This window comes from Balaenoptera acutorostrata, chromosome 20 (assembly GCF_949987535.1).
Source record: "Balaenoptera acutorostrata chromosome 20, mBalAcu1.1, whole genome shotgun sequence".
In the NCBI taxonomy this organism is placed as follows: Eukaryota; Metazoa; Chordata; class Mammalia; order Artiodactyla; family Balaenopteridae; genus Balaenoptera; species Balaenoptera acutorostrata.
This window is the reverse complement of record NC_080083.1, coordinates 11482033-11618863: the sequence shown is the minus strand read 5'-3', so window position 1 is coordinate 11618863 and position 136831 is coordinate 11482033. Positions and strand designations below refer to the sequence as shown.

Genomic DNA, 136831 nt, shown 5'->3' with positions numbered 1-136831 from the left:
AGGGCTGGGTTGAAGACAGAGGATACTAATAACTAAGGAACAGGCTGTGGTTAAACCACAAACAGGGGTAGGCCTCCCCCAAAGAAAGCTGCAGAATGAGAAGCCCGGCAGGCAGAGGAGAAGGGAGGAAAAAAGAAAGTGATAGATAGGGGTGGTGGTGTCTGGGCTTAGCACAGAATAGGTACTCAGTACTTGTCCGCACGAGGCGGGCCGAGTGAATGAACGACCCTCTCAGGGCAGCCTTGGTTAAAAGTCCCTTCCTCTCTGGACCCTCGTTTCCCCTGTAGAATGGCAGTAGCTGCCGCTGTCAGGCGGGCTCAGTCCGCCTTCAGCGCACGCAGTGCCAGCAGGACGTCGGCGGGCTGCGCCAGTGTCCGCTGGAGGGCGAAAGCACCCCGGGCTGCGGAGGACGGTGGCCTCACCTCCTCCGCGATCGCTGGAGAGTGCCCGGGATGCGCTGGGTGGGAGAGGACGCGCTGGGGACGAGTCCTGTGCCCAGAGCAGCGCGGACACTGCAGGGGAGCTGAGGGTGACGGGGTTGGGGGGGACGGGGGGGGACGGGGGCGGCGGGGGGGAGGGGAGGCCCGCGGAGCCGACGGCGCTGGGCGCGCGGTGGGTCGCTGCGGGAGACCCCTCCGGGATGGGAGTGGGAGGAACAGGAGTAACCAGGTGAAGAGAAGGGAGAGGTTGGGGAGATGGATCCGAAAGACTCAGAAACCGCTAGGGACTTTCACCTGGGACCCCGGCAGGGCCCAGGAAGGGCAGGTGCGGATGCAGAGGGGGCGCCGCACGCCTAAGCCCGAAGACTGAATGACCGATCACTCCCGCTTGGCCGTCCGCGGGCGCGCCTGTCTAGGGCACTGCAGGAAAGCCTCGGAGAGCCAGGAGGTGCCAGGGCCCAGACCACTCCTGGAGGGCCCGCCCGAAGCGCTGGAGTCCGTGGGCGCCGCCCGCCTCCGCCCGCAGGCAGAGTTGGGGGCAGGCTTGTCCCACCGACCCCGCGGGATTGGCCCCGCCCCGGGGCCGCGGGGAGGCCCCACCATGGGAGGCGGAGTTGCCGCCGCCCCCTCCAATCCCCTGGACTGCGGCCCCTTCTTAAGCCCGTGAAGCTACAAGCTGCCCCTCTCTCGCCTCTCCCGCCAGGCTCCCTCTCCGCGATGGCCTCCGCACTGAGCTATGTCTCCAAGTTCAAGTCCTTCGTGATCTTGTTCGTCACCCCGATTCTGCTGCTGCCACTCATCATTCTGATGCCCGCCAAGGTCAGTTGCGTCTCTGGGCAGCCCCTTGGATTCTGGGCGCCGGGTGCCCAGCAGCGGGCACCGAACCCGGGAGCATTAGGTGGAGCGCACGGATTCCCGGGGGCGGGCACGGCTCCCCTGGGGCACGGACGCTCAGGAGCTCCGGGTGCTATGGGAGGTGCCCTGCAAAGAATTCTGACAGCCATGGATCTTGGGGTTCACAGATCCCAGGGCGCAAGAACTGTTTTGGCAAGCACAGAAACCCAGAAGTTAGCACCGATCTTGGCCACACAGCCCCTCTATAGGCTCAGAATCTCCCCAGAGTGCATAACCCGATCCCCAGGCCCCCCAAATGCCACCTGTACCAAGAGGGAGCCTGGGGGCTTGTCTTTCCCTTCTTTCTCCTGTCTCTTCCCTTGGGGAATGGGGACTTCCCAGCTGTAGGTGGCTTCCGAGGCCAGTCGGGGCCCTACACGAAAAGAGCATCACCTAAGTGAACCCTGAGTGCCATCTTTGTCCCTCTCTGGCCCTCCTTTGAGCCTCGGTTTCCCTGTCTGTGATCCACATTTCTTTCCAGCTCTGAAACCTGGGCAGCCATAGCTGAGTCAGAAGCCTGCTCCCAGCTGAAAGGCAGGTCAGGTCGGCCTGCTTTTGCTCACTGCCCGCTGTGGTGGCGGCAGGAGGCGGGACACAGTCCCAGAGCTCACGCCTTGGGTGGCACGACGCAGGGTCTCGGGGAAGCTGTGTCCCAAGCCCTGGCCTCCTGGTGCTCCCAGGAGGGAAGCGGAGAATGAATGGCCTTGGCCACAGGGTGGGGGTGGTGCGGGGAGCCCTGGCCCAGGCCCTGCTGGGCAGTGCGAGGCCTGTTTGGCAGAGGCCCGAGCCCTTTGAAGGCTTTTGTGGCTGCTGGCTGCTCCTTCCTCATTCCCTCTTTCCACCTTTCACTCTCAGCCCAGACAGGAAACCTCAGCTCCCCCCAGCCCAAGCAGGTTTGGGAAACAGAGGGGCTCTTTAGGGGACGTTCTGAGGGCAGTCCTAGAGGAATGGGGTTGTACTGGGGGTATCGGGAAGCCAATCTTTGAGAGAACCGGACTTCCACCTTTCACCCATCCTTGTGATTTTAGCCAAGCCCCTGCGTTCTCTGGGCCTTGGTGTTCTCGTCTGTATGATGGGGCAAGGTGGTTTGGTTGTTGACATTTTATGGCTTTAGGTGCCAAAAGGGATTACGCTGGTTCCTAGGATGGGGGAGGGGGAGGCTGGGAGGAGCCCTTGGGTGGGCTGAACACAGACCCTGGATGGGCCAAGGACAGCAGATCCAACTAGAGGGGTTCTTTAGTTTCCACACCAACTGTGATCGGCCATATTTCCTCTGTAGAAAAAGATTTGGGGCTGTTATCATCTGTGGGAGGGAGCCAGGCAGGAGAGCTGTGATTTTAGTTCTGCTGGTGGGGAGTGATGTTCCCTGGACTAATTATGGTAGCTTTGCTGACCTTCCTGCTCCGGAAGAGTATGACCGAGACCCCACCCCCACACATCCCATCCCCCGACACACAGGTGGCCCTGAGCTGGGACCCCAACTCAGGCTGTGTATGCATGTCATTAACCTGCCCTGGGAGTGAGGATCAGGCGAGGGAAGAGGAGGTATCAGTAAAAGTCATTCCAGGGGCTGACTTCACGTGCTTTCTCTCCCGGTGGTGCAGGTGACTGGGAGCCAGAACCCTGTCTGCTTGTTTTCTCCCTGTGTGCTTCTGTTTTGGTCACCACTGAAGAGCTCCCCGTCCCCACCCACGGCCACAAAGTTTGCAAGGAAACCCAGGGCAGGGGGCAGCGCAGCGGGGAAGCTGGCAAGAAGTTGGCAGCCTGGGCGGCCCCGTCCAAGCGGGGTGGCAACTCCCAGGGCATGTCACCCTCTGCCAGTGCCCGGGCCCCTCTCCTGCAGCCTTTCTTCTTTTACTCATCTCCTGCACCTTGCTTCCTTCCTGTCTTCATCTCTGCTCCACTTTTCTGCCTGTTCTCTGGGTTCTTTCTTTAAAAAAAAATAGCTTTTTATTAAATAAAAAAATATATTCATTGTGTTATTAAAGTTATGTGAAAATTCTTATGTTTAAAGTCTGTGAAGTATAAAGTAAAAATGAAAAGACTTTCAAATCCCATAAGACACACACACAGTATGTTCTCTTAGCTACATTTTTTCCATTAAGCACTATGTCATGGACGCCCTTATTTGTTAATAATTAGGTAAATAATGAGCCATGGTTTTCTTCAGTTGTGCACTTAACATATTTTTTGAGCCCCACTATGTGCTCTCCACGGTGCTGGGTGTGGACTTTTAAGTCCCACTGTCCACTGTGAGCTCAGCTTGAAGTGCTCCTCCGGCCACATTCTCAGCGGCAGGGAAGGCTCCGAACTGACCAGGAACTGGGCTCCCACCTGCAGGCAGAATCCATCTCATTCTGCACGGTGACCAACCCCTCCTCAGGCTTCTCTAAGGTCGCCTGTCCTATTCTGCTCTCTCCACAACACTCTGGGAGCATTCTAGACGAGGGAGGGTCAAGTTTGCTGACTGGTATTATTCAGGGATGGGGCACCTCCTGGGCCTCCTGATAGGAGCATGGAGGTGAGAGGGCAGGTAGCCTGTGTCTTTTCTCTTGGTTACTTCTGGCGCCTCTAGGAACTGTCCCGGGAAAACTGGTTACACGTGTCACCTGCCGCTTCTAAGTTCAGATAATAAAAAAATCACTTTCTGTGTGCCATATGTTAAGAATGGGTACTTTTAAATCCTCGATTTACAGGTGAGGACATGAAACAAGCAGGGGGAGGGGCCAGGGTTGGGAGTGGGAGGAGTATTTTATCAAAGACATCGTTGGGAATTGTTCTCACATGATGATAAGAAGAGGGAGACTGAGTTTTAGACAGTATTACCGTTTTAAAATTCTCTACAGCACACCGTCTTATTGCCCCCCCTGCAGCGGACCATTCCTACCTCTCTCTCCCTTGACACCAAGGCCCAGAGAAGGCGTAACTGAAGGCCACACAATGGCAGACAGCGGACATTGATCAGGCCTGCCCGGTGTCAAAGCCTGGTCTTCTAACCACGTTGCTATCCTGCCTTGGGCCCAGAGGCTTCAACCAGCATTGATTCTCCCCTCCTTCCCAACAAAGGGACATCTGACAAAGTTTGGAGACATTTTTTGTTGTCACAACTGGAGAGAGTGCCACTGGCATCTAGCAGGGTGGAGGCCAGAGATACTGCCAAACATCCTACCATGCACAAGACAGGCCCCCGCCGCCCCCAACACAGAACCATCCAACCCAAAATGTCAGTAGTGCCGAGGCTGAGAAACCCTGCATTAGACAGTAGGGAGGTGTCCTGGGGTTCTCATGGGCTGCCGAAGAAAGATTTATTTTTATCACTGATAACACGGTCCAGACAAAGAATGTCTCAGCCTTTGTGTGACGTTCCATGCGTATAATATGTGTTATCTCGGGTGGTGATAAACAGTGATTGTGTGCAGGTACGTTTCCCCAGCAGGGCTGTCACAGCCCATGCTGTGCTGGTCCGTTTCTCTTATCAGCATTTGCAGTGTCCCCGGGGTTTCAGGCCTGTGCTGGATGCCGAGTGACACGGATTCTGCCCTCCACTGCCCACTCCACTGTTCAGTGTTCAATGGTGGGTGAAATATAATGCCAACCCAGTGTGCTAATTGCTGCGGGTGGGGGCGTGCATAGAGGAAGGACACAGACCCAGACTAGGGGCAGCAGTGAACTGAGCCCCGAGCACTCACTCCAGGCCAAAGGAACGGTGTCATGTGTGAGAGCAGCCGTGGGAGGCGGAGCATCTGCCTCAGTTCCTACCAGTGCCCTGGGGTCGCAGGAGCTCGGGGTGGGAGTGGGCATGGGAGATGTGGCTGGAGGGCCCTGCAGGGCCTGCTCCATCACAGAGGGTCTCCCAGGACATGCTCAGGCATTTGGCTTTTGTCCTGAAGGCAAAGGAAGGCTTTTAAACAAGGGACTGATATGATCCGGTTTGTAAAAAGAGAAAGAGGGAGCAGCAGTGTGGAGTGATACAAGTAGAAAGATCGTATTAGAAGATAGCTGTGCTGTACACCTGAAATTAACATGATATTGTAAATCAACTATACTTCAATTACAAAAAAAAAAAAACTACAGCGAATAAAACAGCAAAAAAAAAAGATAGCAGCAGTGATGCAGGCAGAAGATGTGGCCTGAGCAAAGGCAGGGCCACAGGGTGAAGGAAGAAGGGAAAGAGGAAGATTTTGGGGTAGAAGCTATAGGTTTTAGAGGCTGATTAAAGTGGAGGGGGCTGGAATGAGGGAGAGGCAGAGCCTGGGTGGTTAATAATGATTATAGTAAAAATGCTGTTGAAACAAAAAACAACCCAGGGAGGTGGGCATTATTATCCCTATTTTATTAGGCGATGAGACGGAGAATTAAAGTCCTACAGTGAGTAAGGGGCCAGGGCTGCGAGCGCTTGAACCAAACCTAGGTCTGTTTCACTCCAAAGCCAAGATCCCAGTGGCTAAGTAGCTAAAGGGTGTGAACAGGCAGTTCACGCAAGATTAAATACGAACAGTAAAGCTTGAGACCCTTGTAACTAGAGAGGCTAATAGACACCAAGACCATCTTCTCAATTATAATAAACAACAACCCTGAAAATACTCAGTGCTGGCCATTGTCTGAATGAGCTGGTTTACAACACACATTTCTGGGAGCTGAGAAAGTTGGAGCAGCCTTTTGAGAAGGAAATTAGATACAGATACCAGGAGTTTGAGGATGTGCTTTGGGGAGCCTTTCCTAAGAATTGCACTTACTTTGTAAAATGATTTAATTTTTAGAGCGGGTCATCAAAAACAGTATTTTCTTTTTTTTCTCTTCTTCCTCTTCCTTCTTCTCCCCTTACCCCCACTCCCACTCCTCCTCCTTTTTCTCCCCTTCCTCCTCCTCCTCCTCCTTTCCCCCCTCTTCTTCCCTGTGAAGACGTGAGGATGCAAGGCTTGGAGAGGTGAGAGACCTGCCCAGGACCGCACAGCTGGGGGGCAGGGGGCAGGAGTCTCTTGATGACGGGTCCTGTGCCCTCCTCACTGTCCTGACCCTGGAAGGCTGTGCTGACGGGGGCAGGGAAGCAGGGGTTCCCACTGACATGCCACCCTGTTTTGGCAGTCCATGCCCTGCTGTCCCGAGCGTTCTGGGGTGGGGAGCGGGGCGGCAGCAGCTCGCCAGGCCTCAGTGCTGTCTCTTCAGTTTGTCAGGTGTGCCTACGTCATCATCCTCATGGCGATTTACTGGTGCACAGAAGTCATCCCTCTGGCTGTCACTGCCCTCATGCCTGCCTTGTTTTTCCCACTCTTCAAGATTCTGGACTCCAAACAGGTGAGCAGTCCCAGAGCATCCGGGCGGCTTCCTGCTTCTCTCCCAGTGGCTCCTTCTCCCGAGCCCTTCTCTGAGCTGCCTAGGACCGGGGGGACCAGATAATACCCTGTTTGTGGGCTCTCTCTGGCATAGAGACATACCCTTGACCCTCCATCCCCATTCCAAGCTGCCCTGAAGTCAGCATCTGCTCTGCTCGCCTATCTCTGGGGACTTGGGTGACCCTGAGCCCAAGCAGCGTGTGGTCAGGGGGCAGGCCTGATGGGGCCTCCATGCCATCCTGCAGGTGTGCGTCCAGTACATGAAGGACACCAACATGCTGTTCCTGGGCGGCCTCATCGTGGCTGTGGCTGTGGAGCACTGGAACCTGCATAAGAGGATCGCCCTGCGCACGCTCCTCTGGGTGGGGGCCAAGCCTGCCCAGTAATTACCCCTTCTCTCTCTTACCGCAGGGCCCTGCAGTAGGCCCCAGGGCCAGGGAGGGGTGTGTGGCACAGGCCAGATCACCCACAGGCAAGGACTGGCCATGGCCTTACCTGGGCTTGGCAGCCAGGCAGACCCCTGGGTGGGTGGAGGCCAGATCAAGCCATGCCTGATACCCCTAGGGGCTTTGTGGGGAAAGCAGGAAAGAGATGGCTCAACTACCCAGCTCGGGGGGAAGCGGAAAGGTCATCCCTCCAAAGCTGGCACGCCGGTTCCCTCTGCAAAGCTGCTGCTTACCCCACCTTCCCCCCATTGCTCAGTCGTCTCACCCCTCTCCAAGATCTCCCCTGCCAGTCACAGGTCATTCCGACCAAGCCGCGCAGTTGATACAGCCGAATCACCTGGGTGTACTGAGCGCCCGCAGGGCCCCGGGCATGATACCGGGGGCTTATTTACCACCTCATCTGACTCTCACCGCACCTCTGAGGGTTGGGGATTATTCCCATCACCCACGTTCTGTTCTGAGGCAGAGAGGAGTTAAATGGTTTGCTGACGTCACATGGGGATTGGACCGGGCCTATCCGATGGGGCCTTGCCCCCTCTAATTGGGAACTCAGCATGCACCTTTTTTTTGAGGCAACGTGCTCCCTAAATGATGGCGTGACCCAGCCCAGCCCTGGGAAGGCAGGTTGGTTACTTCACAGTAAATCCCTCCTGCTATGTCCTCATGTTAAGAACCATGCTGGCCTCTGAGCACACAGAGACCCTGGCCCGCCCAAGCACCCTTGGTGCCTCAGCTCCCTTGAGTGAGGGCTTTGTGACTCTCTGACCTGTTACCCGAGCCCCTCCAGTGATTGGTTTACAGGGTCAAATCAAAAGCCATTGCATTTTCTAGAAATGTGAGGCCTCAGAATTCCTGCTTTTAGGATCCTTTGAGTGGTTGGCTTTTCTCCATCAGTGGGTGGGCCTCATTCTGGAGTGTGCTGGAGCGCTTTTGCTCCCAAATCCAGGACATTCACACACGCGTCTCTGCTCCTTCCTGCCCCCTGGCTCCTCCTCTGAGCCTGGCTTCCGGCTGCCCAGGGCACTGCCTGTGCTGGGGGCGACCTGTATGTCGAGGCTCCCTTGGTGCCTTGGAGCATCATGTTGAAGCCTCATTCATGTAAATTCTGACCCTCATCCTAGCCTGGATCCCAGCCTTTGTACTTATGGGTCCATGAGGTCTACTGCACGGATACCAGCTAAAGCCCGGTGCAGTGCAGCCCCGAGACCCTTCTTCAGGCGAATAAATTAGTGGCCCTGGGGAGAAGCCTGACTGCAGAGGGGCATGGGGACCAAGAGGTTGAGTTCCATTTAGCCAACCGCCCCTCCCAAGCTCCTCTGCTCCTGGCCTTGTGCCAGGTGTGCGGGACCCATCGAGAAGAATCAGACCTTCCCTGCTCACGTTCTAAGGAGAGAGCAGACATGGAAACAGTTTCAAATCCAGCCAGCGAGAAGTGTCCTAGAGAAGACTGAGGAGGGTGTGGTCAGCCCTACCTGGTGTGCACTGGGAAGGAGGTGACAGAGAAGGGATGCTGCCTGAAGGTTTTGAGAGACCGTGAGGAGTTTTCTAGGCAGATGACACAGGTGGCACAGAGGTGGAAGGTGGGGTGTTATACGGAAAGGGAACGTTTTCTGAATACTGTTTGGGGATCCGGTCCACTGCAGAGTGGAGGGCGGCAAAGAGTGTGAATGGAGGGAGGTGGGGCAGGGGATCAGCCATGAAGGAGGTCCCACTTCCCCAGGGCCCTCCCCGGCTCATCCTACCCCTGAAGGCTGACTCCACGCAGCCTTTCTGAACTCATGAGGGGAGAAGTGGGGTCAGGGTGGGTGGGAATCTTCTAGATAGAAGTGGGAAGTTTGGTCTGCCTGCACATAGGGCTGCCTCAGCGCACCCCTAAGTCATATTAGGGCCAACTCTCCACACTGGGTCCGCACAAACTGGATGCTGGTGCTTCCCTTGCTAGACGGTGAGCGCCTTAGAACCACGACTGAGGCTGAGGCCGCCTGGTGACCCGGTAGCCAGCAGAGTAGATGTCAGTAATGTTTGCGGGAGAGAGGCAGAGGAAGGGAGGGAAGGGAGGGAGGGAGGCACTAAAACTGCAATCCCTTCCTGGACACCCAACCTTGAACTGGCCTCAGCACCTTGGCCCTGACCCCTGGCATCCCTGCAGGGGGCACCTAGCCCCCCGCTGCTCCCTAGGGGTTGTGAGAGGTGGGGGTGGGGGATTCTCCGGCTTTCCTCCCTGCCCCTCCTCTGCAGGCTGATGCTGGGCTTCATGGGCGTCACGGCCTTTCTCTCCATGTGGATCAGCAACACGGCCACCACAGCCATGATGGTGCCCCTTGTGGAGGCCGTGCTGCGGCAGATGGAGGCCATGAGCGCAGCCACCGAGGCCAGCCTCGGGGCTCTGGAGCTGACAGACAAGGGCAAGGCCGGCGAGCTGCCAGGTGAGCCCCTGGCCAGGGCAGCCTTCCCCTCTGTTGCCAAGAGCTTTAGCCACCTCCCTGCTTCCTGGAGCCCTCCTTTTAGCAGGCACATAGAGAAATACTTAGAAGACACTGTTTTCCTAAGTTTTAGGAATGTGATTAGTGCATAAAAGTTAGATCCTTAAGTAGAGCTTATAGCAAGTTCCTGCCCTCCGTTCCCATCACCACAGAAATGAATACGTGTTGATTTGATCATTCATTTGGGTATCTTTTGAGCACCTACTGGATGCCCCTCAATCCCTTCTACCCCTACTCATCCTCAGGGAGGCCTCCTCTGAACAGGCCAAATCCCTCCACACTGTTCCCGCAGGTACTGGGGTTGGTCATCCCACCTTTGCTTCCCCGCTAGGCACCGAGCTCAGGCGAGTCAGACAGTGCCTGTGTTTTTCTCTGTCTTGTTCGCTACCCCATCCCCAGGGCCCAGCGTGGGGCCACTCAGGGCCTGTGCTGATAGCCTGATTGCCAGACCCTGGGCCAGCAGAGATGAAGCAGACACACTCATATTGTGGAGCCCGGTGGGATGGAGTCAAGAGGCCCCTCGGTTAGTTCATCTGACTTGGGGGAGGCCACGGGTTGCCATTAGCCAGACTCTGAGGGAGCGCAGAAAAGGGAGAGACCTTGCTAGGAGGAGAGGACATCTGAGATGGATGTGGACCCCTCCCTCCAGATGAAGGGAACAGCTTGAGCAAGAGCAAGGAGGCAGGAAAGAAAGGAGTGTGTCTGAAGTTGCTGACTTTGCTCGGAGCACTGAGGAGCCTGGGCCTTGCCGAGGGACGTAGCTGGGGGGGCACGTGGGGCCGGATAAGAGCACTGGGCTGGAGGTGGCGGAGAGAGAACCTGGGCAGGGAGCCGGCAGAGCTGGCACGCCTGGGTCCTCAGGTCAGCGGCAGGGTCAGGAGCTGGGGCTGGGCAGGTGGTCCCCAGTGTGCCCACGGCAGTGTGCCCACCACAGGGAGCCAAGCGAATTTTGAAGGTCCCTCCATGAGGCAGCGGGAGGTCGACAGGAAGAACATATGCAAGGCCATGACCCTGTGCGTGTGCTACGCAGCCAGCATCGGAGGCACTGCCACCCTGACCGGCACGGGACCCAACGTGGTGCTCCTGGGCCAGATGCAAGAGTGAGTCACTGGCCATGCCTTTTGGGGACAATAGTGGGGGGGGGGGGATGGGGCTGGAGGGGCCCACCCACCTCTTCCTCCTCTTCAGCTGGGCCCTGGAGCCGGGATGGGGGTGGGGGCCGCCTGGCTGGGGTGAGAGGATGGGCCGCCATCAGCCTCTGTGGCCCAACCTCCCTGCACATGCTCAGGACCCCACAGCGTAGGAGCTGATGTCCACAGACCAGGTTGCTTTCTGCTCAGGACAAGTCCTGCCTTTCTTTCCTGGGCTCAGGATTCTCGCTCAGACAGGGAACGTGGATTGAACGCGGAGCTGGTCATGGGAATTGACAGTGTAATCCGAGAAGCGGGTTCCTTGGTTAAAACTTATAGAAAATAGATGCCCCTAAAGATGCTTCCCTCAAAGCTGGCTCACGACCTCGGTTGTTAATGGCGATGGTCCTATGACACCCGGAAAGGTTAGAGGTTAGGTCACCTGGTTCCTCACTGGCTCTTTCACTATGGCCCCTCTAATTGCCCTTGAGGGGGACGTGTGCCCCTGTGAGGCTCCAGGTGGACCATGGGGTGGTTTAGAACTTTCCAGCCTTGGCCACAAAGGGACCCAGGCTTTGAGGACCCAGTTCTGTTCTTGGCCTTGTGCTGGGTGGGGCTTGGGTCACAGAAGTGAGAGGCAGCTGAGGGTAGCAGACACCCAGAGAGTTCTGGCGGGTTGTGTAAATGTGTTAATGAAGATAAGTACAAATTGCAGTGGGCACAGAGGGAAGGAACAGAAGTATGGCGGTGCCCGTCCTGTGCAGACAAACACCCTGGACAGGGGTGGGGAGGGCAGCTGGGAGGTGGGAAGGGCAGGCCTGCAGACACTTGAGGTCGAACAAGCAGACTGTTTTGCTCCTGCAAGTGTTTTCTGTAATGATAGCCTTATGGTTCTCCCTGAAATTCCTCTGGGCTGAATGGGAAAAGCTCTGTGGCTAGTCTGACACCCTTGGGCTAAAGGGAGCAGTGCCTGGGGCTGGGGGCGGAAGTGACCCTCCTCCATCCCCCAGGAAACATCTTCTGGTCCCACCCTGGGAAGCTTTTGAGATTTGATTTCCTAGTGGGGGGCCTTCCCTTGCAGAAGCCCACGGGGTGAGGTTCTGAGGCATCTGGGGACCCCCTGGAGCTGCTGGCCAAATTATGTGTGTACAAAGGTGTATTTTTCTGGCCTGAAGGGCCATGCCTTTCATGAGCTTCTCAGCGGGGTGTGGACCTCCAGGAGGGTCAGTTGGTCGCTCCTCAGGCTTGTCTTGTGCGCGGCCATGTTCTGGGGCCCCTGCTTGACTGGGGTAATGCTGAGTGATGGGTGTGGGTGGCTGGACTTCAGGAGGGGGAGGCCCCCGCTCCAGACCACCTCTCGGGGCCCGGCTGCCGCTCAGCCTCCGCCCGCAGGGTCCGGCCCGCCCGCTCTCCGCAGCTCAGTGTCTGGTAGAGATGTGGACCGGTGTTTTTCCCTTCAGATTGTTTCCTGACAGCAAAGACGTCGTGAACTTCGCCTCTTGGTTTGGATTTGCCTTCCCTAATATGCTGATCATGCTGCTGCTCTCCTGGCTGTGGCTCCGGTTTATTTACATGAGATTCAAGTAAGTTTGAGATGCTTACGGAATAGGGGATCCAACCACGCCTCGGCTCAGCAGGGGAGTCTAGAGAGTGCCTCCTGTCTGGCCCGGACCATTTCTCCGCTCCCGCTACCCCTGCTGCTCACCGTGCCTTTGCACGTGCTGTTCCCTCTTCCTGGCATGCCACTCCCTGCCTTCCTACCTTCCAACCTCCTCAGTCCTCAAGGCCAGTTCAAATGCTCCTTCCTCAGCGACACCTTTCCCAACTGCCCCCACCCCCATTCCGATTCTGACGGATTGCCTGCTCGCTGCTCCGGGCTTCCCTGGGCACACCACGCCCTGCCCCTTGGCACCTGTAGTCATGCTCCAGTGCCATCCCTCCCCCGACCTGAGCTCCTCTGTGGCCTGCGGTAAGTCCTCTCTGACCGCTACACCCGGCCCAGCTCCCAGCCCAGGGAGAAAGGGCAGGTGTACCGTTGTCAAAGCAATTAACAAGAAGCTTTGTTCTTGGTGCCCGTCAACACTGCTGGACAGACTTCCACTTGGCTGCCAGTGCCCGTCAGGCCAGGTCACAGCAGACCTCCTGATAATATCCACATCAGTCCAAACCCAGATTTACTGAATGCTTACAATGTTCCCAGCAGCGCACAGCTTCTGCAAAGTTTACCTTCCAGTTCCCAGCACACAGCTGACCAAGAGTCAACCTTGACAGCAGCCAGACTTTGGACAGAAACCATGATGTGTGGCTGAAAAATACCTCAAAAGGTTGTTGTCATTTTTAAAGGCACAAACTTATCTGTGGCATGAAGGTGACCCTCTCACACTGGAGTGTAAAGTACCTAGCTGTGAGCCATGTGCTCTGTGCCTTAGTTCACATGGCGCTCGAGCCCAACAAAAAACAGAGGCCTATGTGGCCAAGAGATCTCAGAGCTGAAAGGTAAAGCGCCCACGAAGACCTGTGAGTTAATGGGAAAAAGGGGCACTTTGGTTAAGTTTTCTTCTGAAGGAGGAACTGTTTTGAAATCTGCCGTCTCTGTCCATAATCAAAGCAGCCATAATGACGACTTAATGGTAGCTGTAGGCATTCGTCGCGCACCCCACCCTGCCTGGTGTCCGGGCCCCCATGTGAAAGGGAAGCTGCTCCTACGGGTGCTTGGCTGCACAGTTTGAATCCCTCATCTGGTTGGTCGTGGAGAGCAATGTCAGGGTCATTCCCTCCAGCCTAATTCAGAAAAACTGTATCTTCCTGAGTTTATGGGCAGCTTCCTAGGCCACATCCAGCCAAGGGGGCCACAGACCCTCCCAAGACCACCCAGGACTCTTGGGATATTCCTGCTGGCTTACACCCAACTTTCCTCACCAGGCTAAGCCCTGAGTTAGGGATGACAGTTCTTCTGGACCCCTGCCACGGGGCTCGGGGTCCCTTCGCCTCTCCTGCAGCGCATTGACCCAGTTCATCATGCACCCACCCAGCTCCCGGGGCCCCCACAGGAAAGCTGGATCCATTTGCCTGCATCTCGTGCCAGCCCAGCGGTCACCAGACGGATTAACCCAAAGATGAATGTGAAACCACTTAGTGTAAGAGGGACCTGAAGGCCTGGGGGCACCACTGCAGGGGGCCAGCACTGGACACCTGCATATATGATGCAGCCCCCAGAGTCTGCAGCCAGTGTGGTGTCGGGACGTGTCTCCAGCATCAGACATGGGCTGGGCAGCTACCAAAGTCACCCCTTATCCTGGAAGCCTGAAGCCTCTGGTCCAGCCCCCGAGTCTGGAGAACGACAGGTGGCAGCAGATCAGTAGTGGGTGGAACATAGACTCTCTCATGCCAAGGGGGCGAGGACAGAGAGGCCAGCTCCCACGCCAGCAGAGCCATCCCCATGCTGGATGATCTGGAGGGTGTCCCTGGCGGGTGACCCTGAGGACAAATGTCCTTGCCCCTTGTCCAGAACGGAGATCTTGGCAGGCTGTGCAGACCCGAGTCCCCATCACTGCCACTTCCTTTCCTAACCCCTGAGCACCACAGGAAGCTGTGTCCCAACCTCCTTGAGTCCCTGCTCTAGGCCGTGCCCCACACCCTGCATGGCCCTCACCCTCTCAAGGGTGGTTCCCGTCCAGCCCTGGCTTCAGCATTTGGCACCTCAGCACGTATTCCATTAACCCCTGTGCTCCTAGGAAGTCTGTTTTAGGGTCCCAGGAAGGACTCCCACAAGGGAAGGCTCTCTAGGGATAATCCTCTTGGCCTTGCCCCCCACCTTCAGGCTGACGGGGGCTGGAACGTGTGACTGGAATCCTCAGTGGATCCCTCGGGGTTGGCATCCTGTGTGCCAGTGGCCCCAGTCAGCCCCTCCCCAAGGCTAGGTACCCTCTGTAACTCCTCCGAGATCCCTCCTCCTTCCTGCCCCCTCCTGCCAACACTCCCCAGGGAAGTCCTGCAGGGTGCCCTGGGCAGGCGTGTTGGCCAATGGGCACCGGTTCCTAGGGAGCCCGTCCAAGAGCAGGACCTGGCTGGCTTCCCTCCTGCCTTCGCCACAGCTACTACGAGCCCCCGAGTCTTCTGCGTCCTTAATCCTACGTGTCAGCTCCTTGCAATGCAAGTACCCACCCTGCTCCTGCCTGACCCAGTCTGCTGGGACCTGTCCTTGTTCCTTGTGTCCTCTTGAGCCACCTGCTGATGGGGACTGGCATCCTGGCACCATCGAAGGCAGCTGCAGGCCGCAGTGGGAGGAGGAAGACGGAGCATGTGAAGGAGCCTCGGCCCCACCTTGAGCCGGTTCCAGATTTCTCACGGCCACCCCCAGATGTCGGCAGCCACCGGTCTCTAGGCGACTGGCACCTGCCAGGACCCCCGTGCCAGCAGTGGCCTCGGTTCTGCTTCTTTCTGCTTCCTATGCTCCTGTCCATCCCCTGCTCCGTTTTGCTCAGCCTCCCACCCTCCTGCATCCTCTCTTCCAACCTCCACTGTCCCTGACACCCCACCTGGGCCATCTCAGGCTTCTTCTGGGGGCACCCTGGGGGCATATGCTGGGTCCATAAAACAGAGACTTTGCCCCACTATGTCCTGTGAGGTAGGGTAGGCAGATGACAGAAATGGGGAGTGGGAAGGGACTTGCTCAAGGCCCCCCGGGGGACAGGCAGCCCTGTGTGGCTTTCTATCATGTTCTGCTGCCCAGTGTCCACGCTTCCATTCAACCAGCCCTGAGTCAACCAACATGCCCCGCCGTCCTCTTGTCTTTGCATTCTCTAGTATTAAAGAGTCCTGGGGCTGCGGGCTGGAGAAGAAGAGTGAGGAGAAGGCTGCCCGCGAGGTGCTGTGGGCGGAGTACAGGAAGCTGGGGCCCCTCTCCTTCGCTGAGGTCAACGTCCTTCTCTGCTTCTTCCTGCTGGTCGGCCTGTGGTTCTCCCGGGACCCCGGCTTCATGCCCGGCTGGCTGTCAATCGCCTGGGTGGAGGGCAAGACAAAGTAAGTGGTTCCTCCCACAGCACCCCCCCATGGCTCTCCTCCTCCTCTGCCGTCCGGTTCTGGAGCACTCTGTTGGTTTCTGGACTCATTTTTGTCTCACCAGTCTTCCTGACAAGCTCACAGATGTGTTCTTGTGGCCCCTCTTGCCCCAACAGGCTGGCAGCGTAGCCAGGCTGTGATAGAGAGAGGCCGGTTGGGCTAGGACTGGGGCTCTCAGTGCTCTGGTTTCCAAGTCTCTGTTCTGCCATCTTTCCTTTCTCATATTTCTTCAGATCCGGGCGAGTCCCTCTGAAGACACACATCCTGGGGTCCAGAAGCTTCTTTAGATAGAGACTTGGCAAAAGGGGGGATATGAAGTTTCTCTCCTGGCTAAGATGTTATGTGGTCAGAATAGAAGAAAGGTTGAGAAACATGCACATCCTAGAAAGGGCAGAAGATGTGCACAGGGGGATTGCTGCCTGTTACTGCTTACTCCATTTTGAAGGTCTGCTTGGGGTAGCCCCAAAGTCCTTGTGGTCACCCTGGTGAACCCAGAATCCCGGAGAATCTGGTTGAGGAGAGCTCATGAAGCTCACCTATGGAGCAACACAGACAGAGAGGGAAGTGAGGCCCTCAGAGTCACTCAGAGTTGGTGGCAGAGCTAGGCCGAGAACATGGGAGTCTTGGTTTCCAGCCGGGATTCAGTCTACCTCATCCCTCCCGATCTTGGCCTTTGGGGTTCCAGTTTTCTTACTCAGATGAGCCCATCTCCTCACGTGGGAGCATTCAGACACAGTGCAGGCTTGTTGCATGACTGTCAGTGCAGCCAAGATGGACTAATCCCATGTGCTCTTCCCTGCCCAGGTATGCCTCCGATGCCACAGTGGCCATCTTTGTGGCCATCTTGCTATTCATTGTGCCTTCGCAGAAGCCCAAGTTCAACTTCTGCAGCCAGACTGAGGAAGGTAAGGCTCCTGTCCTGGCCTCTCATTCATCAGAGTTGGGGCCCCGGCAGCAAAGGATCTCCATGGTGTTCCCTGGGCCTGGGAGGGAGAACATCTCACCCTGTTGAAAAGGACTGGCTAGATTACAAAGTCTGGGCACAGCGTATTTTCCAAGCCTTCTCTGCATATTGTTTAGTGCAGAATCTCCTCTTTTGCTTTTTAAACATTTGAAATCTTATTTATTTTACAACAGGAACCAGAAAGAGATTTCCCATTTCCCATAATGCCATCAGTATTTTGGGGGTTTCTCTCTCCCTCCCAGTCTTTGTTAATATGCATATATATTATATGGCTATAATCAAAACATACATAATTTCAATCCTGTTTCTTTACTGGTTTTTGTTTTCATGTTTTTGCTTGTGGTTATGCTAGAAACATTTCCTGCTATTGCCACAGTCTTCAAATTTATTTTCTCAGATAACGGCATTATGTTGTATCGCGGGCTGTAACCATTCCCCTGTCATGGAGCATTCTGGCTGATTTGAATTCTTCATTATTATAAATTAATGTTTTCGTGAATATAGCTTTTTCTTCGAGGGTGTTTCTTCTTTCGGATAAATTTCTAGCAGTGATTGCAGCTTGGGTAAAAGAGTATATATGTCTTAAAGGCTTTTAAAATGTATTGGTAAATTGCTTTTCAAAAAGACTGCACCAATTTATAACACTAACAGGAGTGTATAATAGCTTTACCATATCATGTCTTTACCAGCAGTGGGTGTTGTAGTGATTACCGTAAATTTTAGCTAATTTACAGATATGAGACGGCACTCATTGTCCTTGCAGGCTTTTATTCCCCTGCATTAGATCTCTTTTACCTCTTTTGCTTGCTAATGCTGCTCTGGGTTATGTATGGGTTGTTTTGTTTTTTTTTTCCTGGCCGCACTACATGGCTTGTGGGATCTTAGTTCCCCAACCAGGGATTGAACCTGGGCCCTCAGCAGTGAAAGCACGGAGTCCTAACCACTGGACTGCCAAGGAATTCCCAACATATGTGTGTGTTTTTTATCATCTCTTCTCAGAAAGGAAAACACCATTTTATCCGCCTCCGCTGCTGAATTGGAAGGTGGCCCAGGAGAAAGTACCCTGGGGCATCGTGCTGCTCCTGGGGGGTGGCTTTGCTCTGGCTAAAGGATGCGAGGTAACTTTTCCACTGTGCGCTGCCTAGGGCCCCTTCCTTCACCAAGAGGGCAGCTGAGAACTGCTGCACCCCTCCTCCCCGGCACCCCAGGCCTGTGCCTGTGTGTTTCTGTGTCTGTCTTCTCCATGTAACTGTTCATTTCTTGAAGACGGGGCCTCTGTCTTGTCATCTAGGTACCCTGCACCATGAATAGTGCCTGGAATAGAGAAAGTACTCTCTGAGTGATTTCAGAAATGAGTGAATGAGTGACCCTGGTTAGCCAAAAGAGATGGGGGATGATGGGAGGTCTCCTGTGGGGTTTGGTAATAACAATCTCTGCTTTGATTTATTCTAGGCAGATCTTTCTTTCAAGTCTTTGTGAATATTTTCACCATTACCCTTGGTTCTTCTTCCTGATGAACTTTGTTGATATGGTTGCCATTAAAATTTTTTTTTTCTCTAGCTACGTATGTAGCGACATAGGAGGAAAGGAAGAGCTTTTGGGGGAAAACACCCAAAAATGCAACTTTCTTACCTCCCCCCTTCCCTGATAGGGAAGAAATGAGCCAGAGGGAGGGATGCTTGGTGCTGCTTTCCTCTGTCCATCCGTTCATCCATCTATCCAGGAATAGAACGTAATAGATAGACTTGGTCTATCTTATTATTGCTGTTTCCTCAGCATCTAGGACGGAGCCTAGCACATAGTGGGTACATAACTATTATTTTGATGAACAGATCCATCCATTTAGTCACCTCTCCATCCATCTCTCATTCACTCATTCATTCGTCATCAAACCTCCCTATTATGTCTGTGTTAGGTCAGGCACAGGAATTACAGAGATTGATATATGGTCCCTGTTCTTGAGGATTTCACAGCCTAGAGAGGGGGACATGTTTGGAAGAGCATTTCAGAAAGAAGTGACACATGAGTACAGAAATCAGCGTGTTGTATCCAGCTGAGGAACAGCAGACGATAAGGCTGGTGAGGCTCACAGAAGCCACTTCACTGAGGGTCAAGATAGGGAGTGTGGACTTTATTCTGAAGGTGGTGGGCCGCTACTAAAGGCTTGAGGCCAGAGAGTAACTTGGTCAGATCTGCACTTGGGAAAAATCTCTTGGATGTCTGAAGTGGAGGCCTAGGCCGGACAGGGGTTGGGGGAGACCCAGTAGATGCTCCATAGCCTTCATCTAACACAGGCTCAGAACACTGGACTCCATGGTCCACTGTCTCCTTTTTGAAACTCCTTCCTCCTTTGGTCCCCAAGACATCATTTTCTCCTGTCTACTTCTAACTCTGACTATTCCTGCCCTGCCTCCTTGGTTGACTCTTCCTCTGTTCTCCCTTAAATATGAGTGTTCCTGAAGGTTCTGTCCTTGGCTTCTTCTTTGTTCACGTTTCATTCTCTCCCTGGACAATCTATTCTTAGCCTAAAGCCCCAAATCTAAATTTCCAATTTCTGGCTCAAATCACTCTCCTGAGCTTTAAGAACTGTGGGAGACAGAGAGGAGATGATGGACATGAGATGTTTTGGGTGTCATGGTGACTGGGCATAAGAAATAAGGGGGACAGAGACCCCAGGATGACCCCCTAGCCTTCTAGGTTGGACACTAGGTGAGTCTAGTCACTGGGCTGGGGAGCCCAGGGGGAGCAGAAGATGAATTCAGGTTGGGGCATGTTGGGTCTGACACGCTCATGGGGTATCTGTGTGGAAATCCAGACAGCAGACCAGCTGGGCTGGAAACGAGGATTTAGGAGATAGCAGAGTGAGGATGGAGACTGAAATTGTGGGTACGGATTAGATCACCTATGGTACGTACGCAGAGAGAGAGAATCGGAAGTGAAGGATGGGCTGAGCCCTTTGGAGACAGACGAAGGTCCCTCCAGGCTCCGGAGGAGCTGTGAGCCAGGAGCCCTGTGGTGACTGCCCTCCCTGTGTGTCCCAGGCCTCGGGGCTGTCAGAATGGATGGGGAGCCAGATGGAGCCCTTGCATGCCGTGTCCCCGGCAGCCATCACCTTGATCTTGTCCACACTCATTGCTGTGCTCACTGAATGCACAAGCAACGTGGCTACCACCACCCTGTTCCTGCCCATCTTTGCCTCCATGGTAAGTAACCCTGCTGGGGGTGATGACCCTTAGTCATCATTTCATAGGAAGCTGACCATATCCTGGGTCCCTAGAGAGACAGTGACATCAGGGGCCCAAGCCTGGCCAGGCTCTGGAGACCTAGGTCCTGAGCCCTGCTCTAACACAGACTTGTGGCCCTGGGCCTTGATGGCCCTGGGCCTGCGCTCAATGCTTCGCTGGTTCTTCTTTGTATCCTCCACGCTGACCAAAGGTGCTAAGCAACAACCAGGTGCCCTAAATTTATTTATGAATGTAATCGATTATTTCTCAAGCTGGGGAGACAGGGCTTACACCAAGGATGCCATGGGGGAATGACAGAGGGTCTCTCAGAATGTAGCACAGGTGAGTGGGAGGCCTGCAGGACAGGGGGACACCATTGGCTGGAACCCGCCAGAAAGAGATCTTGGGGGAAATGGAGCCTGGGAATGGTGGGAGGGGAGAGGACGTTCCGGGAAGATGGAGTAGCCCACATAAAGGAAGTGGGAGCATGACTGAAAACTCCCAGAAGCCTTGCTTGGCAAGCTCAGGGACTGGGGATCAGTGGGCACTGAGCCCAGAGAGGCTGTGGGTGGTGGTGGGTGGGGATGCTGAGTGCCAGGCTAAAGGGCTGTGTTCCGTGGGCAAGCATGTTTTTGAATTGGGACTGAGAAGAAAGCAGAGCTTATAGGAAGCTCGACTGTGACCTTCTCTTGCATTTCCTTTTGTCACTCATCACTTGGCAGTACCAACCTCAAGGTGGTACAGAAAAAGCCCTAGGTTCGGAGTCAGAAGACCTGAGTTCAAGTTGTGGGATCCTCAAACCCGTCACTCAAGTTCTTTCCCCTACTCTTGTGCTGAGGGTCAAGCAGGATGAGGGCTATGAAAACCCTCTGTAGATGCAAAACGAGCCGGGGAGAGGCTGGGGCTGTCATTCTGGAGTTGGGAGGACAGACTTACAAAGGCCTCAACACAGGATTGAAGTTGGTAAATTTTCATTCAGTTGCCAGGGTGTCCACGTGTATAAAAAGCAAACCCAAGTGATTTTCTCCTTTTATTCCAAGTGAAGACGGAAGTGTTAGAAAGAGCAAGGTGGCCCATCTCCCCCTCCCCTAAGCAGGCTGCCCAGGGCGAAAAGATGCCGAGGAGCGTCTTCTGATGCTGGTCGTGCCGTAGTGAGGACTCCTTCCCCTAGCAGAGGCCTGGCTTTGTCACCTCCAGACACTAGTCAAATGGGGGTCTTCACCTGAGTGGGTGGCCAGGCCCTTCGAAAACAAGCTTTTCTAGAATCCGAAGCCCCGAGTTAGATTCCACATAGACCTCACGCTCCTGCCTCAGCACCCACCTGCAGGCAAGGGGAAGGTGGTGACCCCCAGCTGGGTCACAGAGGCACATGGGTGTGCACACACCATGGGGAAACCAGGAAGCAGACTGGTTCCTCTCAGTTACTCCTAGAGGGAGTGCAACTGGTGCAGCCTTTTCAGAGACCTGTTTACCCACGGGAACCATAACCTGAAACCCGCTCATACTCTTTGACTCTGGGAATTTTTTTTTTTCCAATAAAAAAATATTTATTTTTTCCTATGGTTTAGAATATATCAATACAGTGATACATGTATATATGTTATAATAAAAACCCCTATATTAAAAGTATATGCTAAAATACTTTCCTGATAGTGGTGAAAATAAAGAAAATTGGAGGCCACTGGTAAAAAAAATATTATGTACATATTTATATTTTGTGCATAGAAAGGTTTAAAATACAAGGTTTGTGAAAATAAAACGACAAGGATTTAAAAAAACCCAACTGCTAAGAGATTACACCAGACTCTGGGAATTTTATGTCCAGGAATCTGTCTTAGGAAAATCATCAGAGATGCCTACAAGCTTATATTATAAAGATGCACATCAAATAATTATTTGTTATAAAAATACTTCCATAATAGCAGGGGACTGATGAAATAAGTTATCATATATTCATACAATGTAATACTATCAAGCCATTAAAAAAAAATCAGTCCTGAAGGGTATTTCATAAAATGGGAACACATAATTTTTCAAAGCTGAAAATGTGATACATACACATAGCCAGAAAACGTGTAATAATACCAAAGAGTATACAGACCCTTACGCTCTAGCTTCCTCCCTAAAGACAATTCCTGTTATTAATTCCTTAGGTATCTTTCTGGACGTATTACACATGCACACACAGACACACACACTCTCCTTTTAAACAAATGGCATTATTCCGTGGTCCTGTTCTGCACCTTATTAAATCTAATCATATATCTTGGAGATCCTTCCATTGTTAGCACATAAAACCTACTCAATTCTTCTTTTCAGCTGCAAACTATTCCATTGTTTGTATATATGTATTTTATTTGACCATCCTGCTATTGATGGCCATTAAGTCTGTTTCCTGTGTGTTTTGCTGTTACAATATTGCACTGAACATCTCTGCATATGTGTCTGCCCTCATGTGCAAGTAGATCTGCATGATAGATTATTAATTTTGATATTGACAGACATTACAAATTATTATATCATTCATTCATTCAACAGATATTTATGAGTATCTGTCTACTCTGCGCTAGATGTGGCTGAATTTTAAGCTTTAAACAGATGGATACCAAATTCCATACGCAAAATGATCCCAAATGTGTATAAAAACACATACATACAGAGGCACACACACACATACAGAGGCACACACACAGGTGAGAGATGTGGTCCCTGCCCTCTAGGCTCTCTCTGTGTCAGGACAGACAGACATGTGCACACATGGGCTGCAGGAGTGCCCAGCATGGTCTCTGGCACATAGTAGGTGCCCAAGAAGTAGATGTTGAGTGAATTGAGGGGGTTCAGAAAGGCTTCCTGGTAAGTTTAGCCTTCAGGGTCCAGCAGAGTTTTCATCCAGATGTGGCAAAGGGTAGAGGGGCCAGCAGGACAGAGGCACAGAGGTGGGAATGTACACAGTACATTAGGGAAAAGCTTTTCAGAGTGACGGTCCCCAGGAGCTTCTGTTTTCTGCATCTGTGACATTGTAGTGCTGTGTTTTTCCCCAGTCACGTTCCATTGGCCTCAACCCGCTGTACATCATGATCCCCTGTACCCTGACTTCATCCTTTGCCTTCATGTTGCCCGTGGCCACCCCACCTAATGCCATCGTGTTTTCCTATGGACACCTCAAGGTTTCCGACATGGTAACGCAGCCGCTTTTATTCACTCCTATCAGCTATGATGCTTTTGTCATGAGGGATGCCCCATTTGTTAATGACCTATGGTGTCAAACAGTTTGGGACCAAATGTCCAGACCTAGCCCATTATTTGCGTTTATATGCAGCTTTTTCCTTCTTTTTTGACATGATCTTTTATTTCATAGACTGTTTGTTCTGTGTCCCGAAGCTGAGAGGTGGGTTACAGAATCTCCCACCTGGAAGTGCCCGAGCAGCCACCAGGGGAGCCTTCACTGAGCACTGGGAAGGGGTGAGGGTGGGAGTCCCACATGCACGAGATGGACTTCACAATCTAGTAAGAACCCGTGAGGACAGTCAGGAGGGGCAAGGCTGAGATGAGGGGCAATGTTAATGACAGCCAAAGAGATTGACAGAGGTGTCTACAGACATGGAAGCAGGCAGGGGGAGAGACACCAGTGCCTGGGAGCAGATGCTGCCTTGGAAACAAATGCTGCCAAAGGAGGAACTCTTCAGTTCTGCTTTGGCTTTATCCCAGCCTCCGGCAGGAGGAGGGCAGCTCTGCAGCTCCGGAATGGGGAGAGGCAAGTGGGCAAACAGGGGAGGCCAGGAAAGCGGGTCCCTCCCTCGGCCCAATCGGGTGTTAGTTAACTCAGAGCCTCCGCTGGGTATCTCTGGGACTCCATGGAGCATTCTCACACAGAGGGTGGGTCCCAGAAACCAGGAATTGCAAACTCAATTCCAATCCCCAGTGAAAATTCTGCCACAGGGTTTGAAAGCAATGGTTAGTGAGCACCCAAAGAACGCAGAGCAGGCCCCAGAAAGGCCAGCACGTGCCCGTGGGGCGGTGAAGGCGCTGGGCTCAGACCCAGGCCCCTCCAGTAACTCCCTTGCCTCCCTGAGGCCCAGTTTTCCAAACGTCCCAATGGGCCTGAAGAGCCCACCCGTGCTGCCTGTTTCCCAGGCTGCCTTAGCAGTGGTGATTCTTACTGGACACGAAGTCGCTCTGCCTGGGGGGTGGGGTGAGCACAGGGCCTGGCCTGGGGACGGGAGGCCCAGCAAACAGCCTTTGTTCCCTTCTCCCAGAGTGCTGGTTCCCAAGGCCCGTTCACCTTTGTTCTGACAGCCTGGCAGACCCGAGGGTGCTGACTCTGACCCTGTTTTTTTCCAGATGAAAACAGGACTAATAATGAACGTCATTGGAATCACCTGTGTATTTTTGGCTGTCAACACCTGGGGACGGGTCATATTTGACTTGGACAGTTTCCCTGACTGGGCTAATGTGACAGCACACTGAGACTTAGGAAGAGCCGCAAGACCACGCCCAAGGCCCCTGCCCTCCTGAGGACACCCGAACCTTCCAGTACAACTTGTAGCGGAGCTTTGGGGTTCATGCCCCAAGGTGACCCCACGATGCCCACACCCCACGGAGACCCAGCCAACGGGCCACCTCTTCCTCCACGCCTGGGGTCTCAGCTGGGGCCGGGTGTCTGGAGGGCAGGCTCGGAAGTGAAGGGAGCCTCCCATAAGGCTGCTGGCATCCATCTTTCCTGAGGGCCTGCCATCATCTCTGGGATGGGCAGGGTCCCACCCCCACTGAGCCTCGAGCTGGCCCCATGGCTGGGCTCTGGTGTTCTCTCGTCATCTAAATGGCAATCAGATCCCAGCTCTGGAGGTGGAAAACAACCTTCCAGAGCCTGTGTCTCTCCCAGCTTACCTTGGGCTGCCTCAGACCCCTCCTGTCACTCGGAAGGGACAATCCAGCCCGGGGACAAAATGTGTGGTCCTGGGCAGCTTTCCACCGCTGGAGCGAGTGGGAATCGGAGCCTCCTGGGACCACCAGGAGTACGGTGCCACCGCAAAAGGATGAGGAATTTGAGTCGATAACTTCTGGACAACACCACCCCACTGTCACCCCACTGACGGTTCACTGCTCCATCTGAACTGACAGTTTGGACCCCCTTCCCAGCTCTGTGGGGCACCTCCTTCAGCTGCTAGGCCCCTCTGTTGTCTGGCCGGCATTTGCTGGAATCTGCCCCTTTTCTCCCAGGCAGGTCAGTTTGGCTCTTCCGGGAGATGCTTTTCCTGCCCCACGACAGCTGGGATCACACTCCAAGTATGGGCAGTGATGGCCTCCTTTGGGGCCACAGGCGGAGGTCTAGGTCCTCCCTCACCTGCAGACCCAGAGGGAATACCTGTTAACCGCCAAAAGCAGGGTTCCTTCAGGGTTTGTCTGTCATGCCAGAGTTTGGGGACCTCTGGGGAAAGCCTCCCTCTGCTGACTGGTCTTGGCAGCCTAGCCTGCTGCTGACAGAGCATCACTGAGAGCAAGCAGTGCCCGGCGGTCCCTGAGCAGACAGCCCCTGCCCATGGGTGAATCTACCTGAAGTTGCTGGACAAGGACTCCAGAGTGGACTGGGAGCCCTCAGAACAACCTGTGAGAGACACATGAGAGGATCCTATCCTCCTACCCACCAACCCAATTTTCTTTCCTTCTTGTGCTGTTCCATTGATGGTATTTTTCAGAGCAGGAGAAAGTCTGGGAACCCAAGGAACCCCCATGCCCCACCCGAGGACCAAGCATCCCACCTGGTTCCTTGGGTGGGATGATGTCTGAGCGCCCGGTCTGTCTCCCATGGAAGGTACATGGCGCTGTCTCTGGCTTTCTGCTGTGTGTGGGGTGGGGGTGGGCAGGCAGGTGGATGAATGAACACTTACTGCCCACCTCCAGTGTGCCAGGCCTCCCCGGCCCTGGTGCATCTGACAGTCATCTCATTCAGTCTTTGCAGCAGCCTGCGAGATAGGCAGGCATTATTAACCTCCTCTGTCTTTCATTAATACTGGGGCTCAGAGAGGCCACGTCATGTCCAAAGTCACACATCAAGTTAGTGGTGGCTAAGGTTCCAATTCGGATCTTCCGCTGCCATGTCCACTGCTGCTTCCTCTAGCCATTAAGGGCCTTGGCCTTACAGGGACGGTAGGGAAAGGTGGGTGGCCAAGAGCACGTCTATCCCAAGGCCCTGCCTGCTCAGGGATCATTCACAAGAGCCCTTTCTGCTGCCTCTTCTGAGATGGGCTTAGGTCAGTCCTGGAACAGACAGGGCTGGTCTTTGCCCAGAGAAATAAAGCCTTTGGTTGGAGAGAGCAGTATGGAAATGGCTACCTGCTCCCCTGCCAAGATAAAACCGACCCACCCCTCTGTCACTGCTCCCTACACTGCTGTTGTTGACGTGTCTGCCCCACCAGTGAGGGCTCCCAAGGACTTGCACTGCCTGCTGGGTCCAGTGCTGGCCCTATGGCTAATCCACAGCAGGCCACCACAAGTGTGATTGGTAAATAAATGACTGATCAGTGTTGTCAATTAGATGTATGCCTGGTGGTAGTGAGCAAGGTCAGTGAAGGTCATCCAACGTGGGCCATGAAGGATGAGTAGGACTGGCCAGGCTGATGGGGGAGGATGTGGTGAGGTGGGTGGAAGGGTGGGGGGATTCCATCTGGTTGAGGAAAGATAAGAAAGCTGGGCAGGGGTTCAGGAGAAAAGATCCCAAGGTTGAGGAGGCTGACCAAAGGCTGTTTCTAAACAGCATCTCTTGAAGTTGGCTGGAGTTGCACTAACATTTATGGCCAGTGCCAATCAGGATTGCTTTCGGCTGCAAGTAAGAGAAAACCTAGCTAACAGCGGCTTAAATCATAAGGGCATTTAATGTTTACTTAACAAGAAGTCTGGAGGTAGCCGGTTGCTGGCACTGGTCCAGCAGCTCACTCGGGCCACCAAAGACTTGGGATTGATCGTCCACTCTGCTGTCTTAAGGGTGCTATGCCTTTACTGTCATGCTTGACCCTCATACTATATACACATCTGCACTGAAGGCAGGAAGGAAGGTGTGCGAGATGGGGGCCTGATGGCGCCTACTGCATCTTTCCCTTTTATTAGGAAAGCAAAAGCTCTCTCAGAAAGCCCTACAATCTTCCCTTTCTGTCTTGTTGGCCAGAACTAGATCACATGCCCACCCTTAGGCCAATCACTGACAAAGGGTAATTGGAATACCATGAGACCAATTAGGACTCATTTCTTGGGCTTGGGAAATTGGCCTATGTTTCCTGAAATCAAGAGGTTTTCACCTACTACAAAATATGGCTTCTGGCAGGGGAAGAAAAGGGGGAGCTGCTGGGTAGGTGATGAACCAGGGTCTGCTATTATGACCCCTTCAGAGGGCTGCCCTCACTCCAGGCTACTTGAGTGGCTCCCTTTCCATGGAATTCAGTAGAAACACATTCCTGGGTAGGAAGAGAGTATGTGTTTGGTCAAGGGCTTCACCTCTGCCTCCACTTCCAGGAGAACCACTGGATTGGGAGGCTAGAGTCTGAGTCATGGACCAAGCTCAGTCCTGACGTCGGATACTGAACAAGTCAGTCCACTCTCTGGGCCTCAGTTTCCATCAGGAAGGGGCTGGACTAGAGCATCTGTAAGGGCCTTTCCCCAGAGTCATGAATACCCTTACCCCACTGACCCTTCATCTGCTTGGGCCAGATGCAGCCCCTGCCGCATCCCCATGATGTCTTGGCTTAAAGTCTATTACATGGCCCACTCCCTGCTCCCATCTGGGTCTTAGCCATTTGCCGAAAGCCCTCTGAGACCTTTTCCCCATTGATATTTTGCCTCTTATATTTTGTAAAGAGGTTCTACCCAAGACCCTTGATTTCTCTCTTCTTAGCATACATCAGACATTTGGGCCCAAGGTTAGCTGAATACATAATCTTGACCAGGATTGCTCTCTGAACTGTTTTGCCAGGGACTTATGACTCCACAAGGATCCCATGCATTCCAGGGTTCCTTATCCTTTGATCCTGGAATTGGGATCCTTCCCTGTTCCTCTGAGCTGAGGACTTCCTTAGGGAAAGACCTGGACCGCCTCCTCTGGCAAAACAAGTGAGCAGGGCATCTCCCTGGGACAGGAAAAGTCTTCCCTCCTCCCCACCATCCCTTACACACAAGAATAATGGATAATGAAACTTTTGCTCTGGACTTCAAGCAGGGAGTCAGCTCACTAGCACAGAGTCCAATTCTCAAAATGAACACGGACATTCCCTGGTAGGACCCTTGATGGCATGTTCTTTTTGGGGAAATAAAGACCAAATGCTGGACCGTCTGGTTAAAAACTACACCTGGAAGTCCTATTCTTAGCTCAGAACTCCTTTTTGTGGGGTACTCTCTCCCCTGGTCCCACATCCTCTTAAAAGCCTTGTCTTCCAACCCACCAAAGAAGCTTCTTTTCACATTAAAAAAAAAATTCCATCATGATAAATCTTCCACATCATGGGATGGCTTTTTACGTTCTCCAACAGAAAGCTTACCACTTCCGGCCAAAATCCTTGTGCTCAGATAGGTATTCAGTTTATCTCCTGCGGTGTCCTGAGCCAGGATTCAGGTTCTCACTTCCCTGCCCCAGAAACGCCTTCCGGGCGCTTCCCTGATATGCTTGTGCAAATGCCCACTTCTACTCTCAGAGACATAGGCCGCCCACTGCCGGCAGTGTGAGAGCAGCATTTATGTCCCTGCTTCCAGCTATCAAGGGTAGAGAAATATGACAATTCAACCTCAGAACACCCTGTTATCCAATCAAGAAATTTTAACTAGTTTTTATATCTAAAAAGTTACCATGAACACAGTGAAAAAATTCCAACAGTACAAAAAAGTATTGAGACATGTCCCTCTACTTTAGACCTTGAGGCCTCCAGGCCCTTCCAGAAAGGCAACCATTGCCCAACAGTTTCTTACATGTCCTTCCAGACATGTTACATATACAGTCGGCCCACAGGGGTTGGCTCCAGGACCCCTGAGGGTACCAAAATCTGCGGATGCGCAAGTCCCTTGTATAAAACGGCCTAGTATAGTCGGCACCCCCATATCTGTGAACCTGCATGATGGTTGGTTGAATCTGCAGATGCAGAACTTGAGGATACAGAGGGCCAACTGTATACAAGCTTACGTAATAGATATGTGTCCTCTTTATTACATCTGGGAGCATACTGTACACATTTTCTGTCCTTGTTTCCACCCCTCCCCCTTAATTTATTTGGAGATCATTCCATTTCAGGACATACTAAGTTTGACTTTATTTCCCCATTCAATAGTTAATTTTGTTTTTCTTTTTTCTTTTTTTCTTTTTGGCTGCTCCCCAGCTTGTGGGATCCTAGTTCCCCGACCAGGGATTGAACCCAGGGCCTGGAAGTGAGAGCACCGACTTCTAACCACTGGACCACCAGGGAATTCCCAATTTTGGTTTTAAACTGAGGTAAAATTAAATTCAGTGAATTGCACAGATCTTAAGTGTACAATTCAGTGATTTAGACAACTGTATAAAAGGTGTAAGCAACACCTCATTTCCATCTCCTTAACCCCTGAAGGTTCTCTTGCCCCTTCCAGGAATCTACACCTTCTTGAGGCAACCACTGTACTGATTTCTGTCAGCATAGGTTGGTTTTGCCTGTTGAAATTCATGTAAATGGAATCTTACAGTACCTACTCTTGTGTCTGATTTATTTTGTGCAACAAAATGCTTTAGAAATTCATTCCTGTTGTGTGTATCCATTCATTCCTTTTATCGTTGTTGCTAACTAGTGTTCCATTGTATGAATATGCCACAGTTTGTTTATTCTCCTTTGATGGACATTAGGTTTGCTCCAGTTGAGGGCTATCTGAATAAAGCTGTTATAAAATTCTCTGCATACGTCTTTTTGTGGACATATGTTTTCACTTCTCTTGGCTGTGTGCCTAGGAGTAAGCCTCAGTCTTTTTAAAAGCTGCATAGTATTCTATTGTAAGTGTATACCGTATAATAAACAAGACCCCTGTTGATGGGCATTTGGGTCATTTCCAATCTTTTGCTAAGACTGTAATAAACATGTCTGTACTTAAATCTTTGTAAATGTACGTGAGTAGAATACTTGCCTAGAATGGTATGCTGGATGAAAACGTGTATGTATTTAAATCTGGGACAGAGGGGAATTCCCTGGCAGTCCAGTGATTAAGGTTCTGCACTTTCACTGCTGAGGGCCCGGGTTCCATCCGTGGTTGGGGAGCTAAGATCCCACAAGCTGCGTGGTGCCTCGGCCCCGCCACCCCCCCCCCAAAAAATCTGGGACAGATATTGCCAACTTGCTTTCCAAAAAGGCTGTGCCAATATATATTCTCAAGAACTGTGCATGAGGACTTCCCTGGTGGCGCAGTGGTTAAGAATCCGCCTGCCAATGCAGGGGACACGGGTTCGAGCCCTGGTCCGGGAAGATCCCACATGCCGCGGAGCAACTAAGCCCGTGCACCACAACTACTGAGCCTGCGCTCTAGAGCTCGCGAGCCACAACTACTGAGCCCATGTGCCACAACTACTGAAGCCCGTGCGCCTAGAGCCTGTGCTCCGCAACAAGAGAAGCCACCGCAATGAGAAGCCCGCGCACCGCAACGAAGAGTAGCCCCCGTTTGCCGCAACTAGAGAAAGCCCACACGCAGCAACAAAGACCCAAATGCAGCCAAAACAAACAAACAAACAAAAAACTGCATGAGGCTATATTCTCACATATCCTGAATAACTCCGTATATAATCAAATTTCTCAATCATTGCTACTCTGATAGTTGCAAAATGCTATCTCATGATTTTCATTCTCATTTCTTTAAATTGCAAGTAACATTTATAATTTTTTCACATATTTATAATCCATTTGTGTATCTTTTTTGGAGGGGGTAAACTTTTTTCCTACTTTTAAGAGTTTTTTTAAAAGGCCTTTTCTTATTCACTTATAAGAACTCTTTATATGTTAAGGAAATTAGTCATTTGTCGTAAGAATATTTATAGTGTATGCTAAAATATGGTAAAACTCTGTTTATTCTTCTTTTTAATCCTCCCCACCTCCTGCCCCCAGCTATTATCACATATTTTTCCATAAGAATTTCTGAATCAGCTTCTCTAGTTCCAAAAAAAACTTGGTTGGCAGTTACCTCTCTGACTATCTCTCTGCTACTCTGCCTCACTCTCCAGGGTTTCCTGACCTCAGCACAATTGGCACTTCAGACCAAATAAATCTTTGTCGCAGGAAGCTGTCTGTGCACTGCAGGATGTTCAGCAGCATCCCGCCATCTATTCACCGGAGACCAGCAGCAACCCCGCACTTCCCACCCCCCATTGTGACAATGAAAAATGTCTCCGGGCATCCCCAAATGTCTAAGAACCACTGACTCACTCTGATCTAACTACACAGGCCTCTTTGCTGCTCCTAAGGCACACCAAGTACACTCCTGCCCCATCACCGCCTTTAAATCTCTGCTCAAATGTTACTACTACTCAGCCTGTTTTAAATTATAACTCCCCACCCGCCCCACACTCTCTATAATGTCTTTGATTTTTCTCTATTGCATTTTTCATCTAGTGTACTATGTAATTTACTTCTTTAGTTCTTTATTTTGTTTGTCTATCTCTCTCTCATCTTTAAGACTGTAAGCCCCACGAAGGCAGGGATTTTTGCCTGTTTTGTTCAATCCTGTATTCCCTGTGCCTAGAACACACCTGGTACACAGTAATGGCTCAATACGTATTAGATGACTCAATGAATCAGAATAGGTTTATAGATTAGATGAGAAATGACATCTTTATAATATTGATCCATCCTACACAACAAAATGTTATTTTTCCATATAGTAAACTTTTATATCCTCCTGTAAAGTTTTCAAGTTTCTTACAAATAAGAAATACTAAATGTTTTTTGCAGTAAACATTTGCCCAGCCTGTTTTTTCCCATTTGTGGACTTCGGAAGCCAAAATACCTGACTCACAAGGGGTGAGGACAGGCTGCCAGCTGCTTCCCTGGCCAGTGACCCTTGGGCCTGGGGTCATGTCTAGAAGCCCTCGCTGTCTCTCTTCCCCATCACCCAGCCCAGAGTGCTTCCTCCTGGCAGGCCCTCCACCGTGGCTGATGGCACTCCCTAGGTATCCATCTCTGTCCACCTCCCTGAGGGGCCCCAGCTAAGGGATATTGAAGTGATATCGCTCAAGACAATCCCACTGTGGGGGCCTCCCCAGAGACCCAAGGGCTCACCTCTGAGCTCTCGTGTGGGGCAGGTGACAGACACACTGAGGGTGACTTTCCTTTCCTGGCCAGCTCCCTAGCCTAACAGGAGGGGCCTGTGCTGGGGACAGATTGTCCAGCAGAGTAGGGGTGTTGGAGAAGAGGCCTGTCCTTGACAGGCTCTGAGAGGAGAGAAAGAGGGGGCTTCCTTCCTGTTCTGTTTCCCCAGGCCCTTCCAGATGGGCCCCTGCTCCCCACCTTGCACCACACTCCTGCCCAGGTTTGAAGTGTGGGAGTGGTGGTAAGACCTGAGGCACAGCCGAGCTCCGGACTTCCTCCCTGGGTGTGGTCTCTCGCCTGTGAAACAATGGCCCTTCTATGGTCTGAGAGCTCTGGGCTGGGCACAGGGCGGGCACTTGGTGAAGCGGCTGCTCTTATGCTATCAGGCATCGCTGCCGCTCCCGGGGTCTCCTTTTTGGCAGGGCCTATGAGGATGCCCATCAGGACCACATGAGCCCCAGGTCCACCCCAAGGTCACCCTGACTGTGCCCAAGGTAGCCTCCAGATGGATCTGAAGCTGTGACTCGGTACCACCCGGGGGAGGAGTGAGACCTTTAGAAGCAGTAAGCTTCAAAACGATTACGGGCCCCCCTCCTTTTGCGTAAGTCAACATAAAATAAGATGATACTTGTGAGGTAAGCCCAGAGGCCCTGACCGCTGGTTTACAAAGTGCTGTGTGGTGTCCTGCCTGCCCTGCCCCCAGCTGGGCCTTACACTGTGCCTGGGACCTCCCGGGGGTGGGAGTGGGGCAGCAGCCCTGCTCAGAGCCCAGAGCGGAGCCGGTGGACAGGCCTGGGCTGTCTCAGAGGCCTGGCGGGGCCTGAAGCTTGCCGGGAGGCAGGGAGGCGGGGGGGGTGGGCGGGCAGGCTCCTGCCCACTGTGGGGCTGCGGCAATGTCCCATGGTTCACCACTTCACATTTATAGCTCCAGTGCTTCTCAGCTTACTGTCCCTGCGGTGGGAGGCCCGGCTCTCTGGAAACCGCAGCTGTGGGTAGCTGGATGCCTGCCCGAGTGCTGAGCTGTGAGGGAGGCTCACAAGTTTCCCAGGACGGTGAGCCTCAGCCCCAGCCCCCGCCTCAGGCTTGCCCTGGCCTCTTCCTAGAATCTGGCTGGAGGCTGGGGGGAGCTGCCCGGGTAACGAGGGTCCCTCACCCTGTTAGCCCTCCGTGAGAAGCAGGAACCCTGCCAGAGAGTGGGGTGCTCCCTAAGGCTCCAGTGCGACTCTGGGACAAAGGGGCTGATGGAGGAGGTGAGGCTGAGCCAGAAGGAGGCTCACAGAACAGGGCTGGGGTGCTGGAGCTTGATTCTTTTTTTAAATTAATTAATTAATTAATTAAAGTTTGGCTGCGTTGGGTCTTCGTTGCTGCGCGGGCTTTCTCCAGTTGCGGTGTGTGGGCTTCTCATCGCGGTGGCTTCTCTTGTTGCGGAACACGGGAGCTAGGCATGTGGGCTTCAGTAATTGTGGCTCACGGGCTTAGTTGCTCCGCAGCATGTGGGATCTTCCTGAACCAGGGCTCGAACCCGTGTCTGCTGCATTGACAGGTGGATTCTTAACCACTGCGCCACCAGGGAAGTCCCCGGAGCTTGATTCTTGATGAGCACACAGGAAGCATGGAGTTGCTGCCCTCCAATCCAAATTTCTCACCCTGCGAGAAATTCATCGTGGCGTGGCCCTCAGCAGACCCGTGCAGCAGGTCCGGCTCCATTTGGCCAGGGAGGGGTCTGAAGCTGGGAGAGGGTGGGAGGTAGGCGACCTGCCTAGATGCTGGCAGCCGAGGAGGAGGAGCCAGGCCCAGGCCCAGCACTGCGAGCCTGATAACAAAGCCCCGTTCTCTTCACTGCACCATGCAGACCTCGAGTTCTGTCTGAACTAGGGAGTGGGCCCCTGCTGGCTTGACAGAGACCTGGGAGGGGCAGGGCCTGGCTCCTGTGCCCCTAGCTGTGAAGCTGCCCGGCTCTGGCTCAGTTAAGGGGCTGACTCCCTGCCCTGTCCCTCCCCCACCCCCCAAGGCCTGGGCCCTGACAAGGGCAGGTCAGGGAAGGAGGGAGGGAGTCCGGGCCCAGGCATGAGACAGCCCTCTGGGGCGTTTGGAAGCTCTCACCCTGCAATCGAGGGAAACCCCAGAGAGCAAACAGGGGAGGGGATGGGGGCAGGTAAGGCCATGATTACCGGGTGGGGTGCAGAGGGGCCCTGTGGGAAGGCAGGGCTCACCTTGGGGAGGTGAGGCAGGATGGCAGTTACCTAAAAACAGAGCTGATTTTCATAGAAATAGAACACCTACTGGGTGTGTTTCTTTTTTAAAGTTAGGTTTTATTTTGGTGTTCCCTTCCTCAGCAAACATCCCTGGCACGCCAGCCCTCGGTGGTTTCAGCCTGGTGACTTGGGCGGCTGGCTGGTTCAGGTCATGGTGCCCTTTATCTGGGACTGTGAAGCAAAGAGCAATTCAGTTCTACATTTACTGACCCCTGCTAGATGCCTGCTCTGTGCTGAGAGACAGGGTCACAGGGAGAATCGGCTTCCGTCCCTGCCCCCCAAAGGTGTACCCAAGTAAACAATCCTCCTACTGATTGTATAGGAGCAGACGGGGTTAACTCAGCTTGTGTGAATCAGGAAAGCCTTCCCAGCATCTATCCTAGGCATAGTTTTGAAGGATGAATAGTTTTTCAGACTCTCCTTTTTTCTTGCAACAAACAGCAAGCAGGCACTTCCCTGGTGGCGTAGTGGTTAAGAATCTGCCTGCCAATGCAGGGGACACAGGTTCGAGCCCTGGTCCGGGAAGGTCCCACATGCCACGGAGCAACTAAGCCCATGTGCCACAACTACTGAGCCTGCGCTCGAGAGCCTGCGAGCCACAACTACTGAAGCCCACACTCCACAACTACTGAAGCCCGCGCGCCTAGAGCCCGTGATCCACAACAAGAGAAGCCACTGCAATGAGAAGCCTGTGCACCGCAACAAAGAGTAGCCCCCGCTCGCTGCAACTAGAGAGAGCCCGCGAGCTGCAATGAAGACCCAACACAGCCATAAATAAATAAATAAATAAAAACCAAAAAACCCCCCCAAAAAAACCCCAAACAGCAAGCAGCCACTATGTGCCAGGTGTCAAACTAGTAACAAAGAGACAGGACACAGGCCCTGCCCCGAGAAGTCTAGTAGGAGAGTCATGTGAATGGTGACAATAATGTCTTAAATGTCAAAATAGAAGTACAAGATGCATCAAAGGCCTGAGGAAGGAACTGTCCGTTCTACGGTGGGACACGAGAGCAAGGGTCTGTGCAAGGAGCTGGCTGAGGCGAGGAGCCGTGTGCTGCAGAAAGTTGTGCTAAGACAGGTACTGGGATTGGGCTTTCTTGGGCCCAAGTGCTTAGCAAGTTGCCGGGGGTGTGAAACCACCAAGCAGCAGCTGGGAGCAGGCCTGGTGGTTTCAGGCAAGCTGCCTATGGACGAGCCGTGTGATCTGGGGGCGTCTGACAAGTGGGTTCCAGCTCCCACCCCTTCACATATGGCCTGGGTGGCCTGGAGCCCCACACTTTACCTCTCCGCGCTCCATTTCCTCATGTCTAAAGAGATGATTACGAGATGTGAGGAAATGGGATGATACATGTGAAGGACCTCTGACAGAGCCCAGGCCTGCCTGCAGCTTATGGATGAACGGGAGCTGGCCCATCTCCCCCACAGGGTTCCCTGGAGGCAGGATTGGGTGTGAGGGGCCACGTGGAGGAAGGGGCAGTGGGGCTTCAGGTCTGTGAGGAGGGACCCAACCCCACTCTTGCTCTGTCAGGGGCGTCTTCGTGAGGCTGACAGGTGGTGTTCTTTGGTGAATCCCAAGATGGGGAGAGGGCCTTAATTAGCCTAGGCCTGGTTAGTCACAGGGGCTGCCTGTGTAAGCATGGCTGGCTTGTGCTCCTTTTTCTCGTCTTTTCTAAATTAGGCCCCTTTGAGCAATGGCAATGCCAGCTTATCTGTGACAACTGTGCCCAGTAGCCAGGGCTCTGCCTATCTGACCCTGGGACCCTCGTCAGGGTCTGGGGGAGAGCAGCATTCAGGAATCTTCTAGAGTGCAGAGGCTCTGAGATGGGCCTGACCAAGGGAGGCTGGCCTGCTTCAAGGATGGTGCTCCCTCAGCTCTCCAGGCCCCTGGCTCAGGCCTGAGGCTCAGGTTGGGCAAAGCATCACAAGTATCGGTGGTCTTTTCAAGAGCCCAGTGTTGACCTGGCCTTCGCGCAGGCGGCCCTGAGAGGGGCTCCACCAAGACGAGCCTTGTGAAAGGCCGGTTACCTGCCAGTGCTTGGCGTCTAAACTAGCATCTGCAGAAGCAGCAAAGCCTTTAATTCAATGTGTCTCAACAGCGGGTCGGTGTGGGGATAACTATGATCTGACTGGTCTTGAGTTATAATTACGGAGTCAGAATAAAAAATTACAGGCATTGTGTGGGCTTGTTTTAAATATAACGTAATCCATACCATCCTCTCTCTTATTTGCTAGATTTGAGGTGGAGTCTTTGGCCGTTGGCACAGGTTCTGCCTGACGTGTAGCAGATAAAAATGGCCCTTGCCCAGTGAAAAGGGCACAGGAGGAAGCCTCCCCAGACCCCTAATGTTCCCGACTGCCCACGGCCCATAACCCACAAGCCCACGTGCGCATGGGTCTGTGCAGGCCTCTTTGTTGTTCACAGTATCTGTGTGCTGCACCTCCCCAACCAACCTCCCTGTCGCCAGCCTCTCCCAGCCAGTCTACCAGAAACATCTTTGTAAAACACAGTCTTGAGGCTTAAGAACCCATTAATGGTGCCCCTCTGTCTACAGGGTAAATCCAAACTCCAAGTTCTTTCAGGTCTTGGCCCCAAACCACCTTTCAGCATCATATCTGGGAACGAAGAACAGCCAAAGAACAGAGGTGAAGTACAGAACAGAGGTAAAGGGCCCTAGGTTCCAACTGTGTAGGATTAAACTCAGGCTCCACGTCTCATGAGCTGAGTGAGAGACTGGGCAGGTTACCCCATCTGTGTGCTTTAGCTCCCCACTATCGTAGGTTGTGAGGATGGAATGAGATAACACACTCCTGGGGTGACCCCAGGCAGGTCTCTTTTCCTCACTGAGTCTCAGTTTATCTATTAAAAGGAAGCAACAGACTCACTGCCTTTCAAATAAGTAAATTTTTTAAAAAATGATATTTCTTCAGGTAGTTGTGTGTAGTGAGATAGGCATGTGTTTTTTTTTCTGTTTGTTTGTTTTAGGCATGTGTTATTGGTTCAACCTTTCTGGAAAGCAAAATAGAAAGACTAAAAACATGTTTATACTCCTATGAGTATGAATTTAATCTAAGGGAAAATTCAAATTGTGGACAAAGATTTATACTTAAAAGATGTTTACCTCAGCGTTTTTTTTTTTTTTTTCAGTGTGTTTTTACATTCTTGAAAATGAAAAACATAAATGCCCAACATTTGGATAATAGTAAGTATTTATGGTGTGTCCACTCAAAACTCTTATTCAGGAATTAAAAGTGTTTATGAAGAATATTTCATTATGTTGAAACAAACAACCCAATCCAAAAATGGGCAGAAGACCTAAATAGACATTTCTCCAAAGAAGATATACAGATTGCCAACAAAACACATGAAAGAATGCTCAACATCACTAATCATTAGAGAAATGCAAATCAAAACTACAGTGAGGTGGTGGCATGAATTGGGAGATTGGGATTGACATATATACAACTAATATGTATAAAATGGATAACTAATAAGAACCTGCTGTATAAAAAATAAATAAAATTCAAAAAAAAACCAAAACAAAACTACAGTGAGGTATCACTTCACACCGGTCAGAGTGGCCATCATCAAAAAATCTAGAAACAATAAATTCTGGAGAGGGTGTGGAGAAAAGGGAACCCTCTTGCACTGTTGGTGGGAATGTAAATTGATACAGCCACTGTGGAGAACAGTATGGAGGTTCCTTAAAAAACTAAAAATACAACTACCATATGACCCAGCAGTCCCACTACTGGGCATATACCCTGAGAAAACCATAATTCAAAAAGAGACATGTATCACGATGTTCACTGCAGCTCTATTTACAATAGCCAGGTCATGGAAGCAGCCTAAGTGTCCATCGACAGATGAATGGATAAAGAAGATGTGGCACATATATACAATGGAATATTACTCAGCCATAAAAAGAAACGAAACTGAGTTATTTGTAGTGAGGTGGATGGACTCAGAGTGTCATACAGAGTGAAGTAAGCCAGAAAGAGAAAAACAAATACCGTATGCTAACACATCTATATGGAATCTAAAAAAAAAAAAAAAAGGTTCTGAAGAACCTAGGGGCAGGACAGGAATAAAGATGCAGACGTAGTGAATGGACCTGAGGACACAGGGAGGGGAAAGTGTAAGCTGGGACGAAGTGAGAGAGTGGCATGGACATATATACACTACCAAATGTAAAATAGATAGCTAGTGGGAAGCAGCCACATAGCACAGGGAGATCAGCTCAGTGCTTTGTGACCACCTAGAGGGGTGGGATAGGGAGAGTGGGAGGGAGACACAAGAGGGGATATGGAGATATATGTATATGTATAGCTGATTCACTTTGTTACACAGCAGAAACTAACACAACAATGTAAAACAATTATACTCCAATAAAGATGTTAAAAAAAAAAAAAAAGAAAAAAAAAAAGAATCCGCCTGCCAATGCAGGGGACACGGGTTTGAGCCGTGGTCCGGGAAGATCCCACATGCCGAGGAGCAACTAAGCCTGTGCGCCATGACTACTGAAGCCCACGTGCCTAGAGCCCGTGGTCCACAACAAGAGAAGCCACCGCAATGAGAAGCCTTCGCACTACAACGAAGAGCAGCCCCTGCTCATTGCAACTAGAGAAAGCCTGCGCGCAGGAACGAAGACCCAACACAGCCAAAAATAAATTAATTAATTAAAAAAAAAAGAAACAGCTGAGTGTTAAGAATATTAGATGAAAGGGTAGAAAACTTGATGTTTGAGTTCCTGTCTGGCTTTTAACAATCTCTTGGATTCTAACGTGCTAGGACCATCCATGGAGTCTGAGAGGTGACTGCAGGAGCCCAAACTCTCAAGGCCTGTCTGCCTCCGTGACAAGTGGCAGCAGGCAGGTCCGGAGCCTGGATTCAGCAACCCACCAATCACGGGGGTTCATCAAGGGCACCTGCACAGCTTCCCTTGCGGTCAGCTGCCTTTCTGCAGTCTTCCCAAGCGCCCATGAACCTTCAAGGCCGTCGGAAGTGGAGCAGCGTGCCAGCCCCCCGTCCCCGGCACACTATGGAGTGCTGGGGGCTCCCTGTCCACTTGGGGCCAAGGGGGTTTTCTGCCTGAGAGGTGAGCTCTTTCTGCCACTTCAGGCAAGGGGCTCGCTGGAGCAGGAAGGCAGGTCAAGCTGCTGTCACCGCTGTGGGCCCCTCTGCTGTCCACACGTCTGGACTCTGGGGGCCCCACTCACTGGCTCTGTCAGACCACATATTCCCAACTGCCAGGACGTGCAGGTCTGTTTGGCGAGTTGTCCTGAGGCTGGAGAGCCTGGAACACATCATTGGAGGAGATCCCTGACGGACAGCCTGGTCATTACCAGCCGTTTCTCGGGAGGTCAGCCCAGATGAGCCCCCGCTCGAAGGAAGGGCCTCGTCTGAGTTCACTGGGGAGGGAGGCCTTAGAGGCCAGGGGCCAGTGTCCAGGTCCAGCCAGCAGCTTGTCAGGGCTCATCTAGGACCTTCACAAATCAGCCACATGTCTGCCCAGTTAGAAACCAGAGAAAGACAGGATTCAGAGGCTGAAAGACGAGACAGACAGGCTTAGAGAATGAGGCCGACAGTCAGTGAGAGGCAGGGAGGTGGAGAGAGACAGACACACAGGGCCGGCGACGCAGCAGGAAGGCCATCGCAAGAGAGGACCAGTACCTACGACAGGCTCCCCCTCGACGCAGTCAGGGAACGCACAGTGGAGTAGCGACGCGCCACTCCACACCGCCGAACTTAGCACACGTTAGGAAATGAAAACATCTCATGCTCCCATGGCTGTGGGAGACGCTGCTTAAACACACTGTCAGTGGCCCCATACGTAAGCACAGCCTTTTAGGGAAGGAACTGGGCAATACGGCTCTAGAGCTATTTAAACGTTCATCCCATTTCCCGTGGTAATTCCACTCCTGGGAATGGATTGCAAGGAAATAATTCAACAGAAAAATAACAGCTTTGTACATAAAAGATGATGAGTGCAGTGCTATCCACATGTCCAACATGCTATAGTATGGCCGCTGTGAATATTTTTGCAAATAGGGAATACGAAGACCATGGTATGTGCAAATAAACAAAAGTAAAACTATCTGTACATAAAAAGTAATAATTACATAAAACAGCCACCTGGATGCTTGGGCGGCCCGCCGTAGCTGGTGAACAGTGCTCCTTGACTCCCGACACACTCCTGTCTTCCCAAGGGACCTACCCTGCCGCTCCCTGTCTGGAGCTCTCCAACCATGAAGCCTAATCCGCAGACCTCAGACTGGTTGGGAGACAGTCTCAGCTGAGGCTGCCCACCTGGCCAGCTCACTCTGGTGGCCCCAGGGAGTCTGGGTGATGCCCGCTGAGTCACTCCAAGGTTATGACCAAGAAGGCAAACCAGAACAGACATGGTAGAGTTGGATCTTCATTTAAGAAAAGTGATAAAGTGATTTTGCAGGCTCTGAAGTGCCTTGCTATTTGCAAGCACAGCAATCTGTTTAAGCCAGTTCAAGTCCGGACTCCCAGCTGAAGCATCACGGGGTGAAGGCAATTTATAACAGACTGAAGGCAAAGGGAGGGAGGGATCGTGGGGTCACCCCTCCTGGCCTGCCCCAACGGTAGGCACAGATCTGATTCTGAACTTGAATCTTCCCGTTTATGTCTTCCCCTAGCTCCTGGAGGCCATCTCAGAATCACTGGGTGGGATTTCAGTAAATCATGGGTGACTAAAAAGAAGGGGAAACGACCATGTAGTATATGAGTGAGCATCTGTCACCAAACAATTCTGTCTTTATTCAAAGTCTGTATGGCTTTCCAAATGTGCCCTTAATTGTGCTCTAGAGAAGCTACACTCCCTGATTACTGCCAGGGGATGCCCTGCCTTACAGGGGCTGAGAACATTCAGTGATCATGCCTGTGTCCAGACACACCTAACCTTGTCCATTCGGTCTAGGCATAGTTACTGAACACAAAGAGGCTCTGTGATAGTCCCTGTCCTTGATGTGCTTTCAATCTCATGGGAGAGACAGGAGTAAACAATGAGGAGTAATTTAAAGAGCAATCACGTGGGTGCCGTAAAAAGAGGGAGCTGCAGTGGGGAGTGACAACACTTAGGAAGTGGGCTCAGGGTGGGGTGGAGGACCAGGCCAGGCTCCTTGGAGAGGTGGAAATGCAGCAGGGCCTTGAGGACAGGCAGGATTTTACCTGGCAGAAGGATCATCAGAGGGCCAAGGGTAAATGTGAGAGTTCACCTGGCCTCCCCCAGTTCCTCACCCTTGAGCCTGCTAAAGACCTGGGCTCAGCACCAGCCAATCCTGCCCAGACTGACAGAGGGCAGTGGCAGTCTCAGTCTGAGCCCAAACTGCTGAGGGTCCTGAAATTCATCCTGACCATTCATTCATTCACTCACTCATGTTTACCACAAACACTTATTACACACCTGATCTGTGCTAGGTGTCATTACAGGCTTTTGGGGATCTAGTGACAAACAAGTCGGGGTCCTTGCCTTTCCAGTAGGGAACACAGACAGTAAACAAGCAACGAATAAAATAAATTCGCATTGTGGCAAGTGCTACGGAAAAATGTGAAATAAGGGTTGGGGGCATTTAATCAGTAAAGTCAATGTTTTATGTAATACCTAAATGATATGAAGAGGCAAATCATTAAAAAATCTGGGGAAGAACATTCTAGGCAGCATACACAGCATACATGGAAAGTGCAAAGGCCCTGAGGCAGGAATAAACTTGGCATATTTAAGGATTAGCATGAAGGCAAATAAAGTGAAAAGGAATTGGGGGTAAGGGGAGTGATAGGAGGTGAGATCAGAGAGGCAATGGGGAGCCTGGCCTGGTCATGATGCTGGTTCCTGGGAATCATAGCATCTCTTGCATCACAGCCAGGCTCCTGCCTTGAGTTAAAGGTCTCAGGATTGGACGCAGGCCCTGTACACGAATGTGCTTGACAGGGTGCTGGTACATGACACACCCTCATCCAGAAGTGCCCACTTGGTCACACAAGGACAATGGATAAGCCACACCTGGTGTATCGTCCTCACAGAACACTAGGTCCTGCAGCTGCTTTGGTTTCACCTTCTCCCATTCCTATGTTCCCGCTCTTGTTCCTTCAGGGAGTGGCGCTGGAGTCCCAGCATAAGTTGGAAACAGGTCCCAGAAAGTGTGCTTTTAGGAGTGAGTACAGGCACAAAGCGGCTGTAGCACAGAGTGCCTAGAGGGACCTGGTGGCACAGACGCCAGAGAACTGAAGGCCAGGCCAGGCGTAGCACAGGAGGTGCAGGAGCACTGAAAGTGTTTGAGGAAGAGGGGAACGAAAAGAGTGAAATGTGTTTCACAAAACGTAATTTTGGTAGCATGTTGGAGATGGATCAGAAGAGAGAAAAGGAAAACCAGGCAGAGAGATGACAAAACTCTGAACTAAGGCAATGGCTGGTCTCAAGAGACAAAGCAGACAGATCCACTGGACTGACTTGTATGAGGCTGTAATAGTGAGAAGTCAGAGGTAACAGATTTCTGCCCGGCAGCTGGGCAGATGACGTTATTCACTGAGGAAACACAGGCAGAGGTGTGTGGGAATATGCCCAAAACTATGGGGTGGAGTTGGGACAGGAGGCAGATGGGCCAGTTTTGGACATTTTGAGTAGAAGATGAATCTAGGCCATCAAGAGCAAGGTGTCCAGGCCAGTTGCTCAGGAGAGAGGTCTGGGTGGGAAGGCCATCAGCACTCAGGCAGCAGTTGGCACCGTGAGTGCTGGGGTGAGGTAGGCACAGTGAGAAAAGAAGGCTGAGGAAAGAACTCTGGGGACCACTGATATTTGCAGGGTTTGAGGGGCAGGGAGAGAACTCAGTGAAAGAAGACTGGGCCAGGGTGCAGCTCATGGAAGCCAATGGGGGAGAAAATTTCCAGAAGGGGATGGTCCTTGGGGTCAAATGCGACAGAAGGGTCAGGGAGGATGTGGACCAAAGAGGCCACTGGATATGACACTCGGAAGAGCAGGAAGAGACTTTGGGAAGGCTCTCTAGCCCTCTCTCATCAGCAAAAGCTAGTGGTTAAGAGCACAAGCGCAAGTGATAAGAGCACAAGTAGGGGAGCCAGCCTGGGTGTGGGTCTTGGCTCCTCTTCTTCCTAGCTGGTAACCTGGGGTAAATCACTTAACCTTTCTATGCCCCAGTGTCCTCATCTACCTCCTGCAGATGTGAGGAAAGCAGGAGTGCTTTGAACGGTGCCTGGGGGAGAGTGAGTGCTCAGCGCGTGCTGGGTGCTCTCCAGTAATCAAGGCGAAGGGAATGTGAAACACGAGAGTGTTCCCTTAAATCAGCGTGGGCACATAACATGAAGATACTTTGATTTTCCAAGATGAACACGGCTAGGGCCCAATCCCGAATCACAGGGCCTTAGTCTGAGAAACACTAGACACCGAAGCATCCCCAGGGTGTTTTGAAAGTCCAGAGATGAGAATCCAATCTGGGGATGGAAGACGGGAAGTGGCTGCGGCGGTGCCACCTGGAGTGTCCCGCCGTAGGGGGGGACCAGGGTGCTCGTGGAGCTCCGGTCGCTCTCAGTAGTGGTCACCCCTGAAGGCCAACGAGCTGGACTTTCTGTTAACAATTGTCACCTCAGGCCTGGCCTCAGGCCTCTGTGCTGCTTGGCATTCCCTGGAGGTTTCTGCTGGGCTAAGGATCAGACTTTGCTGCCGTGCGGGGATTGCCTGACCTCTGCTGTCCACTGTCTGTCATGGCACAAACTCAAAGATGGGCACCGCCTCACAGGACGCACTTTTCTCCAACTTTCTGGACAGCGACTCTCAGTATTAACATATTTACACCGTGACAACACAGAAAAGTTTCACAAAGCAATGCTTACCTTTACCATGTGTGAACGCTCTGATATATTCTATATTTTTCTATTTTTATTTCATTAATAAGAAAAATGTTGATTACAATCCACTAAATTGATGTCGCAGCCCCAGGCTTTCTCAGGGAGTTCAAAAAAACATTCACTTAAGGAACTAAATTAATGCCTCGTTTCCCAAACATCAGTCAGTGTATTCCATATTACTTTCAAACTGCTGGCCACACCCAAGGCCGATTGCTTATGGAATCTGATTATTTTTTCTTTAAATCAATTCATTTAAACATTTAAAAATGCCTACTATAAAAAAAAATAATAAATAAATAAATAAAAATAAAAATGCCTACTATAGCTGAAGTAAAATATTGGTGAAATAACAAGTTTGAGGGTTAGTTATATTTTTTTATCTAATACACACTGAAATAAATATTTAATTATCAAAATAAAAAATGTTTCCATACCTCCTAAAATCCTCTTGCACACCAGCAACGTTTGCATTCCTCACTTTGGGAATCACAGATCTAAAGACTGGTCCAAACATCTCATTTTCAGTGGGGGCAGTGAGGCCCAGAGGGGTGAATTCACTTATCCGAGGTCTAGTTTTTCAGTCAGTGGGAAGGTCAGTCTGGTCAAAGGAGGGAAGAAACAAAATGAAGGAAACTTGAGATCTCTAGGCTGCCCCTGGCCAAAGTCTTATCAGTCTTATCACTTTTGGAGAGAGGCCCTACCCTGTCATCTCACCAGAATCCAGGTATCAGTTTATAGTTACCTTGGCAGAACCATTTTAAGACCTGGGTCTTAGATATTCTTATTTTTGGAGGTCCTGATCCGTATCCTATCACATATATTACAATGTGCGCACACTGGCACGTATTAATTTCAATTTTGCTATTTTCTTCTTCTTGTGTTTTGAAGTCAATGAATTTTTCAAGCTTCAACCGTTTTGGCAGGCCCTTACAAAGTTCACAACCCCTAGGGTTATAGCCTGCCACGCCTAATGGATGAAGTGGCTCTGGATGTGGTAAAGGAATCCGATCAACGAAGACACACTAAGGAGCAATGTAATTACTTTAGCCCTTTCTCCTGGTATCTTTAAAGGGTAATGTGGACAGGCCACTGACAACTAAATGAATGAGTTTCCAGTGGCAAAATCTTTGCTGTTCTGAGAGACCGGTGGGGGCAGTGCCACTGCAGGTAGGCTAAGTGCCATGTGACTGGCAAGATGTTCTCACTCTGTGCCTCAGTTTCCTTATTAAGTAAAACAAACAGATTAGACTACATTGATGATTTTCAAAATATATTTCAAAAAGGAGGGCAAAATCAAGACTTTATTGGACATATAAAAACTAAAAGAATTCATCACCAGCAAAGCTGCACTAGAAGCAATGATTAAGGAAGTCCTTTAAGCAGAAGGAACATGCTACCAGATGGAAACCTGGATCTATACAAAGGAGTGGAGAGCATCAAAACTGCTAACTATGTGAGTAGAGCTTTTAAAAGTTATCACTTAAAAGTCTTCAAAAGACAATCAACTGAATATTTAAAATAGATAACCAACAAGGACCTACTGTAAAAAATTAAAAAAAAAAGACAATCGACTGTTTAAAGCAAATATGCTAACAATGTACTGTGGGATTTGTAACATGTATAAGTAAAATGTATGACAACAATAGCAAATAAGTCAAGAAAAACAGAAGTATACTCTTGTAAGATTCTTATACTATGGGTCAAGGAGTATAATATCATGTTAAGGTAGAATATGAAAAGTCAAAAAATGTATATATAAACCCTCATGAAACTACTAAAATGAAAAGAGTGAATAAGCCAACAAAGGAGATAAAATGGAATAATTAAAAGTACTAAATTAGTCTTAAAAAAAAAGGAGAAAAGGGAACAAAGACCAGAGGGAACAAATATAAAACAAACAGCTAGATGGTAGATTTAAACCCAGCCACATCAATAATTACAGAAAATATAAATTGTCTAAACATCCCAAGTAAAAGGCAGAAATTATTAGGATTAAAAAAAAAAAACCAACCAAGATCCAACTATAATACTAACAACAAATATACTTTAAATAAAAAGACACAAATAGGTTGGAAAAAGATGCACCATCTTAACAATAATCAAAAGAAAGCTAGAGCAGCTATATTAATATCAAATAGATAGATTTCAGAGCAAAGAACATTACCAGAGATAAGGTTATTTCACAGTGATAAAGGGGCCAATTTATCAAGAAGCCATGATGATGCTAAATGTTTCTGCACTTAATAACAGAGCTTCAAAATAATAATGTTTTTGGAGTCTCACAGGAATGAGTTCTCTGTAGAATTCCGTATAAATGTTACTTCTGTCTCTCGTCCTTTTCTATTTTTAGTATGATCCACTATGCTCATTGTAAATTAAATTTAAGGACACTAGACCTACCTTCATTTGGCTATCAAAAGAAACCATCCTAGGAGGCAGTCAAAAGTGGTTGCTAGCACCTCTGCTCCTGGCCAAATTACTTTTGGCTTCTACGGACTTCAGTTTTTCCATCTGTACCATGAAGATCAACTGTTCGGAAACAAAGTTTTTAAACGGCGAACGGTTTCTCCAGCCTAACAGCTTGTGGAACCCCCTAGAGGCTGGGTCAAGTACCAGCTATGCTGGGATGGGAGCAGTGGTAAGAATGGAGGAACCGGAATCCTGGGAGATCTAGATGGACCCTTGACACAAATACCTTGCTGGTTGGGCTCCTGATTCTTTCCATGGCTCATGTGATCTGGGGAAAGAGTGTTCTAGTAACAGAATTCTTTCAAGTATTTTCAACACAGCTGACAGAAAATACATATGCTGAACTTTGTAAGCTGCCCTCAGCTTACATATAAATGAATGGATTATGAGAATGACAGGTGCTGACAGGTACTTAGTTTTTCCAAACTAAGCTGGCTGGCAACAACTGAAGGCAGGTCACGGCTACTACCTAGATCAGTAAGTCTAACGAGTTAGTAGATGGAGCCTTGCGACGCCTTCTTGGCTGGGAATAGAGGGACAGCACGGCTCTTCGCTCTTCATTGCACACACGTTGGGCTAGCGACTGTATACCATGTAACAGATACAAAAGCACCCGTGCTCCTTTGGAGCTTCCAAGACAAAGTGGGAAGGACGATGACACACAGTATGGGTAGCACACACTTAACAATATGCAGCAGCTACCTTAAAAATTATGACAGATATAAGCTCCTTTAACATACAGGATCATTTTAAAGCTGTGGAATCTGATATACAGTATATATGACAAGTTATCTTGTCACATCCTTTTTTTTCATGTCTCTTGTCTTTTTTGACACTTTCTTGCTCTGTGTGTATCTCTTTGGATTTCAGTTTGGAAATATGAGTAAATGAAACTGGGAGGAAGAAACCTAGGTAAAAACCCTTCTTATGAAACAAGTGTAACAAAAAGAAAGAGCTACCAGAATCCTATATCCTTCCAAGAGAATCAATCATCTAGAAACCAAGTCTTTGGCTTTTTCACAGTAACCTTCCAACCATTTTTCCAGGTATGACTACGAAGGGGGTTAGGAGCACTTAATGCAGAAAGGTCTAGAAGGCTATACACCAAGTAGCTGACATGAATTATTTCCAGAGGATGGAAATGGAAACGAACAAATTACTAAATTTTTCTTTACACATCTTGAATTATTTAATTTGTTACATTAAGCACCTATCGCTTTTGTAATAAAAACATTGATAAGGAACATTGTTAAAGAAAAGTAACTACTCTGTTCACTTAAAAAACACTTGAGAGTGTATATAATGCGAGCAGTCTGTCACATTAAAAAGAATGAGTAAGCTCACCAAAGACTAAAATTCCGAAGTCTAACTGTTAGTCTACAGCAGAAGTTTTATGAGGCAGAAGCATTAGGGTAGCCTCTGGGGTTTTCTAACGTTCCCCTGGCCTGAGCCCCTATCCGCCTGGGAGGCCCAGTGCACTCCCGTGATTAAATGAGGTAACGTGGTACTGACTGAGCACAGTGCCTGCCAACAGCGAGTACCCTACCTCACAAGGAGGCCCCACAAAATCAAGGTCTTTACATCTTGCCAGATGGGACCGCCTTTCCTCCTGGGATAAATATCATACATGGTTGAAAGCAAGGATGTAAGGTCTCCTCGAAAAGCCACATATCTCTCCCCTCCGACAGTTCCTGCCCTGACATTTGACAGAGACCACTACCTCTAAGCCTTTTCCCATAGCAAATCTGTCATGAAGTGGGGTGCTTCCCCCAATGGACCATGCTCTAGCTTTCCAAACTGCTAGACTCTTCAGAGTTTTTCACTGTTGGTACTATAGACATTTTGGGCCAAGTGATTCTTTGTCGTCGGGGTTGGGGTGGCGGGACGACCCTGCGCGTCGTAGGATGTGTAGTGGCGTCCCTGCTCTCCACCCACTAGATGCCTGTGGCATCCAACCCCCACAGCTGTGACAACAATGCCTCCGCACATTGCTAAGTGTCCCCTGCGGGGAAAACTGCCACCAGTCGAGAACCACTGTTATACATCAGTTCAGTTGTTCAGCCATCCCGTGAGAACCTGGGACACTGATATCCATGAAACAACCTCCAAAACACCCCCCCCCCCAACAAAACCCCCGAAAAAGTTTAACTTCTGAACCTTTAAGAACCCTCTTCCCAGGAGCAGTGTAACGTTGCCAGTGAAAGTCAAGTTTTCAGAAGCATTTGTCTCACATTTTAGTGCAAACTTTCTCCCTTATTGGTGGCTACCAAAGGGCTACAGGCAAGGACAAGTTAGGTAGGTCAAGCCAGACCCTGCGGGGGGGAGAGGGGGGGAGAGGTGTTTAGCCAGCTGGTGCTCCCTGATGAACAAGAGCTCTAATCCATTCATGGGCATAAAATGAGCGAGACAGACTGGCAGATGATTGTCACGCAGTCCCCTGGCTTTAAATACCATCTATGGACTGACGACCCTACATTTTATATTTCCAGTCCTCACCTTTCTCACGGCGGCCAGCCGCTTGCAGTCAACTCCATGTGGGTATTTGATAGGCATCTGAAACTCAATACGGCCAAAATGGAACTGATTTTTCCTCCTAAACCGATCCTCCCCTAGTACTTCTCAGCCTAGTAATGGCACCGCCATACACCAAACTGCTCAAGTCCAAACTTAGAAGTCATCCTTGATTCTTCTAGTCCTCTTTCCCTCACCTTCCATATCCATCAGTCATGTCAGCTCCGCTTCCAGAACACATCCCTAATCTGCCCTCTTTTCTCTAGCTCCACTTCTGCCACCCTAGTATGAGCCACTATCATCTCTTACTGGACCACGCTATTAGCTTCCTAACTCGTTCCTGTTTCCTCTCTGGTCCCCTACACATCAGGGTTTCTCAACCTCACACTATTGACATTTTGGACTAAGTGTGTTAGTCCAAACGTAGTTCCCTTTGCTTGGGGGAGGGGGGCTGTCTCGGGCACTGGTCTCCACTCACTAGATGCCAGTAGCAACTGCCCCCCCTCCTCCATTGTGACAAACAAAAAAAAGTCTTTAGACATTGCCAAATGTCCCTTGGGGGATAAAAATCACCCCTGAGAACCACTGTCCTAATCCTACACACAGGAACCAGGATATTTTTTAAATGTAAAATGCATCATGTCACTGCCCTGCTGAAAACCCTCCAGCGTCTTCCCATTGACCTTAGAATAAAACCCAAGCTCCTTATTGTGGCTTTCAAGACCCTCTATGAACTGGCCACTGCCTGCTTCTCTAACATCCTCTCTTCCATACAACGCTCTCCCTCCCTAAGCTCCAGCCACACTGGTCTTTTTTCTGCTCCTTGAACAGCCCAAGCTTGCTCCCCTTCACCCCTTGGACTTGGCTGATTCCTCTACCTAAAATGCACTCTCCCCAGACCTTTGCATGACTCATTGTTCACTATACAAGTCCCAGATCAAATGCTGCCTAATCAGCAAGGCCTTCCCTGACCATTCCACCTAAAGAACCCCCTTACATTCTCTATCACATTACCTGTTTATTTCCTTCATAGTGCTAATCACAATAGAAAACTTTCTATTGTCATTTGTTGTCTGCCTTTTCACTAGAGTGTAAGCTCCCCAAGAGCCAGGACCCTGTTTGCCTTGTTCACTGCTACAGCCCAAATGCTAAAATAACACCTGGCACAGAGTAGGTGCTCAATAAATATTCCTCCCCTGTACCTCCTCAAATCACAGGTCAGGTTTCCTTTCTAAGATTATTCTTGGCTGTTGATGCAGTTTCACTTTGAACTACATTTGACCTATGTTAAAATGTGTATGGCTCGGGCTACCATGCACAAGGGCTTGGCATAAAGAAAATAACAATTTTGAAACATAAACACAGACCAACTAATTAATTAAGGAAAGTCTGTTCTTTGCCCCTCAGGTTTGCTGCAGGCATATAATCATTCCACTGGTCATGACTTCAGTTTGCTCTGTCCCTAAATTTGAAGCAGCAAAGGTTGTTCAGGGGCTAAGAATCCAAAACTCACCTGCCTCAGAGGTTCAAACAGCCTCTTTGTCCATCATCTCAATATATACAATATCTAGGGCCCGAAAACTTTTTGTGCTGCCTTCAAATTAAAATAGTTCACTGGGTGAAAGGCAGGAAAGGATGGTCCAGGGAGCAGCAGGGTCAATGAATGTTGGCTGAGTCCCGAAACCGCAACTTGGCTCTTTCTTAAATTGATTTGTGGTCGGTTTCCAGGAAACCAAAGATGATCGGTCCACCTGGCAGCAGGTCGGCTGCGAACTGGAGGCAATTCTGCCCTGGCCAAGGGCCATGGCCCTCTCGTGACCCCGAGGAAGGAAGCATTTCATCGGGCCTTTTGGACATTTTGGCGAGCGGCCGGCTGCTCCCGCCGCGGCGGGCTCTCCACGCGGTGCAGAGACGTCTCCACCCGCAGAGACGAGGCCCTGACGCGGCGGGAGGCCGTCTCCGTGCGCTGAGAGGCAGTTTCCACGTGCTGGTATGACACCTCGAAGACGCGAGGGAGCCGTTTCCCAGAGAGGGAGACGGAGCGCCCCTAGCTGCGGCGCTGCGTAGTCTCCACCTGCCGGGAAGACCTCCGCACCTGACGGGAGGACGTCTCCACGCGGTGGGACGAGGTCTCCACGCGGACCGTCGCCGCCTCCTCGTAGCGGGCGGACTCCGCCCGGGGCGGAGAGGGCTTTCCCCCAAGGGGTGAGGCCATCTTACAGGGGTAACGGAGCCAAGCAGGCCTCGCGAGGCCCCATTGCCCCACGCTCCTCGACGGGTTACGTCACACGGTGAGGAGTGACATCACATGGCACTGTGACGCAGGCACAGCGGTACCCGAGGGTCCCACGACACAGGGACGTGCAGGAACAGTGGTCCTGGCGGGGGCTGGTAACGACCCCTCTGAAACCCTGGGTTAGGCCCCGCGATAGGTCAGCCCCCGCATCGCCCCCTAGCTTGTCAGGAGCCCGCGCGGGGGGAGGCGGGGCCGGGCCGGGCCGGGCCGGGGCGGGCCTGGGATGGGCGGAGCCGCCCGCCCCCGCGCGAGTCTCTGCCCGCCTCCCGCATCCCACACTGCACCGCGGCAGGAAGGGGGAGCCGCGGTTTCCGGCACCTCCCCCGCCACTCCCGTCGTTCGCGGTGTCGGCCAGCTGGCTGCATAGCTTCTTTGCTGGTGATGGCAGCATCCGTCGCTATGGAGACAGGTGAGTGGCGCTCCGAGCCGTGCGTTTTGGCAAATAGAACTATCCTGGGCCCAGACACCTGCTCCCACTTCCCCGGGTTCGCCTTCCAGGCCTAACTCCCTGCAAGGTGATTGTTCGGACTGGGAGGGGCTAGGGCTCTTGTAGCGTCTGGAAGGGCGAAGGTAGTTTGGCCTTTTCAGAGTTTGTTTTGTTGGTCTATCCTTTCTCCTCACTTGTTATTCAGACACCGACCCCACCGGCTTCCGGCGAGGCTAAAGGAGAGATTTTGGATCATAAACCGCTTCCTCGATTTGTTTTCTGCGTCTTAAATGAGCTTGCATAAGTTTAAAATATCGTCGACAAACTCGTGTATTATTTTGCCACTGACGCGTCTCACCGAAGCACGCGTTCCCTGATCTTGCGTACTCGCCGTGGTCTCTTTCAGCTTGCATTCTGAACTTTTCTTGATAGGTTTAGCGTTTGCTTTATTTTTGCTTAGCTTAATCACTTAACAACTTCTAACGCATTATTAAAATAAGGCAAGGCACAGTTACCGCAACTTACCGCAACAGTGGTCAATGTTAAAATGTTAAAATCCCAACATAGTGGCTCACGAGTGATAAATGTTCTGCCCCGTGTGTGATTCTGTTTTCTTTGATAACTTGTCTTTAACATTAGAGAATTCATTCATTCCTGATTAAACATTCCTTTTAATCAGGGCTTTGCTTTCCTTAGACTTCTAAGGAAGGTTTTTCTCCTCCCTCGCCCAGTTTAGGAAAACATTCACATGCCCTTCTTTATGTAGAAACGTATCTCATCATTAGTCAGGTTTCTTTACTGCTGTTTTCTTTCTACAAATCAGTATTGTATATGGTGACGTTTATTTTGGATGATTTTTGCTATCTTCTCTCCTAGATGATGCTGGAAATCGACTTCGGTTTCAGTTGGAGTTGGAATTTGTGCAGTGTTTAGCCAACCCAAATTACCTTAATTGTAAGTTGTTGAGCACCTCATTGAATTGAGTAGCTATTTATAATTTCTGATAGAAGAGTTGCAATTCATAGTTCCAATTCATAGTTGGCCCTTTGTATCCTCGGATTCAGCTGCAGTTGGTTGAATCTTCCCATTCGGAGGGTGACAATACTGTCATTGTCATTGCGCTATGTTATTTTATATGAGACTTGAGCATCTGTGGGTTTTGGTGTCTGTGGGGTCTCTTAGAACCAGTCCCCTGTGGATTTGAGGGATGACTTTAGTATCTACTTTTGTACATTCTCAATTGAACAGAATTATCGCTACACTTATATTGGTATATATATAATTGAGCAAACTGGGACTTATGTCGTGAATTCAACGAGTGTTGGTGGTGGGGATGTTATGTAAGTAAATTCTTTACTTTTATGTTAGGAGTCACAAATCAGTAGTCCAAGGATTGATTTGCTCTACAGGTGTATTTTTGTTTTTTTTTATGCCTTTCAGTTCTTGCCCAAAGAGGTTACTTCAAAGACAAAGCTTTTGTTAATTATCTTAAGTACTTGCTTTACTGGAAAGAACCAGAATATGCCAAGTATCTAAAGTAAGTTTAATTTTTATAGTCCTAAATATGTGTGTACTTTATTATACTCCAAAGCACTGATATTTAATAGACTTCTTAGTTTCACATTGGAAAAAATATATTTTGAATCTCTGCACTTCTTTTAGTTGTCTCCATTTTAACACGAGACACACTGATCTCTAACTTTACTTGGATTATTTCAGTAATATACTCACCAGTATCCCTGCTTTCTCCCCGCCATCCCCCACCCCCAGGCCAAACAAAGCAGAACCATTTTCTACACGGAAGCCAACTTGGTATCTTAAAAATATAAATCAAAGCATTCCATTAGAACTCTTCAGTTGCTTCTCATTGCATGCAGAAGAAAATCTAATCTCTTTTCTTGAGCTAAAGACCTATATAATCTAGCCCTGTCTTGTCTGACCTTATCTTATACCACTCACTCCATCTCACTGGATTTCTGACCCCAAGGAACCCACAGTCTATATATGGAATGACATAGCCATAGCCTGAACGTGAAAGACCATAGAAAGGGGTACTTACTTGTAAGGAAGGTTTTCTAGAGGAGGTAGCCTTACCCGAGTCTTAGTAGCTGCTTATTTTATTTTATATATTTTACATAATAAATATATGTATTTATTATTTAAGTTGTGCAATAGATGCTTTCGTTTTAAGGCTTATGAATTGCAAGGAGCATACTATAATCGCGAACTTATACCTTTTTTTTTTTAATTCTGCTAATTTGCAGTAGTGCTATAGCTTACATTTTTAAAAAAAAAATATTTATTGATTTATTTGGCTGCGCCAGGTCTTAGTTGCGGCATGCGGGATCTAGTTCCCTGACCAGGGATTGAACCCGGGCCCCGTGCATTGGGAGCACGGAGTCTTAACCACTGGACTGCCAGGGAAGTCCCTGAACGTATTCCTTTTTAATGGTAAAAAATAAACCGTGAATTCCCACCTGTGCTTTGTCTTAACTAGGTAGTCAAAAAGCAATGGTGAAACTTTTAGTCTTTTCTTTTCCTAAACAAACACAAGTTTGAGAGGAAAATGTTTCAAACTTGTACTCCCACTTTTCTGATCTGTGTCTTATAACAAGGAGGATGTGCGAAGCCCACATCCTCCTGTAGCTTGCAGGACCCTTGGCACCCTTACTGGCCCTTTATAAAGAACCACTTATTCATTTAATAATCCAGAGAAAAGACTTTTTTTATTAGATTGCAACATGTTGTATGTATGTAGACTTAGAGACTCAGTGTTGGACAATGAGCCCTAGACACCATCAAGTTCAGTTTCACCCACAACATTGCTGAGATGGTCATCTACATGCTGGCTGGAGGTTTCCAGTGAGCACATACTACTCCATTCAGGGGAAACCAATTCCATTGTTAGCTAGATGCTAGAAAGTTCTTCCTTGTATTATAATATGATATACCTCCATGTAACTTCAACCCATGTTGAGTTTTGTCCCTGAATTAATCCAGAACCAATCTATGCCCTCTTGAGGAACAGCCATTCAGATATTTAAATTCAAGAGAGGTTGCAAATTAACCCCCATTTCATTTCTGCAAGGTTTTCGTTTAATAGTTGCCAACATTTGAAGATTAGAAAGTTTCATATTTTAATCCAGATTTCTAGCTACTCTTTAAAATTCTGGAAGATCTGGTAACCCCAGGTCTTTGTTCTCCCAGCTGCCTCTTCTAGACAGTTTCCACTATTTTACTAATAGCCACGACTTGCAACTATAATTTATCTCTTACATCTTTTTTTCTCACCTACCTTCAGCCGTTTCTCATGTGCCCACCTTTGGATATTTTGCACTTATGCCTTATGTTTTTCAGCCAAGAGCTAAACACAGGCCTTCAGATGTCAGGGTACGGTGGACCAAATAGCTTTTTTTTCTTCATATGGACATTATACTTCTATTTGTTCAACTTAAGTTTACATTACCTTTTTTGTGGGGGCAGGGAATGAGGGGGCAAGGATTCATATTGTTGACTTGCTGGGAGCTTTATGTCAACTAAAATCTTTCAGTTCTTATTTTCATCAATGCTATTAGTTTAGTTCTCCATTTATTTCTTATTTATTTTTAAAAAATCTAATTGCAAAACTTTCCTTTTGTACCTCTTCTATTTCATCTTGTTGGTTAATGCTATAATTGTAGCCTATTAACATATTTATAATTCCTTATTTTGTCATGTAATGTATTCTGAGCATTGTCTCTGCAAGTCTGATAAATGGTCGCTGTGTGTCTGAGTTCCAGTTACTGACTAAATGCTACTTGAAGACCATTCTCTTGGTCGTATTATTTTCAACTTATTTTACAGTTGAAGAAACTAAACCTTAAGGGAGTTTAAGTACTTTGTTTGAGGCTACCCAGCTGGAGAATGGCAGAGCTGGTTTCAAACCTAGGTCTTTTTAACTACCAACAATGTCCTCATGAAAAGGAAATAGCCAGGTTAGGTGTGAGTAGGGCTTTCCAGGCTTAGCTGCTGACAATTACAAGCAACTATGTATCTTTGGAGTATAGGAAGCAAATGTGTAATAAGGACAACATGGTGTAGGGCCCTGCTACTCAATGTGGTCCTCAGACCAGCAACATTGGTATCACTTGGGAGCTTGTTAGAAATGCAGTCCTCAGGCTCCACCCCAGACTTCCTGAATCAGAGTCTGCATTTTAAGAAGTGATTCATGTGTGCATTAAAATTTGAGAGGCACTGCTGTAGTGTACTGTCCCCAAACTTTAGTCATTTGTATACCACTTGTACAATTTTGGCTCTATCTGTGTACTCCCTGTAAGACTTACTGTTTTTTAATTGACTCATTTAAATTTTATGTCTTTTCTATTTGAAATAGTTTTACTTAAAAACAAATGGAAAAACAGTAAGAATTCCTGTATATTCTTCCCCCAGATGTTCTAAATGCAAACCTCTTACATAATCATAGTACAGTGATCAGAATCAGAACATTAACATTGATATACCATCTGATCTTGTTCTCTTACCAGCAGACCTCATTCACATTTTGCCAGCTGTCTCACTACTGTCCTGTGTCTGGGGCAGTGTCCAGTCTAGGCTCAGATGCTGCATTTTGTTGTCATGTCTTAGTCTCCATTAATCTGAGTTCATCAGTCTTCTTTTTTTTTTTTCCCCCCGTAAGTGTGACACAGAAGTAATCTTATATCCTTCTTGGTATATCAGGAGTCATAGGATGTCAATTTGTCCCTCTACGGGTGATATTAATTTTGACCACTTGTTTGAGGTGGTGGCTGCCACTTTTCTCTGTATCAAGTTACTATTTTTCCTTTTGTATTTAATACGTATTTTGTGAGGGAATACTTTGAGACTATGTAAATATTGTTTCATATTTCATTCTTTTACCTAACTTTAGCATCTATGGAAGATACTTGCTTGAAACAGTTTTTACTGTGGTGATTTTCTAATTTCATCATTCATTATTCATTTATTAGTTGGTATTCAGTTGTAAGGAAGGAACATTTCCTTGTTCCTGATTTATTTATTCATTTATTAGTTGGTATTCAGTTGTAAGGAAGGAACATTTCCTTGTTCCTGATTTATTTATTCACTTAAAGTTACATCAACATGGACTCTTGGATTCTTTATCTTGTGGGTTATAATTATGTATCTTCTTGATCCCAGATATAGCCAGTGGGAGCCCCTTCACATTGGCTCCTGAGTACTTTTGACATATCCCTATAATTTTTTGAGCATTTTTCTTTCTGGCACTACATAATATTCCAGGCTCATCTTGTACTTTCCCTCTGTTAGCCTTAGAATCAGCCATGTCTCCAACCAACCTTGGATAATTCTATATAAAACCCATGATCTGGGCACTCAGTGTGCGCATTGGTGTCATTGCTTCTAGGCCCTCTCAACACACAAAGCTAGAAATTGTGTGTGTATATAAATACCTATTTCTATATCTGTGTGTGTATGTGTATATATATATATATATTCAAAGCCATGAGTTCATACTGTTTTCAATTCCAACTCAGTAACAGGATTCATTCTAGCCTTCCCCCTTCCTTATCTGAAACTCTTTTTCTGAGAGCCAGAAATTTGGCTTTCTATCTACAGCATATTTACTTACGTATTTGCTCAACCTTAGAGTATATGTACTTAATTTCAGAATTGTTATATCCCTATGGAAAACTAGAATACAGTATTTGTGCTTAGTTCTTTCTGAGATTGACTCAGTTTTAAAATAAAAGTTGTCTTATCATTGTTTATGGAAAACCAGTAGGTATTAATTAAACACACAATTAATTACTAAAATAAAAAGTGTTCGTGTTCCTCATCTTGGAAACCACCAGAAGAGAATAGCATGCTTTGTCCCCCAATGTTGACTCCGTTTACCAGTTACTGTGTGGTCTTAGGCAAGTTATTTAATCTTTCTGAACTTAAGTTTTCTCACTTTTGAAAATTTTGCTGACTTTTGATGCATAAGCAGGAAAAAAAAAAGAACTGTACTACCAAAGTATACTAAATTAATGTTACAGAAATGGTAGGCTGCAAGATCGTTTTTAGGTGAGTAACTGAACTAGAGCGTGGTATTATTATGTTATGTCGATCACTAACTTACAGACTTAACCCCAGGTACCCTCAGTGTTTACACATGTTAGAACTGCTCCAGTACGAACACTTCCGTAAGGAGCTGGTGAATGCTCAGTGTGCGAAATTTATTGACGAGCAGCAAATTCTGCACTGGCAGCACTATTCTCGGAAGCGCATGCGCCTCCAGCAAGCCCTGGCGGAGCAGCAGCAGCACAACAACGCATCGGGAAAGTGAACGGCTGGATCCGGACCAGGCTCTTAAGACATGTACCTATTGCTTTTGTGCAGTGACGACAAAAAAAGACTCTTCCTGTGTACCTTTATCGTGGTAGCGCCTAGAACCGTTAGTGTGCTATTTAATTGAACTAACTTTTTCTTGTTAATAGATGATTTCTGTTAAACCAGAATTGTTCTACTTTGATTTCCCTGTGGATTTGTAAGCTTTTATTAGTATTTAACACAGTCAGCTGAGTAAGAATCGAAATGTTAGGTGTTTCAGACCAATTTAAGGCAGTGGGGGGCGAGGTAAGGGGAGGGCCACCGAATATCCCAAACTCTAAGCCGAGCTCTGTTTTCATGTACAGTGGGGCCTGGGACAAGTCTGTCTCCTGGAACCTTGCTGTCCCTCAGATCAGCTATCCTGCCCTTCATCTACAGAGTGAGAGGTGTGGAGTAAGTGACCTCTTTACATCAGACAGCAGGAACCGCATAAAGGTTCTTAAATTCTGCAGGGCAGGAGACATACCTGTATCACCAGTTGCTTTGCAAGTGAGTTTTAAGGAAGAATCATTGGTATGTCACTGACCTGGTAATGGCAGGGAGAAGATTGGTGGTTAACTACTAATTGGACTCTTGACCTTAAGACTAGAACAGAGGTGAGGAGCCTCGAACACTTGTGCTCATTTGGGAAAGCTGACCTTTATTTGGCAGATACCACAAACCAGGCACAATGTTAAGTGCTTAGTTGCATTCTCATTTTATCCTCAGAACGATCCATGTTCATAAAGGAGGAAACTGAGGTTTAGACAGGTTAATGGTTACACAGCTAGTAAGTGATAATCAGTGAGACTGACTCACAGGCTGGAGTCCTTCCCATCACGAGGTTATATGGTCTCTGACCTCTCTGCCACCCACCTCATCCCAAGTAGTGAGGCATATTCAGACAGCTGTAACAAAACTGCCAGCATTAAGCAGAGGCTGGATTAGATGTGCTGTGCTTCCCTTCAGTGGTTAGGTTAAGTTCTACATTCTAAAGCCAAAGAAGGTGTTTTAGGAATAACAGTTCTTTGTAAATTCGTGGAATTTCAGATAAAAGATCCTAACTCCTTTAGAGATTTGGAAGCTGTCTATTGCACTATTAGGGGCTTTTAGGTATTTCTCTCATCTCCAATAATAGCTTCCTTTGTGCTATTACTGCCACTCCTGAAGACTTATTTTACCTATGGTAGCTTAAAAATACCCATATATTAAAGCAAATTGAGGGTTCATGAGCATTTTAATAGCACTCTCTATTGTTTAGACATGTACCAATTTTTTTACATCATCATTTATTTATTTACTTATTGCTAACATGAATTCAAAGCAAGTATGCACATTCTTTTATACTAGAGCAAATCAGGAAGTAAAGATGCAATTGCCATCATCAAATCTTAATCTTCAGAGAACAACATCTCCACGAGGTTGGCCTGAAGACACTCAGATTCTACCAGTTTTTGAGGCTGTAAGAGAACAACAGTCATATCTTAACCCACAGCTACAAAAATGTTATTAGAAGGGGAATGAGTTGTTCTACCTTGAATGACACAAGTCTTGGAACAGAGAAATTATGCTATTCAGAAACTATTAACTAGTTGTAACAAGCTTTATGAAATAGTTAAGATATTTACCTTAAGGCGAGTCATTAAAATACTTGGCTCCGTGGACTAAAACAGGAGACAGGAAGCCCAGGGTCAGCCCTTCCCTTTAACTCTGTAATTTAGGATCCCAGGGCCATGACTAAACTAGAGGACATGCCCTTTCTTTTCATCCAGAATTATGGATTAAGTCGAAAACAACTACTGATGCCACTGTTTTAAGGAATTGTATGTTAACCAGCTTTCTTCAACAGTGCTTACAGAATTTTAAAATGAGAATGGCTTTTAAAAGGCATGAAAAAAACCCTAATTGCATTATTAATGACTTATTGGGATAGGCCATAGGGATGGACAGCCATGTGTATTTTGAATACATTCTGAAGAGCAATGTGATACTTGGGATGAAATGTCAAGATCTTTTCAAATTTGAATCCAGAACAAGTTAAGAGTTTTGATAGAGTGAACTGTATCCCCAACACAGTTAAAGAAAGATACTCACTGTTCCATATTTAAGTAGTGTAGGCACTGCAGTTAATTTCAACTTTTTCCTGAAGTCATTATTTGGATCTTTCCAACTATTTCAGAAGGAGAAAGTGATCATGAAAAACATTTACTTGGTTTCTTACATTCTGCTTGGTATTTGATACATTCCCACTTTCAGTCTTTTAGTAAACACTGTTTTCATTGTAAACATTTTAAAAACCTTGACGTCTACGACATATATTCTCCTGTGCAAAGTTTTCATTGAAGTGAATATATACTAAGATATGAAATAAATATAAAGACAATTAAGTTCTGAACTAACATCAGGCCAAATTATTGAATTACCCTTACCTAATACAAATGGCTGAACATTCGAATTTTTAATTCGTATTTAATATCTTCTAGTTGCTTGACTTATCCGACTGTACCTTAGAACTCGGAACCTGAATCACAAGACCCTTCCTGCCTAAATTTGCAAGAGTCTAGTGCATGTCTGGGAAATAGAGTACACATTGCCACTTACTAAGGCTTTTCTCCTACTTGGCAGTAGATGAACACACATCCTTCACCAACATGCTTCAGCCCCTCTCGGACGACCGGTTCAGCTTTTTAAAAAGTTGATAGAAATAATTACCAACTTTACAATCAGGCACTGATGAACAGCGTCCCTCTCCCCTCCCGTCCTCTCCCCTCAGTCTTGGTAAGTACTCAGACTTTATCCTGCAGTTAACTGAGGAGATTAACAGAAGTCACGTGTTTTTTTCTGATTTTGAGAGCCACTTTAAGGGTAAGGACCCACTCTCAGTCCTGATTTGTCCCCAGGCCACAGCGCCCAGAACAATGAAAGACAAATATTTGCTGACTTATCATAAGGAGACCAATTCACGTCTCCTGTAAGACACTAATCACATTGGGGAAGTGAAAAGTTCTAATGGACTAGATTCCAAGATTACCCGGGTCGAATGGTAGAAGAGCACTCTTGGCGGGGCGGGAAGGACTTAATAGCAGGAGTCGGGAACAGGGTAGGAAAAGGCAAGATGAGAGCTCAGATCGCCCTGCGGGACTCCGGGAGCAAGACTCCCTCCGCTTCCTCTCCACCCCACTCTCTGGCCATAGCCTCGGCCTTCCTGCCACTTCCTCTGGGCTGCAGCCCCAGAATCCCGGCCTCACCCTGCACGCAGTCGGGGCACCAGCTTTTGCCTTCGGCGTCCTTAGAACCAGAAAAGTAGGCGAAAATAGTCTTGCCACTGTGCTGCTCCACCGCCTGCGTGAACTCCTCGTAGCCGTACACGCTTACCTCTTCGTAGCGGGCCATCGGGAAAGCGGGCCTCGGAAAGCTAGAGGTGTCTTGGGTTCGGCCGCCGCTGGGAGGAGCTCCATGCGGGGTGGGGCGAAGCTATTTCCGGGTGGGCGGGGAGCTGGGCAGGGCTTGAGGGAGCCGGCCTGGCTCTGAAGTGCTACGGGAGCCTCTGACGGCCAGAACTCCTCCGCACCGTCATTCTGTTCTCTTCTCAGATCTCTCAGTGCTGGCTGCACCCCGAAACCCCGGCTTCTGCCCCTGTCTGGTCCCGGCCCCAGCCCCATGTGCAGTGGCTGCAAAACCTGCCGCCACGCAGCCCCTGAACCCTTAGGTGGCTCCGGAGCCTTAACGGCTCCCAAGCCGCCCTGCGCCCGTTGCCATGGCGACTGGGCGAGCGGCCGGAAGCGAGGCCTAGTTGCGGCCCCCAGCCCGCTTTCTGGTAGGCGCGCCGCGCCCCAGACCAGGTGGGCTCTGGCCGGAGCTGGGGGGATTGTGGGAAGCCGCGTTAGGAGTCATGGATCTGCGGGAGAGGAGACTTTGACCGAGCTTAGATCCTGCCGCTCGTCGGGCCTAATTACCTTTTCTCCTGCCGAGGCTTTAGTGGGGCCCTGGGACCGGGGGGCGGGCGTCCGGGACTGGGCGGGGGTAGGGGGCTGGGAGGGAGGAAGGCTCCGAGGGCTGGAGCTGAGTGTGTGAGTGCGTGCGTGGAGCCGCCCTGGGAGCCGGTGCTGAGACAGAAAGTGCCCCGGGGCTGCGCTGGGAAGGCGGGAGTCGTCCTGGAGCGATGAGTGGGGCGGCTGGCCCAGGGGTCTTGCCGGGGCTGCGCGGGGGCGAGCTAGCGGCGGAGACGCCGGGCCGCTGCGTGGGGCCCAGCAGGTCCGGGCGCGGAGTGCGGCGGCCGTGGAAGAGACGGGGTGCAGGGACGTCCCGAGGCCGTGGAGGGAGGCGCCGGGCGAGGTCCTCGGTTCGGGGGACGCGCTGTGTGAGTGCGGAAAGGCTGCAGGACTGTCGGCGGCCATGGGGGAGAAGACCTGTAGCGGGAACAGCCCAGGCCGCCGGGGCGAACGAGGCTGGGGGGACACCTGCCACGGCAGGCTCGATGGAGGCTGCAAGGGACCTTGGGACTGTGTGGGTGAACGGGGCAGTGGGGGAACCCCAGGTGGTGGGGCCTGTCGGCTCTGTGTGGGTGACTGGCACTGGGGAGGAGGAGGAGACGTCTTATAGGAGCCCCCGGGGCTGTGAGAGAAAAGGTTGTCCGGGATCTACGGGGCATGAGAGCATTCTGGAACTGTGGTTGAAGGTGCAGGCTATGAGGGCAGCTTCAGGATGTGGGGAAGGAAGCAGAGTCGAGCTCCATCCCGTGCCTGCAGGAGAAGGGCCGGTTGAAAGGGGGGTTCCTGGACGGGCTTCGTGGGTAGAGACCAGCCGTGGTGGTCTCACCGGACCGTGGGTGAAAGGACAGGCCAGAACAGTCCCCCGGGCCGCAGGAGTAGCCATAGCTCCAGACCTAGGGGCAGGCTGTGAGAGGGCCTCAGGTTTGTGTGGGCAGGGCCAGGCTGTGAGGATGCCACCTGTGGCTGTGCCTGGGACTCTGGAGGCAAGTTCTGGGATTGCCCCACACCAGTGGGGGAGAAGACAAGCCGTGGCGGTGCCTGGGCCCGTGGAGGGGATAGGCTATGGGGTTGCCCTGGGCTCTTGGGGAAAAGGGCCGACTGGGGGGGTTCCCGGGGCCACTGTGGGGTGGCCTGAGGCTGTGGAGGTACCTAGAGCTGTGGAGGGAGAGCCCGGCGGCGGGGCTGCTCCAGGTCTGCGGGGAAGGGAGCAGGCAGCGCAGGTGTCTGTCTTTGGGGATACCCCAGGCTTAGGGGGCAGGGGGTGGACCGCAGGGGTGCCCAGAGCTGCGCGGGAGGAAACTCCCTTTGTGGGTGCCCCAGCCGCGTGGCGGAGGAGACAAGCCGTGGAGGAGACAGACGCCGGGCTTCTCCCTGGCCTGTGGGGCACCGGACAGCCCATAGGGGTGCCTTGTGCGATTGGAGTGGGAACGAGATGTCGGGGTGAGCCAGGATTTGGGGAGAGGGGGCAGGCTGTATGGGTGGAGACAGGCTCTGGGGGCGACTCCAGGTCCCGGGAAGCTGCACAGCCTGCAGAGGTGTCTGGTCCTGATGAGCAGGAGGCAGGTCCTGGGGGCGCTCCAGGCCTGTGGGACATAGGACAGCCTATGGGAGTACCTAGGGCTCTGGGGCCAGAGACAGGCTGTGGGAGTGTCCGGGGTCCGTGGGGAATGGAACAGCCTGTGAGGGTGTCCCAGGCTCCGGTGGTAGCGGGAGCCGTGGGAGAACGGACTAGCGGCGGTGGTGTTACAGGCCTGTGGGCTAGGCAGCAGGCTCTGGGGGTGCCCCCGGCTGATGCAGTGCCGGGGGCTGTCAGGGAGGAGACCTGCGGTGGGAATGTCTTGAGTCTGTGGGAAAGGAGGCGGGCTCTGGGGGGGCCAGAGGCTCCGGTGCCTGCAGCTTTAGGGGGACCCGGGTCTGTGGATCAGGAGGCTGTCTGTGGGGATGCCTCGTGTCTCTGCATGAGAAGACAGGCCGCGGGGCTCTCTGAGGCAGTGGGGTCGCCAGAGGCAGCAGGTGTGACCAAGCACAGGAGTGCTCCAGCAGGGGCACCCACAGCTGTGTGTACCTCTGGGTCTGGAAGCGTACCTGCCAGGGTGCCTGCCGCTGTGTGGGTGCCTGGCTCTGTGTGTCAGGAAGGCGGCTCCAGGGATGACTTGAACCTGTGGGGAGAGGTTCGTACTGCCAGGATACCCTTGGCTTCAGGGGTACCTATGGCTCCCCGGGAGCTGTGGTCTGTGGGAGAGGATACTGGTTGTGAGGCTTCCCCAAGATCATGGGGAAAGAGACAGAGTGCTAGGGTTCCTGTGGCTGCTGAGGTGCCCACGGCTCCTCGGGTACCTGGTCCCCTGGGGGTGGAGACTGGCTCTGGGGGTTTCTCACGCTTGCCAGGGAGGGGACAGACTGCAGGAGTACCTCTGACTGCAGGGGTGTCCACAGCTGCTGTGGCCCCTGGGCCGCTGGTGGGTGATGCCAGCTCTGGGGATGGCTTAGGGGTATGGGGAAGGGGACAGGCGACTGAGGTGCCCACTGCTGTCAGGGCTTCAGGACCTGCGGACGGGGACACTGACTCTGAAGGCGTTGCAGGCCTATGGAGAAGGAGAGCCGACGGAGCCATCCCTGGGGCTGTGAGGGTACCTCTGTCTTTGGGGGTGCTTGCAGCTGTAGGAGTTCCCACGGCGGGGCGCCGGCCTGCCGCAGTGTGGGTGACTGGGTCTGCAGGAGAAGAACCCAGTGCGGCTGTCTCCGGCCTCACGACGGGGAGGAGGCCGTCCGCAGAGGGCCCCAGGGCTCCAGGGCGGGAGACAGGAGGTAGAAGTGTCCTGGGGCTGCCGGGGTGGGTGTCTTACACCTGTGGGCATGGGACCAGGTTATGGAGCTGCCCAAGGTCTGCGGGGGAAGAACCGGACTCTGAGAACGTGCCAGGGGTGTCCAGGACAGGCACGGCTGCGGGGGTGAATGAAGACGAGGAAGTGCCTCCGTTTTCAAGGGAGGAGGCAGGCGTTGGCCACTTGAGAGATCATGCACAGCAGGGTGGGAGGAGACAGGCTGCAGGAGGGTCTAGAATCAGAGGGAGGGGGAACAATTTGGGAGAAGATTGTGAGGGGGAGGACAGATTGAGGGGTGCATTCCAGTAGTATATATAGGGAACAAGTTGGGGGACCCTGGGGCTCTTTGGGAGGGAACAGGTTGGGGGGAGATTTGTTCTGGGTTATGGATGAAGGCACAGGCCGTAAGGGTGTCTCAGGATTGGGGAGAGAGATACTTCGTGGAGATGCCTCACTGTATATGGGATAACACATTGGGAGGTTTCCGGGCACAATGGGAAAGGGACAGGTTGCAAGGAGAGGGGTGTCCCAGGACTTTGTATAGGGGAACGGTTCGGGGTGGGTGTCCCTGGACTTTGTGTGTGTATGTGCTTGTGTGTGTGTGTAGCGTCACTCGAGGTATCCTGGAACTGTGGGGATCACCTGGCTTCTTCCTGTTGGAGAACGGACTGTTAGGCCTTTGGCATCCAGGGGGAAAGTACTGACCACGTACAAGCCGCAGATGCCCAGGCCCCAATTCTGCAGGCTCCTTCATTCTGCGGCTCCGGCCCCTGGGCTGTGGAGATGTCAAGCCAGTTGGGATTGCCTCACTCGGGTGCCTCCTCCCACCTTCGCTTTTGATCATGTCTCTACAGCCTTAGAAATAAGGAATCTTTATACTTCTACAGATGTGTCAGTCTTTAAGCAAATCCAGTCTACAATCCTTGAGTTTATTCAAAAGCTTAAATTAGGGATCTCTTAAAAAAACCTGAATTTCCCAGTTGATTTCCTATGGGATTCTTTGAGAGGACAAGCTCCCCCATGCAGTTAACACTAGTTGGTTTATGGAAGATCTGCTTAATTCGACAAATGTTGAGTTAAATTGTCCACTATGCTCAAAGCACTGTTGTGGAGAATCTCAGAGAAGAGCAAGACAAGGCCCTAACCCTCCAGGAACCTTGTCTAGCTGGGAAGATGAGACAGATACCTGTGAAATAGGTAAATAACGACATGAGCAAGTGTGTGAGTGCAGGGGCAGTAGTGCATATGAGGAGGCATTCAGAATAGGGAGAAGCACTGATGCGTGTGTAGTTTACCAAACGCTCTCATCTGTTAGACACTGTATGTGAATATAGGGTGGGGGGAGTTTGGGGGAAATTGAAGATGTACAGAGGTCATTCAGCTAGTTAATGGCAGTTCCTGGCGTCAGTCTACATACTCCGATGCCACAGGTTTACTTAGAGTCATTCAGAGTTATGTCCTTTTGAGCTACCTAGAAGAGTGAAGCGTACTGCTTTTTGGTTAGTTGTTAGGATTTATTAATGTACGCTGTATATCTGTAAAACTTCCTTGTGGGAAAGTGCTTGTTGGCCATAGCAGAGCTCTGTCTTTGGAATAATGTCTTATCGGCAACCTTTGAGATGTGAAATTTGGAATGAAAAGGGCTCAAGAGATAGTCATTAAGCTAGTGTGTCCCCTATTCGCTTGGAAGGTAGAATTTCAAAAGTGTAGTTGCTTTAGTAAGTGGAAGAAACTATCATATACCTGTCCTTAAGCATTCACTCTGTAGTATGAGGGGGCTGGGGACTACTAGAATATTGTTACATGAGCATGGCATTGTGTTTTACTTATTCTTTCCTTTTGTTTGAATACAGTTGGTCTGAAAGTACTTTCTTTTATTTTAGGCAACGATTTTAGGAGAGAACTGTTGGCTGATGACTGAGCTTTCACTCTTGTGCTGCACTTTCTGACGTGATGGGATCGGGCAGACCAGCCTCAGCCTGTGTTCATCTAGCATCTAGTGTCCAACTGGATGGGAGGAGTGACCCCAGGAAACTTCAGACCCAGGTAGTGTCGTTTCATTTTTCTCTTCAGAGTTTTGTTATGAAACATTTCAGACAAAGAAAAGGACAATGAACACGTTTTAAATCACCTTTTAGATTTAACCATTATCACACCTAAGAAAATGGACAAAAAATAATTCCCTAATATTATCTAATAACCAGTCTTCATTCAGCTTCACCCAGTTGTCCCCAAAATGTCTTTTCCCTCAGCACTGTATTTACGCAAATCTTCAAACATACAACAAACAGAATTTTACAGTGAACCTGTAGATTCCATTACTATTTCACGTGTTTGTTCCATTGCATATCTGTCCTTCAGTCCATCCCTCTAGAATCCATTCATCAATCCCTCATACTTTTGGACTCAGATCAAAATAAATTGCAGGGGCTTCCCTGGTGGCGCAGTGGATAAGAATCTGCCTGCCAAGGCAGAGGACATGGGTTCAGCCCTGGCCTGGGAAGATCCCGCATGCCATGGAGCAACTAAGCCCGTGCACCACAACTACTGAGCCTGCGCTCTAGAGCCCGCGAGCCACAACTACTGAGCCCGCGTGCCACAACTAGTGAAGCCCACATACCTAGAGCCCGTGCTTTGCAACAAGAGAAGCCACCGCAATGAGAAGCCCGCGCACTGCAAAGAAGAGTAGCCCCTGCTCGCCGCAACTACAGAAAGCCCGCGTGCAGCAACGAACGCCCAACACAGCCAAAAATAAATAAATAAAATAAAAATAAAATAAATAAATAAATTGCAGACCCTGAGTACCCTGAATACTTGAGCATGCGTATCATATACTAGAATTCATTCTTTTTTAAAGATTTTTTTTTGTTTTTGATGTGGATCATTTTTAAATGGTCTTTATTGAATTTGTTACAATATTGCTTCTGTTCTGTGCTTTGGTTTTTTGGCCCGAGGCATGTGGGATCTTAGCTCCCTGACCAGGGATTGAACCCACACCCCCTGCACTGGAAGGCAAAGTCTTAACCACTGGACCGCCAGGGAAGCCCCCTAGAATTCATTCTTTGTTTACCATTTTTTTCTTTTGATGTACATTTTACATCTGCAACAAATACACTGAAATGTATACATCTTGTTACATTTGCTGAGTTTTGACAAGTGTATACACATGTATAACTCATACCACTATCAGGATACAGATCATTTACATTACCCCAGAAAGTTCTCTCGTGCCCCTTCCTAGTCAGTCCCACCCCAAGCCTCCACAGGCAACCACTATTCTGATTTTTTTTCAACATAGATTAGTTTTCTTTGTTCTAGAACTTCATGTAAGCAGAGTCATATACTATGTACTCTTTTTTTTTTAAACAATTGGTTTTTTTTTTTTTTTTTTTAATTTTATTTATTTATTTATGGCTGTGTTGGGTCTTCGTTTCTGTGCGAGGGCTTTCTCTAGTCGCGGCAAGTGGGGGCCACTCTTCATCGCGGTGCGCGGGCCTCTCACTATCGCGGCCTCTCTTGTTGCAGAGCACAGGCTCCAGACGCGCAGGCTCAGTAATTGTGGCTCACGGGCCTAGTTGCTCCGCGGCATGTGGGATCTTCCCAGACCAGGGCTCGAACCCGTGTCCCCTGCATTGGCAGGCAGATTCTCAACCACTGCGCCACCAGGGAAGCCCCTATGTACTCTTTTGTGTGAGGCTTCTTTCACTGGGTATAATGTTTCTGAGATTTGGTGTAATATTTCTGAGATTCATTCACCTTGCTGCATGTATCAGTAGTTTGTTACTTTTGAATACTGAGTAGTGTTCCATAGTAAATGTGTACCACTGTTTATTCATTCTCCAGTTGATGGACACCTGGGCTGTTTGGGTTACTATGAATGAAACGGCTATGAACATTCTTGTACAGATCTTTTTGTAAACATGTTTTCATTTCTCTTGGGTAAATACCTGGAAGTAAAATTGCTGGGTCATAGGGTAGGTGTATGTTTAGTTTTTTAACAAACCAACAGACCCTTTTCCAAAGTGGTTGTACCATTTTATTTTCCTACCAGTAATGAATGAGAGCTCCAGTTGCTCCACATCTTTGCCAGAATTTGCTGGTGTTTTTAAATTATATATATTTTTTAATTACACCATTCTGGTGGGTGTATAGTAATATCTCAAAGAAAAACTTTTTTTAAATTTTCACATAATTTCAGACTGACAGAAAAGCTGCAAGAATAGTACACAGAATTCCTGGATACTCTTCTCCCAGATTCCCCAAATGTTAGCATTTTATTACATTTTCCCTCCCTCTGTCTCTCCCTCCTTCCTTTTTTTTCTCTCTGTCTCGCTACACACACACACACACACACACACACAAAATTATTTTCTAAACTGGTTAAGTTACAAACATGATGCCCTTTTGCCCCTAAGTACTTTTTTTTTTTTTTTTTATTCTTTTTTTTTTTGGCTGTGTTGGGTCTTCGTTGCTGCGTGCGGGCTTTCTCTAGTTGAGGCGAGTGGGGGCTACTCTTCCTTGCGGTGCACGGGCTTCTCATTGCGGTGGCTTCTCTTGTTGCGGAGCATGGGCTGTAGGCTCACAGGCTTCAGTAGTGACTCGTGGGCTCTAGAGCGCAGGCTCAGTAGTTGTGGCTCATGGGCTTAGTTACCCCACGGCATGTGGGATCTTCCCGGACCAGGGCTCAAACCCGCGTCCCCTGCACTGGCAGGCGGATTCTTTTGCTTGTATAATCATGGTACAGTGATCAAAATCAGGAAATTAACATCAAATGATGCTATCATGTAACCTACAGACCTCACTGAGATTTTGTTAATTGTTCCAATAATGTCCTTCATAGTGAAAGAAAATCTAAGATCATGAGTTTCGTTGTCATGTTTCTTTAGTTTCCTTTAATCTGAACGATTTTTGAGTCTGTCTTTGTATTTCATAACATTGACATTTTTGAAAAATACGGGCTTGTTATTTGAGGATTTCCTCTCATTTTGGGTTTGTCTGAAATTTTCTTATAATTACGTTCAGGTTATGCACTTGCGGTGGGAAAACCACCAAGGTGATGCTGAGTTCTCCTCAGTGCATCATATCAGGAGGTACACGCTGTCGGTTTAGTCCCATTACTGACAATGTTAACTTTAATTATTTGATTAAGGTGGTGTCTGCCAAGTTTTCCATTGTGAAGTTACTCTTTTGCCTTTTGTAATTGGAGTATCTGTCTTTGAGACTCTGTTAATATCCTTTTATTCCCCAAACTTCATTTGCTAGTTTAGCATTCACTGATGATTTTTTTTTTTCTTTTTAATGGTGGGAGTATGGTTTACTAAGCTGTGCCTTAGTACAGGCGCTGGGGCTTGCCCATGGTGCTCTTAATGTACAAAGCCTGAACGTTCTGCCAGTTTTTCTTGAGCAATGACACCAGGAAGTTGACAGCTAAGTGGATGTTGTATGCAAGCTCATCATCTGTCATTTTCATGTGGCCAGCAGCCACTGCCAGACACGGTACCTTCTTCATCTGGAACTTGATTGTGGACTTCACTTCATCAACTTTGGCCACCATGTTCTCATTGTGGGTCAGCAAGGAAGGGAACTTGCCAGCCTTATTCAGGCCTGGGCCCAGGATTCGTGGGATCTGCTTGATCATAGACTCTGAAGCCAAGAAGGCATCATACTTCTTGGCCAGCTTCTTGACCAGTTTCTTATTCTTGTTGAGTTTCTTCAGGGCCTCGACGTCCACGTGGGGGATATCCGCAGCCTTGGCCTCATCACGGTGCTGCTGGCCCCCCAGAACACATACGGAAAACTTGGGGCAGGGAGTGGACTTAAGCCTGACGGTGCCTGAGAAGCGTTTGTCCTTCTGAGGGTCATGTTCTTCAGGCTGATCTGCAGCTCCACCGTCTCCAGAAACTTCCAGCGTTTGCGCTGGTTCCCGTGCAGGACTTCCTGCACCGCCTCGTAGAGGGTGTCTCAGGAGACTTTGCTGCTCGTGGTCCCTCGCGCTGTGATAACCGGAGAAGAGCTCATTGATGATTTTTGCCGGAATCAAATTTTTATTATGATGGTAGGCAAGTGGTGACTTATTTATTTATTTATATCAGAATAGACTTTTAGATTGTTACTTAATTCAGTATGATATTCAAATGGTCTCTGATTTGGCCAGTGAAATGAGAGTCACTTCAAGCTGATTCCAGTGTCCCTTTCACGTTTCCATCAATCTTTGACCACTTTTTGCTATAAAAAGATATTCCAGGCTCAGCATAATTTTCCCCTGTCCCAGCCCTAGAATCAGCCATTTATCAAAGGAGACTTCATCCCTTTGGTGGAGAATGGATTTTAGGAATCAGTGTCCGGGTACTTGATATGCTCATTGGTTCTCGGATGTCAGTGTTTCTCTCATATGCCCTCTCAGAGGACATAACTGGGAAGTAGATGTATATACTTGTGTGCCTGTATACACATTCGTATGCAGATCTGCACTTCTTCCTTCCCCCCTCCTCTCTCTTACTCCATTCTTTCCTCCCTTTCCATGTGTCTGTTTGTCTATCTGCCTATCTGTCCATATTAAACCCATGAGTTCACACAGCTGTCTCCAGTCCAATCCAACACTTCCCATTTGTAACTCCCATATTCCACAGTGTGAAACCAGTCTCCGGTTATCCACAGTATGCGTACTCATTTGCTCAATCCTAGAATGTACAAAACTGTTTGAGAATTGCAATCCATGCCTCCGCAAAAAAAGAACCCTATAAATTAGAGTTCAGTATTTGTTTAGAGAACTTTTTGTCTTTAGCCTGAGGGCATATAGTCCAAATGCTATGTTCAAAAGTTAATTGGATTGATTTTTTTTTTTTAACCTTCACTTTTTAGTGTGGTTATGTTAGTCATCTGAACTTCATTTTGGTTCGTTGGTTTCTGTTAGTATTTATTTTTAGGGTTTTCCTTCATCCGTATGAATTTTATTTACTATCTTCCTCCCTTTCTCCCTCCCTTCTTCTCTTCCTTCCTGTCTCTCTAGTATGTGGGAAACATTCACGTGGTTCCAAACAAACGTGTGCAAAAGGAACATTCAGTGAAGTATTAGCGCCCCCCCCGCCCCCCCCATTCCCTCTATCCTTTCCACCCCATTCCCTCTATCCTTTCCACCCCATTCCCTCTATCCTTTCCACCCCATTCCCTCTATCCTTTCCACCCCATTCCCTCTATCCTTTCCACCCCATTCCCTCTATCCTTTCCACCCCATTCCCTCTATCCTTTCCACCCCATTCCCTCTATCCTTTCCACCCCATTCCCTCTATCCTTTCCACCCCATTCCCTCTATCCTTTCCACCCCATTCCCTCTATCCTTTCCACCCCATTCCTACCCGCACCCCGTAGATACCTAATCTTATTAGTCTCTGATTTTTCTTCCCTGTGTTTCTTTCTGCACAAGTGATCAGATGTGTGTGTGCTTTCTCATGAAGTACTTCTCCCCTTTTTTGAAGGGTGGAATATTACAGATACTCTTTTTTGCACTTTGCTCTTTTCACTGAACAGCATATCTGAGAAATCCCTCCACGTGAGTTCATACACACCTTCCTCATTCTTCTTAACATCTTCATAGTACTCCTCTGTGTGGATGTAGCATAGTTTCTTTGGTTTTATTTTATTTATTTATTTATGGCTGCGTTGGGTCTTTGTTGCTGAGTGCGGGCTTTTAGTTGCAGCGAGTGGGAGCTACTCTTCGTTGCGGTGCACAGGCTTCTCACTATGGTGGCTTCTCTTGTTGCGGAGCACGGGCTCTAGGCACGCGGGCTTCAGTAGTTGTGGCACACGGACTCAGTAGTTGTGGCTTGAGGGCTCTAGAGCACAGGCTCAGTAGTTGTGGCACACAGGCCTAGTTGCTCTGCGACATGTGGGATCTTCCTGGACCAGGGCTCGGACCCGTGTCCCCTGCATTGGCAGGCGGATTCTTAACTACTGCGCCACCAGAGAAGTCCAGGATATAGCACAGTTTGAGACACGCTTCTACATAAGCATTTAGGTCAATTCCAATACTTGGCAGTTACAATAGAGCACTGAGTAACCCTGTGCATATGTATTGTTGGGGGTGTATCGTCAGGATAAATTCCTGGAAGTGAGACTGCTCGGTCAAAAGGCAAACGCATGTGTGGTTTTGTTTGCTGTTGCCGGAGTCCCGTCTCTGAGGGTTGCGCTCCCACCAGCATCCTGTGAGAAGGCCTGTTTTCCCAGTCTTGCCAACAGCATGTGTTGTTATATCTCTTAATTTTTGCTGATCTGTTGCTGTCTCAGTGTATTTTTAATTTGTGTTTTTATGAACTTGACGAACTTTTCATATATTTAAGGGCCATGTTTCTTTTGTTGTTGTTAGTTGTCTGTTCATGTGTTTTCACCATTTTCTACTGAGTTTTGGTCTTTTTTCATCTCAATTTACAAATATTTTTCTTCCAGTTTTTCAGTTCTTTGACTTTGTTTATGGTGTTTTTAAACCATAAAAAACAAGTAGTTTAAAAAATTTTTATTTTAATGTAGTAAAAATTATCACTCTTTTATTGCATATGGATTTTGAGTCACAGTTAGAAAGCCTTTCCCTACACCCAGGTTAAAGAGGAATTCATTCATTCATTTTTTTTTTTTTTTCTAGTACTTATATGAAATCCCCTAGGTATTTTAGGTTATTTTTACTTTTGGGGAAGATTTCTCCAATAAGGCCATAAGTTCCAAGTATTGTTCCTCATTCTGTGCACCTTTCAGATGGTAATTTTTTTTTTTCTCTCTCATCTCTACTTTTTTTCCCTAAAATACTTTCCTGAAGTTTTATCACACTGGGTTAGTTTAAACTAACTCTTCATACACATGATTGTATAAACACATGTTCCTGTGTGTGCTGTGAGAGTTGGGGAGCCGTCTCAAGAATAAGGCATCATAGCACAGGCGGCACTGGGTTCGCATGCACGGATTCTCCTAGTGCTGTTTACCTGCCATGGACAGGTCCAAAGCCACAGAATTGTTTGCTCCCTTTGACATAGTAATCGCAGAACAGATAATTTATCCTAAGGAAATAATTTAAAAACAGAAAAAAACTAAATGCATGGGAATATTAGTTGAAGTACTATTTCTGTTAGTGGAAAAGCTGAAACAATCTAAATGTTTAATAATAAGGTTATAGTTAGGTTAAGCATGAAAAGGCCATTCATTGGATTTTGGAAAATGCAACTGTGAAAAATAATGAAAACTGGGGGAGTATGGAAACATGCCTATGTTTGTTAAGTGAAAAACAAAACCTGTGTCTATCATGTTTTTAACTAACAAGGGCTTAAACCTGCGTAAGAAGGTGAAGTGGACTGTTTGGAGCAAGACGCACCTAGGTGTAGGATAGGAGATGTGGTCTAACCACCAGACGAAGAATCTCAGGAAGGGGTACCAGTGGCTTAGGTTCTGTGTGGCCCATCTGTGGAGCAGTCGTCAGGAACGCTCGTAATGAATGGTGCTGATCACTTGCTGGGGCTGACATTTTGATACAGGGCAGAAGCCCATCACTGGGCAGTTGAGGAACTTACTGGTTCTGTTTGAAGCTTTCTGAGTTGACTTTGTGAGGAGGACGCTAGTATGCTACGAGTAAACCAGAAGTATAATACTGGGGACTGGGTGATGGTAGGATAGAACCAGGGTTGTGTGGTTAATTCAAGGGTGTGTGAGAGTAGCTGGTTCTATCAGTACAACAGGAAAATACCTCTTAGCACTAATAATCGTGTGGGTGAAATGTTAGAAACTTGATTATAGATACGTACTAACTATGCAATATGTTATTTTTCTAATGTGTGCTTACTTTTATTTTTTTTTTTAAAGAACCAGCTGCGGTTTAATAGGAATGTTCCTACACATTCAAGCAACTTGGCAATCCGATATTCTTGCCCACATGGAATTAGAATTGAAAAACTGAAGCACTCATACAATGAGTCATACCATTGTAGAGATTCGGGTTTTAGAGACGGTCCTGACCTAAGCAGTTCTGTTTCATTTTCTGTCATATCAGAAGAGAGACTTAGCTATGCCGTCCATCTAGCCAAAAGAGATATAAAACGAAGACAACTTGAAGAACATATAAAAGAACACCATCTCAGAAGTCAGCCCCAAATCTTTCAGAAATGTGGACACTCTAACCATAAAATATCTGACCATAGAGTGGAAAGGAAGGAATCAAAGAGTCGGGAAGTCTGTCACGGCAGCCGCCAGCCATCCAAAGTAGAAATTTCTAGCTCAGGTGCCAAGGTATACCTGTACACATCTCACCCAGGACAGTCAGACCTCACCATGCCAAATTCGCCACCCACTCGTGATCCAGGACTTCAGCCACATGCTAGGATAGGTGACCACAAAAGCCTATGCGGACACAAAAGCCTGCTGGAAGTTCAGCGACTCCAGAAAGAATTGAGCAGTTGTATCCATAAAATTGAAGAATTAACTAAAAAAGGTGAGAAAAATTGGACTCTTGACTTCGAAAGGATGCTATGAGAGGGTATAGTCCAAATACATTCTTCGGGACCCCTGCCCCCGTCACATTCCATTCTCTCCTTCTGTCACTAGAGTGAGCACTCATGACAAGACAGGTGGACTTTGAGTTTGACCAGTGTCTTTTTTTCTGACGAGTTTGCCCTGCCCTAGCCTCTCTTTCCAGCAGAGGCACCTGAAAGAGCCCCTTTTCCTTAGGCTGTACTTGGTAAGTCGACTGACTGAGGGCCCCGCCTAGTAATTGCAGTACCTGTTGTCTGAAGCTTAGGTCCCCTAGCACCTGAGTGCAGATTATCTTGTAATGTGTTGCTTCTGTATCCAGAAGTCCTTCTGGAAAAATTATTTTTAATGTGTTCAGAAAAGAGCATAATACCTGTATATTATAGCTAAAACCAGTTCTAACTTAGGCAGTGTTTAGATGAGTACACAGCAGTGATGGGGAGTTATGGATATACGTATAAAATATCTGACCACAGGGTAGAAAGGAAGGTGTATAATCCTCATATACTGTTCTTTACAGTTTTTCAGTGTTCCCTATGCCCTTGCATTTCCCTGGGGAGTAGAAGATTGATTGCACATGGAAAATTTGGGGTTACCATAGCTAACAAGTAGGGGGATCAAGCCTAGCTTTCAGACTGCAAGGAATAGGGAGTTAACATCCAAAGGAGCTACTGTGCTGAGATAACACATAGTCTATAATGATCTTTTGCACTATAAAGTCAAGTAATATATGTATATGTGCGCGTGTGCATGTTATGTAAGGAATTTAAGGTGCCTTACAAAAACAGATTGAATAAAATAGAACAAAAATATGTAAATGAGGATATTTTGGCACAGGAAAAAATAAGGAAAGGAAAAACAACATTTATTAGGAATGGGTTACAGATTTGTTTCTGAGCTTCCTCACAGTCAGCTAACCAGGAAAATGTGATCAATTGCAGAATTTACAAAGAAAAAGACAGTTGTCTAAGGAAAAAAATTATACCACGTATTGAGGCTGGAAAAAAATTTCTCTGGTGGGTCTTCATAAAGAGTATGTTGTGTAATATGAACAACTGGAAAACGTTCCTACCTCAGAATAGCAGCGGCGTGTGGCTCGTTCCTCCTGACGTCGCTCGGTGGCGGTCTGCGGCGTGACCCCACAGCATAGTTTGCGGAAACCACGCTACGAGGGGAGCAGAGCCACGAGGCCCGCTGCTCTGGTGATGGGGCCTCGTACAGGGGACCTTTAGAGCAGAGCTGCTCAGGCAGTCTTCCAGAAACAGTTTCTGTGAATGAATCTTTTGAAAATGTGGAGCAGCAGTGTGTACGAGGGTGTGCTTCCTGACAGATAAACGAAGACTTTGGACACGCAAATAATTTTAGCCCTTGGTGTCTTCATATGTTGGAGAAAGGACTTCTCATCTGGGTTCAAGATAAGAGAGTGCAAAAGAAATCTTGCTAAACATAAAAATAGGTCAATAAATGTTTTTTTAAAAAAATAGAAATCACGGGACTTCCCTGGCGGTCCAGTGGTTAAGACCCTGCACTTCCACTGCAGGGGGCATGGGTTCCATCCCTGGTCGGGGAACGAAGATCCTGCATGCCACGTGACGCGACCAAGAAATTTAATTTAAAAAAAAATAGAAAGCATTATAGATTTGGGTTCAATCAAAAGAATTTAAAAATAGTAAGAGATGCATAACTGTGGAATAGGCTGTCCAGTGGGATTTGGTTCAGGGAATTTCTGCCTGGAGGGGAGCTTGATCTAGTTAGTCTTCATATCTCTTCCATCTCTGAGTCAGGACACAGGCCCACTTGCTGGTTCCTAGTTTTTTGGCTGATGAAAACTGAAATTTTTGGTTATGACAGCTTCATTTTTTTTCTTAATAAAACTAGAGATTGTCAACCTCATTATCTCTTTGAGTAATTGAAGTTTTTATAAGTTTTTAATGTGTGGTTTATAATCCACTTTTGGGGGAAAAATATTTTCAGATCGCATGGAAGAAGCTTTGGATCCAGATGAAGAGCGGAGAATCCGTGTCAGGAGGCAGGAGCAGGCCGTCCGTTCTGCCCGAATGCTCTACGTCCTCCGGCAGCAGGTGCGGAGGCTCAGGGACCGGGGACCTTCTCAGGGAATTCCTGTTTTCCTTTTGTCTCAGGAATATCAGCACCAGAGTATCCTACATGAATTCTGATGTGTTTGTGAGGCCGAATTTCCTGAACACGTGGACAAATAATTCTGCTTCTCGTCCTCTGCCTTTATGTGTGTTTGTGTATTATGTGTATATGGCCAAACTCTTTATTTTATTTTTATCTTTTTAAAAAATTTTTTAAATTTATTTTTGGCTGCCTTGGGTCTTCGTTGCTGCTCACAGGCTTACTCTAGTTGCTGCGAGCAGGGGCTACTCTTTGTTGCGGTGCGCAGGCTTCTCATTGCGGTGCCTTCTCTTTTTTTTAAATAAATTTATTTGTTTTATTTATTTACTTTTTAAAAATTTTTGGCTGTGTTGGGTCTTCGTTGCTGCGTGCGGGCTTTCTCTAGTCGTGGTGGTGAGTGCAGGCTACTCTTCGTTGTGGTGCACGGACTTCTCATTGCAGTGGCTTCTCTTCTTGTGGAGCACCGGCTCTAGGCACACGGGCTTCACTAGTTGTGGCGCACGGGCTCAGTAGTTGTGGCTTGTGGGCTCTAGAGTGCAGGTTCAGTAGTTGTGGTGCATGGGCTTAGTTGCTCTGAGGCATGTGGGATCTTCCCGGACCAGGAATCAAACCCGTGTCCCCTGCACTGGCCAGCGGATTCTTAACCACTGTACCACCAGGGAAGTCCCTGGCCAAACTCTTTAAATACTGGGAGGTTTTTTGTTTTTGTTTTTTTCTTTACTTTTTGGGGTCATAGACTCTTGAGAATCTACTAAAAGCTATGTGTCCTTTCCCCAGAAAAAAATGCTTATACAGCCCATATTTTTGCAGATAAATTTAAGTGGATCAGTTACCCTGAAACCCGTGGTCCCCAGTAATGTACCTTATAGTCTTGAAGGATAGGGACCTTGTTAGTTTCCCATCTGTCTCATGTTTATTGTGTACTAGAAGCTTAGTAGATAGTAAATAGTTTAATTGTCTTTACTAAATAGTAAAGAGTGAAGAATGTGTTAAGTGTCTTTCAGGACACATTGAGTGGCCGATAAGCAGGCATTTACATTTTTTACATTGTGGATAGAATTGTTAAATATTTGTTTTAACTTTAACGCCTTACTCATTAGTAAGCCTTGAACTCATTTCTGGCCACTTAGCTCACGTGTTAGCCTTATTGCTGAACCCAAAACTGGACTCTTTCATTTAAAAGATAATGCCTGAGTTAGATTTTGTTCTGTATTCTTGTTGGGTTCATTTTGTTTTTAACTCTGCGCTGCTGCCATAAAGATTGTTCTGAAACACGAATCAGAGCTGTGCTTGAAAGGTTTGATTGGCTCGCTGTTACTTAGAGGGTGGAAGCTGAATTCTTTAGCCACAGCACTGAAGACATCCTGATCTGGCTCTCCTACCTTTCCAGAGTCATCTTCACCTTCACTCCTTCATGTTAAATTCCTCTTACATTGGGGACCAAGGGATGGAAGGTGAACCCTGTGTTCTAGTCACCATCTAGAACTGGAAACCAATAGCTACTTTGGGGGTGCATGAATGAAGAGCCTTGTTTCATTTTCAAGTGACTTGAATTAATAGGGTTATATTTGAGACTACCCTGGTGGCGCAGTGGTTAAGAATCCGTCTGCCAATGCTGGGGACACGGGTTCAAGCCCTGGTCCGGGAAGATCCCACATGCCACAGAGCAACTAGGCCCGTGCGCCACAACTACTGAGCCTGCACTCTAGAGCCCGCGAGCCGCAACTACTGAGCCCACGAGCCACAACTACTGAAGCCCGTGGACCTAGAGCCCGTGCTCCGCAACAAGAGAAGCCACCACAATGAGAAGCCCGCGCACCGCAACGCAGAGTAGCCCCTGCTCACCGCAGCTGGAGAAAACCCGCACGCAGCAACGAAGACCCAATGCAGCCAAAAAATAAATAAATAAATTTATTTAAAAAAAAAATAATGGTTATATTTGGACAAGAGAAAATGTATCCTTTTCTACAGAAAAGATCAGTGGAAAGGTACGAAGTTTTCATTTCTCTCCCCTTTACAAAACAGGTTAAAGAAATCCAGGAAGAATTGGATAAATTGAGTCCACATAAAATTAAACACACTAAGAAGGTATGATGCAATTTAATTATGATTAATACTTACTACTTCTAAACTACATTTCCAGCGTTTTGTTAGTATTATGTGCGGGTTCTCTGCACTAATATTATTTTCAGTGCTTGTAGAAACCTGTTAGGGAGTGAGCATCTTACATATTCTGAATTTGGGCTTACCTTCCAAGAAACAGGTTCTGAAAATAGGTTGTTGCTCCTGGTATAAGAAACTGAGCATAAAAGGGAAAAGACTTTGTCATTAGAAAACCTTTAAGCTTTACAATTCCCTTTACTATGAAAAAGTTTTTACAGTAGAAGTTGTTCTTACATAGAAAGAAGATTGGCTATAAATGTTCATAAGGGTTGGGTTAATGTTTAGAAGTTGTGAGTATTGAAATAACTCTCGCATCTCATTTATTGCCAGTCATGGGCAGTGTCCAGGCTGGCAGCTGCCCATCGAGGAGCCATTCGGGCCTTACAGATGTTTGTTACTCAGTTTACTGACCGGGTGGAGCACCCAGTTCCTACTTGGTGCAAGGAACTGGGCAGTCTCATCCGCCAGCTTTCACTCTGTTCTGCCAAGCTGGAGGCCAATTCTTCTGTCCCTGATGTGGTGATAGATATCCTGCAACAAACTGAGGTATGAGATTGACTCCGATTTTTGTTTAAAGTGCGTTGTTTCTAAGCAGGGAAGTAATGTTTACCATTGCCTAATTTCATTGAGATTCGTGGAGAATACAAGACAAAGCTGGTACCTAATAAATTCAAGCTTTGCAGAGGGCAGAAGAAGCACTTCATTTTAATTTTGTTTTTACAGTCTAGTCTGTATTGTATTTCACTGCTTTGAGAATTGGTGACTTGAGTCTAGAACATATAACAACTCTTAACCAGGTCCATTACTTAAACAGAATGTTCCATACTGTGACCAAAAGAACTTATTAGCATACAAAAGGAAAACAGTAAAGCACTGCTTAGTTTAATGCTTAGATTAGAATATCAGTGTGCAATCTAGATAGAGTTTTGAAAAAAAGAAACACAAAAATATATGGAAGCAGAGCCTAAAGTCTCGTGCTATGGCTAGAGCCTTCTGGAAATCACAACCGGTATGTACTAGTCAGGAATGGATAGTGTTTTTAGTTTTATTGGTGACAAACACAGCAAAAACACTGTGTCCTTAAATCTTTGTAGTTCTTTGAAGTTTGTGGAGTGCTGTCATTTCATCCTTACTGCGTTGCTGTGATTTGCAATAGGTTTTACTACTATTATTTTACAGATTAAAAAAAAAGGTCAGAGACGTGACACAGTTACTTCTCTTGATGGCTGGAAATCCAATGCCTGTTTTCTGACTCCCATGCCACTGTTATTTCCACTGTGCCACACATTTTCATCCACAAATAAAAGGATGGCCTTTCTGTTAGTGTGACACAGTAAGCTGTTGGCTGTAGTGGGAAGAATTCGAGACTAAGTGACAGACCAATTCTACCATTAACTAGCCCTTGGTGATCTTTAAGTCCCCTTCTACCTTTACAGTTTCATTATCCAGCAAATATGTTTGTGATTTACATTGGTTATATTCGTGTGTATAGAACTTACCATCAGGAATGTTATTGTCAAATGGAGACCTTTAGGTAGCATATCAAGTTATGTGGTGCTTTTTAAACTTATCCATAAGAAATATTTATTGGCCAAATGATTTCATTTAGAGGACATATCTTGCTAATCCTAGAAAGGATCTCAAGAGATATAGTCCCTTTCCCAAATTTTAAGCAGGAGTGCCTTAACATAATGTTTCTTAAATATAATGTTTGTCTCCTCTACATTTGAAAATATCCAGTAGCACAAGAAATTTATTCTTTCTTGTTGATGTGTACTACACCAACCCATAGCTTATTATTTTCTTATTGCCTTACTGTCATCTGAACTAAATGTCCCTGGCTGTGTTCAGTTGTCCTTAACTTGTACTGACTGGAGGGAGACTGGGCCCTTGCTGCCTGGTGATGAGTGGGTACTTGTTAGAGGACATGCCTCTCTTAGAAGGGGTGGAGGGGCACAGATCCCCCCCGTTGTGGTAGATGAGTGACCAGAGCCACTGGACATGCTAAGTTTCCTTTAGTTTATGAAGATGTACATTAAATACAGTCTGTGTGCCCACTTAAAGGATAATTTAAGTTTATGAGGTTTTCTTTGAGAATTAAAATGCTTATATAGCGTATAGGATTATATTCTGAAGACTGTGGTTAGTTTTTAAAATAGGAATCCTTAATTTTAGAGTTTGGATGCCTTTAAGAGTGGTCATAGTCTTTATTTTTTTGCTATTGGTTTTAGTGAGCTAAACATGTAAAAGAACATGCAGAATTTCTTTTATTAATTGGATTCCTAAATAACCAAGTTTTAAAATTAAGTGACGTTTCATTAACAATTAGAGATAGCCATTTAATAATGAGTTTCTCTGGAGTTCCCATTTTCAGTTTTATAATTGAAAAGTTGGACTTTTGTGAGATAAACTAAGAGAATGATTAAGTGTTTCATGGCAGGCTTTGGAATCCCTCCTGGAAAAGACACTGTCACCAAAAAAGGCAAAGAAATGTTTCAGTGAAATTCGGAGCAGATTTCCTATTGGTAGCCAAAGGGCCTTAGAGAGATGGCGAAGTACATCACCAAAGAGTGAGAGGAGGCCCTTCGTAGCAAAGGAGATATTTCCACAGGAAACAAGAGGACCTTCAGTGGCAAAGAAGCTTCTTGCTGGTATGTGTCCTAAAGTGTTTATTACAAGATACTTTATTCTTTGAAATTGTCTGGACTGTAACAGTTGCCCACCCCGCCCCGGGTCAGGAGTTAAAGCCTAGTCCACAGTAGGTGCGCTTGAACTAGGATAAACGAATAGCAACCAAAATGCTTCCTTAGGCTGGAGGCTGGAGTATTTTTCCATAGAGGAGGGTGGAGAAAGTAAAATTCCCATTTCCTGCATCATAGCGTTTGGGCTAACCAAAGTAAATCCCTGTAGAGCTGGAAGTTAGAGCCCTGCTTTTTTTTTTTAAGTTTTTTTATTTATATTTTAATGATAGATATATACATATCTACACAAACACACATTTGGTTGATATATATGATCTTTTTTTACATAGATTATAAATTCTCGTTATTCCAGTAAGCAGAGTTGCAAGCTTACGTGGTGTGCACATTTAAACAGATACTGCCAACTTGCCCTTGAAAATGGGCATACAATTATGTTTTGTTTAGCAGTGACCATCAGTATGTATTTCCCCATATCCTTGCCAAGTACTTTATATAATGAAATATAAGAAATTTCCAGTCTCTTGGTGGAAAATGGTACCTTACTGTTCTATATTGTGTTTCCCTGATTCCTAGTCAGGAAGGTTTTTCTTTCATGTGTTCCTTAGCCTTGTTCATTTCCTCTTCTGTGATTTATCTGTTCATATCCTTTGCCATCTCCCTACTGGGTTCTGTCTTTTGCTTATGGGTATATAGAAGTTCTTTATATATTTTGGATCTTAATCCTTTTCTAGTTTACATGTATTGTAAATATTTTCTCTTAGACACTTGCTTTTGAATTTTGTTTATGATATCTTTTCTGGCACAGAAAATTTTATTTTTATTATTTATTTTATTTACTTTTTTCAGCTATGCCACGAGGCTTGCAGGATCTTACTTCTCTGACCAGGGATTGACCCTGGACACTGGCAGTGAAAGCACCAAGTCCTAACCTCTGGACTGCCAGGGAATTCCCAGAAAATTTTAATTTTGTAGGCAAAATCATCATTCTTTCCTACATATTTTAATATTTTAAGAGGCAGTTCTTTCCTCTTTGTTGTTGTGCTTTTTCAAAATTTTGCTGATGGTGATTGCTTATCTTCAGAGGAATTTAGAATGAGCTTGTCAAGTTCCATGAAAAATGCTATTGGGAGTTCGATTGGTATTACACTGAGTTCCTAAATTAATTAGGAGAGGAAAGACATCTTTACAATATGATCCTATCAATTTATTCATGCCCCTTTTCCATCCCTTCAGTTGAATTTTATAACTTTCTGCATACGATAACCCCTGACGTAGGAATTCCTAAATTTCTTGTTAGGTTTATTTCCAGTTTTTATTGCTATTGTGAATGGGATCTTTTTTTAAAATTACATTTTGAAATTGGTTATTGCTACTTATAGGAGAGCTGTTGGATTTGTACATTGCTCTTATATCTGACACCTTGCTGAAATCTTTAATTTGTTATGGTACTGTATTTCATTGGTTCCAAGGTATACATTTGAACATTTCTGAAATTGGGATGCATTCTTAAATTGATGATATCTTACAGTTACTTGACGATATTTTAAAATTTCCTATCGGTACATAAAATAATGATATGTCTTATACTTGATATTTCAGATTTGATGAAATATGAGGTTTTGTTAATTTTAATGTATTTTTCCAGATAGATGAGCTCACTTAAGTTTTGCCTCTCTCTTTGCAATTTTTATACCTTTCTTTTTTCCTCTTTCTGCTTTATTGAATGGATTTTAATTCAGGGTAATATTGAATAATAGCTGTAATGGTGGACATCAACTCCCCTTGCGTGCCCCCCCCTTACCAGTTTAAAGGGAATGTTTTTTCATGTGTGATGCTGACTATTGATTTTTGGCAAATCTGCATCTGAAGTTAAGAAAATTTTCTTCTGTTCCTGTTTTGCTAAGAGATTTTCTTTTCCTCTTTTTTTTTCCGTCTTAAACTGACATATATACATTGATAGTATTTTAAAATAGTTTTAAGATTTTAATATTGAATTTTTTAATATGCCATTTATATCAGAGTGTGGATGAATCCAGTAAACTAGTTTCCCTTCTTTTAATTGAAGTGGAATGTACAGATAGAAAAGTGCACTATAAATTTACAGCTCAATTATCAGAAAACAAACATTTGTGTATGGCCACCACCCAAGTCAGGAAATGGAACATTACAAGCACTAAGAAATCCCCCTAGACTCTCCTCTTCCAACCTCCTTCCCCTGCTTCTTCCCCTCTATTAACTATCACTGTGATTTTTAATGCTGTACTTTGGTTTTGCCTGATTTGGAACTTTATAAAAAATAGATTCACACAATTGGTATTTTCTTGTGAGTGGCTTCTTCCACTTACCACTTTGTGAGATTCATCTGTTCTGTTTGTGTAGCTGTGATTTGTTTATGTTCATTGCTGTATTCCATTGTATGAATATATGACCATTTACTTATCTATTCTGTTGTTTTAATCATTGGGTTTTTTCCAGTTTGGGGTGATTATAAGGGAAACTACTGTGATCGTTTTTATATATGTCTCTTGGTACATGTGTGCCTGTGTTTCTGTTGGGTTTATTCCCAGGAGTATAATTGTTAGGTCATCAGGATATGTATTTGTTCAACTGTAATCAAGATTTTTTTCAAAGTAGTTTTATCCTTTTATATTCCAACCAACCGTGTATGAGAACAGTTGCTACACATCCTTGCCAGCCCTTGTTATTAGTTTTTAAAATTTTGGCGACCTGGTTGATGTGTAAGGCTGTCATTGTGGTTTTAGTTACATTTTCTGGATGTTTAATGGTGAGTACTTCTTCATATATTTATTGGCCATTTACATGTCTTCTTTTGTGAAGTGCCAGTTCAAGTCTCTTGACCAGTCCTCCCTCCCTCTCTCTCTCTCTCATTTTCTATTCCCTTTTTTCCTTTCTCTCTCTCTCCTTTTCTTTATTGATTTGTAGGAGTTCTTTGTAGGAGTATTCTACATAGGACCCTTTCTCAGTTACCTGTGTTGTAAATATCCTCATAGAAATAAGATGTAGCTTGCTTTTAAATGTTGCCGTGGTGTCTTTTGATGGACAGAATTCTAAATTTCACTGTATTCCAATGTAGCAATCTTTTCCTGTATAGGTTTTTTGTTGTTGTTGTTGTTGTTATTTTTTGTTTTTTTGGTTTGTTTTTGGATCCTGTTTAAGAAGCTTTTCCTTATGCCAAAATTAAGAAACTACTTTCCTATGTTATTTCCTAAAAAAGGTTCATTTTCTTCCAGGTGGATATCTAGTTGAGCTAGCACTCTTTGTTGAAAATATTCTTTCCCCACAGTGGCATACAGTGTCACTTTTGTCATAAGTTGTGTCCACATATGTGTGGGTCAGTTTCTGGGTCCTCTGTTCTCTTCCACTGATTTATTTGTTGGTTCTTATGCTAGTGTACACTATCTTACTTAATTATTCTAAGTCTTGATATCTAGTAGAACAGCTTTTGTCACCTGTTCTTCTTCCAGAATGTCTCGGCAAATCTTGACCCTTGGTATTTCCATAGAAATTTTAGGATCAGAATTTGTTTATTTTCATCCCCTCCCCCTCCAACAACAAACAACCTTTTGGAATTTTGGTGAGGAATTGTTATCTTTACAATATTATATTTCCCAATCCACCAGCAGGGTATATATACCTCCATTCATTTAGGTTGTCTTTAAATACTCTCAGTAACGTATAATGTGTGTGTACGTTTGTTCATCTTTATTTAGAATTGTTTCTTGGTATTGCTATTTTCAGTGCTCTCAGTGCTTTCAGTAAATGATGTCTTTTTAAAAATTTAATTTTTAATGAATATTGTGGATTTACAGACATATAGTCGATTTTATGTGTTGATCTTATATCTAGCAACCTTGCTAAGCTAATTTATTTCTAATAATTTATGGGCAGATTATTTGTGTTTTGCAGTGTATATAGTCATGTCATCTATGAATATAACCATTGGTTTATTTCCTCCTGTTCCAATCTTTATTCCTTTTATTTCTTTTTCTTCTGTGGTTTTCTGGTTTTATTTACTTGATCTGTAGATTACTGATATAAAGTTATGTTAAAGTCTCTTGAGACTTTTAAAATTTCTCTTTGTATTTCTATTCATTTTTGTTTTGTACATTTTGAAGTTGTGCTGTTAGATGCATAAGCGTTCCTTACTGATAAATCTTTTTTCTGTGGATTTTGTATGTTATTATTAAATTTCTCTCTTTGCCTTTTTAATGTCATTCACTTTGGATTCTGTTTTGTTTGATATTAATATTGTTTCATCTACCTAACTTGTTTGGCATTTACCTAGAATACCATTTTCCATCCCTTTATGTTCAGTTTTTCTTTGCTCTTTTATTTTAAGAATGTCTCTTGTAAATAGTTTACTGTTGGTGTTTTTAACCCTGTTGTAGAGTTCTATATTTAACCTACTTACATTTACTGAGATTAATAGCACATTTGAACTTCTTTCTACCTTATTTTTTGTTTTCCACTTGCCACTTATTTTTCCTTTGTTGTAATTTACTATGTTAATCAAGTTGTTCTTGTTTCATTTTGTTTCCTCTACTGATTTGAAAGTTATTTATCAGTCTGGTTTTCATTTATTTCTCAATCTAAACTAATTCTGTGGAAATCTGTAGCTTAATGCACTGCCTCTATCATGAATGTAACAAAACCTAACTTACTCAGTTACTATTAGATATTTACTCACTCTAATGTGGTATTCTGTTCCCTTCATTGGTAGGCAGGTAGAACTAATATAGCATCTTACTTCCAACCAGAAGGCTGCCTTTGCCAGCCTTTCTCTCAGGACAGGTGTGATGTCTATTTGCCGCTGTATCCTCGGTGGTAGCCCCAAGGCCGACACATAGTTAGGCATTTAAATGAGTGACTGTGAAGAAGTGAAATAGAACAAGAAAAGGCCTCTGAGCAGCAAATCACAGTAACCTGAGTTCTGGGTGCTCATTTATGATACTCTGGAGGGAATGTGGAGAACTTTCCAGGCCTGCACATGGAGATGTGTTCCCTAAATGAGTTAAAAGATGAGAGGCGCCCATAACTGAGTTGTGAAAGATGAGGACCAGATTCAGAGAGAGAAGTTGGGAAACCTGCTAATATAAAACTCACTGTAGGCACCAGTATGGGAAAGCAGGAAGACAGACCACCGTGGGAAAAACGGGGACCAGAAAGACCTCACTCTAGTCCCAGCTCCACCAGTTTGTGATCCTGGGTTGATGACTTAATCTCTCTGAACCTTCATTTTTTTCATCTGTGACTGGGGATAATACAGGCATACCTTATTTTTTTGTGCTTCACTTTATTGTGCTTCACAGATACTGTGCTTTTTACAAATTGAAGGTTTGTGGCAACCCTGCATTGTCAGGTGATGGTTAGCATTTTTTAGTGATACAGTATTTTTTAATTAAGGTGTATACATTTTTTAAAGACATAAGGCTATTGCACACTTAATCGACTACATACTACATAGTGTAAACATAACTTTTATGTGCACTGGGAAACCAAAACATTTGTGTGACTCGCTTTATTGTGATATTTGCTCTATTTTGGTGGTCTGGAACCGAACCCGCAAGATCTCTCAGGTACGCCTGTGGTCCTTATCCGATGTAACTGACTTAGTTGTTGTAAGTAGCAAATTAGATAATTCATCAAGAATTAAGTGAGCTTCAGTTATCTGGAAAATGTGTTTATGTGGAACAGCTCCGTAGTTCCTGACAGGGCAGAATGAATGGGCCTGGCCCTGGACTGAGAGAGTCAGAAGATGTGACTCTGCTGCTTGCTGACCTTGTGACCTTGAGTAAAGCACTTAACTGTTACTTCCTCACCTGAAAAATCGTAGTAATCGTTGCCCCACCTGCTCTGTGTGTCATGGTGAGCGTCAGATGTGAATGTGAATTGTGTTAGAAACTGAAGAAGTGTGCAGATGTCAGGACTGATCATAAAATCACTGTCGTTATCGTCGTTACAAGTTGAGGTATTTTGGTTAGCTACTTTGCAAATTTAATACAGTTGCTCATGGGGAAGGATATGGTAGCCCTCTTATTTTTATTTATTTTATTGGTATTTTTTTGGTCTTTATAATCTGGATTTCAGAAGGTTGCAGTTTCTGTTTCTGTTTTAGATATCACTTTACCAAATTCCTCCATTCTGAGTTCCTAAGGTCTCCTCTTCCCAACGCCCCCCCCCCCCAAAGTCATAGGGAGCCACTTGGGTGGAAAACCCCATCTTTTCAGTTGGGATATATGTGTGAGCCTGATTTGATCTTGTGATTTATGTAATTGTTGGCCGGCGTGTTTCTTTAGCGACTTCTGAAATGTTCTTGTAGTGGTTGATTGCATTAATATAACTTGTCAGATGTAAGGATGCTGGTTCCCTCCCCATCACCAGCAATGTCCTCAAACTCAGCTGCCCCTGGAGCTTGTACTACATTTGCAGTTGATTTATGCAAATCAGAACTGAAAAGGCATCAGGACCTAGAGGTCAGAGTTGCCTTGCTATATGTAAACTTGGGGATTAATAAATAAGTTTTAGACTGAGGATTTAGTCTAAGCATTCTTTCCTTCCAATTTATGTATCCTTGCTGCATAACTTCCATGACCTTGAAAAGTACCAGATTTAAAAAGTGATGCAAGGAGAATCTGGCCTTTGGCCAGATTAAAGTAGTCTAAATGTAGTTTAGACTACTCTTAAAGTAGTTAAAGTAGTCTAAATGTAGTTTTCCTTTTATTATGAAATATTTAAAACATATAGAAAAAGAATGAAAATAATAAATACCTGTATATCTACTAGCCAGATTTAACAAACTTTAACGTTTTTGTTTTATTTGCTTCAGAATTTTTTTTGGAAATAAAATATGACAGCTACAGTTGAAGTGCCTTTTATATTTCTCTCCCCATTCTATACCCCTCCCTCCCTCACCAGAGGTTACTTTTGTTATTATAATATGGACCTGCCCTGTTTTTATACTTGTACTGCTTATGTTTCTATCCATAAACAATATAAAGTATTGTTTCATATGCTCTGCGTTTCATGTCAGTGATATCTTACAAATGCAACATTTGCAGTTTGCTTTCCCCTCCACTTACGTTTGTAAGACTTGTTCATATTTATACATGAATTCTAATTTATTAATTTAACCACTGGATAGGTTTCCCTTGTATGAATATACCATAGTTTATTCTCAGTTCTTATTGATGGACATTTGGGTCGTTTCCATTTTTTTGCTGTTACGAACACTGATGAAGTGAATATCTGTGTTCATGTCTTCCTGTGTAAGCGTGAGGGTTCCTCTAGGCTGAGTCTGTGCCCAGGAGTGAAACTGCTGGGTGACAGTGTGGGTGAGTCTTCAAGTAGCTGTGCCAGTTTACTCCTGCACTAGTAGCTTGTAAGAGTACTTGTTTTTCTACATCCTTGTTTATACGTGGTATTGTCACATTAAAAATTTCCCCCTAATCTGGTGGATGTGAAATGGTACCTCATTGTCTTAATTGCGATTTTTCTGATTACTGATGATCATCTTTTCATGTTTTTATTGACGGTTCAGATTTTCTCTCCAAATTGCCGTTTTCTATCCTTTGCCTGTTTCTCTATTGGATTGTTTGTTTTCCTTATAGATTCTTAGGCGTTCTTTACATATTCTGGATATTAAGCCTATATTAGTTATATGCATTACAGAGATCTACTTCCAGACTCTGGCTTGTTTGTGACTTTATGGTGTCTTTTTGTCAAAAGGAAGTTGTAGTTTCATGTAATTAAGTTTAAATATGTTAACATTATATTTGACTTTAAGAAAGCCTTTTCTGCCCTGATGTCATAATCATATTCTCTTATATTTTCTTCTAAAATCTTTAAAGTTTTCCTTTCACATTTAGGTTTTTATTCCATTTAGAATATAAGTGTTCAGTTTGAGGCAAGGATCCTCATGCTGAACAGTTAAATTTTTATTTTGTTACCTATGGATACTAATAATTTCAGCACTATTTATTGAACAATCCAGTTCATATCCACTGATTCGTCATACTGCCTTTGTCATATCCATCCTGCTTCATTGGTTTCTGCCTGTTCCTGTATCACTCCCACACTGCCTTAATTATTACAGCTTTATCACGAACACACTTTATCTCTGGGAAAATAAGACTCCCACCCCTGCCCTATTCCCCACTTTATTGTTCTTCAGAATTATTTGGGCTATCTTGGGATTTTACACTTCATAAGAATTTTAGCATTAACCTGTTTAGATCCACAAAAAAATCTGTTGGGATTTTAATTGAACTTGCATTTGAAATTGTAGGTCACTTTGGGGAGAATTGACAGCTTTACAGTATTTTTTCATTCATGAATACAACTAATCCAGATTTTCTTTCATGTCCTTTAAAATACCTTTGAATTTTTTCTGTAAAAGTCTTGTACATCTTTCATTAGATTTCTTCCTTAGTGCTTTACAGTTTAGTTGCTAATGTTAATGGGGTAGTTTTTCTCTTATATTTTCTCAAATTAGTTATTTTGATGTGTGGGAATGATATTGACTTTTGTATATTTTTCTTCTTTTATCCAGAAACCTTGCTGAACTCTATTCTTAGTTGTAATTGCTTATCTGTAGATCCTCTTGGATTTTTTTTCTATATAGGAAATATCTCATCTTCAAATAAAGACAGTTTTACTTTCTTTTCCACTGCAGGTTGTATGTCATGTATGGAGTTCAGACTTTATTCTGTATCAAATTAGGAGCCATTGACGGTTTTGAGAAGTGATATTTAAATATTTACATTGAAAAAAATAGTTATGGTAGCCAGGAGAAGGTGTGATGGAAGATAAAGAAGGGGTCAGTTAGAAGATGCTATTGTTACAGTCATAGGATATTGCAAGCCTGACCTTGGGTAGTGGCAGAAGGGAAGGAAGGACAAGAGATATTTAAGAATTAGGATCTGAGGGACCGGGTGAATAAGTAAATGTGGGAGGTGAGATTCAGGGAGTCAGCCATGGCACTTAGGTTTCTGCTTGTAGAACTGCAGTAGGAGTCATAGGATTAGGAGCAACTTTGACAGCAAAATACCTCAGTTTTTAACAGGGTATTGTGAGCTTATCTGTCTCTAGATAATCATTCTCACTTGATTTGAGCAGCATTTCCTTCAATTTTTCCTTCTGAAATCTCCATGTAGATAAGTATCAACCTGATACAGAGCTTCCAGTGACCCAGGGGTTGGAAAACGAGCTTGATGTATTAGATGCGGATATCCTTCCGGAAGAAGCTCCATCTATTGTAGACCAAAATGCGAACTTCAAAGAAGAGGCATTAGCCCTGGCAAAAACAAGAGCAGGGAAAAAGAAGCTTGTGACTGAGAATGTGCCACCCTTTAGGAAGAAAGATACTCTGGCACCAGCAAGACTACAGCAAGTATGAAATCACTCCTTTCTTCTGGCCCATTTGTATTAATATGACATTGTCCAAGGTCACACAGGCTGGTAAGCGGTGGAGCTAGGATTTGAGTTCTCAGGCATTTGAATGCCAGAGCCCTTGAGTCCAACTATCTAAACTAAGCTGACTTAGCTTAGCTCCAGGTCGTTTTTATTTTTTAACAAAAAACAACAAGTTTTAATACTGTTACTAAGGGCAGGACATTCTTTCTTGTCCTGGTTTAGTAAGAGCCTAACTATTTTGATACCAAGGTCTTCACTGAGTAGGCTATTTTAAAATTCAGGTTTTTTCTGCTTCTGATTTGGAAGTGTGAAGTTTGAGGGGATTAAGATTTCCTGCTAAAGATAAATATCGATAAATATTTGATATTGAAAGGCATCTTAGGGTGAGTACTTTCTAATATGGCTTTGGGAGCCAGCTGGCTCGAAAGTACATTATATTTTAAGCTTCTATCTAAAATTTAACTTAAGGCCCTACCACTGGAGAACTGGCCACAAGACCACCTCCTAGTCTAAATACCCTTAATGTAGTTACTCCCATTTGATGGGTTGTCCAGAGGCTTATGTAACAAACCTGCACATTGTCAGGTGACCCCAGAAAAAGGATATTGGCAGTTATCACCTGTTACTGGTAGATCATGGATTAAGATCGTCTCTATTCCTTTTCAAACAAACTCTTAAGGGGGTCATTGGGAAATCAGGATTCAGCCTGTATAAATCCAGCCTGGTGCTCTTCTCCGAGGCAGCCTCATCCTCTACAGCGTTTTACAGTAGTCATTCTATTTAGATGGCGTATGCCTTTCTGCCTTCACCGTCGTACTCCTCCTCCATTAGCCCTTTTAATCTTCTAGAAATTCGCGAAGACATTAGCTCCCGTTTTACAGATGGGAAGCCTAAGACTCAGAGATGTATTTTAACCAAGAATGTTTTACAATTTACCTCTTTTGTTTAGTTAGGAAAAATTAATATATATATATATATATATATATATATATATATATGTATATGTATATATAAAGACGGTCAAGCCAGGGATTCCAGTTTTATGCCTCCACCCCTCTCCCCACAACCAAGGTTGTTTCAGTGTAATTTGTACCCTCCCCAAATTTCTGCTACACTGCTTTCCACTTAGGTTTTTGCTGAATGGCTGTATGAACATCATAGGGCCATTTGAAGTTTCAGTAAGCCAGAGGTTACAGCCAGTTTCTTTGATATCCATTTGGCTTTATAATTCATAGTTATCTCTTGCAGGGACTCCACAAAGCTGGAAAAAGTAGACCACCCCAATGTTACAGCAAAGGCAGATTGCAACGGACAACAGTCTCCTCCAGGTTAAAAATGAACCAGCAGCCTGTGAAGAACCATAGGGCTCCTTGGATACCTCCAAACCCCACATCCCCGCTGGCATCTCCTAAATGGTATGTAAAAATTCACAGCACCATTTGGGTATGTGACTTTATTTTCCTCCACAGATCAAAGGTGACCTACTCCTTAGAGCAAATAAAGCAGCATCTTTAGTTCCCATTAAGGAGAAAAGCTTATTTGGATAAGTAATATATACATGAGACATTTTTTGCTAGAAGCCTATCGGTTCCTCTTTCCTACCTGGCTACGGGTAGAGTAACTCCCACGGGTCACCCCAGTACCCTGCGGACATGTTCACCGTATGGAGGATCATGGGCTGCCCTTCACTTGTCTCTTCACCCAGTGGATCCTAGTTACTTGAGGCCAGGAACTGTGCCTTCCTTATATCTGAATGTACAGTGCCTGATGTAGTAAATCTTAGTAGACATTTAGTAAATTTTTGCTGAGTGAATGAATATTTTAAAATAATTCCTATTCCAAGTCAAGACAATATGAAGTATAAAACCATGCAAATCTCATAGACGCTGTCCTGACCGCAGGGGACAGTTAGGATAATGCTGACGTTACTGCCTTGTCACCCTCACTCACAGCACATGGAGAATGAGGACCCGCCACTCCACGGAGCTGGGGAGAAGGCATTGTCCTTCATGGGCAGCAGAGTCCAGTTAGGTGGGAGTAGTCTTTGGGGAATTGGTTAAAAGCGAAGGGAAGGACTTCCCTGGTGGTGCAGTGGTTAAGAATCCGCCTGCCAATGCAGGGGATACGGGTTCGAGCCCTGGTCAGGGAAGATCCCACATGCCGCGGAGCAGCTAATCCTGTGCGCCACAACTACTGAAGCCCGCGCACCTAGAGCCCATGCTCTGCAACAAGAGAAGCCACCTCAATGAGAAGCCCGCGCGCTGCAACGAAGAGTAGCCTCGCTCGCCACAACTACAGAAAGCCCGTGTGCAGCAACGAAGGCCCAACGCCGCCAAAAATAAATAAATAAATTTATAAAATATATATATATATATATAGAAAAAAAAATAAAAGTGAGGGGGAGCTTGTATACCGTGAGACAGTGGTTCTCAAAAGCACAATGGAAAGGGGCAGGAGGTAGGACAGTAGAAGGAAGGCAGCCAAAAGTAGTAATGGGGGGAGGAGAACAAGTGAGAAGATAGGTGACTTGAAGGGTTCAGCTTTTAAGAGGCGGGCAGGAGACACGGTGAGAAGCCTGGTGGGATGGAGTCCCCGAAGACTCTGAATGATTGTGAGTGGATGGTTATGCTTATTCCTCGACTCTCACTTTAAAGCTGAAGAAACAGTGTCCAGCGAATCTAATGTCTTGCTTATATGGCAGAGCTGGGACTAAAATCAGGTCTTCTGATTTCACAATGTATGTGCTTTTTTGCTTTTATTTCTCTGCTCTAAAGTCTATGTTTTTGGGGAATTCCCTGGCAGTCCAGTGGTTAGGACTCTGTGCTTCCACTGCAGGGGGCATGGGTTCGATCCCTGGTTGGGGAACTAGGATCTCGCATGCCACCCAATGTGGCCAAAAAAAAAAAAAAAAAAAATTCTGTATTTTTATATATGTGTTAGTATAGAGATGTGAATTCAGTTGTAAGCTCATAAGAACAGCAGTTGGTTGGAGTTTATATTGCAAACCAAATATACAGTGGACTGTCTTCTAGAGTGTATGTGTGGTCGGTGGGGGAGGGGAGGGCATAAGGCTTACGGGCTCCAAGTGCTGTATTAGGCCTTATAAAGGCACAAAGTTGCTATGTAACATGGAACGTAATTAGTGACCCAAATCTATATATTAAAACAGGGTTTTGTTGAGGTTCACCCGTTATTCTGTAATTGACAGTTGTTTTTTCATTTAAAATAGTGATTGCTTCTATGAAGCAAAGGAGGACTTCTCTCCTTTGCCACTGAGCCTGAACCCTGGAGGATCTCACTCTGCTTTACATTCAGTTTCCAATTCAGAGCCCCATCCTGTAGATCACCATTAATCTAACGCTCTTGTCTTCTCTGAGCTGCCACCTTTTACGAGTCATTGGATGTGGAGTGAATGATTACAAAGGTATAGTTTTCCATTTTTTTGCAGTGCTGCCTGGCTAAAGGTGAAATCTAGCCCCAAAGATGCCGCAAAAGAACAGTCTCTCCAGCAAGAAGATACTCAAGAGGAAAGTCAGTTGAGAGGTGCTGTTGAGCACGAAGCAGTGAGGTTTGTGCTGGCGTTCGTCAAGTCTTTGAAAAGTAAAGGTCCCCTTTCACGAGGATTCTAAAGCGAACTCTTCTCTTTCCCATGTATAAAGTTGGCTATTTAAAATGGAATTTACTAAACTTTTCTGTCAAATTATGCAGCTCAGACAGTGAACCCCTGTTTTATTCCTTGTCTAATTCATTCAAAAATTACATATGTGTCAGTTGTCTACCAATTGCTTGTTTTGTATATGTATATGGTACAGTTGTGAGCTCTCTGGAGACTTTTAAAAAGGGGGGCAAAAAGGACAGAATCCCAGCCCCTGCTTATTTATAGTCAGTAGAGAGGACATATCACTGACTATAATTTAAGATAGAACATGGTATGTCCCCTGAGAACTGAAGAGTTAAGAGCTGAGAGAGTTCAGAGGGGGACAGGACACCTCTGCAGAGATCTAGGCTTTGTGGAGGGAGACGGAAAATCAATTAGGACTTAAAGAATAAAGAATAGGCTTTAAATAGGGGGTGATGAGGTGAGGCCATTCCATGACAAGAGAGCAGTGCAAACAGGTTGTTCTGCATTCATTTGGCTGGAATTGTTCTTGCAATTATGGGGAAGCCAAAGGGAAAGTGGACCATTAGATAATTTGATACTATTCATGTAACCTAAACTGAAAGCATCAAGCCCTAACACATACAATAAGGTTGTTCCCAGTTAGCTTTTCCTTTCTGTTTTTATTTGACTTTGCTCTGCCTTTAGGGCTCTCCTGGGAGCCAATTTCTTTGTCTGAGCTGGAAGATACAGGAACAGCTTTGTTTTACAGCTGAGCAAGAAGTTCTAATTGCAGCAATGGCTAGTTTTCTCGAGAATATTCCTGGGTATTTTCTTTTGTGGCTCTGCACACTCACTAGGAGAGCTCTTGTGGGTGAATGTCTTTTTACATGAAACGTTACACAGAGAGCTTTACCGGCCCAGAGGCTGCGTTACCTCCTGAGTCTTTAATGGAGCCAGGATTGGTGCTCTGGGGGATCCTGACTCCTGGTCTCTTTATGTGGTAATGATACCTGCAGGTCAAGGCAGAATTGGTCTGAGTCTTTTGTACTGTCTGCTAGACTCACTTGGCTTGATGCTGAAACTTCCAAAAGACTAAAGGAATTAGAAGAATTAAAAGCGGAAGAAATGGACAAAATGCAAAAACAGAGTTAACTGTGTGTTTCTGAGGTAGAGAAAAACCAAAGCAGCAGGGCTGTTCTATATCATCTAGTCATTTTCACAACTAGTTGAGATTGTTTAGTGGTGTAGTCACACTTCTCATGTTTATTGACCATCTGCCTGCTTAAAGTACTTTGAAGTCACCTAAGAAGCCAACAGTAGAGCCCAGACTGGAGCCCCAGGGAGTCCTGGCTGGTTTGAGGAGAGTTGGGGTGACTCTGATAACATCCTCTAGGCTCAGTTGGCTTGATGCTGAAACTTCCAGAAGAACAAAGGAATTGAATGAACTCAAAACTGAAGAAATGGATAGACTTCAAAAACTGAGGCATGGGACTTCCCTGGTGGCACAGTGGTTAAGAATCCACCTGCCAATGCAGGGGACACAGGTTCGAGCCCTGGTCCGGGAAGATCCCACATGCCGTGGAGCAACTAAGCCCATGCGCCACAACTACTGAGCCTGCACTCTAGAGCCCACAAGCCACAACTACTGAGCCCGCGTGCCACAACTACTGAAGCCCATGTACCTAGAGCCTGTGCTCCTCAACAAGAGAAGCCACCACAATGAGAAGCACGCCCACCACAACGAAGAGTAGCCCCTGCTTGCCGCAACTAGAGAAAGCCCATGCGCAGCAACGAAGACCCAACGCAACCATAAATAAATAAATAGATAGATTGATTAATTAATTAATAAGGAGGGAAAAAACTGAGGTATGTGTTTGCTTCTGAGGAAGGATAGTGAATGCTTGCCTATTCTAATTGGTCTAGATAGTTTCACCACCAAGCTGGACCATTTGGGCCTAAGCTCACTAATTGAATGAATGAATGAATATCTACATGCCTACGTATATTTTACACAGTATCTTTGCTAGGAATTATTTCTTTGGTGTGGAGTTTGAATGATATCTATAGTTTCGGAGGAGTTTTATCTGAAAGATCAGTATTCTATCTGTTTGTACTGCACTCACAGGTGCTTTTCTCCTGGCTCAGTAGGGTAGGAGGTTGACGTACAGTCTGCTCTTGTGCATGGCTTTGTGGATACTTTTGCTTCACGTGTTAGCTTGAGTGCAGCCTAAGGTTTTTGAATGAGGTTGCTTTTCCCATTTGCCCCCAAGAGTGTTACCACCTAACTACGGGCACGAAGAAGTTCATGAGAAGGTTTAGTTGATACTGCTGCAGTTGGCTCATTTTTCTAGCTCTGATAATGATTCACCCTGAAGTCACATGAACAGAATTCTCGTTGACACAGCTGTGCATGCTGTCACCGGTCATGATAGAACGTTCACTCCCAGGCTGGAAGGGCTGTGGCTCTTTCTTTAGAGGGTGAGCACTGTGAACCACCACCCCAAACCAAGAGATAGGTCAGCACCCCTGCCCTCAAACTCCCTGTGAGTCCCTCTTCGGTTGCATCCCCTTCTTTCTCCCCAGAGCTCACCACTGTCCTGATTCCTGTGTTATCTTTTCATTACCCTTATTCATAAATCTGTTATCTAAGTGTGTATCGCTAGCCATATATCGTTCATCCTGACAGCTGAGAAGCGAGCCCAAACCTAGCTAAACAAGGAAAAGGCAGTGCTGCTGGTAGGAGATGAAGATTCCCAGGGAAAGTAGGCTGCACTTCCCTAGGAGTTTTTAGGTGCCCATCCTGGGAAGTTAGTGGGCAAGGTCATGAATGAGTCCTTGCAAATGTAGGGCTTACCCCATTTGGGGCATCTGGAAGTGAACCAAGTGCAGTGGACTTCTGGAAGAAGCCTGGTCAGGGGGACAGCGGGCTGCCTTGTATAGTTTTCTATTTTATTGCCAAGAAGTATTCTATTGCATGACTATCCCACAGTCTGTTTATCCATCCTCCTGTGAATTAACCTTTGGGGTATTTTCCATTTTTAGTTAATATGGGAGTTACTTTCTAGTTTTTCCACATCCTAGCTGACATTTGGAAATGTCTGGGGGTTTTTTGTGTGTTTTTTTAAAATTTTAGCCGTTCTGGTGAGAGTGTGGTGGTATCTTGTTGGGATTTTAATTTGTATTTCCTTGAAGTCTAATGATGATGAGGATCTGTTTTAGTGCTTATTGTGACGTGTCTATTCAAGTCTTTTGCCCATTTTTTTATCGTTTTTTTAATTATTGGTTTTTAAGACTTTTAGAACATATTTTCTGGATTTGAGGCCCTTTTCAGAATATGTGCAGCAGATATTTTCTCACAATACTGTGGCTTGCCTATATATTTTCTTAATGGAGTCTTTTGATGACTAGAAGTTTTAAATTTTGATTAAGATCAGCTTATCAGTTTTTTCATTTTGCAGTCTCTTTTGTGAAATAAGTAATCATTGCCAATGCTAACATCTCAAAGATATTCTATTTTCTTCTAAATGCTTTATAGTTTTAGGTTTTATTTTTATGTCTGCAGTCCATTTTTTATTAATTTCTGTGCATGAGATGAGATGCTCATGCATCAAAGTTCATTGTTTTCCTTATGTATATCTGGCTATTCTAGCACCCTCTGATGAAAGGATTATTGACCTTGAGCTTTACTCTAGGGTCATCTGGTGGACTGTTGGCTAAGGACCCTCACGTGGGTCTTTAGGTCTTTCCTTTGGGGTAGGTCAGACTATCCAGAGATGAGTCTTTTGATCTTCTGCCTGGAGGGTGAGGACCTGGATGCCAGTGTCCTAGGAGCTGAGCTGGGCAGGAGGGTGGTGAGTCTTACCACTCGGCATTCAGCTCACGTACATGAATCCCCTCTTTTCAGTAGGGCACCTACTGTCCCAACGTAATTGGCATCCCCTAGTCAAGAGGCCCCTCCAGAGGATGAGCAACCAGACTTCCCTCAGAGTTGGAGAGAGGCAGTGGTCCAGTTGTGCGAAGGAGGGAAAGGGACCTAGGGACCTAACTTCTCAAACGTCATTTGACTCTTGTCTTTTATAGTTAAGCCACCTCCTCCCAGCTCACCCCCAGGCCTAGGCATACCTGGTGCTACCAGTCTTGTGCCTCTTTAAGTCAGCAGTGCAAATTGTGTGAGTTCTCAGGTTTCCCCATTATGACCCTAGAATTCAGCTTTCTCAGGTCAGTAAGTTACTTACCACTTCTGTCCTTCTGTTTCCAGCACCATTTTCCCCCTTGTCTTTGTGAGTTTATGTCTAATTCTGTTATTGTCGGGCTTGGGAGGGAACAAAATTAGTTTCATTTGTTGAGTCTTCTGCCCTTTTCAGTTGTTTCAAGGCAGCCATTATTCTTTCAAAATGGATTCAGAGCCTAATATACTTTTTCAGATGTTATCTCAGCCCTTGTCCTCAAAGTTAGGTTCAGGACCAGCATTATTGCATCACCTGAAAGCTTGTTGGAAATGCAGACTCTCAGGCCTCCCTCAGACCAACTGAATCAGAATCTGCATTTAACAAGATCCCCAGGGATCTCGTATGGCCATGAAAATTAGAGAGGCCCTACAGTTTTTATAATCATTTGGTTTTCCTTCGCCTGGGGTGGTAAATAAATATGCACAATAGGATATTTTCTTGCTTTTGATTTTAATTTTCAGTTTTATTTCTAAATAGTGTTTCTGCCACCCACTTAGCGGATAAGGTAGAGAAGGCAGTTCTGGAGCGTTTGAAGCCTCTCCTGGTCAAGGCCCAGGTAATCTATTTCATCCCATGTGCTTGCCTTTTGGAAATTCTCAAATCAAAAGAGTTGCTCCGGAGGTCACACTGAGCCTTTGCAGGGCTGGGTGTCTGGCAGCTGGAAGCTGCAGTGCTGCTCTGTGCTTCGTAGCGTGCGTGCAGGGCTGCTGGGGCCCCTTTTGGGCACCCACACTGTTGATGTGTCTTCCATTGTGAGTAAGGGAACAAGATGGGGGAAGAGAAAGTACCACTTTTGAGAAAGGTGAGATTTTAGTTTGGGGAATGAGCTTCTATTGCAATTTACGTTCTTAACCAAATAGAGCTATTGGTGGTGCTAGTGTTCCGTTCACTGCTTCCACTCTAATCCCGTGCTCTTTCACCTCAGTGATCTGGAAGGATTTGCTCTCTTTTTCCCAAGGAGAGAGATGTTAGGACAGCTTCTGTGCACAAAGCAGTACTTTCTTCAAGATGAAATTGCATAGAGCATCACCAGTAGGTTGTGCCATCCTCCTGTGAGCAGTGAGCTGAAGGCTGTGGCCAGACCCTGTAGATCCACCCCGTAAATGGAAGTCATCTTGTGTGTGTGAATAGGTGAGGCCATGGAAGAGCACTAGAATCTTAAATAGAATGAAGGACATTCTGGGACCCTGAATAGACCACTGAACTTGTGTATCTCTTGGTCTAAGAAATGTTAAATCATTATTAGAGTCCATGGAAATCTCAGGACTATAGAACTGGGAGGGTTCTTAGAGGCCAGACCGTCCAACCTCCTTATTTTATCAGTGAGGAAACTGTGGAACAGAGAAGTTGAGTAATTGCCCAAAACCACACAGCTACTCTGACAGTGTTTACAAAGTTGAGGGAAGAAAAGGGGCGGAAAGCCAAGATCAGCACATGGCATTTATTTTCATGAAGACAGAGTGCTTTGAATTCCCGCAAAAAGCCTAATATAGCTAAAGCTGATGAACAGTTCCACACAGAAGTTATTCTGGGAGCAAAATTCATTTGTACTAATATGGGTTGTAAATTTTCATAATTTATGAGCATGCTTGTCTGTTTTAATAGAGAGTCAATTCTTCTCTGGAAGCAGATGCTCATTTGAAGGATCGGCTCTCAGTGATCGCAGCAACAGCCCGGCCTGCAGAGAAGGTGTGTGCTGTGTGGGGCTGGCCTTCTGGACTGATACTGGTATTACTGCACGATAATGTCCTCGGCTGTAAGGAAAACTGATACGCGGATTACCCTGCCAACACTAGACTACCCCACTCCAGAGGGTGGAGGCTGTTTTTCATATTTGGCATATTAATTCTTACAGTGTATGTTTAGCATTATGACTTAGATGAGCCTTGCAGACAGCTCACAGAAATCTCTAGAGCCACAGGTTTTTGTCAGCGACTTTTTCCTTTCCTCCTGATGACAGAATGTGGGTAGACTGCGTGACCCTGAATGTTGATGGCCCGCGGCAGAAGAATGGCTGCCCTCATTTCCTCTGATTCAGCCCAGTTTTCCTCATTACTGGCCTAATTTCCTTTATACTGAGGGCCTAATATTTATTGTTAGGCCAGCATGTTTTGAGTGCCTAATAATGACCAGTACCTGGCCTGGCCGAGAGAAGAGGTGGCTCAGGAATGAATGATAACATTTGAGAAAAATGAAGACATATCATGTGGTTGTCCACCCTTGGGCTCTTCCTCCGGAGGACTTGTGTTCAGCATTTGTGGGAATGTTCCCACCCTGCCTCGGCGTCGGGAGGGGGAGGTGCAGGCTGCCTCCAGTGGGTCTTTGTGGAGGTTGGAAAGAAGTTACTGCTTTACATGCTCAAAGCAAGTAAAGGACAGAGCAAGGGTGAAGGTCTCAGGTTAGAAGGAAGTTGGAATGAAGTTCCACCAGCCCAACCTTAGGAACGGGAAGAAAGTAGATTTTGAGAATGTATCCCTGTTCTAATTTATTAAGCAATAGTTTAGTTTTGGTGTATTTTCATAATTTTTGCAGTTGTAATTTTATTGTACCAATATTTTGTGACAGAATCTCACGTGAGGTGAGGCTTCTGAGACCGGAAGCTGAAAGCCTACCTCTGACTCGTACAGACTGGGCGTGCTATGGCTGGATGCTTTGTGCAGCAGAGCCACCAAATACCCTTTTCCCTAGCAAAAAATGAGACTAGCCTCTCATCTAGGGAGGCAGCTCCATAAAGCATATTAATATGACAGAAATATGAAGTGGTCATAAATGCTGTCAGTGAAGTAGACATGTTTGAATATTACTAGAAATGATCAGCCTTATATATAAGAATCATTCTGTAGACATTAAATGGGCTTTAATACAATTTCTTGAAAAAGAAAAGGAACTCTATCCAGTGTTCAGTATTCTGGGCTGCTGTTAGACATCAGCCTCACTGCAAAGAATTTCCCAGGCAGCACCATCAGGAGTCAGTTCTTATAAATAACTGAATAAAAACAAACTCATTGAAGTTGGCATGATGAAGTAAAGAGAGTTATTTTGCTGTGCTAACTTATAAAAGAGCTGTGGGACCTTGAACACATATTCCCAGAGTTCTCATCTCTCAAATGGAGAAGATGTTTGCTGCGCTTTGCAAGTAAACTGAAGCTCTCGGTAGTTTTCCTTGCAGACAGGATGATCCCTGATGGTCCAGGAAACGGTTTTCGGAAGGGTGCCATCATTACATATTTGTCTCCTGCTGCTGCTGCTGCTGCTGTATTAACTGAGCTGGTGCGCGAAATACGTTCTTCCAACGTGTGGGGGGGGTTTTAATTAAAAGGTGTATGTGCACATGGCTAAAAATGCAAACGATTCAGAAAAAGTGTAATGTAAAAAGTAAAAGCTCCCCACAAACGGATACCATATGCTCGTCTGTATCCAGCTTCTTTCTTTATATTTTGGTGATCTTTCCATACCAGCATATTGGGAGCTTCCTTATCTCTCATCTCATAGTATTCTTGATATTCAATTCTTTAAATATTAAGACTGAAAATATAAATAAACACATCTTAACCAGACCTGTATTACTGGTTTAGTTGTCTCTAGATTTTTTTGTTAATTTTATTGTATTGGTTATTCAACTGATATTTATTTCTTTAACGTCGGGTAAGGTTGAGCATTTCTTTATATCTTGATTGGCCATTAATATATTTTCTTCCGTGAACCGTTAAAAGGTTTTAAAAATTACTATGGCGGTAACTGTTCTTCGTGCCAGCCACTATTGTACGTGTTCCAATGTGCAAATGCTCATGTAATCCTTACAACTCTGAAATATAGGATTATCATTTCCATGTTACAGACCAGAGGGTTGAGGCCCAGAGAGGTTAAGTAAACATGCCCACACTTGGAGGCATACCAGTAGGCAGAACCAAGATTTAGTCCCAGGAATGTCTCATTCCAGAGCCTGATACGATTATTCCCCCAGCAGACATTCTTTGTAAAAGCCTCTTTCAGAGCAGATTATAGACGTATATTAGAATCAAAAGAAATAACAACACATACAAAAATGCTTTGCAAGCTGTAAAGTGAATGTAAAGAATACAAGGTCAAGAAAGGCTGGTAAAGCTCTTCCAGGTTATAGGTAGAAAGTCTCAAGCAAAGACAAGAATCATGAACTTTTGTGATGTCATGAACAGATGTTTTTACAAAGCACTGAACCAAAAAGAGAATACTGTAGGTGTGTCCTCTGTAGTATGTGACATGTGAAATACTGGACATTCTTCTGAGTATAGCACAAGGAATATATTTGCTTTACCAACTGGCAAAACAGGTAATAAAGATAATTCCCATGGACAGTAATGGTACTCCTCAGTTGATGTTACTGTTTAAATGACTGTGGTAGAAATTGTCCTGATGTCACTGCTCTTGATGTTTACTGACTTAGGAGAGGTTAGATTTAGTGTAGAAACTCTGCGTGTTGGATCATTGCGTGGTTGGTTTATTATGATTAGCATTAATCTTTAAGATCTCTTTTATCTTTGTATTGCCCTTCCATCCCCTTCCCTTGTTTTGCAGGCTACAGCTATTGATTGTGAATCCAGTAGCATTCATCAGCTGGATGATTTTTTGGAAGATGCCGCTCACGAGCTCTGGGCTGTGACTCACTCTAAGATCTCGGAGCCTGAGGCCTTAGCCACCTGGGGGGACAGCGAGGACAGCCCACGCCTGGAGGCCATGATGCTCCGCATGGAGGAAATGGAAGTAAGGCCGGGCCTGCCAGCTCTGGTCGGCGGCTGGCGGCTGACTTCTGCCGAGCGCAGCTCCTCCTCATGGCTCTGTAGCTTAGAACTTCAGAGTCACCTGGTGCTGAGTTTAAATCCCAGCTCGGCCGCCAGCCCAGTGTACGGCCTTGGTAAAGTCCCGTACCCTCTCTAATAAGTAGGGTGCTTTTAAGGACAAAATGAGGTATGAAGTGTCAGCACCCTACCTGACACATAACTCATCGTTGGTATGGGATACGAAAGATGCTGGACCGGAGCCCAGGCCCACAGATGCGACCAGCAACTTAACTTCTTCATCCCTCAGCTTGTAAATGCTGTTCAGTTGCCTCTTCTGCTCTGCTAGCATGGGATCCTGGCAAATCACAGTTAACTTTACCTTCTCTAATTCCCATGATACTACTTTAGAACGCTTTTCTCAGAGACTTTTAGACCTCAGACATTACTCAAGCCAACCCCTGGATTGTTCTGAGCAGGAAATTGAGACCCAATAAGGGAGTAAGTGACGTGGCCAAGGTCAGACAAAAATTCCCACCAGAGGTGGGCTGAGAATCCAGGTCTCCTGACTCCTAGTCCAGCATTTTCTTTTTAACTCCACCGTGATGAAATCTCATTTTGACTTTGCTGCTAAACAGAAACATTATAGGGAAGGCAACTTTTAGTTGGTTTTTGAAAATTTTAAAATGTGTAGTTTATCCTAGTCTTGTAACTGATTTACCCTTGTAACTGTCTAGACCTGAAGGGTCCAAAATGGTGGTCTCTAGCCACAGATGGCCATTTAAATGTAAATTAATTAAGATTAAATACATTACTCACATTTCAAGTGGTCAATAGTTAGTAGCTGGTATATTGGACATGGCAAAAATAGAACATTTCCATCACCACTTCAAGTTCTAGTGGGCAGTGCTGGTCTAGATTAGATTAATTAGATTAACTGCTTCATTTTCTTTTTTTTTTTTTAATTAATTAATTTTTATTTATTTTTGGCTGTGTTGGGTCTTCATTTCTGTGCAAGGGCTTTCTATAGTTGTGGCAAGCGGGGGCCACTCACTATCACGGCCTCTCTTGTTGTGGAGCACAGGCTCCAGACGCACAGGCTCAGTAGTTGTGGCTCACGGGCTTAGTTGCTCCGTGGCATGTGGGATCTTCCCAGACCAGGGCTTGAACCCGTGTCCCCTGCATTGGCAGGCAGATTCTCAACCACTGCGCCACCAGGGAAGCCCTGCTTCATTTTCTTTTACATTTCATCTCATGAACTAATCACTTCCTGGCCCTGGGAGATGCCTGTTTCTGGCAACATGTCTATAGCAAATGTCTGCTGTACTAGTCTCTGGTTTGTAATGAAACTAATTTTTTTCCTCATAAATTATACTTTTTTTTTTTTTTTTAAAGAAATACCAGGAGACGGTTCGCCAAAGATATAATAAAATTGTATATACTGATCCTCATCTTTGGATGCAGGAAGAAAAAAATGGTGAGTGTTTCCCCAGTTTTTCCCTCGACATTGTATTCTGAAAAATTTCAAACATACAGAAAAGTTGAAAAAATTCTGCAGTGGACACCCATATACGCATCTTCTAGATTCTACAGTTAAAATGTTGCTGTGTTTGCTTTATCATATGTCTACTTATCCTCTGTGCAGCCATCAATCCATCTTATTTTTGGATGCATTTCAGAGTAATTTGAAGACATCAGTACATCTTATCTGAAATATTTCAGCATTTGTATCACTAACTAGAGCTTAATATTTATTTATGGCTCTTTTTCCTTTTTTTTTAATATATTTATTTATCTATTTTTGGCTGTGTTGGGTCTTTGTTTCTGTGCGAGGGCTTTCTCTAGTTGCGGCGAGCGGGGGCCACTCTTCATCGCGGTGCGAGGGCCTCTTCACTATCACGGCCTCTCTTGTTGCGGAGCACAGGCTCCAGACACGCAGGCTCAGTAGTTGTGGCTCACGGGCCCAGTTGCTCTGTGGCATGTGGGATCTTCCCAGACCAGGGCTCAAACCTGTGTCTCCTGCACTGGCAGGCAGATTCTCAACCACTGCGCCACCAGGGAAGCCCTCTTTTTCCTTTTGAGATAAAATTCACATATAATAAAATGCACAGATCTTAACTGTGTTATTTGATGGGTTTTGACAGGCGGGCATACCTTTGTTACCCAACACTCCTTTCAAAACAGAGCTTCTCATGACCGCAGAGAGTTCCCCTATGCTCCTTCCCAGTCAGTTCCCCACCACCCAGGCAACCACTGTGCTTTTTTTTTTTAACTATAGATTAGTTTTGCCTGTTTTAGAATTTCATATAAATGGAATCATACATGTATTTACTCTTTTGTCTAAGGCTTCTTTCATTTAGCATGATATTTTATAAATTTATCTATTACTTGTTTCCTGTTGCCACAGTAACAGGTTTGTAACAAGTTAAAGCACAAATTTAGCAGTTTAAAACAAATTTTTTCTCTTACAGTTCCTGGAGGTCAGAAGTTTGAAGTGAGTCTTAAAGGGCTAAAATCAAGGTGGTGGCAGGGCTGGTTCCTTCTTCCAGCTTCTAAGGCTGCCTGCAGTCCTTGGCTTGCAGCCATATTGCTTCACACTGCTTCTGTTGTCACATTGCCTTCTCCTCTTCTGAGTCAAATCTTCCTCTGCCTGTTGTAAGGACATGTTGATTACATTTAGGGGCCACCCAGTGATCCAGGTCACTCTCCCCATCTCAAGGTCCTTAAAGTCCCTCTTGCCAGAGAGGGGACGTTAACAGGTTCCAGGGAATAGGATGTGGAGCCAGTGTGCAGCCTACCACACTTTGTATCAGTGTTCATCCCTTTTTATTGCTGAGTAGTATTCCATCGTACGCATGTACCACATCTAGTTTATCCATTTGCCTGTAGATCTGCATTTGGTTGTTTCTAGTTTGGGGCTATTAGAAATACATCTGCTATGGGTGTATTCATGTATAGTCTTTGTATGGACATACGTTTTCATTTTTCTTGGATGAACACCTGAGTAGACTTGCCAGGTTATGGGATAGGTACATGTTTAACTTTATAAAAAACTGCTAAACCTTTCCCCAAAGTGGCTGTACCGTTTTACACTCCCATCTACATTGAGTTCCTGTTGCTAGAGATCTTTGCCAGTATTTGAATTGTCAGTCTTTTTCATTGTAACCATTCTGGTGGGCCTGTAGCAATATCTCTTTATGGCTTTAATTTCATTTCCTTGGTGAATAATGATGTTTAGAACATTTTCAAGTAATTATTAGTCATTTGTATATCTTCCTTTGTGAAGTGTCCAAATCTTTTGTACATTTTAAAAAATTGGATTGTCTTTTTATTTTTGAGTTGTAAGAATTCTTTATGCATTTTGGGTTTGAGTTCTTTGTCATATATATATATAGTTTGTTTGTTTTCAAAACAGCTTTATTGGATGTCATTCACATACCATAAAATTCCCCCTTTTAAAGAGTTCAGTAATTTTTAGTATATTTACAGAATTGTGCAGATGTCATTGCTAATTGCAGAACATTTTCATCACTGAAAAGAAGCCCTGCATCCAGTAGTATCACCCCTCATTCTGCCTCCCCTCATCCCAGCAGTCACTAATCTCCTTCAGCGAATATCTGCAAACATTCTTCCCCATGTATAGCTCCCGTATTTATTTTCTCAAATGTGTTTTATTATGAGCAGACATTTTAAATTTTGATAAAGTCTAACCTATCCATTTTTTCTTGTATAGTTTTTGCTTTCTCTGATCTAATAAACCTTTGCCTACTCCCAAGTTGAGAAGAGAGGCTCTTGTTTTCCTCTAGAAGCTTTATGGTTTTAGCTTTTATGTGTAGGCCTATGATCCATCTTGAATAAAAGTTTGCCTATGGTTTGAGGTAGAGGTTGAGGTTCTTTTTTTTTCCACTAATGGATATCCACTTGTTCTTGCTCTGTTTGTTGAAAAGACTTTCACTTTTCTCTTCCACTTTAAAAAATTCATACATATGCGTTTTGGCTGCAGTTGCTAGGCTACTATCACAATTTGGGCTGGGAAGTGTTACTCAAATTCTCTTTGACACGTGCTTATCAGTTATTACTTTACTCAATGAAAGGAGGAAAATAAAATGTGGTTAAACGTTACCTCTAAAGGAATTTCAGTACTATGAGTATTAAGAGAAGTAAAGGAAATTGTGGATATAGAAGGTTTACAACAACAGCTTATGTATATATACTTTTTTTAGAATATGAGTTTGGGGTATTGTCTTAGGAAAAGTATTCTCCATGTCAAATTTTGACAGAAAGATGAGCCATCTAAACACAATACAAATTTGTTCCTTTTATCTTCTGTAATTTTTCTAGCGCTATTCTTTGTTCATGTCGTTCTCTCTTTCCCCCAGCCCTACTCCAGCTTCCATTTTCATCATCACATGACAGTTGAACAATTCTTCGAGGCCCGGCTCGTGTGATTCTACTCGGCAGTGCTTTTCCTGGCTTTCCTGGGCTGGAACTTTGCTCCCTTCCTGTGAACTCCCATAGACTTTTGGCATGTCCTACCCTGTTAGAGCTCTTTATCTCTCCCAAAGAAGCCACAGAATCTTTGAGGCCAGAGAGTTTTGTCATATTCAGTTGTGTCCCAACTGTACCTAGCATGGGCCTGGCACAGGGAGGACCCTTCTAATCATTGCTTAGTGAATCAGTGGGCATCTTTTCGTAAGGAAGCAGAGGAGAGGGACATGTTGAAGGGCGACTGTTTCACTGATGGTTTGGCCAATGGCCACAGTCAGGTTGCATCATGCAGAAGACAGCCTTACCAAGGAGTTCTGTGTTCTCTTTTTCAAGGACAATTTAAATTGTTAGTCACTATCTCTGACTCTGCTAGAGTCTAGGTATGCATTTAAAAGGAGCTCTGTAGAACACCAGGAACTGAAATGAATTTTTGGACGCTTTAAATCCAGAATCATGAAATCCTCGTAAGAACCCTCTGTTTCTAATTGTTCTGATTGTATGTTCAGTTGCATCACAAAAACCAAATTTAAAGTGATTCTTGAATTGTGCAGTGTCGAATCTATATCTCTTATCTTCTCTTTTCTGAAATCAATTGAAAATTGATTGTACTCTCAGTAATATTTTTACAAAAACTGACTTATGCAGTATTTCTGAGCGTAAAAAATCATAAGCATATAAATATGCGAGTCAGAGATTCTACATTTTTTTATTAGTTACCTATTTTATACATATTAGTATATATATGTCAATCCCAATCTCCCAATTCATCCCCGCCACCCCGCTTTCCCCCCTTGGTGTCCATATGTTTGTTCTCTACATCTGTGTCTCTATTTCTGCCTTGCAAACCGGTTCATCTGTACCATTTTTCTAGATTCCACATAAATGCGTTAATATATGATATTTGTTTTTCTCTTTCTGACTTACTTCAGTCTATATGACAGTCTCTAGGTCCATCCACATCTCTACAAATGACCCAATTTCATTCCTTTTTATGGCTGAGTAATATTCCATTGTATATATGTACCACATCTTCTTTATCCATTCATCTGTTGATGGGCATTTAGGTTGCTTCCATGACCTGGCTTTTGTAAATAGTGCTGCAATGAACATTGGGGTGCATGTGTCTTTTTGAATTATCATTTTCTCTGGGTATATGCCCAGTAGTGGAATTCTACATTTGAAATGCATTTAAAATGATAAATAATCCAAAACTCAAAAGAGCTGTCAAGCCTGCAAGGTATAGTTAATAAGTTAATGTTTTGACTATCATCATGCAGATTTTTCCAGTGAAGCCCAGAGACAAATTAAATCAGCTAATTAAGTGTTCAGGTGTGAGTGGTTATTTTCCTTCTCCAGTAATCAAATCATTTAAAGGTTAAAAAACAAACCCAACGGCTTAAGACTCCTCGGAATGGGGGCTGGATCCTAATGGAACCTGGCTTTGCACAGACCTCTTCAAAGAGTCTTCCAAAGAGCTGACAGAAGCTTTTAAACAAGTTCTTTATTTCTTAAAACTGACTCCTCATTGGTTTGTTTCTTGGTAACTTTTATTTTTTTAAGGACAGTCCCCTTAATATTATTTATTTATTTATTTTTTGGCTGCATCGGGTCTTAGTTGTGGCATGCGGGATCTTCTGTTGCAGCATGTGGGCTCCTTGCTGCGGTGCGCAAGCTTCTCTCTAGTTGTGGCGCGTGGGCTCTCTAGTTGTGGCGCGTGAGCTCCAGAGGGTACAGACTCAGTAGTTGCGGCGCTCAGTCTCTCCCGTTGTGGCGTTGCAGGCTCTGCACTTGTGGCGCACAGGCTGAATTGCCCCGCAGCATGTGGGATCTTAGTTCCCCGACCGGGGATCGAACTGGTGTCCCCTGTATTGCAAGACAGATCCTCAACCACTGGACCACCACGGAAGTCCCTCTTGGGGACTTCTAAATTCCCCTTTCCATTTAAAACAAGGGCACTTTTTTCCCTTTGCACTGCTAGTGCAACCTTTATGCTTAAGAGATGTGCCCATGACTTCCTCACAGGTTATTGGCCACTAAGACAGCTCTGATATATACACCAGCATTTCTTTATATGCGGTCATTTTATGCTTCTTTTCTAGACCAGAAAATCCCAGCAGTAAGTGAAAGGTGTCTTTCTCCTCATCCAATCAGGATCACAAAGACAGCAGCTCGCAAAGACCCAGATGTGAACATCGTGTTAGAAAGGCCCTGCAATGGCACGTAAGTGGTAACGAGACTGTCTGATTTCATTGTAGTTGGTTGCCTTTGATGTTGTTAGATTTCACATTTCTTCAATTACCACAAGACAGAGAGAGATTCTTCTTTTGACCAAGATCTTGACAAACTCCAAGATGGCCCAGTAAAATAGTAGTGCTTATAAGATGGGCATTGAGTGTGTTGCATGTTAAGGATCCTTTCAGTAACATTTAGCTGGTTTTTACGATTGAAAGCATCACACTGGCACAGGTGATTGTGCAGGTAATTACTGCAAGATCTGCTTTTAAGAATTCTTTTGTCCATGGGACACATGTTCCTCCTGTGTGGAGGGTTAGTCCGGTGTGAAGGAGAAACAATGAGTGGTGATAAGATGTTGCGTATTGTTCAGCGTGAGGAAGGCAAATGAAGGTAAACCTTTGGTTGTCAAACCATCAGGGTGAATTAACAGTTTACCCTCGCAGATGATTTTGAATGCTCTCATCATTTTTATTTGCTCTCAGTTCCCTAGATGAAAGTGTGGGAACAGAGGAGAGACCGGAGAAAAGAGAGACTCCCCTCCTCTCCCTTTCAGAAGGTGCTCAGCAGAGGAAAGGCCGAGCTGCCATCTTCGTCCCGCGGGGCATGCGGCACAGCATCGGTGACTACTGCCGCCGCTTCGAGCAGTACCTCCGAGTTATTGCGCACGAGGCTGTGGGCGCCTTCAACCCGTGGCTGATAGCTGAAAGGTCAGTAGAAGGTTTGTGCTTTGTTGAGGAACTGGGTGCCACGTGTCAACTTACGGAAAGGCTGGAGAAAGGCCTGGCCAGGGTCTCAGGCCGTGCTTTTGTGCCCTGGAGTTCCAGTGGCTTCTTTGGGGCTAGCGAACAGGCTTTCTCTGCTAAATGCCTTTCTTCAGGGAGAGGAGATTGGAAAACGGCATGGCTGATGGCATCCGAAGGAGCGTTCTGCAGACTCCCCTCCTTAGGTAGAGGCACAATATTCAACTCAGGACGGGTTTCCTGTTGCTGTTACTGAGGGCCGTGTCGTCAGAGAACACAGATTATTACTGGGCAGGAAACAGTTATGATCATGAAATCTTCTCGGTTGGGACAAACTTACACTAGGAGCAGCAGGCCTACAGACTTTGCTACACTTAACCTTCTCCTTCTGGCTGTCACCTCCCCTGAGACGGGGAGTTTTGTGCAGTCAGAAAAAAGTCCCACTGCTACTAAATATTTGAAGAATGGGTCGCCTTCTTTTACGTAAATAGTTAATTGAAAGATGTGTGCAAATTCCTTCTTTTAAAATGGGGCCCACATTTAAATTCCTCATGAGTATTGCTTTATTACATACATGCAGATAATCTTCATCATTGAGCCAAGCAGTATACCATGATTACATTTCTTTCTTGAACAAGTTTCAAACGTATTCCAGGAGTTAATAATTGCCTCTTTTTAATTTGCTTATTCTTTTATGTATTTATTATCGTTCCCCACATACTAGCCAACACATCTGAACATAATTTTCCTCATGATCAGATATGTTGATTAATCTCTGTTTCTCGCCTCCACCCCCCACTCTTTGTCCTGAGGCCCTCTTTCCTTCTCTCTCAGTCTGGCCCAGCCGCTTTCTAGGTCTACAGTGTGGTGCTTGTCCTGGGAACCACACTGAGTGTGGGATTCTCCCTCCCATGTTCGGGTCCTTGTTCTCTGTTTGCACGTGTCCTCCTCTTTCTTGGTTTACTCTCTTACTTTGATGGAGCCTATCCTGCTTTGTGTATTAGAGGACATTTCTTGAGACTTAACATGTTTGAAGGTGTCTATCTTTATACTTGATTGATGATTTGGCTGGGTTTTAAATTACTGGTTTATTACTTTATTTATTTATTTTTGGCTGTGCTGGGTCTTCGCTGCTGTGCGTGGGCTTTCTCTAGTTGCGGTGAGCAGGGGCTACTCTTCGTTGAGGTGCGTGGGCTTCTCATTGCGGTGGCTTCTCTTGTTGCAGAGTGCGGACTCTAGGCGCATGGGCTTCAGTAGTTGTGGCACACGGGCTCAGTAGTTGTGGCTCGTGGGTTCTAGAGTGCAGGCTCAGTAGTTGTGGCTCACGGGCTTAGTTGCTCCACGGCATGTGGGATCTTCCCGGACCAGGGCTCGAACCCGTGTCCCCTGCATTAGCAGGCGGATTCTTAACCACTGCACCACCAGGAAAGTCCCAAATTACTGGTTTATTTTTTCCAAAGAATACACCTTCCTTTTTTTGTGGGGGTCAAGCAGGGATTGTCAGGTAGCTGCCAGGAGCCAACGTGGAGACCCATCAGTCTAACTGCTTGTTCTGCAGATTCTCAGCCAGTTGCCTCATTTCCTACCAGATCCTTCATTCCACTTTCGTGGTTCCTGGTTCTCTTACTTCCAGAGTCTTTCTGTGAGACGTGTTTTGTGAGACAGATCAGCTTGCTTTTCCTTGGCGTCTCCCTCTATGTACCCTAAGGTTTCAGCTTCCTCTGTATTTTTCCTCTGTACTGCTGAGTCAATTTTGATTCTTCCGTGTGCTTTTTATCTTCCGAAAATCTTGGACATTTCTCATCTAGTTTTGTCTTTTTCTCCTTGTAGATTTATGTGTTCATTTATCTCCTTTTATTTTGGTGGGCTTTTGGGTGGGATCAGAGATAATCACTTATGTTCTATCTCTCAGGTTTAGCCTGAAGTCCTGGGACTTCTCTTAATAGACATACCCTTCAAAGCATATGAGACCCTTTGTTCTGTTGAGATGTGCATTTATTTTCTGGAGAGGAGGGTAGGTACACTTGACTTGTTTCCGTGTGTTAACACACAGTCCTGTAGCATACTCACTTGTTTGCACAGAACCTGTCTGGATTGGTTAGGCTAACTGGCATCTTGGGAAATCCAAAATAAGCTAAGGAAGATAGACTGTTCCTTATATGTTCTTACCACTTGATTAACGATACATTTTGTTCATAGTTGTTCTGTAGATGTAGGAAAAGCTCTCTTAGTTTATAAGGACTAATAGGTTAAGATGTTGAGGTCAGATCTGTTAAAATACGCCTGAACTTCACAGATGTTCTCCTCTCCTGTCCTTGACCCTCAAGTGACGGCACATCTAAATATTCTAGCTCTGTTTTTGATCTCTTTTGTTTTGTTTCTTATTTGAGTGTTCCACAGATGAGCAGTATATTGATCAAATCTTGAAAAAGTATCCAAAGACAGTTGACTTCATCTGATAGCCTCTTGGGTGAGGGAGAAGTAAGCTGAGTTTTTCTCTTTCTTTTAATGTCTCCACTCCTCCCTCCACGTGGAGAAAAGCACTGTTCCGGTGGTCACATGGGGCAGGTGATATAAACTGGATGTAAATAAAAGAGTGATTCTGCAAGGAAAGGCTTAAGGTGATAATGCTTTTAATGAAAGCAAACTCTTAAAGATTCCTTGTTTGAAAAACAAATCAGGAGACTTCTGGTTGAAAAGGACGGATTGAACATATGATTTATCTCTACTCCCTATATCCCTAGCCCACTCTATGCCACTGAAAGACTAAATAAAAGGCATGAAACCATAAATGACAGCAAATAAGAAATAGCAAGAAAATTTTGGAAGCCATGAAGCAGTTAGACAAATGGCAAGTGACTTAGCAGACCAGAGAGAGCCAAGTGCCTGATGTGGGTGGAGCCAAGACCCTAGCTGATTTGTGCAGAAGAACCTTGGTAAGACTCAGGAATGAGAAGCACTAGATGCAGGGGTCCAGGGGAGTCAGAAAGTAGGAGGCTTAGTTGAAACTCTCATTCTTGAATGTAGCAGATTGCTGAGAGATCCAGACATTTGCTGAAAACCATGAAAGCTACATAGGCTATTATAACAGAGAAAACATCTGAATAATAGGAGTTCCAGAATGTGAAAACAGGGAAAAAGGAGGAATGGAAAATTACTGAGGAAATACTATAAGAAAAATCCCCAGAAGGTTGTTAGTCTCTGAATTGAAAGGGTTCGCCAGTTGTCCACTGTGAGTGAGTGTGTGAGTGAGTGAATAACTGAATAAATAAACAGAACAGAACACAACACATCACGGCACGTTGTTGTGCAAAGGATAGGTGGGCATCCCAATGTAAGGAGAAGATGACAGAAGGTTCCAGAGGGTTAAAACTGGGCACATTCAAATAATCAGAAATGAGAATGGCATATTGTTGTCAGTAGCAACCCTGCTAGAAGATATTGGAGCATACTTCCCACATTTACCCTAGAATTCTGTGCTCAGCTAAATTATTATTATTTTTATTTATTTATTTATTTATTATGTTTATTTTTGGCTGTGTTGGGTCTTTGTTTTTGTGTGAGGGCTTTCTCCAGTTGCGGCGAGTGGGGGCCACTCTTCATCGCGGTGCGCGGGCCTGTCACTATCGCGGCCTCTCTTGTTGCGGAGCAGAGGCTCCAGACGCTCAGGCTCAGTAGTTGTGGCTCATGGGCCCAGTTGCTCCGCGGCATGTGGAATCTTCCCAGACCAGGGCTCGAACCCGTGTCCCCTGCATTGGCAGGCAGATTCTCAACCACTGCACCACCAGGGAAGCCCTCAGCTAAATTATTGATTAAATAAAAGGGTAGAATAAAGACAGTTTAAGGTATGCAAAGTGTCCAAGAATGTAGTTCCCATGCACTGTTTCTCAGTAAGCTACCAGAGGGTGTGTGCCGCCAGCACAAGGTGCACATTGAGAAGGAGGAAGACGGGATTTAGGGAACTTAAGACTCCAACATGGAACTTCCAGGAAAATGGCGAAAGCTATTTCTAAGAGAATTTTTCAGTGAGCATAGAAAGCAGCTAGTCTAGATTGGAGTCAGGAGGACAGAGGGCTCCAGGAGGAATAGTTTCCAGAGGGGGAAGCCAGCGTGAGGAAGGTTAAAAAAGAAGAAGAAAACAGATACATTCCCTCATGTGTTTGAATGTATTGGGAGCACCTTTGTATTTCTCTCATAGTTTAGGGATGAATTAGTGATAGGAATATAGAAAGCAAAGCAAGCATAAAAACAAAGTAATCACTTCTGCTTCTAGTAATGACACACTTGGTAATTTGGACCGCCTCTCCCACTGAGGATAACTGTTTATAGAAAAGCTAGATTAAAAATAAAACATATGTGCTTGAAGGCACCAGGAAGTTAACTAGGTAATGAAGAATAACTGGGCCAGGATCCTGAGAAGACAGAGACCCAGGGAAGTTAGCCCGTGTCTGGCACTGGATTGTCGGTTCTGGAGGAAGATGAATGGCACTTTCAATGGCCTTTTCAGATCAGAGGACAGAGGTAGAAATTAAGGGCTTGCCAAGGGCGGGGAACTGGCCCGATGAACTTTGCTCGTTTCTGATTGGGACCCTGAAGGGCGGCACTCTGGAATAAGGGTGGCCCTCTCAGGACTCCACTCAGCTCCACGTCGTCTCACTTCCTGAGATTGCATTGAGGTGATTCTAGATTGTTGCCCCACAGGCACCGAGCAGAAGCAAACTTAACTTTTCTCTGAAGATTTATAATATCATTTTAGGGTTGAAATTATTTCTGCAATTTTCAAATTCAGTGTCTGGTATATGGTAAAAAAAAAAAAAAAAAAAAAAAGCAGGCAACAGAGAGACATGACAATAACAAGAACAGACCCACAGCAGCTCCACATATTAGAGCCACTGGGCACAGATATTGGAATAACTGTGCCTACTATATGCATAGAGATAAAGGACACAATTTAGAATTTTGGCAGAGAACTGGGAACTAAACTAAATCCACGTGGACGTTCTAGAACTGAAAAATACAAATTCTGAAATGAGCAACTCATTGGATGGGCTTAATAGCAAATTAGACACATCAAAAGAAAAAATTAGAGCCTTTTGGCTCTCTGAGCAGCACCATGGCGTCAGCAAGAACAGGAGTCTTATGAAAGGCGGCAAAAAGGGAGCCAAGAAGAAAGTGGTTGACCCATTTTCTAAGGAAGATTGGTATGATGTGAAAGCACCAGCTATGTTCAATGTAAGAAATATTGGGAAAACACTAGTCACGAGAACTCAGGGAACCAAAATTGCATCTGATGGCCTCAAGTGTTGTGTTTTTGAAGTGAGCCTTGCTGATCTGCAGAATGATGAGTTTGCATTTAGAAAATTCAAGCTAATTACTGAGGATGTTCAGGGCAAATACTGCCTGACTGATTTCCGTGGCATGGATCTTACCCGTGACAAAATGTGCTCCATAGTCAAAAATGGCAGACCATGATTGAAGCTCACGTGGATGTCAAGACTAATGATGGCTATTTGCTTCATCTGTTCTGTGTGGGTTTTACTAAAAAACGCAACAGTCAGATTCGGAAGACCTTTTATGCCCAGCACCAGCAGGTCCGCCAGATCCGCAAGAAGATGAGGGAAATCATGACCCGAGAGGTGCAGACAAATGACTTGAAAGAGGTGGTCAATAAATGGATTCCAGACAGCATTGGAAAAGACATGGAAAAGGCTTGCCAATCTATTTATCTGTTCCATGATGTCATTGTTAGAAAGGTAAAAATGCTGAAGAAGCCCAAGTTTGAATTGGGAAGACTCATGGAGCTACGTGGTGAAGGTAGTAGTTCTGGAAAAGCTACTGGGGACGAGGCAGGTGCTCGAGTTGAACGAGCTGATGGACATGAGCCAAGGATCTGCTGAAAATTCAGACTTTTAATGGTGACAAATAAAAGATCTTATTTATGGAAAAAAAAATTAGAGACTTGGGACATAAGACAGAAGAAAATATCCAGTGTGATGCACGGAGACACACAGAAAGATGAAAATAAAGAAGAGAGGATGAGAGACATGGAGAATAAAGGGACAAGGTCTAATATCCATGTGGCTGGAGTCACAGAAGGAGAGGAGAGAGAGAGAATGGGGCAGAAACCACATCCATGGAGATAACGGCTGATAACTTCCCCAAATAACAAAAGACATCAAGCCGTAGATTCAAGAAGCTCTAAATGCCCCAAGCAAGAAAAATAAAAGAAATCCATATGTAGCATATCATAGTATTCTTGGAAAATGAAAGACAAAGAGAAAATCTTAAAATCAGCCAGAGGAAGGAAAAAGGAGAAACAGAAACAATGGAAGCTGGATGACCTGGTGTATTTTTTTAAAGTTCTAAAAGAGAAAGCTGCCAATATGGATCTAAGCCCAGTGAAATGTATTTCAAGAAGGAAGGCAATAAAGGTTCTAAACAAAGCTGAGAAAATTTATTACCAGTAGACCGTCACTATAGGAAACATTAAAAGGGTATTTTTCGGGCAGAGCAAAAACAGTCACAGATGAAAAGTCAGAAATAGGGGAAGGCATGAATTAAGAAAAAGTCAACATGTAGGTAAGTGAATATTGACTGTATAAAACAAAAAACTGATGTCTTATGGGTGTGTGTATGTATGTATATGTACATCTGAAATACACGATAAAAATAGCATATAAATTGGGAAGGGGATAAATAGAGTTAGTATTCTAATAAGGTTCTTGCATTGTCTGGGAAAATGGTAAGAATATCAATTAATGTTAGACTTTAAGTCAAGGATGCTTATTGTAATCTAGAATGGCCACTAAAAGAATAGTAAGAGTGTTTAAAATCCAAGTTAATAGTGAGGAAAGAATGTAATTTAAATAATCACAAAATCCTAAAAAAGGCAAGAAAGAAGAGAGAACAAATAGACAAATAGAAAGTACGTAGTATTTTAGTAGTAGAAGCTCAATTATATCAGAATTACATTAAGTGAAAAAGAACTATACACACCAATTAAAAGATGAAAGATTGTCAGATTAGCCAAAATAAAACAGCTGGGACAGGAATCAGGGTAGAAGGGATGAGAGAAGGGGAAGGACACTTATCTTCGTTTACCTCTTTTGTGTAATTCTGACTTTTGGAACTGTTAATGTTTCCTATACATCCCTCCAAATCATCAAGGATGGGGGGGCAGTGGAGGTTGACCCTAAATTGGAATACAAAAAGAAATATGACACTAACTGTATTTCCAAGAAACAACCATACTAAAGGGATACATACAGATAAGGCCTTGTCTGAGTTACTTTTGAATGCAGTATTTTGACTCTGTACCTTCTGGCTAAAGACAAAAAGACTGTAAACACATATTAGATTCTAATAAGTAGGTTTCTTTTACCCAGCAGCATGGGTTAACAATTCTAAAACTACTTTCCCTATATTTTAGGGTTGATCAAGTAAATAAGTATATTGTGAATAATGAGAGCCAGGTTTCTGGGGGAAGGCTAGAATGAATCCCCTGTTTTGAAGTGGGATTGGAGGTATTATGAATTTATGGTTTTTGATAGGTATAGAAATAGACATGGGGCGTGTGTCTATGTGTCTGTTTGTCTGTCCGAGTCTATCTGCTGAGAGGGCCTAGAAGCGATGGCACACTTGGTAGCAATGAGCACACTTAGTACCCAGATTTTGGTTTCTAAATACTCTTCTCCATGAAAAGGTACCAGGGCTCCTTGGAGAAATGGCCGATTCCAAGACTGGGGCTGGGAAAATGTAAGATGAGGCTGAAACATCATCTTGTGGCAGGAAGGAAGTGTTCAAAGCATGATGGGGACATGTCAAGAGGACCTGGGAGCTGGCTTGAAGGGGCTCCTACTGGCCAATCTGGGACACTTTGAGTATCAAAATAAGTAATAATAGAAACAGATTACAAACTGTTGAATAAAATAAGAATGTGTAAGACCAAGCCGATATAAACACATAAATAAGTAATAGAGAAGTGAAAGCTCTTCCGTGTAGTTGGGAATGACAGAATTAGAAAATCAGTGTTGGCAACCCTGTAATAATTGATTCAGCAAGTTTGATGAGAAACAGGATATTTACATAGTCTCAGAGTATCTCCCTGCAATATAAGTATTAATTACAAAGGGAAAATAGTGACTTTACAAGGGAGAAACCTGGCAGATATCAGCGTAACTGTGTGATAGAAATTAGCGCTCATCATAGTAAGACAAATAGATGTATTGAGGGACACAGTAACCCTTCTGGACATTTGTCCCCAAAATGTAGAACCTGAACCTGACAAACCCAAATTGAGGGACATTCTAAAACAAAAAAAAAATAGCCTTTACTCTTCAAAAAATGTTAAGGTCATGAAAGACAAAGATTGAAGAGTGATTCTAGATGAAAATAGACTAAAGAGATGTGACCACCGAATGCAACATGTGATCCTGCACTGAATCCTGGACTAGAAAATGTTTTCTTTTAAAGGACATTTTTTGGACAGTTGGCAAAAATTTGAAAAAGGTCTGTAGGTAAGATTAGATAATAGTATTGTATCCGTGTTAATGTTAAGATTTTTATAATTGTATCAGGGTTATTTAAGAGAATGTCCTTGTTTTTAGGAAATGTACCCAGAAGTACCTGAGGGATATCAAGTCTGCAACTTACTCTCAAACAGTTTGGAGGCGGGAAAATGTGTGTGCGTATGGGTGTGTGTGTATGTGTGTGTTGAGAGACACCTGGAATTTCCTGCCCCCCGCCCCACAGAGAAGGCCCACACCCTTTCCTCTGTCAGGCAGTTGGGCAGCTGTAGGAGGTAGATCTGGATTGGGGCTGGGTTGCAGCTAGTTAGTTTCCAGTCACCTCTGGTTTCAACCATCTCAAGGGTGAGGTCCGCCCTGTGTGTATGACAGGCCCCTCCCTCTAGCCTGACTTTGGGATCTCAGCACCACCATCTTACTTCCTGTCTAGGAAAGCCAGGCTTCTCACCTTGTTTTTCTTCTTTAAAATTATCTTGGCCTTTTGAGTTTCCATTTAAATCTTAGAAGTGACCTGGTAAGTTCCTCCGCTGAGCAACAGAATGGCTCCCATACTTGGCTGTATGTACCTCTAGCTGTGTTGTTTGTCTTCCAGCTTTGCAGAAGAGCTTGTAGATGAAGCTCTGGGGGCCGTGGCTGCTGAGCTTCAGGATGTGTGTGAAGATTATGCAGAAGCCGTGTTCACCTCAGAATTCTTGGAGGCGGCTACATAAAGGCTCTCCAAGGTGGGGCCCCCAGTGTCACTGGTGAGGGGACGGCACCGCCCTTTCTACTAGCCACGGGAATCTTTGCCCGCAGCTGTCCATCCAGGCCCAGAAGGTGCTGCCCACTGACAGGAAGGAAGTGCCAGTGAGGCCATCCCCACTTTGCATCTTCTCATCGTCAGAGCGATGGTTCTGGTAGTTTATGATGGAATGTGTTATATTTATCAGTGCCCAGGAAACGTGAATCAATTATGACTGTAATATTTTCTGAATGTATAATTTTCCCATTGAAATACCATGTTCATTACACTGGCTCAGTTTGGTGATCAGAACGTTTTGAAAGATAACAGATAAGTCTGTTTCACACAGGGATTCAAGTTGCTGTTGATCTGTGGGTGGCCTTGATGCCAGCACAAGTGCAATTACTGTCTGGTCCCATCACCTGGCTCGTGTTTGCTTCTTTGACAGTTTCCTACCAGGACACCTGTCCTGCCGGGTTACAGACTTGTGTCGAGCACAGGACTTAGTTATGCTGCCAAAACTCTGCTCCATCATTAAGATAGGAACCCAGCAGTTATCTGTGTACAACAATAAACACACATTTCTCTAATTCTCAGTTACTAGGTGCTTCTTCACATTTTGAGTTCCTCAAGTCTTCTGTCGCTGTGGGTTGACACATTCTGATATACAGAACTCTGAATTCAGAGGAAATTTGAGGACATCAGGAGAGGCCGGCCTTCTTCTGGGGCCTGGTCAGAGGTACAGAGCTCACCCCCCTCTCTGCCGAGGTCACAAGTTGCTGTGTTTCCACACCAAAAAGGAGCCTGTGTGGGAGGAGAAAACAGATCTGGATAGTGTGAAGACCACAGGGTCTCCCCCAAGAAAGGAAGAAACTTTAAGAACCACTATAGCTTGGTCCTCGAACGTCTTATAAGTCATATTTTACCAAGAGAAAAGCCTCTGTGTTTTCAGAAACTCTGGATTCAGAAAAAGAAAAGGAATGTGTATAAAATAAGGCCACTGCCTTGAAAAAGTTTCCCTCACTTTTTTGCCTGGGGCTTGGTGAAAGAAATGTGGAGAACGAGTGATGTGAGACATACCCCACAGAATAATGTGAATCCTTTTATAGCACATATAGTGTTGTCATCTGGGATTTTTCTCTGAAGTACAAGTATTTCAGGTGATAATTTAAGCTGCTTGATCACACTTATTTGTGCAAAATTGATTTTTGTTTAATGTTAATGTTTTCCTGCTTAATTTTATATAAACTCAGAATTTAAAAGGCTTCAAGGGAAATTAAAGGTCCTCTATTTGAGGAATTATGTACGTACACTTGATAGGAGTGTCTGTTACTGGTAATTTGTGTGGCAGTTTTGACTGTGCTCATTTTTTAAATAAACTCAATATTTTAAAGTATGTGCATGTCGGTTTGAAAAAATTTACAGCTCCTTTTTTTTTTCCAGGCAAAGTGAAATGTGATTTACAGAAACCACTGAGAATACTTTTATGTTTAATATGAGCGTAGTGGATTATTTGCCACCTCTCACCACCCCCAGAAAGAAATAAATGATAATAAAAAACTAACATTTTATTGAGCACATACTATGTACCAGGCATAGCTCTAAATGCCTTCCCTGTATTAACTTATTTAATCCTCATATCTGTGTGTGGTAGATACCATTATTATTCCCATTTTGTAGATGAATCAAATGAGGCACAGAATGGGGAGATAATTTGATCACATAAGCCTATATTCAGCAGCACCGTGGTCATGGATTCACTTAGTCCCATAAAGATAGGTGTCAAAGTTTTGAGAGTTCACTCAAGTGCATTCTCCTGCCTCTTCCTGTGTCCGCTCAATATGTCTTAGACGCTGTTGTCTGAAGCAGTCCTTTCCTAAGCACCTCCTGTCTGCTGAAGAGTCAAGTCCAGACTCCTTTGCTTGCAGATGTTTCCAGTATCTCTCCTGCTCCTCCCACCAGCTGGGTCTCCCTGTCTCTGACTCCTATGGGTGAGGCTTACACCTACCTCCATGTCTGCTGTCTACTTTATAGCCCTGGCCCACAGTGAACCTCCTCGGCCAGAGCATTCTCCAAAGATGCAAAAGTAAATTGCAAGAAATAAAAACTTGCATTTGAAAATGGAAGTTGAATCCTTAAAATATAAATTTTCCTGTTTATAGCCTTGCAATTATCCCAGACCTCTAGAATTTTTGTTCTTCATGAGCAAAGGCTGATCCTGTGTAGGTTATTCTCTAATCCCCTCCAGTTTTCTCCTGACCTATTCACGTGTTATTTTCAGAAACAGAGAAATGCATAAGCGTAGTATTTCTGTGTTACATAGGCTGTCCCAGTGGACGGACATGCTGAAATTCCTGACCTGTCCAGCTTCACAGCTCTGGCCCTAGGGGGTCTTCCCTGTTTACACACTTGCCTCTAGTCTGTACAGCTCCTTGAGGGCAAGGCCTCTGCCCAGCAGGTAGTTAGTGCTCAGTAAATTCTTTTGAGTTAATGAAAGAAGGAAGGCATGCTTTTTCCTGGGGTCGGTTTTGGTTTTGGATGGGGGTTCTATCACACCTCTGCAGAGTCCGCAGAAATCTGTGTGAATCTTTTGTGACCTGATGTAGGATGTTACCTGTGAGGAGCTGCAGATCCCATCTCTGAGGTGCCGATGCATCAGGGATTCCAACTCAGAACTTCCAGAACTGCTGCAGAGTGGGCTTGGGCGAAGGGGGGGGGGGCCCAAGGCTAGGGCAGAGGAGTGAATGGGGGACCGCAGGAATGACTGCCTTGATGCTGGGGTCCCTTCCCCCTCTGCCTGTTGGTGCTGGGAGTCGGAGGGGAGACGGTGAGGAGCATCCTTTCTGCCTCTCCTCCCTCCCTTCCTTTGCTCACAGGTCCTGCTTCCCTGAAATTGAGGGGAGTGTGTGTGCAGGGAGTGGGCAGCCAGAGGCAGTGCCTGGAGGCGGCATGAACTGTGCGCTGGTGTGTCTGGAAGGCAAGAGTGAGCATCTGAGCGAAGCACCCAGGGCCCCGAGGAGAGGAAGGGGCTCTAAGCCCGGTCGCAAAGCTTCCAGTTTTCTCTGTGGTGCCCTGTAGGTCTCCTTAACTCTTGAATGTTTCTGAGGAACTCTGTTTTAGCAACTTGAGGGAGTGATGAGAATTCCCTGCAAACCCTGTAAATCAGGGGTGTCTGCTCACCACGCACGGGTCACCGCAGGAGCGCCCTCTGGGAGGGCCAGCGGGCTGGAGAGCTCTCGGTTCTTGGAGCTCATGAGAAGCAGCAGGAAGGCAGCGGTGCGACCACTGTCTTCCTAAATAGTGGCCTCTCCCATTCGGCTCTGCTGGTTCAAGAGCAGAGACCTTGCATCTGTTTATTAGTTGGTTGAACCTAATAATGCGGGCTGGCCTGGAAGGGCTTCCACCAGACGACCTGAGGGCTTCCTATTGTCTTTGGTCAGGGCCCCAGGGAATCCCATGTTGGGCCCCGGGCTGGCTGTCAGGCCCAAGTGATCTCAGTCAACTCGTCCATCCGTGCGGGTCCCACCCTGACCAGGCTCGCAGCTCTGATAATGACTCTGGGCTGGCTGTGTGGCCAGGCCTCCTCTTTGCTTTGTGGCTCCGGTTCTAGGTCCCTCTTGCCAGCCTGCCCAGGGCCCTGTTCCTGTGACACTGGGCCTGCTCTGCTCTCACCAGTCTTCCCAGAGCCTCAAGTGTGGCCTCTGACCCTCAGCCTGGAGCAGGGAGCCCCGAATTTGCCCCCACCCTCTCTGATGAACCCCCTTTATCCACTGCTCTTCCTCGAGTCCCCTTAGCTGTTTCTGTGCTCCATCCGCCTGGTAACCCTGATCAATTTTTCTTGAACCAAACCTGCTGCCTCTCACCTTTTTTTCTGGCTGACTTTCCATCCACCCAGCTGGACTTTTCCTATGGCTGGGTCCATCCCTTCCCGCCACTGAATCAGACCCCCCACCCCCGTGCCCCAGCGGGTGTCCGGAGGTTGGGCTCCTCCATGTCCCGCCGCCATGAAATGAGTAAGACACCTGCGCCTCCTACCCTCCTCTGAGCCCCAGCTCTCCCCGGGGGGCTGACTGAGGGGCTGCTCCCCTCCCATTCTGCCCTGGATCCAAGAGAAGTCACCCTCTCCCAGAGCCCCTCTGTCACAGCCTTTGCCTCCCCAGGCTCTGTCTCCCTTTGCTTCCATTGCAGCCCTCCCCCGGGCCCCTCGGCACCCCCTCTGGGTGTGTCTTCGCACCTTGTGCCGTTCCTCGCCCTCCCCTCCCCAGCCTCCCTCACTGCCCCCTCCCTGGACCAGAAACATTTCCCTTCTGCTCTGGTTGTCTCCCTGGAATCTTCCATCCACACCCTGTTCCTCTGCCTTCCCTTGGGTGCGGGTGAGGTCAGCCTGAGGCCTCCCACTTGCGGTCGCCGTGCCTGTGTCTAGAAGCTTGCTCTGTCTCCATCCACGCCCAGCATCCCATTTGGGAATGGGAGAATTCCAGCAGCGTCCGGCTCTGACACACTGTCATTAGATCCTGGACACTTGGGCTCTGCCATCTACCCCACAGCTCCAGGGTTCCCTAAGCCTGGGCTGAATTACCTAGGAGGCCCCCAGCAGACGATTCCTCGAGATGGCATGGGAGGCTGGGAGTCCAGAGAGCTGGGAGATGAGGCTGGCCACCAGCACCTGTGCAGCCACTCGCCTTTATGGCCCCTACAGACCGAGCTCCAGGGCCAGGCTCAGGAGGAAACGTGGTTCTCCTTAGCCATGATTGTCCAACACACCGTCCTTGGAGAGTTACTGAGAGGCCGAGAGAGGTTAAGTGACTATTTGGGGTTTAACTCCATCCCACATCTACTCAGCACTTTACAATTCACAAAATGCCTTTCAATACATTCCCTTCTCTCTTTCAGTCACTGTAGCCACCCTGCTTTGCGTACCAGCAGTAACACGGACTGCTTAAGAATGTGAGCCACGAGTTAAGATCTCCTGGGACCTCCATGCCTCAGTTTCCTAATCTGTGAAATGGGGATAACAGTAGTATCCACCCAGGGTTACTGTGTGGATTAAGGGAAATAATCCTTGCGAACATTGAGAAGAGCACCTGGCGGATAGTAAGTGTTCAGCAAGTGTTCACTCTTAGGTTTGTCGCTGAGGACTTAGGAGGGGGAAGCTTGTGGCTGTTCTCACAGCCTTCTTTCTGAAGTGCTTTCCTTGCCTCTTTGCTCCTGTTGTGTTCTTCTTGCCTACAGCCCTGTGTCTCTTTTTGCCTTGCCCTGGAAGCCAAACACTCGGCAACACTTAGCCATTCCTTTGGCTGCCCTGAGCCACGCATCTGGTTCCCCCTAGAGCTTATCCCCCTGGGCCACCTCAGAGAGATGTCCCTTTTGGCCATGGGACTAAACTGCACCGTGGACAGTGGTCCTGTACGCTTGCTCTAGGGCTCCCGGTGCCACCAGAACCTTCTGAACTGGACCACATCCTTAAGGGCAGGCGGATGAAGTATTACTAGCCTTGTTTTTTGTTGTTGTTGCTGTTGTTTCGTTTTTTGGCTGCATTGGGTCTTCTTTGCTGCGTGTGGGCTTTCTCTAGTTGCAGTGAGCAGGGGCTACTCTTCGTTGCGGTGCACAGGCTTCTCATTGCGGTGGCTTCTCTTGTTGCAGAGCACGGGCTTTAGGCGCGTGGGCTCAGTAGTTGCGGCTCGCAGGCTCTAGAGCGCAGGCTCAGTAGTTGTGGCGCACGGGCTTAGCTGCTCCATGGCATGTGGGATCTTCCCGGACTAGGGCGCGAACCCGTGTCCCCTGCATTGGCAGGTGGATTCTTAACCACTGCGCCACCAGGGAAGTCCACTAGCCTTGTTTTGCAGATGAAAAAATTGAGGTTTACAGAAATGAAGAGGTCATACGGACACACAGTGACAGAACCAAAACTCAATCTGCATCTTTTGACTTCAGACCTAGTAACCTTTCCATTCTGTGACACCATTTGGTCTTTCTCTCAAGCAGATGATTCTTAGATGGTCTAGAAAGTCTTAGTAGATGTAATTGTAAGTGGAATCTGCATTTAAAAATACTTGCTGTGGTCCTGCACTCTGCCAGGCACTAGGCTTAGTTTGGGGCCTACAAAGATGACTGAGATGCATTTCCCACCTTCCTGATACAGCATCCCCACTGCCCAGAGCTGAGCTGCTGCCTCAGTTTCCATCATCTGCCTCCCTCATCCCCTGTGCTCCTGCTGGGGCTGAACCCTCCCCAGAACTCAGCCCACAGAGTAATGATAATTATCCACTGCTTGAGTGCTGACCAGGTTGGTGCTTTATTTACACGATCTCATTTGATTCTCACACTAAACTGAACTAGAGATTATTAACCTGTTTTACAGATAAAACTGAAGCCAAGTTAGAAGGAGATTTCCTCAACGAGACAGTGGTTCTGGGTCTGCTTACAAATTTGGGCTCTTCCCAGCATACTGCAGGGGACCCCCTCGGGCCCTGGCATCCTGCCTGCCGCTCAGGCTCCTCCCCCAGAACCTCCGGCCGACCGGAGGCTGGGCGTCCGCTCAGAAGGCCGCCGAAGCCGCAGCTGCGGCCTCGCCTCCTGTGCCTGGGGCATGTGCCGAATTGCACATGCTGGTACAGCCCTCGTCCGGGCGGTACCTGGGCTTTGGCTCTACCTCCCAAGCACTGTTCACAAACGGCCTCTGCGCCGTGCAGGCCAGCCTCAGTGGCAAAGCCAGTGTCCCCGCCCTCCGGTCTAATTTCCTCCTTTGCCTCCTCAAGGCATCATTCTCAGGCAGCCCCTCCCCACGTAGCGTCACGCGGGGCACCAGGGGCCCCAGCTGGACATTTTTCCCCTTGGCAACCTCAGCAGAGAGAAGCCCTTCTCTCCCAGGAGTGCCACGAAGGCTGCAGGGTCACTGCTCATTGGTCTGATGGGCCCAACCCACGTAACAGACCCATCCCCGACCTAATCCCTGTGCTCTGATTGGTCAGATCTTAGTCACATGTGCACCTGGAAAAGAGGATAGATCAGCAGCATCCCAACCGCATGGACTGAACATGGAGAAGCGGCAGCTTCAGAGGAAAACAAAGGCTGCGTTCCCTGAAGCTGGAGAGAGAGTCTGCCGGTGTGCACTACAAACAGTAGCATGTCTTCTTAAGACTAGGTCACAAGACACATTTTAATTTTCACTAACAGTCATTCAAAATTTACTACATCTATGGAAATCCAGAGATAAGTAAGGCACAGACCCTCGTTAAGCAGAATGGAAATTAAGGTGAAACAGAGGGAAGCAACAGAGCATGGTTGTGCGTTCAAAGTAGTGACTCATTTTTATTGAGCGAAGGTTGCAATCCTGGTGGTCTTCATGGAGGACGTGGCATTTGAATGAGACCTTGAAAGAAAATTGAGACTCTAGTAATTATAGAAGTAGGGGAAGGACCCTCCAGGCAGAGGGAACAGCAGGGCAAGGACTGAGCTCTTGAAAGGGGCGGGCATATGTGAATATAATGCGATTAGGCTAAGGTGCTAGAGGGGTTTAGCCAGAGCTGAGACGCCTGCACTGGGAGCCTGTGTGCCCAAGACTGAGTGCATCTGAGGCAGTGAGGAGTGGCCTTGGCAGCTCATGAGTCCTGCCGACAAAGAATTTTTGTCCGGCTTCGAGAAGATGCCCTTGAACAGAAACAAGCAGTTTCCCTGGGAGAGCGTCCACCCTCGCTGCCCTTGAAAGCAGGATTTGCCCCAGATTGCCCCTTGCTCAAGCTTCCTAATCTTTATTCTGTTTCCAGATGGGGGGAGTCTACTGGGAGCCCCAGGCCCCTGCCAAGTGCTCCATCTGTATTTAATCAATCCCTTCTCTGAAATCCAATCCGTCATAAATTCCAGCCTCACAATAAATGTGCCGAGAGGTCTGTAGGGACGGGCTTTTATAGTGAATGAGAAACAGAATCGCTGCCCAAACTATTGAACTGAGAACAATGGGGATCCGAAGGAGGTGCTGCAAGAGGGGCAAATATTGAAGGCTGAGTAGCAGAAGGGGAGCCCGCTGAGCCCCACCCGCCCGGGCCCGCTGCGCCCTCGGCTTGTCCTCAGCCTGGTCTCCTCGCCTTTATTAGCTCTTGGTAATGGATTTTATATCTGCTCAGTGTGACGGAGGAGTCTTGGCAAGCCTCAAAGACCTGCAGAGTTTCCTCCCGGCCCTCCAATGAGAAACCGGCAGCCTCCGTCAGCCACGTAGGTGGCTCTCCAGCCAACATTTACTTTAGTGTCAAAAAGAAATTCCAGGCATGTTTGGAACAGATGCAGGGCCCACTAAGCCGTGGGGTCTTTGCGAGGACAATCTAGGCCGGACCTCGGGGTGTCGGCCTTCCCGTCAGTGTTGATCCTGTCGTCCTTGCCTGGGGAGGGCACGCTGGTGCCTGAGACCCAGGTGGCGGGCACTGCTGCAGCCCTGTGACCTGTGGCAGGCGTGGCGGAAGGCCACCTTGCCGTGGGAGATCACAGGGATGCGGGCTTAGCTCTGCCAACGCTTCTAATTAACTCACATAATCGTTCACAGGTTAGACATGAACATGCCCCAGACTCCCCACACTAACTCAGGGGGCCTGTCTCCCATCTGCACAAAGGGATTGATGAAATAGGAGTTCTTGCTGTTTTAGTAAAAATCCCTTTAAAAATCTGGAAAAAGCTATGGGCCCTTTCCTCAGAAAACACACACACACAGACACAGACACAAGCACATGTACATACACATACATATACATGTGCACACACATGCACACATACACACATACACATATGTGCATGTATATACACACACATACACACACCTGCAGTGTCATGTCACGGGGCTGGCAATCCCCAGATCCAGGCTGGCCTGGATGCCTGGTTAAGGAACCCTGAACTGAATGATTCTGGGGTCCGGCCTCTTCCCCTGTAATTCTTGTACCTAGAAGCCGTCTAGGTACAAGCTGTGCCCCCATCACAAAGCATTTTCTAACCTCTTACTCTGAGGTAGACAGAGGAGGGTTTATTACCCCCTTTTCTGCAGAGCGGGAACGGGTCTGATAGGAAATCAATAGTGAAAGTGGGGCTCATCAGCTCCACCACTGTTTCCTCTAACTTTTTTAGGCCATGCTCCCTTTTGATGCACAGAAAAAAATCTCATTTCCCCACCTCAGGAATTTCTAATAACTCATGGTGGGGAGGGGAGCAGAAATCTACTGAATCTCAGGCCAAGTTGTTAAATCTTACTCTCTATAGCTTGAAATATAATTTGAACTCTGAAAATCATAGTTGTGCTTAATTCCCAAGTATGAAATATTGTAACGTTGGAACATTTAAAACCATACAGCCTGCGGCAGCCTGGACTAAAAAGCACTATGGAAGAACTGACAGCCTCTCCATGTGGTTGTGCGGTTAATCCAGCCCCTTCCCAGAACTTTCATGCCGGGGACACACCAGGACCCTCGTGCACGGAGGATGCCAGTGCCAGATGACTCCAAACAGCAGGCAACAGCACTCTCCTGAAGACTTTTGGAACCCTTAACTTTGGCAAGTCTTCAGGACTGAGTTTTTGGGGGATTGCAGGGGCTATGTCATCCATGAGATGACACAGCCCCCAACACCCAAGTGATTTGGAACTCACGATGCAGGCTTTCATGTACGACACTCCCAGTGCCCTTGGAATAGAGTCCTGGGAATGCAGGAGCCCACCTGCCATGGCGGGATTCTCAGAGCTCCCTCTTCCACTGCTGGAACCTGGGGCGTGCTCCCACGTCCCAGCCTTGGCCAGTCAGGCCTGGCTTGAAGGAGTGGTGCAAAGATGAGGCTTCTCTAGAACCCACTCAGTGATGGGGCTGTCCAAGGCGCAGGGAGTGACCCTCAGGCCAAATTGTTCTGCTACGAGATGGCTGTTGGGCTTTACAGTTCTCTGCCCTCTGAAATGCCTTTGTTCCTGTCTGCTCTCCAAGCCTGTCCCTGCAGCCTCAGCCCCGGCAGCCCGCCAATAAATTCCCTTTGGCTTAAGAGAGCCCGAGTCTGTGCCTGCTACAATAGGAAGCATCCGTGTTGCATGCACACCGTCTGGACCTTGTGTTACTTCTGCAAGCAAATGCTACCTGGGCACCAGCAACACTCCCGCTTCTCCTGGCAGGATGGGGTGGAGGGGGTCAAAGAGAGTAGAAAAGACTCCTTTCCACAAGCCAGCGACACTGCCTCCACCTCCACACAGGAGCGTGAGGAGAGAGCCCTGAGAGATGAACCTGGAGACCCTCTGCCACCAATGCCCTGTTTTTGACTCCCCGCTTCCCACCCCCAGTACCTGGGGCCCAGCTTCCCCATCTGTACAGTGAGGTGCTGGGTCAGCTGAGCTGGAGTTGGATGCGGTGAGTGGGGTCTGGAAGTCCTTCCAACTCCAGCCCTGAGTCCAGATACCCTTCAAACTGTCCAGCATCCTCAGAGGCATAGATGAGCAACCTCCCAGCCCCCGCCCACCTAGGACTCACTCCCCTAGGACTCTGAGTCTGAAAACAAGCAGTGTCTTGACCCCTCCCTGGCATCGGTCCTGTGCGTCACATTCTGGAGCACAAAACACCCTTCATCCCTCTCTCTCCCTTATACATTTCATGACCAAAAGTCAAGTCTTCCCGTGAATACTTTCCTTGTAGTCTTTGCCTTCCTGCCTTTAGAAATGGATTTGCATAAAATAACCAGAGGGCATTTCTACAACTGCTTCTTTATTCACCTGCAGCCCTTCCAGGCCAGGATGTTTCCTTGACGGACTGCTATCCTTCAGCCGGTAATTTAATTGGCACCTGCCCAGTGCAATGTCTCCCCCCGTGGTTTACTGGGAGCGGCTGGGCTCAGAAAGGGATGTTTCTGTCTTCGAGAAAGGCGTGGAGTCCCCGGAGCGTCCTTTCGCTCAGCGAGTAATCTAGTATATCTTTAATAAGTGGAGTCAATTCACTTTCAAAACCCTTGTAAAATTCAGCCTTTTAGTCACTCTGACCTGAAGCATTCAAATTCCAATAAGAATAGATAGCCCCAGCAGCACCCACCCACGAGATCCGGCCAGGGGATGAGATCCGGCCAGGGGATACGGGCCGATAACCCCAGGAGGCCTCTGCCCGGGCCAAGGCCGCAGCATCTGTGCCCTGGAGACTCCTGCTGACACAGCTTCTCCACCTGCCAGAGCATCTTGAATGTGGGCTTTGGAAAACCACGGGGTCAGAGCCCAGCGGAAAGGTTCTGGGAAACCTGTGAATCTAGTATAGACAGGGCAGGGCGGTGAGCTGTCTGAGGCTGTGCCTGGAGTTAGTGGCAGAGCCTCAGCCTCTCAGTTTCCTGTGTCTTGCTTTTGTCTTATTTATTTCTTGTCTTCTTCTCTCTAGAGGTTAAGGTGAGAATCACAGACATCCTAGGGCTTGGGTTGGTATACTTGGTCCAACCACTTACTAGCTGTGTGACCTAAAGAAAGATACCTAGCCTCTCTGAGCCTCAGTTTCTTATCTGTGAAATGGGGACGGTTAGAATAATGCCTCCCTCATTATGTTGCTATAAGGATTAAATGAGGTAACACATGAAAAGTCCTTAAAACACTTCCAGGTACATAGTAGTCACTCAGCAAATCTATTCCTGTGATTGTTGTTATTGTGGTGTTGTTACAGCTGGAGAGGAATAGAGCAGATGTGAAGAAGAGCTTCCCAGCTAGCCTAACAGAGAGAGCTGAAGGTTGTAGCAAAGTCTGGAGGCAGAAGGATGGACAGAATGACCCTTTCTCAGGGGTTCCCTCCCCCCAGTGACTCTGTCTTGGCTTCTCTTCAGCAGCTGCCTGAGCCCCAGCAGTGTGGGGTCCTCTCTGGGGAGTTAAGACTAATACACTTTGAGATCTGTATCAGCAAGTACAGATGATGCCTCGGTGGAGAGGGCAGGGTGGGGCAGGTCTGCAGCGGGAGCTTATATCACACTCAGGCCATGGGGGCTGCCAGGCTTTATTCCTGTTGAATAGGAGGCCTTTCTCTGCTGACTTCAGCTCAGACTGCCCACCTTCTTCTCCATCCCCTCCTGGGGAGGCATGAGGTGGGTACCACTGTGCTCGGACCTGGAGGAGAGAGATGAAATTTGTATCACAGGCCGAGCTTCCTGCTCAACGAGGCTGCAGCTGCCCTGTTCTCTCCGTGGGAGACAGGGAGTGTGGAGTGTTCTGAGCGGATGGAGACTGGGCTGGAAGTCAGAACAATCGGGTTCTAAACTAGGACAAGGCCCTTCCCTGCTCTGGGCCTCGGTCTTAATATCCATCAAATGAGGGTATTGGCAGAACACTCCCCCCCCCCCCTCTCTCTCTCTCTCTCGAGCAGCTTACTGATGCGGTGATTAGGGAAATCTGTGTGTTCCCGACAGCCCTACGGTTCCAGTGCTGTGTATGTGCCCCAGCGAATCTCTGACACGGAAACCCAGGAAATGCAGGGGATGTTTGTTGCAGCAGCATCTGTAGCAGCGAAGAGCTGTGAAAACTAAATGCCCATCAAGAGGGGATGAGGAGATACAAGATGAGGTCTTATCACACTAGGAAACATTATCATCAAAAGGAACCTGCCAAATCTACAAATATCGGTATGAATAGATCTGAAAACAATATTAAAGGGGGGAAAGTAAGCAGCAGAACGGGCTAGCCATGGTGCCATTACGTAATGTTTTAAATGCTTCCATGCAGGTATATAATGTTTAGGCTGCACAGACAGGAGAAAGAGCTTCTGAAGTTAGATGGGAAAAGCACACAGCATTTGGAGGAGAGGAATGGACTGGGGGTGAGGACAAAAAGAGACCAAAAAAAAAAAAAACCAAAAAGACTCTGCTGAGACTGCTAGGAGATGCCATGAGCTGGTAATACCAAATCCTATTATATCCTATTAGGTGCATCTCGGGTTCAAACAAAATAGATAAAGATGGTTTGGGTCTAGATGATTCCCTCAGGACCTTCCAGCACTGCCATCCTGGTACTCAGCCAGCATGGCCAGAGCTGGGACCTTGTACGGGTCCAGAGCAAGGACCATGCCGAGTTGTGGAGCCTGAGCAAAGCCGTATCTGAAGAAAGGTGTACAAGAGCCCTAATAGGTGTAGATATTCTACTAGGTGCCGATAAAGTCTGTTACATAATCTATTTACATAATCTGCTTGTGATTTCCTGCCTCGTCAATACAGTTACATTAGTAATCAGGACCCACAGGCTGATCTATTGTTTCCTTAGTGCCTTATCATCTATACCTGTGTTTGCTTCTCTGCGTTCTGGAATCTGTCATAAACAAACAATGTCGTGTGGGGGGCCAGGGCAGGGGAGCAACGAGTCTGAGGTCGGAGCTTTGGTACATGCTTGTTTTGGGCCGCTGGCACTGATGCACGTTTGCAGGAGTGTAGACTCCAAGGACCACTCTTGCAGTGCGTTTTAGATTTTCAGCCAGTTCCTCATTTGTATTTGCTCTAAATATAACTTGAAGACAACTGGTCTTGCTTGAGGCCAATCTCAACAGTCTTGACATCAGACAAACGCAAAACACAGCTCCAACAGCAAGCGCTGAAGGAGGAGATAAATTGCTAACCCACTGGGCAGCCTCTTAAATCAGCTCGTCCCTTAGAGCAGTGGCCACATGTCGCTGCCTCCACCCAACCCCCTCTTTTCTTAAAAAATTCTCCGTTCAGCCTCTCCAGTCCCTCTCTCCAAAATCCCATCTACCAGCACACCCCACTCGGAAGAACAGCGAAGCCAGCTAAACAGCAATTGATGAAATAAAATCTAAACTGGAGCCTCGGGTCATCTCAGCACTCAAGTAAAATCAGCGGAGGTCTTGTTCAACAGGTTCTGCAAGATGTCTCCAAGCATCTTTGGAAAATACTGAGGATGCAGGAATGTGAATGTCATCTAGATTTTGAGGCCCACCCTTGTGGACATAGGGGGGGACCATGGTCTATGTAAAGGTAGAGCATTCAGCTTGGTCTACTAGGTTGGCGGGGGTGGGGGGTCTTTCCTGGCCAGGGGTTCTTACACAGGGGTCTAGGGCTCACCTAAGGGGTCATTTGTGTCGATCTTAAGGGAATCTTCCTGCCTCTGCATGAGATCACAAATGAGACCCTTGGTGACCCAGTGCCTCCTTCACAGAATCTGCTGTGAACGTGAGGCTGTGGTTATTAGTGTAACTGCTAGGAACGGGCCCTCGCCAGCAGGGAGGGGGACAGGCAGGGTCCTAACCCTTCTTGGGGTTGAAGGTGGAAGCACGGACTAGATAAGCCACAGCTCCCAGCAAGGAGAAGAAGAAGAGCTCTAGATGCGAAGGCACATTCTACCCAGTGTCCCGGATGGTGGGCAGAAGTGGGGGGCAGCCTGGTGCGAGAAGGCGATGGTGAGAACAAACCAGCCACTCCCGGTTGTTCTGGAAGGCTCCAAAGAAAAGCATCTATTCCTAGGGCTGCTTTTGTGATTGGGGGCGATCCTCATGGCAGTGGACAACCCCTAAGTTTCTTTAAAGTGTGGGAACCAGCGAGGAGGGGCCCAGAAGGCTAGAGCCATGGCAGGAGACACTGCAGGGAGGGGAGGCGTTTCCAGCAGCTCGGGTGAGAGAGACCCACGTGACCCCGGCAGAGGCCGAGGGACTCACTGCCACCTTTGCCGCCGGGCTCGAGCTGGCCCTAGTCCTGCTCCAGGCCTCCTCCTGCTGGCGTCCATCAGCAGAGGACAGGGGTAGGTCACTTAACCAGCCCACTGTCCTGCTCCTGACGTCGGTGCAAGTCACCATCGGAGGGTTGGACAGCGGCCACGCCAGGCCCAGCAGGCACTGCAATACCGAACTCCACCAGTTGCAACGTGTCCAAAAAGGAAGTGAGTGTAAACTGGCGTGGCTGCCTTTCCACGGGGCCACGTTGGCTCCTGATGACGGTCACTTACCTCTCCAAGTGCCTGGACACCACCTGCCCAGGATGGATACCCAGGCCTTGGGTCTGTCATGTGGACGAGTCACCCCAGCCATGTCCCTCTCCACACCCGCCTGGACCTCTTCGCTCCATCCACATCTGTGCTCACACTCTCCTGGGGAACAGGTAGCATTGGCCTCTGCACTGTTTTCCCAGTTCTCCAGGCTGGAGTGCTTGGCTGGGCCCGGGGGGCAACGGGCTACTCCAGAGGCGGAAGCTGAACAGACTGTGGGCAGAGGAAAGGGTCTGGGCAGCGGGTCCCAGAGGAAAGATCCTGTCTGGAACCCTGACCCCGTCTCTCAGTCACAGAGCTGGGAGGCCCAGGAAGCACCGGCTGACTCTGGCTTCTCTCTCCTGCAGGCAGCTGAGGTCAGCGTCTCTAAATTGC

The 136831-nt window shown here is 46.6% G+C and overlaps 6 protein-coding genes and 2 pseudogenes across 14 annotated transcripts; 5 read left to right on the top strand and 3 right to left on the bottom strand.

Moving 5' to 3' along the window:
• The first annotated feature begins 471 nt into the window (after window positions 1-471).
• SLC13A5 (solute carrier family 13 member 5) lies at window positions 472-29866 on the top strand. 7 transcript variants are annotated; one of them, XM_028165283.2, is made up of 14 exons: window positions 1177-1259; window positions 4814-4908; window positions 6237-6261; window positions 6501-6629; window positions 6913-7049; window positions 9352-9539; window positions 10531-10696; window positions 12187-12309; window positions 15533-15748; window positions 16592-16692; window positions 17751-17869; window positions 19793-19954; window positions 23017-23154; window positions 24317-26509. In XM_028165283.2, the coding sequence occupies exons 4-14, from the start codon at window positions 6531-6533 to the stop codon at window positions 24440-24442; spliced, it is 1575 nt and encodes a 524-aa protein (XP_028021084.1). In that variant the 5' UTR covers window positions 1177-1259; window positions 4814-4908; window positions 6237-6261; window positions 6501-6530; the 3' UTR covers window positions 24443-26509. The 7 variants fall into 7 exon arrangements, 6 of the variants coding, with proteins under 6 accessions (XP_057391886.1, XP_007177470.1, XP_007177473.1 ...); XM_057535903.1 differs by lacking the exons at window positions 4814-4908; window positions 6237-6261 and adding an exon at window positions 472-529 and having other exon boundaries at window positions 1144-1259; XR_450566.3 differs by lacking the exons at window positions 4814-4908; window positions 6237-6261 and adding an exon at window positions 29329-29866 and having other exon boundaries at window positions 675-1259; window positions 24317-25787.
• A 21354-nt stretch (window positions 29867-51220) lies between these two features.
• C20H17orf100 (chromosome 20 C17orf100 homolog) lies at window positions 51221-51598 on the bottom strand. The gene is given in 1 exon segment (XM_007198644.3): window positions 51221-51598. A coding segment is annotated over 1 exon segment (378 nt).
• Window positions 51599-51934: 336 nt separating this feature from the next.
• On the top strand, window positions 51935-58603 carry MED31 (mediator complex subunit 31). Its single transcript, XM_007177399.3, has 4 exons — window positions 51935-52088; window positions 52983-53060; window positions 53547-53643; window positions 58239-58603. Exons 1-4 carry the CDS (start codon window positions 52061-52063, stop codon window positions 58429-58431), a joined length of 396 nt encoding a protein of 131 aa, XP_007177461.1. The 5' UTR covers window positions 51935-52060; the 3' UTR covers window positions 58432-58603.
• A 1069-nt stretch (window positions 58604-59672) lies between these two features.
• TXNDC17 (thioredoxin domain containing 17) lies at window positions 59673-61926 on the bottom strand. The gene is made up of 4 exons (XM_007177398.3): window positions 61703-61926; window positions 61056-61137; window positions 60549-60624; window positions 59673-59914 (listed from the first exon to the last, which is right to left on the bottom strand). Exons 1-4 carry the CDS (start codon window positions 61845-61847, stop codon window positions 59846-59848), a joined length of 372 nt encoding a protein of 123 aa, XP_007177460.1. The 5' UTR covers window positions 61848-61926; the 3' UTR covers window positions 59673-59845.
• Window positions 61927-62496: 570 nt separating this feature from the next.
• On the top strand, window positions 62497-65592 carry LOC130705888 (collagen alpha-2(I) chain). The gene has a single exon (XM_057535901.1). It carries the CDS (start codon window positions 62617-62619, stop codon window positions 65578-65580), a length of 2964 nt encoding a protein of 987 aa, XP_057391884.1. The 5' UTR covers window positions 62497-62616; the 3' UTR covers window positions 65581-65592.
• Window positions 65593-67176: 1584 nt separating this feature from the next.
• KIAA0753 (KIAA0753 ortholog) lies at window positions 67177-122918 on the top strand. 3 transcript variants are annotated; one of them, XM_007177396.3, is made up of 17 exons: window positions 67177-67317; window positions 75112-75736; window positions 77749-77855; window positions 79939-80001; window positions 80407-80622; window positions 82517-82727; window positions 91952-92187; window positions 93459-93625; window positions 95659-95778; window positions 100518-100596; window positions 101646-101729; window positions 104595-104780; window positions 106190-106271; window positions 111382-111502; window positions 112000-112224; window positions 121375-121504; window positions 122101-122918. In XM_007177396.3, exons 1-16 carry the CDS (start codon window positions 67225-67227, stop codon window positions 121490-121492), a joined length of 2733 nt encoding a protein of 910 aa, XP_007177458.1. In that variant the 5' UTR covers window positions 67177-67224; the 3' UTR covers window positions 121493-121504; window positions 122101-122918. The 3 variants fall into 3 exon arrangements, with proteins under 3 accessions (XP_007177458.1, XP_007177457.1, XP_007177459.1); XM_007177395.3 differs by having other exon boundaries at window positions 121375-122918; XM_007177397.3 differs by lacking the exon at window positions 67177-67317 and adding an exon at window positions 71195-71326 and having other exon boundaries at window positions 121375-122918.
• Window positions 70579-71289, bottom strand: LOC102999365 (60S ribosomal protein L10a-like; annotated as a pseudogene).
• LOC130705889 (40S ribosomal protein S3a-like) lies at window positions 113322-121358 on the top strand (annotated as a pseudogene).
• Window positions 122919-136831: the final 13913 nt, after the last annotated feature.

Coding starts and splice junctions, on each gene's coding strand:
- MED31 (XM_007177399.3), top strand. CDS start 52,061: ATGGCAGCATCCGTCGCTATGGAGACAG. Junction 53,061..53,546: donor CAACCCAAATTACCTTAATT/GTAAGTTGTTGA, acceptor TATGCCTTTCAG/TTCTTGCCCAAAGAGGTTAC. Junction 53,644..58,238: donor GAATATGCCAAGTATCTAAA/GTAAGTTTAATT, acceptor ACTTAACCCCAG/GTACCCTCAGTGTTTACACA.
- TXNDC17 (XM_007177398.3), bottom strand. CDS start 61,847: ATGGCCCGCTACGAAGAGGTAAGCGTGTACGGCTACGAGGAGTTCACG. Junction 60,625..61,055: donor CAAGTAGGAGAAAAGCCTTA/GTAAGTGGCAAT, acceptor CTTCTGAAATAG/TTGGAAAGATCCAAATAATG. Junction 59,915..60,548: donor CACTACTTAAATATGGAACA/GTGAGTATCTTT, acceptor GTTCTCTTACAG/CCTCAAAAACTGGTAGAATC.
- SLC13A5 (XM_057535903.1), top strand. CDS start 1,158: ATGGCCTCCGCACTGAGCTATGTCTCCAAGTTCAAGTCCTTCGTGATC. Junction 10,697..12,186: donor CTCCTGGGCCAGATGCAAGA/GTGAGTCACTGG, acceptor TTTTCCCTTCAG/ATTGTTTCCTGACAGCAAAG. Junction 15,749..16,591: donor TGGGTGGAGGGCAAGACAAA/GTAAGTGGTTCC, acceptor TTCCCTGCCCAG/GTATGCCTCCGATGCCACAG.
- LOC130705888 (XM_057535901.1), top strand. CDS start 62,617: ATGAGTGGGGCGGCTGGCCCAGGGGTCTTGCCGGGGCTGCGCGGGGGC.
- KIAA0753 (XM_007177396.3), top strand. CDS start 67,225: ATGGGATCGGGCAGACCAGCCTCAGCCTGTGTTCATCTAGCATCTAGT. Junction 82,728..91,951: donor GGCAAAGAAGCTTCTTGCTG/GTATGTGTCCTA, acceptor ATCTCCATGTAG/ATAAGTATCAACCTGATACA. Junction 104,781..106,189: donor TCCGCATGGAGGAAATGGAA/GTAAGGCCGGGC, acceptor TTTTTTTTAAAG/AAATACCAGGAGACGGTTCG.